This window comes from Adiantum capillus-veneris, chromosome 1 (assembly GCF_014529385.1).
Source record: "Adiantum capillus-veneris isolate H3 chromosome 1, ASM1452938v2, whole genome shotgun sequence".
In the NCBI taxonomy this organism is placed as follows: Eukaryota; Viridiplantae; Streptophyta; class Polypodiopsida; order Polypodiales; family Pteridaceae; genus Adiantum; species Adiantum capillus-veneris.
This window is the reverse complement of record NC_140931.1, coordinates 21658037-21802215: the sequence shown is the minus strand read 5'-3', so window position 1 is coordinate 21802215 and position 144179 is coordinate 21658037. Positions and strand designations below refer to the sequence as shown.

The 144179-nt window shown below is 43.1% G+C and overlaps 1 protein-coding gene across 4 annotated transcripts; it reads right to left on the bottom strand.

The window, feature by feature from the left end:
- Positions 1-24656: 24656 nt before the first annotated feature.
- On the bottom strand, positions 24657-110286 carry LOC147464402 (methyltransferase). 4 transcript variants are annotated; one of them, XR_015188435.1, is made up of 10 exons: positions 110137-110286; positions 109823-110058; positions 100695-100823; positions 92992-93096; positions 92805-92912; positions 91163-91301; positions 90833-90942; positions 89075-89131; positions 25160-25374; positions 24657-25065 (listed from the first exon to the last, which is right to left on the bottom strand). XR_015188435.1 is itself a non-coding variant. In XM_086514711.1 (9 exons), exons 2-9 carry the CDS (start codon positions 110027-110029, stop codon positions 25306-25308), a joined length of 924 nt encoding a protein of 307 aa, XP_086370837.1. In that variant the 5' UTR covers positions 110030-110058; positions 110137-110286; the 3' UTR covers positions 24657-25305. The 4 variants fall into 4 exon arrangements, 2 of the variants coding, with proteins under 2 accessions (XP_086370837.1, XP_086370843.1); XR_015188434.1 differs by having other exon boundaries at positions 25164-25374; XM_086514711.1 differs by having other exon boundaries at positions 24657-25374.
- Positions 110287-144179: the final 33893 nt, after the last annotated feature.

The following is a 144179-nucleotide window of genomic DNA, read 5'->3' as shown; positions in this document are numbered from 1 at the left end:
CTTCCACATAAATAATAAGCATAATACATTGTCATTCCACACATAAAGATGTGGATCCTCAGTACTATGCATCCATTTGAAGTAGCATCAAGTCCTCTATAGCAAGTAATCCAAGAAACAATCTTAGTGTTGCCATTTTGACCACCACTTGAGAAAAGATTTCATCAAAATATATGCCATATTCTTGCTTGAATCCCTTAGCTACTAACCAAGCTTTGTAATTTTCCAACATTGGATGCAAACTTCTGTTTGTACACCTACTTACAAGGCAATGCTTCCTTTTGGCATTGGAACTAAATCACAAGTTTTTCTCCTTTTGATGCTAGAAAACTCACTTTTCATTGCAATTTCCCACTGAATCTTATCTTGGCTAGCATGTCTCTTTGTAATAAGGCTCACCACTATTTGTCAACACAAAATCCACACCATGAATGAAGTGCTCTGGTGGATACAAGGCTCTCTAAAATCTCCTTGACTAATTCGTACTAGCCTACTCAGTAGCTCTATCATCTAGAGCGTTCACTTGCAAAGCAACATGCTCTTAAGATATCTCCATAGCGGATGATACATCCGAGAATGAGAGCTTTCAGAATTCAACCTCTTTTACTGGCTATTTGGGCATCTCGGTTGACTCTCTAGATCCCACAAACAATAGCGAAAACTAACCACCCAGTCCATAGACAATAAAGATGCATTTCTAATATTTTGGATCTAGCTTAGCATGAAGCTCTTTAAGTACACGGTATAAGCTTCACAACCAAATGTATGGAGTTTTTCATACGACAACTTATGTCTTGACCATAACTCTTCAAGCACACAAAACTATAATGATTTATGTATGATCTATTGATCAAATAAACCATTGAGTAAAGCGCTTCTAGCCATAAACCTTGCGTTAGACATTCTTGTGATAGCATATACATGATTCTCTCTTGAATCATCATGTTCATTCTTTCAACAACACCATATTCAGCTAGGTTATAAGAAGCAGCGAACTCATGCTTAATTTCCCTTCCTGTGTAGAAATCAACAAACTCTTTGGAGGTGTATTCTCCACCATAATCTAAATCTAAAGCCTTTAGCTTCTTACCAAACTAGACTAAGTTTCAACACTTAACAAGAATCTCTTAAAGCAAGAGAACGTCTCATCTACGTGTTTCATCATCTATGAACGTCACAAAATAAGATGAGCCACCAAGACACTGAGTAGGCATGGAGCCGTATACATGACTATGTGCAAGCTCTAAGAGTTGTCTCTCTTTGTCAAATGAAACATTACAAGAAGCACATGTTTGCTTCCCATACTGACAGTGTTCACAAAAGAAAAATCAAAAAAGATAAAGCAAGAAAATAACACAAACGAGAAAGAGTTTACATTTGGTTTTTGAACATATGTCCCAACCGGCTATGCCACAAAGAAACATTTAGCAACTCGGTTATCCAAATAACACTAGAGACATAAAGAAGATACAAAGAGCCAACTTTAGAGCCACTAGCAAGCAATAAGTTGCCTCTAGATATATGTTACGATTGCTGATAGAAAGTGTGACATTATAACCCAAGTCATCAAGTCTTCCAATTGAAATCAAATTGTGAGTCCAGCATGGCACGTGACGAGCATTGTGAATGATAAATGTGATGCCATTCAACAAAACCATAGTAATGTCACCAATGCCAACTATGTCACAAACATAGTTGTCACCCGATGTGACGGAACCAAATTTCTCTTCATAATGAGTAAATGACTCCCTATGTGGGTCACATCGGGTGACAACTATGTCACAAACATAGTTGTCACCCGATCTGACAAAACCAATTGTCTCTTCATAATGAGTAAATGACTCCCTATGTGGGTCACAAGAAGAGATGCAAATGAATCCACGATCCATGTATGTGACACTTCACCACTGAGTAGCAATTTGGATGGTAACAAACTCTATAAGCATAGAGTCTCTTATGCATCATAGAACACATCCATAGACGATGTCATCAAAATAATTTCTTGTGCATCATCATAATCAGTGATCAAATTGATCTCTTGGATATTTATTGAACTTTTACTCTTTTCCTCTTTCGCATCATTATGACTACTTTTCCTTTTGCCTTTCTCACATTTCCGTGCACAACAATCTTTCTTCATATGGCTTTACTTATCACAAAAATGCCATCGAATGCCCTTTTTATTGCTAGACTTTGATCTATCACGATTAAGAACGTCCTTTCCTTTATTTTATTTCTTTCTTCACATAGTGAGCTTTCGTCAAATGATGCAAGCTATCCATAGTCTATTGATGTTTTTTTCTGAAAGAAGAGAACTACTCATATCATTGAACACTAGCGTACCATTTGGTGTAGAATAACTAACAACGATACAAAATGAATCCCACAATGGTGGCACAATGAGCAAAGCAATTGAATAGCTTTCATGTCATTATTTTCATCTGTTGAGCACAAATCTAAGCAAACTCAAGGAGCACATTTTGAGGACAACTCATTGATATGGCTAGCAACAGTAACTGACTCTTTCATACGAAGGTTATGTAGCTTTTGCATCAAGAACTCCTTGTTGCTAGCAAAGTTTCTCTCATCCGTGCTGCACAACCTCATCCATACTTGATACACCGTAAAATAGCAAAATAAATTGACTTAGCAAGATGCAATCTAATCGTAGATCTGCAAAGCGCATCTAGCTCTTCCGATTGAAATTGAGTCATGTTCATCTCTTCATTACTTGTAGCATATAAAATGGGAAGTTTCTCATTCTTTTGCACTAAACATCTTGAATCTGCTCTTCTCAAAGTGTAATATTTGTCCCATCAAACTTCTTGATGTCATAAATATCCTTATCCTTAGAATACACCATAAGAGCAAGATTTATAGCACAAAAATTTCGAATTTTTTTGACAAATTCCTACTTGAATTTGTGAGAAAATTGTTGGGTTGTTGGGTTAAAGCCCTAAATGACCCCCATGTTGTACTTTAATGTACATTTTATAGTTTGTCCACGTTTACATTGAACCTGGACCATTTTTAAAGTCACTTATAAATAAAGTGGGAAAACCCACAAACTCACTAATGTGAGTTTTTCCCAACTCGTATGAGTTGCTTCTCTCTCCCTGCTTCGATCCCTAGAGCTCCCTCTCTGCTGCACTCGGCCTCCTGTTTCTTGCTCCAATCTTGCACTACATAACAACGCAGAGAGTATGCTGGACATCAAGTTAAATTTGCCCTTACGCTATCAATTTCGCTTCCATCGCAAAGCCCCTTGCTTCTGGGGTCATAAAGGTCACAAACACAGTTCAAAATAGGCTGTTTTTAGGTCAAAACAGGTGATTTACAAGTTATTACAGGTCAAAACAACAATATGCAAGTGTACCAAAGTGGTGGGATCACATGTATTGATGTTTGTCGCGACAAATTGAGTGAAAAGCTGAGTATAGGTGCTTGAAATTGCACATTTCAGCTGAAAACTCATATTTGGATTGTTTCATGTAGAGAAACTGTGGCCCTTTGTATGTAAAGTCTTGTGGTTGCTCCTATTTGCTGAAATTTTGAGCCTATTGCATCTCTCTTGTATACACACTTGTGGTTGAGTTAAGATGGCTTCTTTCACTTCCGCATCTGACACTAAAAATTTGATGGAAATCAAACGGTTGGATGGTCAAGGCTTTGATCTTTGGAAAGAACGCATGCAAGGTATCCTTTCCTTAAAGGATTGTGAAGATGCGTTGGAAGAGAAGAAGCCGCCAGGTTTGTCTGACGAAGAGTAGACCATGTTGAATAAGAAGGCTATTGCCTACATCAAAATGGCTATCAATGATGACATTTTGATGGACACCAAGCGTTTGGACTCTGCTTATACAATATGGAAAAAGCTAAAGGCCAATTATGAGAACACCACATCTGTGAACCGGGTGCATTTGATACGAAAGTTGGTGAATTGCAGCTTGATGATTAGAAGTCATCTTCTGAGAATTTGAGTGCTTTTACAGGTGTGTTGAGTCAGTTGTTGCAAGACAATGGGCTTCAGCAATTCGATGATTATCTGAAAGCCATTTTCTTGCTTGTGACATTGCTAGATACTTGGGAAACCTTGATTGTCTCCTTGAGTAACAGTCCCACCCTCATGTATGATGGTGTGAGAGGGTCTATTCCCAATGAAGAGATTAGACGCAAGTCTAGTGGAGAAGGTAGCAGTTCTGCCTACACTACAAGACGTAGAAATCAAAAGTATGATGCGGGCAACAGGACTCAAAACAGGAGTAAGAGCAAAACAAAGGATAAGGATATCACTTGTTATCAATGTGGCAGAAAGGGTCACAAGAAACCCGATTGCAAGTATTTCAAGAAAGAGCAGGAAAGGAAGAAGGAAACGCAAGATAAGAAGAAGAAAGATGAGAAGAAAGGGGAAAAATCAGGAGGTGATTCCTCCAGGGATGCTGAGAATGAAAATGTATCCTCTAGTGTGGCCATTGAGGAGTTGTCCGTTGAGGAAAATTTGGTTATGGCTTCATGCCCCTCAAATTTGGTGATAGCTAATGCAGAAGACATGCTTATCTCGAAGAAAGATGTCATTGATGCATTGATCGGCCGCTATGTAGAGCATGAGCACTTCTGGAAGTTCTTTTCTAGTACGCATTTATATGATCCTCAAGAAGTGCACTCTCTTCTCAGAGACCTCCTCAAGGAGTTTGAGGACACCTAAAGTCCAATACGTGCATGTGTGTGTGTTTGGATTTAAAACCCAATCCGAAGAAACTATACAATTGATGAGACCAAATATTGACCAAGACATTTGGCAATGGCAATGGCAATTGACAAAAACAATGACTATAGGACGAGAATGACTTAAAAGACTAAGTATTATCATAACACTATAAAGTACATCAAAATCATCAATTAGAAAAGATATGGTAAAGACTATCCTTTGTCTTCTTTCTTCCTCAATATATTTGACCAATCATATGATCCAGCATACTATCAATGACATTGCCTGGTTACCATAGTAATCCCAAGGAAGAAACCTGTTACCTGTCACCATCCAAGACACAAAAACAAGAACACAATAAGTACTCTTGTTAATGTCTACTTGGGAAGACAGGTGTCAATGACCCCTTCCCCTTGTTATCGGTTTCAAGAATTACCACCAACCTGGAAATCAAGAGATATTGAAGATGACTTGTTTCTAAAAGGGTTAATGTATCATTGATATGTTCTTTACATTAGCTCAACGGTCACACAAAGAACTTCGTTTGTTAATGTAAGCTAAGAACTATTTTGACAAAAGAAAGAAAATAAGTCCATGTAGCTCAATGTTATATTTGAAGAGACTAATTTAATGTGTGTCCTGTCCAAATTTTTACAAATGTGTGTCCTGTCCAAATTAATGTGTGTGTGTGTGTGTGTGTGTGTGTGTGTGTGTGTGTGTGTGTGTGTGTGTGTGTGTGTGTGTGTGTGTGTGTGTGTGTGTGTGCGCGCATGTGTGTGTGAAGGTGTAATTACACCATGATTTCATTGAAATCAAAATTTACCTGAGTCTCCAAGTTTGCGAAAGTGATCGTTGTCATGTGGGTTGCCAAAGGGAGGCATATGCATTCGCAAGAACTTCAAGGGCAAATTTGTTAGGTCGTCTATTCCATAGAGTAATACATGGAGAGGCCACCTCTTGTCGATGTGTGTGTGTGCAGGCGTGCATGTGAAAGTGTGGTGGGAGCATAGATGAGTAGGGTTGTGAAGATCCACATAGTGGTACATGGAGAAGGGGATTGTGAAAATGCGCAGAGACAGAGAAGAGTATGTCACTTGCTACTTAATGTGTGAGTTGCGAGCATAAATCAAAAAGTTGTGGCCACGCTGTCTTCTATTTGGGCAAGTTCCCCTTCCTATTTAGAGTGAGGGTGAGTTGGCTTAACACACGGTGAGCTATTAAGTTTGGATTTTTGGTGGTTTATAATCCTCACGTTCCAAAAAGAGAAGATAAAGACTTAAAAGCATATAACCATTTATAGCTTCTGGTCATGATTTTTTTCAAGTCATACACCAATCAATAATAAACTTCCACCTTAGGACTTTTTATGGCTCACAAAACCTCTTTTTTCTTCCTTTTTTTTTTAGCAACCACCAGCTTCAAGCGTGGATATATCTTCACTTTAGCACTTTGTGCTTCACTAAACTTTTGTTTGCTTGAGTTATCAACCACTAACTTCATACATGATCAACAACCCAACAGAAATAGGTGGATAAACCAATGCATCATTAACTTGCATTATTAAGAAAGTGTGTACAAGGGTGTTTATTTATAGTTGAAGCTATAAATAGCAAGTGATTTTGGGTTGTTTATATCATATTACAAGTAGAAGAAGTTGCCCCACTTTATAGTGATGCTTTTGGACTTTGGTGAAATCCATAAATGCAAACTAGAGGGAAACTAGGCTTCACATAGGGTGTTAAATGCATTCGGAACAACATGGTATGTGCCCATGTGAAAACTCATACTTATGGTAATTATCTCATACAAAAAGATTTTCATACAAGAAGGTTAGATTTATAAGCTAAATCCCACCTTCATTTTTTTGAAAAAATCTAACTGAAATTGCATTTGTAGCACGTCCATCTTTCTCATTTTTGAGGGTTCAGTAAAATTCTGATCCATGTTCTTTTCCTTTGCCCACTTTGCCTGTCATAAGATTTTGAATGGGAAGAGTTGCTTGTTTTGCCTTTTTTACTCATTTTTAGGCGTTCAAAACAATATATATTTGGATCCGTGTTCTTTACCTTTTTCCTCTTGGTTTAACAAAATTTTAAATAAGAGAGTTTCCTTTAATTCCTATCCATTTTCCTTTTCTTTTTCCTCTTATTAGGTTTGACAAGATTTTGAATAGGAAGCATTGTATGTTTTGCCTACCACATATCTTTCAAAAGAAATGACTATATTCATCTTCCACTGATCTTCCTCTTCAAGCTCCTAGTTGAAGGCATACATGAGGTTGTTAACTAGCAACAAACTCCCCTTCATCTTAATGATGTGAATGAAGAGTCCCATGACATCCCAATAGTTGAACGATCCTTGTGTATGCTAGGTGACCTACTTAATGTTGAAGAAAATGCAAAAGGTGTAGCGTTTTATGTAGAGAAGTGTGTAAATGGAAAGTGGAAGACAAAAAAAGTGCTAAGGGATGCTTGGAAAAGTACATGCGCAGGGGACACATATTTACGTGCAAGTCATTACTACACCCAAGAAAGGACAATCTCCCCAAAATTACAAAGTTCTTGACAATATGGGTGTTAGCCACATGCATTGTCATCTTGTCAGGGAAATCACATTTGAGATGACCCTAGTAGATGTTGTGACAAAAACATACTACATGTCCCCTGTGTGGAGTGCGTTAATTTACAATGCCATGCCATATGAGGTTTCTTGAAATCTTTCCCTTCCATGATGTTTTCATTATCTAATTTGATTTATCCTTACTTTTTAATTGGTAGCAAACCGAAGTGATTTTCAAGACCTCAATTGTCAGACTTTGAACATTCAAATTTTTTTTGTTATGTTACCAATTATATTAGTCTTGAGATTATATTTCTTCCAGCCTCATCGGTGCATGCACAAGTCTGAGTAGATCTTAGCTTAGCTCATGTCTCTATGTTATGGCATATCTGTGGCTTGATGAAACCTTGTACGGGTGTTTTATAAACCCATGTTATAAAGATGCTATATAGGTGAGTTGCCAAACCATTTGATTACATAAACAATGTACGAATGTATTACAAAATGAGAATCTTCAAAATTCCATATGTTGTCTTTGATTTAGGCACACGTCCTATGATCCATAATTTCCTAGCAAAATAATTATGTATATACAACATGAGTGACAAAACACCACCAGCTTTCCCAGATCTCATCATACAAGCTATCTAGCCAGCATGATTTTTTCTTTGCAGCATTGCATGATGCTCTAACACTATAGACAAAAGCTTGACATCCCTTGGGTTTGTAAGCATGTGCTCCCTAGTATACCTTCTTCGTGCATTAAAAGTTCTCCATGTGGCTAACCATGGGAATAAGACATTTGACAAATAAGTAGGATTCTGACCATAATCATCCGAACAAACGGCTCTAAGCATATACAACAGTCCTTCATGTTTGGCATGCTCTTGTAAAGGGTATCATCAACCAACAATGTGTTATCCTCATTTAAGAAGGGAAATCCTAACCAAATATCAATGAGACACTTAAGGAAAATACTCCATTTTGTGTCTCCCCCAATTGATGCACTGGGCAGATCTCTAACAGTAAATTATGTAATCTTGCAATGCTTTGGGATCATAATTGCAAGGAAGTCACCTCTGCTGACATTGATTAAAACCATGCCTCCATAGCTAATTGCATGTTATCCTCCATCATGGTAGTCTAAAGGACCACATGGAAATGTTTGAGACAAGCCAAGAGAAAATTTTGTGCATCTTTCTTGATAAAATATTGAAAAAATGGGTGCAAACTCAATCCTTTTTTCTCAATGAATAGGTATCCATCTTCAAAACCTGCTTTTGGTACCTACTGCTTATCTCTACCACTCTTAAAGAGACTATTCCTATTCAACAATAGGTCATTGACTTCCAAAACCACACAATAACTCTTCTCTACAAGGGGCATATCCATAATTTCCATTGGCATTGGCACATCATAATGAGATTGTGTGAAATCTTCACGAGAAACTGTGAGAGCATTTGTATGTGCATGACCTTCTTTCCCACATTGCAAGCACATATCCTGCTGACCATCACCAGGAATTGCCGAAGCACCCCATGATATTTGAGCTTCTTCCTCATTGCCCATTGACGTATCATGCCAACCATCTTTGGCATGTTTGTGCACTACCTCTTCATGCTCACCCAAACCCTCCACAAGCTTATCCAACACCTTGTCTGCATGCTAACATAGACCCTCTTGATGTTTGTACACCACCTCTACATGCAGACCCAATCCCTCTAAATGCTTCTCCAGCCCCTCTACATGTTGACATACTCCTGACATAATCTCTTTGAATGCAACACTAACACCTCTGCATGGTGACTTAATTCCTCTTCATTTTGACACTCTAGTGGCTTAGTCAATCCCACTTCATGATGATCCCTTGTGCAAAGTGTATCAGCCTTGGGTTCATCATCATGAGAGTTGCCTTTGGGCACTACACCTTGTAAGCTAGAATTTACTCTTGTGACATCATGAACCACTGAGTTCATACCATCCACTTTGCTTGATCGAGTAATGCATCCACTTTGGGCAAAGGGGGCTTTTTTAATAAATAATACAATGAAGTATTATAAGAATGTGTACTACATAGTAGGACAGTAAGCACCAAAGAGGAAAAAAAAAGTGACCTACACCATATTAATAGTTAAATGCAATCCAAGATGTGCAAGGAACTTAACAAAAAATGCATGAAGACATGAAACATATTGACACCAGATCACTAGAGTAAGAAGAGGCAAACAATGGAATGTGGAAAATTCTTGCAATCATATCGATAAATAACTCAAACAAAAAAGGGGTCTCTCTTGGCATGCCCCCTTGTGCAAAAAGATGGCGGGTACATCCTAGATACGCTCATTGGAATTTGATCATGCACTGTGGTTCTCATAAGAAGGGTTATGGGATATTGTCAACGGCTTGAAGCCCCTTCCTATAAGCGATCCTAATAATAGGTGGACCCACCTTCAAGATGACAAGTATCTCAAATATTGTGCCGATTGGGATGCTGATAATGTGAAGGCAATGTCAACCATTGCGGAATCTCTACAAAAAGCATTTCTCCATCCATTCAGAGTAAGAAGAATACCAATGATAAGTGTTTCAAGCTCGCCAAAATTTTTGATCAGGATTCTATGATGCGAGCAGTCACCCTTCTTGTGGATAGTTATTTGCCATCTAGTTTCCACAAGGAAGTTCCATGCAATCATTTCTTATGAAGGCTAAAGTTATTCATGATCAACTATCGGCTAAAATAAGTGCATTGACGAGTACTCAGTTAGCTGCTTTGGTTCTCACGAAGTTTCCTGAGGCGTATGAAACGGTGTCTAGGACACTTCGGCTACAAATCACAAAGGAAAGGCTAGAATTTGATGACTTTGTTTCTTTTCTCGTTGAGGAGGGAGTCTTGTTGATAACTCAAGACAAAATTCATAAGAGAAAAGATGAGTTTGACTAGCATTGTCTTGCTAAACCTATGACAAATTAGGAGAATCATATACTCTATCGTGACGCTATTATGAACAGATGACCATTAAGAAGAGGATGGGGTCTAGGAGAGCCATTTTATTTTCCATGAGATTATAGAGGTGATTAACATATTGACACATCATGATCTTTTTGTAGATACGCTACATGATATCTTTTTACTAGCTTGATTTTAAATTTCATTTTGGGAGAAAATTTTGAATTCAAATAAACTAGCCATTTTGCCTATTTGAATTCAAAAGATAACCCTTGATTTCTTTTTTAATAATGAAGATTCTTGGCTCCCTTAATTTTTCAAATAAAGAGGCCCTCCTAGATCCCATTCTATTCCTAATGCCACAAAAATGATTAGACCATGCGAACTCAATGGCGATTAGCTTATCAACCGATTGAAACACTCTCAGAAAGTTTCCTAGAACTATTTTAACTTTTCAAAAATAACTATACTAACTTGTTGCCACTTTTCTAGGAGAGAAGTACCATGTCAATCAACTAGTTGTGATTACTGAGTTAGAAAAAGACTTTCATGAACTCCACATTTATGGCCTAATTGACATGAATTTTGAACTATATATGGAAATTGAAGGAAAGCGGAAGGGCAGACTTGGATGTGTGTGTGTGTGTGTGTGTGTGTGTGTGTGTGTGTGTGTGTGTGTGTGTGTGTGTGTGTAGCTGTTAAATTAAATAAATAACACACCAATTGAACAAGATGTTCAAAAAGACGACTGGCTAAAGATGTCAAGGCAAAGATATGTACAGAAACAATTCAGTCTTTGAATCAAAATTGTACAATATAGTAAGAATGAAGTATCATTCCAAAGGGATTGGTACAAAGGTATCAAAAACTATCCCAATTGCAGCATCAAATGCTTCCAGAGTCGGACTGCAGCAAGTTAACCCACTTTAAGCCAAGATAGAATTCTCACCTGCATCCATATAGTCAAGACAACAGACATGTTAGACTTGGCTACGTATGGCAGGCTTCAAAGAATCTACAGTTGTTATCCATGTCGAACTTAAAAAGTTTTGACTAGCTATTGTCCTGCACATTTAAAGTCTCGAGGATTTTTCATCCTTATTTTTTGCTAGAGTTATTCATATATTTTGCTAGAGTCCCATTTCGGTAGCAGAAACAGTAGTGCTACCAAGCTTTTAAACATCAGATTTAACTAAGGTTATCAAAGTAGGATCCAGTCAGAAACTAATCAAAAACAGAGCGGTAGATCCAAATAGGATCCAGTATGCAATTCTTAAACCAGCAACCATAAAGTAAGCTTGAGTAACTGTCAACATTTTAAAATATCAAGCAACCCTTGTATCGGGAATCTACTTGTATCTACTATACTTCAGCCCATTAGCAGAGGATCAGTTAGTATCAGAAAGAGAAGAAAAAAAGCCTCATATACTGATGTGAATCAATCTGAACCTGAAAATGGCATACAAAAAAACCAGTGTACCCTATGCAATGTTCCTTGAGATTAATCCTGAGTAATTTTCAAGTATGACGAGCTACTGATGTGAACCAATCTGAACCAGAAAATGGCATAAAAGACCAGTGTACCCTATTGCAATGTTCCTTTAGATTAGGCCTGTAACTTGCAAGTATGACCGGCTAGTCCAAGCCCATTACAAGCTCCCCCCTTTTTTTTAACACATAACTATCAGATAGAGAGGCAAAACTGCATTTCAATGCCAACTAATCCCTGTTTGTAGGTAAAAAAAAGCTAGCAAGAAAACCATATAGGTTTTTAGAGAGAATCTTATTTTGTGCTTCTAATCACAAATGATACCAAGTCCTACTGCAATGCCAACAGAATATCAATAGCAAAATATATTATCTCTTTGCTTTAGCAACCAAAAAGGACATAGAGCATTCCCCTTTGCAATCAAATTTCCAAGGTAAAAGAAAGAAGTAATCAGCTCGACCAAGCCAAATCCTTAAGTATGAACTCCCTTGTTTTTTTTGTTGAAATGTATCCTATCCTATTGCAACCATCAGAATATGGCACCATAACCAGCAACTTACCTTCCAGTAATTAGAATCTTGCATGCATATCCAGCATCCCCACTAGGCATTCAACCATTATCCTTACCATTAGTGTCAAAAACCAGAATAATAACCATATACATGAAATATCAGATATCAGCATGCAGTTCACCACCAGTCAAGAAGCCAACAACAAAAAAGTAAATCCCTTTATTAATGTGATCAGCCAGTAGCCAATTTCTCAAAAGAATCCCAAAAAGACCAATATTCAAATATGGCAGTATTCTAGTTAACTAGAGAGTTTTTTGCATAGTCAGCACCATCACAAGTTTTTTCGCAGAGGATCGATCAGTATCAGATATAAAAGCCCAAATCAGTATCATCACCAGAGTTAGTGCATAACCAGCCATATTACCATCTTTACTGTCATCTTTTACCAATCAAGCAGCCAAAAAAAGAGAGAGAGATCTTTTGCTAATGTGAAAATAAAAAAGGAATCCCAATAGATTAAAAAAAGACTCTTTTAATCCTGTATTTATAGTCAGATATCAGAGCATGGATCAATGAAAACCTATGAGCAGTCGCTATGCCAAGTGATTTTCCAAGCAGCTAAGGAAGACCAAGCCTAAGTGAGGGGAAAACGCCCTCACCTTTTATAGTGGAGGAAGCAGGGATGCAATCCGACATATATTCATTAGTGGTGATGCCGCGGCCGCCTCGAATCAAAGAGTGTAAGAGGTAATCTGGGTATGATTCTATCCATGAGTGGGAGGTAGGGAGGCCAAGGCCGGCGACTCTTTCTTTATGCGAGTTAGTCTGCGCGGGGTATGGCTGTGGCAACAGCACGGTAAAAAACCTAAGTAGGAATAGTGAATTAGAAAGCTCCCTAGGTTTTTTGGAGGGGCCAAAGAGTAAGTTTTAGCTAAAAACTAAAACTAGATAGTACCCATAGGGTAGATCAGGGGATAGTACCCATAGGGTAGCCAAAAAAAAATGATGGGAAAGCTTTAGCTTTATGGTAACTAGCTTGAATGCTTAACCAATGTGATCCACATTACAAATTAAGCATTTGTACAGCACGAGTATTCCCTTACTCGGCAACAATTTAAGTTAATTGCTTGAGCTCAGACAGTGATTCGGAGTAAAGTCTACCACCCCCTCCAGATGAGGTGCTCAAGCCACCACAACCCCAAGGCAGCATGTAAAACATAAACAAAAATCCCCTAAAGCCACAATAGAACATTAATCAAGCCCCATAGCTGCTATTTAGGTTAGAAGTCATGACCAAGTGTGTGTGTGTGTGTGTGTGTGTGTGTGTGTGTGTGTGTGTGTGTGTGTAGATATGGTCAGTTGTTGTGACACTGTGTGTGTGTGTGTGTGTGTGTGTGTGCGTGTGTGTGCGCACGCGCGCGTGTGTGTGTGTGTGTGTGTGTGTGTGTGTGTGTGTGTGTGTGTGTGTGTGTGTGTGTGTGTGTGTGTGTGTGTGTGTGTGTGAGAGAGAGAGAGAGAGAGAGAGAGAGAGAGAGAGAGAGAGAGAGAGAGAGAGAACACGGTATAGATATGGTGACAAGATCTAGCCCTCTTCTTCTCTGTAGCACATGATAGTAGATTAGTTTTTGTGTGGCTCATTATTGTATATCTATACAATTAAAGTCAGCGGACGGGCATCCCGCCTACGTGTTCAGCAACCCAACATTCTCCCACTTGATGGCCAATGTGGGGGGCCGTAAAATTATACAGCTTGTATCGTTAATGAACAATACGGCATTTTCAATCGATTCCCATCAACTGAAACAATGTTGAAACTGATTGCCAGAGAGACTCTTAGTGAGTGCATTTGTGGCATTCTCTGATATGTATCTTCACCAAGTCAAGCTTCTTGTTTGCCAGGCAATCACGATTGAAGTGATAACACACATCAATGTGTTTTGGTGTTTTGTCCTTGCATGAACCACCCAATTCTTAGCCTAGATGAGTAAGACAATAGCTTCTTTGCATGCTTCATTTAAAATGACATACTCTGCCTTTGTACTGGAAATTGACGTAGAGCCTTGAATGGAAAACAAATCTCCAAGAAATAACAAAACCAGCAAAAGTGTAGATACAACCAATCGTTGATTTAGGATTGTCAATACATCATGCATAATCATTGTCAACATATACCTAAAGGGATAACTCTCCACGATCATAGCATAACTATCTATTCGTTGTGCCACTCAAGTATCTGAGAATTGATTTGAAAACATCCCACCAATGCTTTCCTGTTGCTAACAACTCCCTATGCATACACCATGTGAGGTCTTGTAGCCACCATGGCATACATGAGACCGCACAAGCTGAAGCATAAGAAACCTTATCCATTGCGGGCTTACACATTTGAGACAATCATTCTTGTTGAGTTTCAAATAGGTAGGCAATGGAGTACTCAATGACTTCCCCTTCTGACTACATATAGAAATGCTCAAGCATTTTTTTCACATACTCTTTTTGAGATAAGTATAACAATCTGTTCTTACGATTTTGAGTAATGCGGAAGCCCAAAATATGATTGGCATCACCCAAATCATTGATTATGTAGCTTCTACTCTACTTCAGTAATGTCCTTTTTAGAATGACTAGCAACAATGGGCATGTCTTCCACGTAAATAATAAGCATTATACATTGTCATTCCACACATAAAGATGTGGATCCTCAGTACTATGCATCCATTTGAAGTAGCATCAAGTCCTCTGTAGCAAGTAATCCAAGAAACAATCTTAGTGTTGCCATTTTGACCACCACTTGAGAAAAGATTTCATCAAAATATATGCCATGTTCTTGCTTGAATCCCTTAGCTACTAACCAAGCTTTGTAATTTTCCAACATTGGATGCAAACTTTTGTTTTTATACCTACTTACAAGGCAATGCTTCCTTTTGGAATTGGAACCAAATCACAAGTTTCGCTCCTTTTGATGCTAGAAAACTCACTTTTCATCGCAATTTCCCATTGAATCTTATCTTGGCTAGCATGTCTCTTTGTAATAAGGCTCACTACTATTTGTCAACAACACAAAATCCATACCATGAATGAAGTGCTCTAGTGGATACAAGGCTCTCTGAAATCTCCTTGATTGATTTGTACTAGCCTACTCAGTAGCTCTATCATCTAGAGCGTTCACTTGCAAAGCAACATGCTCATAAGATATCTCCATAGGAGATGATACATTCGAGAATGTGAGCTTTCAGAATTCTCGTTTGACTCTCTAGATCCCACAAACAATAGCCAAAACTAACCACCCAATCCATAGACAATAAAGATGCATTTCTAAGATTTTGGATCTAGCTTAGCACAAAGCTCTTTAAGTACACGGTATAAGCTTCACAGCCAAATATCTGGAGTTTTTCATACGACAACTTATGTCTTGACCATAACTCCTCAAGCACACAAAACTATAATGATTTATGTATGATCTATTGATCAAATAAACCATTGAGTAAAGCGCTTCTACCCAAAAACCTTGCGTTAGACTTTCTTGTGATAGCATAGACACGATTATCTCTTGAATCATCATGTTCATTCCTTCAACAACACTGTATTCAGCTAGGTTATAAGAAGCGGCGAACTCATGCTTAATTTCCCTTCCTGTGTAGAAATCAACAAATCTCTTTGGAGATGTATTCTCCACCATCATATAAATGTAAAGCCTTTAGCTTCTTACCAAACTAGACTAAGTTTCATCACTTAACAAGAATCTCTTAAAGCAAGAGAACGTCTCATCTGCGTGTTTCATCATCTATGAACTTCACAAAATAAGATGAGCCACCAAGACACTGAGTAGGCATGGAGCCGTATACATGACTGTGTGCAAGCTCTAAGAGTTGTCTCTCTTTCTTAAATGAAACATTACAAGAAGCACATGTTTGCTTCCCATACTGACAGTGCTCACAAAAGAAAATTCAAAAAAAGATAAAGCAAGAAAATAACACAAACGAGAAAGAGTTTACATTTCTTTTTTGAACATATGTCCCAACCGGCTATGTCACAAAGAAACATTTAGCAACTCGGTTATCCAAATAACACTAGAGACATAAAGAAGATACAAAGAGCCAACTTTAGAGCCACTAGAAAGCAATAAGTTGCCTCTAGATATATGCTAGGATTGCTGATAGAAAGTGTGACATTATAACCCAAGTCATCAAGTCTTCCAATTGAAATCAAATTGTGAGTCCAGCATGGCACGTGACGAGCATTGTGAATGATAAATGTGATGCCATTCAACAAAACCATAGTAATGTCACCAATGCCAACTATGTCACAAACATAGTTGTCACCCGATGTGACGGAACCAACTGTCTCTTCATAATGAGTAAATGACTCCCTATGTGGGTCACATCGGGTGACAACTATGTCACAAACATAGTTGTCACCCGATCTGACGGAACCAACTATCTCTTCATAATGAGTAAATGACTCCCTATGTGGGTCACATGAAGAGATGCAAATGAATCCACGATCCACGTATGTGACACTTCACCACTGAGTAGCAATTTGGATGGTAACAAACTCTGTAAGCATAGAGTCTCTTATGCATCATAGAACACATCCATAGACGATGTCATCAAAATAATTTCTTGCGCATCATCATAATCAGTGATCAAATTGATCTCTTGGATATTTATTGAACTTTTACTCTTTTCCTCTTTCGCATAATTATCACTGCTTTTCCTTTTGCCTTTCTCACATTTCCATGCACAACAATCTTTCTTCATATAGCTTTACTTCTCACAAAAAAGCCATCGAATGCCCTTTTTATTGCTATACTTTGATCTATCACGATTAAGAATGTCCTTTCCTTTATTTTCTTTCTTTCTTCACATACTGAGCTTCGTCAAATGATGCAAGCTATCCATAGTCTATTGATGCTTTTTTTCTCAAAGAAGAGAACTACTCATATCATTGAACACTAGCGTACCATTTGGTGTAGAATAACTAACAACAATACAAAATGAATCCCACAATGGTGGCAAATAGCAAAGCAATTGAATAGCTTTCATGTCATCATCTTCATCTGTTGAGCACAAATCTAAGCAAACTCAAGGAGCGCATTTTGAGGACAACTCATTGATATGGCTAGCAACAGTAGCTGACTCTTTCATACAAAGATTATATAGCTTTTGCATCAAGAACTCCTTGTTGCTAGCAAAGTTTCTCTCATCCGTGCTGCATAACCTCATCCATACTTGATACACCGTAAAATAGAGAAATAAATTGACTTAGCAAGATGCAATCTAATCGTAGATCTGCAAAGCGCATCTAGCTCTTCTGATTGAAATTGAGTCGTGTTCATCTCTTCATTACTTGTAGCATATAAAATGGGAAGTTTCTCATTCTTTTGCACTAAACATCTTGAATCTGCTCTTCTCAAAGTGTAATATTTGTCCCATCAAACTTCTTGATGTCATAAATATCCTTATCCTTAGAATACACCATAAGAGCAAGATTTATAGCACAAAAATTTCGAATTTTTTTGACAAATTCCTACTTGAATTTGTGAGAAAATTGTTGGGTTGTTGGGTTGAAGGCCCTAAATGACCCCCATGTTGTACTTTAATGTACATTTTATAGTTTGTTCAGGTTTACATTGAACCTGGACCATTTTTAAATTCACTTATAAATAAAGTGAGAAAACCCACAAACTCACTAATGTGAGTTTTTCCCAAATCGTATGAGTTGCTTCTCTCTCCCTGCTTCGATCCCTAGAGCTCCCTCTCTGCTGCACTTGGCCTCCTGTTTCTTGCTCCAATCTTGCACTACATCACGACGCAGAGAGTGTGCTGGACATCGAGATAAATTTTCTCTTACGCTATCAATTTCACTTCCATCGCGAATCCCCTTGCTTCAAGGGTCGTAAAGGTCAAAACAGTCCAAAACAGGCCGTTTTTAGGTCAAAACAGGTGATTTACAAGTTATTACGGGTCAAAACAGCAATACGCAAATGTACCAAAGTGGTGGGATCACATGTATTGATGTTTGTCGCAACAAATTGAGTGAGAAGCTGAGTACAAGTGCTTGAAATTGCACATTTCATCTGAAAACTTAGATTTGGATTGTTTCATGTAAAGAAACTGTGGGTCTTTGTATGCAAAGTCTTGTGGTTGCTCCTATTTGCTGAAATTTTCAGCCTATTGCATCTCTTTTGTATACACACTTGTGGTTGAATTAAGATGACTTCTTTCACTTCCGCGTCTGACACTAAAAGTTTGATGGAAATCAAACGGTTGGATGGTAAAGGCTTTGATCTTTGGCAAGAACGCATGCAAGGTATCCTTTTCTTAAAGGATTGTGAAGATGCATTGGAAGAGCATAAGCCGCCAGGTTTGTCTAACGAAGAGTAGACCATGTTGAATAAGAAGGCTATGGCCTACATCAAAATGGCTATTAATGATGACATTTTGACAGACACCAAGCATTTGGACTCTGCTTATACAATATGGCAAAAGCTAAAGGCCAATTATGAGAACACCACATCTGTGAATAAGGTGCATTTGATACGAAAGTTGGTGAATATGCAGCTTGATGATTAGAAGTCAGCTTCTGAGCATTTGAGTGCTTTTACAGGTGTGTTGAGTCAGTTGTTGCAAAACAGTGGGCTTCAGCAATTCGATGATTATGTGAAAGCCATTTTCTTGCTTGTGACATTGCTAGATACTTGGGAAACCTTGATTGTCTACTTGAGTAACAGTCCCACCCTCATGTATGATGGTGTGAGAGGGTCTATTCCCAATGAAGAGATTAGACGCAAGTCTAGTGGGGAAGGTAGCAGTTCTGCCTATACTACAAGACGTAGAAATCAAAAGTATGATGCGAGCAACAGGACTCAAAACAGGAGTAAGAGCAAAACAAAGGATAAGGATATCACTTGTTATCAATGTGGCAGAAAGGGTCACAAGAAACCCGATTGCAGGTATTTCAAGAAAGAGCAGGAAAGGAAGAAGGAAACGCAAGATAAGAAGAAGAAAGATGAGAAGAAAGGCGAAAAATCAGGAGTTGATTCCTCCAGGGATGCTGAGAATGAAAATGTATCCTCTAGTGTGGTCATTGAGGAGTTGTCCGTTGAGGAAAATTTGGTTATGGCTTCATGCCCCTCAAATTTGGTGATAGCTAATGCAGAAGACATGCTTATCTCGAAGAAAGATGTCATTGATGCATTGATCGGCCGCTATGTAGAGCATGAGCACTTCTGGAAGTTCTTTTCTAGTACGCATTTATATGATCCTCAAGAAGTGCACTCTCTTCTCAGAGACCTCCTCAAGGAGTTTGAGGACACCTAAAGTCCAATACGTGCATGTGTGTGTGTTTGGATTTAAAACCCAATCCGAAGAAACTATACAATTGATGAGACCAAATATTGACCAAGACATTTGGCAATGGCAATGGCAATTGACAAAAACAATGACTATAGGACGAGAATGACTTAAAAGACTAAGTATTATCATAACACTATAAAGTACATCAAAATCATCAATTAGAAAAGATATGGTAAAGACTATCCTTTGTCTTCTTTCTTCCTCAATCTATTTGACCAATCATATGATCCAGCATACTATCAATTACATTGCCTGGTTACCATAGTAATCCCAAGGAAGAAACCTGTTACCTGTCACCATCCAAGACACAAAAACAAGAACACAATAAGTACTCTTGTTAATGTCTACTTGGAAAGACAGGTGTCAATGACCCCTTCCCCTTGTTATCGGTTTCAAGAATTACCACCAACCTGGCAATCAAGAGATACTGAAGATGACTTGTTTCTAAAAGGATTAACGTATCATTGATATGTCATTGATGCATTGATCAGCCGCTTTGTAGAGGATGAGCACTTCTGGAAGTTCTTTTCTAGTACGCATTTATATTCTCCTCAAGAAGTGCACTCTCTTCTCAGAGACCTCCTCAAGGAGTTTGAGGACACCTAAAACAATCCCTGATACTAGAATGAAGAGAAGCAGAAGGGTGGAGTCCAATACACGTGTGTGTGTGTGTGTGTGTGTGTGTGTGTGTGTGTGTGTGTGTGTGTGTGTGTGTGTGTGTGTGTGTGTGTGTGTGAAAGAGAGAGAGAGAGAGAGAGAGAGAGAGAGAGAGAGAGAGAGCACATGACACAGATATGGTGAGGGAGAGTCATTTCACTTCTTTTTCGTAGCACATGATACCATATTAGTTCATGTGTGGCTCAGATTGTATATAGATACCCTTAAAGGTTAGCGGACATAAGTTAGTGTTGAGCGACGGGTGCCCAACATACATGATCAACAACCCAACAGAAATAGGTGGATAAACCAATGCATCATTAACTTGCATTATTAAGAAAGTGTGTACAAGGGTGTTTATTTATAGATGAAGCTATAAATAGCAAGTGATATTAGGTTGTTTATATCATATTACAAGTAGAAGAAGTTGCCCCACTTTATAGGGATGCTTTTGGACTTTAGTGAAATCCATAAATGCAAACTAGGGGGAAACTAAGCTTCACATAGGGTGTTAAATGCATTGGGTACAGCATGGCATATGCTTATGTGAAAACTCATACTTATGGTAATTATCTCATACAAAAATATTTTCATACAAGAAGGTTAGATTTATAGGCTAGATCCCACCTTCATTTTTTTGAAAAAATCTAACTGAAACTGCATTTGTAGCACGTCCATCTTTCTCATTTTTGAGGGTTCAGCAAAATTTTGATCCATGTTCTTTTCCTTTGCCTACTTTGCCTGTCACAAGATTTTGAATGGGAAGAGTTGCTTGTTTTGCCTATTTTACTCATTTTTAGTCGTTCAAAACAATATATACTTGGATCTGTGTTCTTTACCTTTTTCCTCTTGGTTTGACAAAATTTTAAATAAGAGAGTTTCCTTTTCTTCCTATCCATTTTCCTTTTCTTTTTCCTCTTATTAGGTTTGACAAGATTTTGAATAGGAAGCATTGTATGTTTTGCCTACCACATATCTTTAAAAAGAAATGACTATATTCATCCTCCGTTGATCTTCCTCTTCAAGCTCCTAGGTTAAGGCATACATGAGGTTGTTAATTAACAACAAACTCCCCTTCATCTTAATCAATCTTGAGTGCAAGAAACATTTTGGGTTCTGCAAATTGGTTAAGGCGAAATCTGAGGAAAAAGAGGGACAAAAAGAAAGATTCATTGGTACCGAGAAAAATAGTTCAAAGAAGGCATCCCCTTTAGTGTTTGCGTAAGGTGTGCCTCAACTTAACCTTGAGCCGATAGAAAATAAAGATTAGCCGGTTGCAAATAATGGGAAGGAAAAGAGAACCCAGCAAAATATAGAAGAAAATAGTTCAAAAATCCTTCGAATTTGAAACTTTCTGCAATTATTTCCGGTTTGCATCTATACAAGGAGGAAACACAACCGCTTATGAAAAAAGGCTTTCCCAAACACTGATCCCCTCCCACTATTGGCCTTGGAATTTGTTAAGAGTTTAGTTTCTTGTCTAGTGGTAGCTTCGTTATCTTCCAGGAGAAAATTAGGGAGTGGACTCTTTTGTGGCTATGCCTGGCCGTATCTGAGGTAGACATACCTGTTCTCAACGATGCACTCCTCGATGTTGCTCACATGGTAGGCTAGCATGAGGTGGGTCCCCTGTTCCTAGGGTATCCCAAGTCTTCTACATATATGCTAGTAATTATGTGTCAAGTCATTTTCAGTGAGTTTACATTTTTACTAGCAACAAAATGCACATGGATGGGCATTGGGCTGCGAAGAGGGAGGTCCCATGTTCGTGATGAGAGCCTTTAGGGTGGTCAATGCCATCACCTGTTTGTCAATTGTCCCCTTCCCTTCAGATTTGTACCGATCATCCATCCCGCCTCACAAAACTCATTAAAGACCCCATGGGAGAATGTTCTTGGTGTGTGCAAAACATTTGAAGAATGTAGTATGTCATTGGCAAGAGGGTGAGCATCACAAGATTGGTGCACATTCGGTGATTAGTTTTCGTTGGAATCGAAGACTATGGCAAGTGCTGTGACAGAGAAAAGCTGAAAGGGAGAGAACTAGCAAGTATAAGAGTGAGCATAGAGAGATGTTGGTCGACACAAAAAACAACGCTATTTTAATTTGAATTTCCCTTTACATGATATATTTAGATTAAAAGTATCTACTATAGGTTTAAGCATGCTTCTAAAATAAGTCATGTATCTGTGTGTGTGCTCTCACAAGGCATATTCCCATGGGTTAGACACGTTTGAATCCAACAACCCTCCCTCAAGCCCAAACCAATGACAAAGGGCTTGTGACAGACATATAGAAGAGTTTAACAAAACCAACTGAAACATGAGTAAAAGGCCCCCCCCTTGACAACATCAAGGTGTGTGTAATTTCCTCGTACATCAATCAAAGTGGAACAATAGAACTCAACCAAACCAACATAAGGAGGTCTTACCACTTATCATCGTGACAATGTCTATACCCGTACAAGATTTTATTGATTGTGACAACATAAGGAAGCTAGAAAAACTAAAGGACATCACCGGTGACTACGATCATTTGTGCTTTGGCATCACCATCAACATAATTTATATGACTTCTTGTTATTGAAACACTTGTTGAAAGGATGGTTAGTATTACCACAACGAACACAAAGATTTGGGTTGAAGCAATCATTTGTTTGATGATTATTTCGCACACAAATTGAACGAGATCTACGACCAATGAGAACGATCTTGTTGAAGTTGATGTAACAATGCATCCATGGAATGCATATGTTGTAGGAACCATAGAAGTAGCAGCATGGGATCATAGTGAGACTGGTACAACGAGTTCCACAAGAAGACTATTGAGTGGTTTTTGAAAAGGTGTCACACATCACCCATGTCATGCCACATATCAAGTACAACCGTTCAACAAAAAAGGATACCAAGTAGCTAGGGTGATCATGAGCACTATTCTACCACCGGTCAATATCTTCGCAACAATCAGGCTGTGCTCACTCTACTGCTGTGGACCCTCATAAGTTACCCTGAACTCCTAACGCCACATCAACTATTGCTATTCTCAAGCAATTGGACACAACCCACAACACTACTAATTATCGACAGGTGCAATCTCAGCATATCTAGGGATCCCGACCATTCCTCTTTAGCCCTGATGATAAAAGCCACCAATTCCAACCATAAAAAGCTGCCAATAGCCAGTACTGCCATTCGTAACATTCAAGGCCTTCAATGCTAGCCAACAAAAGGAGCCACTTGTCATGCGAATAACATTGTGAATTTCCATGTTCTGCTTGTCATTTCTTTTCCTTCCACTCTCCAATAGTCCATTGCAAACCACGACCAATATGTACCCTTCGGCTCTAACCCCCAACGTATCGCAGATAGCCTCAAAAACTTATTTGGCAATAACAGGTAAACGCAAGAGCTAACCCATATATGCATCGGCGTAGAAAATCAACATCTACTAAAGGCAATACGACATGTGACACAAATTCAACATAAAATACGTCCGTACCTTCTATCAACCATGGAATAGGGGGGAAAAGTAACATACCTAACAGAGCTTGATATGTTTGTTTCTGATCAATGCATGCTGGACTTCATACCTTTGTTTTTGAGCCTGCCTTGTCATTCACCATTGGAAGTTCTGTGTTTTGGAATCTTCGTCCTTGGATATTACTTCTTTTCCCATGTTGTCGCATCTGTTTCGATGTGACATCTACCACTACCATCTATATGTATTGATTCAGAGTGTATATATTTGAAAAAAGTTGTGACTTGAGGCCTTAATTACTTAGAACATTAGTTACCCTACCCACTATCTTTGGAGCATTGCAAATGGTGGTTCCTTATGGGAATGTTCGACTACTCTTTTGAGCTGCCTTTGCAAAAACACCTTCAACTGATCAGAGGACTATCCCATTTTGCAATTCTTCGAAGTTGGCAGCGGCTAAGCAGTAAATGAGAACTTGGCTTCCATAACCACACTTATGACTGCTCTTGATCTCCCACAGTGGCTTCCGCTCCCTCCCTAGCTCCCTTGGTAGGCTATCAACCAGCATGTAACCTGAGCAAGGGGACCTCTATTCAACTGAAAGCTCATTTCTATCACCAATACCACCTCTATATCCATATCTCATTAGGCTTTCGTCAAGCCCTCTTTCATTACTACGCAGTTTGCCAAGGCTCTTGCTTCGCTGGATTAGGGAGCTCAATCCCTCTTTGTTGCCGAAATGTTTGTCATTTATTCGTTGTACTCTCTCTCTCTCTCTCTCTCTCTCTCTCTCTCTCTCTCTCTCTCTCTCTCTCTCTGTGTGTGTGTGTGTGTGTGTGTGTGTGTGTGTGAGAGAGAGAGGAAGAAGAAGAGAGTTTTAACGTCGTAGAAAACCATCGCAAGAGACCTTAAAGAGAGAGAGAGAGAGAGAGAGAGAGAGAGAGAGAGAGACCTTAAAAGCCTTCTTTAGGCCAGCATGAAATGTGAATGGCAAGACAACAAACATTAGATCACTACGTACTTTCTTTGCCTGCCATTGAGAAGACCTTAGCGTTTGAAGTAGATGATTCTTTCCTACCTTATTGCTATTTTAAGCTCATAATATTCATTTTAGCGTTGTTTATGGTGGGCTCATATTGTTGGTTTTCAAATCTCTCTCTATCTCTCACATATAAATATATATATATATATATATATCACACACACACACATATCTTGTATTCCACAAAAATATGAGCTGGGTCGAGACGAATTCCAACAAGAACAGCAGTGGTGACAAGCTAAAAACACAGAATTTCTGCAATTCTCTCTGCCTCCATGTTGCCAACCCGTGGTATCAAGCAGAAGGCATTTTCAACCTAGCAGTATCACACAATTTTATTATGGTATTAGCTTCTATCAAGTCTGCACATTCAGCAGTCATAGCCTCGTTACCATACGAAATCAACTCACCCACCAATTTGTAGACTCCATCAGCAGACCACATAAAATTTGGGACGATCCCAATTAGTCTCTCTGATCTTCATGAACTCTTTATCAAGACTTTGCTGAATTTGGGAGGATCACAATTAGTCTCTCTGATCTTCATGAACTCTTTATCAAGACTTTGCTGCCCATTCTGGACCATAAATTGCTAAATGTGTCCGACCATACCTTCTATTCAGAATCTACACATACAAATCATGAAGAGCAAGATTTTTACCACCTTCATTACACTTCAATAGCACTTCAGTTTTGTACAATAGCGTAAGAAGATAAGCGCAATGCTATCATACAAGCAACTAACTGTAGATAATTAGGTGCTGCTGCCCTCTCTCTCTCTCTCTCTCTCTCTCTCTCTCTCTCTCTCTCTCTCTCTTTTGAGAAGCATCGGAGAAGTGCCAATGGCTTCCCCAACATGTAAACAGACACATCCCTCAACAGCCACCCACAAAGCCGCCTTCATGCAGACGGACGAGGATGTCAGCAACGAGAAGGAAATGAGAGAATGGAGAAATGAAGTGGAAGAGTGGAAGGAGAGGAGAACTATTGTTCAAAGATGGACCAAAGAAACCAATGGCATGCGTAAGAGAATCCCTTCGCTCGAGGAGAAAGAGACCATCCAAGATTCCATCATACGAAATCTACAAGGTGACCTTCTTCAAGCCAAAAGTGGGCGACTTGAAGAAGACGAATTTCAGATGGAGGAGCTGAACACAATTGGCACGATTGTGACTATGTTGCAGTATTACATCTCTTCCTAGTTGCAGATACGCGAAGTGCCATGCCAAGGAGAACCCCTACGCTTGGATGGTCACGACCCTTCGCTCAAGAGACGTGCCTCTTCGCCAAAAGCCACACTCCTTCGACGAGTGGTCAAACCCTTCCGCTCTGCGGTTGCGACTCTTCACCCAATGGTTGTAGCTCTTCGCCAAAAGTATGTGTCTTTACGTCTAAAGTCATGTCTCTTCACCAGGAGACGTGTCTTTTCATTTTTGTCTCTTCCTCTCCTATATAAGGAGCCTATTGTACTCAATTTCAAGCAGTCATCCAAGCAATCAAACACGGAGTCTTCTGTCTCTTCACAAGGAGACGTGTCTTCTGTCTCTTCACTAGGAGACGTGTCTTTTCATTTGTGTCTCTTCGTCTCCTATATAAGGAGTCTATTGTACTCAGTTTCAAGCAATCATTCAAGCAATCAAACACAGAGTCTTCTAAGTCTTGTTTCTGAGTTCAGTTCAAGTTTCTTAACTCTTAATCATGAATTTAAGTACTTAATTAAAGATTAGTACCTAGAATCCTTACAGTGGTGTCAAAGCAATTTTTTTCCCCAAACCTGAAGGTTGTGAGCCTCTCACCCTCGCCGCTACGCGCTAACCCTTCCCGGAGTTGTATGGAAGCAGAGGAAAGATGGCATACTAGCTACCAACTTAATGTGAGGTATTCCTAAACTCTACCATTTACATACTTAATACAGATATATGTACGGAAGGATGGCATACCCGATGTCCGTGCGGAAATTTCCCGATGGAAGCCTCGCGATGCACCTCTTCATCAGCACCCTTTCATTGAGCTGTGCCTCTTGGTAGCCGTCTGTGCCTCCTCGAGGTGCCTCTTTGCCGATTGCGTCATGCGGTGCCTCTCTTGCCGCGCCCCTTCACCAGATGTGGATGCACCCCTTCACAAGAGACACATCATTCTTTCCTAAGCATTTTAATTCAAGAGGTATAGCACCATCTGGTGACAGATGCACAGGATAGATCCTATATTCCTAGCCTTTCCAGTTCCTTTTTAAGCAACCAAGTCAAACAAATTTCCTTAATTAAATTCACACCATCCTCCCTGAGTATAACCTTCTTATCCAACTATTGGCATCAGGACATACCCGGATTATGGTCGATTTCCAATAAGATACCACGGGTACTTCACCCGGCCGGGCACTTGTCTTTTCATTCTGGAGTAAAGTCTCGTTGTCCGTATAACTTCTTTGTCGGTCTTACTTTTTCTAAATTATTTTCTAGGCCGAAAATTTTATGAATGGCTCTAGGGTTTAGGGAGGGACCGTTGTCCCTTCACGCCATTTGTTGGGCTGAATCGCGTGGCTGCCGCACCCTTTCCCAAGCATCACCCCCCTTCACCAAGCGCTGGGCTGAAACGTTGGGCTGAAACATTTTGCTGGCTGCTGGTTGCCCCTTCGTAAAAGCATAAAAAAAAACTCTTCGCTGGGCTGAATTTAAACAGATACGCTGGCTCAAAAACATCCCACGCTGGCACTTGAATCTGCTCGCTGGTCTTTTATTTACGTAAGGGCATTAGCAATGTAAAACATTAAAAATTCAGCCAAAGGTTTATTACATTGGCTGGCCTCTCCCAAATAAACTCAAATTTTTTTAACCCAATGTGAACACACCTTGAAATTTGTTTTTAAAAAACCCTCATGTGAACTCACCCTTCACGTTTAAAAAATGCAAGAAAACCAGCGATTTAAATTCCCGCACGTTGCTCCTACACCATCACCCAGCGCTGACCTTGTGTGCATATCCTGTGCGCGGTACACTTCCCAGCCATGACCGACGAACCTCTTCCGTATATTTCGTACATAGACGAAGTTCCCAAGAAGGACTTACCAGCATATCCTTTCCTTGCCCTGGAGATCATTGTCATTCCAGACACTCCAAAAGAGCCCAAACCCGAGCTGGAGGTTATCATAATTCTTGATTACCCGTCTTCAATACCCGAACCTGTTCCAGTTCGTTATTTCCTTATAAGAATAACCATGCTGACAATACACGACGGAGGACAATCAGAAGATGCCCTTGCTCTTATCAAGGAGCAGATGGCCACACTTTCCACAAGCCTCGCATCGATTCACACTCGCTTGGATCAGATGCAGATGAAAACCTCTTCTCAGAGTTACCCAATTGCTTCTCGGACTACACAAGCTGCTTCTCTACCATCTTCTTCCGACGCTTCAGTGGTCGACTAGGAAGAACCACTCAAACAAAAGCCTTCAAAACTCAAATTTTCTCACCCAAAGCATGGTTTCTGAGAGACAATTGGACACAAAGTACCTTCTTGTGAGCAGCAAAAGTCTCAGCATGAATATTCTTGGAAATGTTACAGTACTAAGCAACCAACTTCTTATTCGAATCAACAGCAACAAAAGCAACAATATGAAGCTTCCAACGGATCATCACCGATATCAAGATGGGCTTACTTAGTGGCACATATATCCGACCCTAATCGAGTACTCGGTCATGAATGTTGCGACGCTGGACAAGTTTCCCCTCGCGAGCCATGCCCTACATTTAAGCCTTTCTTGTCTGATGGTGGTACAGTTACAGATTTATTGATCCTTTCCTTGTGCTTAGAAAGCTGAAGATTCAAAAGATTCCAGTTCTTATGTGACAACCAAGAAGCACATAACCGTTGTAACAGACTTGGACCTCCTAGGTCCTCCTCCTCCATCCACTTCACATCCAATGCAGGATAGTTCTTGAATTTAACCAAGAACCGCCTTCTTACTTTACCCTTATTCTTTGTGTCCTTGTGTGCTAAAATCTGTTCATAAACAGAATCTCCTCGTTTACTTCCACTTTGGGTTGCTCATAGGACTCTCCATCTTCAGGCACATCACCTTTAAAAGGTTTCAAGAGACTCACATGAAATGCATTGTGAATCCTCCTAGTGTCACGTAGTTTGTCACAAAAATACGGAAGCGTAAACTGACTCTTAATTGTACTTCAACTACTCAAGAGAATTGGAGAGAGAGAGGAAAAGCTTGACACTTCATTGGGGACCAGAAGATGGGCTGGTCCCCCTCCATAAAGAGAATATCTTTATTACTAAGGGAGAATCTTTACAAGCACAAGAACGAAACAATAGCCCGTCCTCTATTCTTTCTTTCTGCTTCTGACTGAGAGAGTGCGAACGCTACTCTCTGAATACTGAGAGGATCTTCCCTCTGCTATGAGATTTTTGGGAAGCTCTCAAAAACGAGAGTCTATCTTCCACAAAACTCAACGGAAGCTCTCGAAAATGAGAGTCTACCTTCCGCTAACTGAGTCCCTTTATGCATAATTATTCCTGCAACAAAAACAAGGGAGAAACACGCAAAATGCACGCACACATGCTTGCTGTAATTTTCTGCACATAACTTGAAAATGTTACCTAAGCACCTTCCAGAGCCGAAAAAGAGACCTTTTCCGCGATGGAATTGCACGAAACTTGGTGTACGCGTAGTGTAGGTAGAGAAGAACTAGATTCTATATGTATTTTGCTGAAATTCAACCTAAAGGAGGTGATTAAGGGCTGAAAACAGAGAATTTACAGCCACCACACTCTACGAAGAGAGTGCCTGCTGCAACTTCTCGCGATGAAACCTCACCAAAAGCTGGCTATGGCTATGAGAGCTCTTGTTCTAGACAATGGGAGCACGAGGCCACCACATATGTCACAAGGGGCTGCTCTCAAGCTTCCATGGAGGGCTCCAATGCGTAGGGCATACCCACAATAGGGAGGGTAGGAGCACTGCCAACACTGAAAATGGGGGAGTAGGGCCTCCTAAATAGCCATCAGGGAGAGGGGGCACTAGAAAGAGAGAGAGGGTGAGAGTGAGAGTGAGAGAGAGTTAGTTTGCATTGGTAAGTGTGCCACTTAATAACTTTAAAAACCCTTCAACTTTCACTTTTAAAAATCCCTAGGCTATTAATGAAATGTGCAAATTAACTCACAACTGCACACACAGATGCTACTAATGAAATTGTTAGCTGCTCCCCAGCGCAATGCCGTACAGACACTGCTCTGGCATTACCTGTTCGCACTTGTCCGGTCATTTGGTCCGGCATAGACAATTTAAAAATACCTTAACTGACTTATCCTAAGGCAGTAAAATGATTCAAGCCTTAGGGTCATTATTCTAAGGACCCCATCTCATTCCTGTGCTTGCACTAGCGCGCGTAATTTTCTGAGCCTGAAATCTGAGACTACTATCTACCCCTTCATTGAAGACCCGATTTCCCAATCGCTAGGGCTTCAGGGTATTTTCTGCTAGGGTCTCCCTGAGGTGCACTGGCCCAAACGTGGGCGCACCTGAGGCCCCAGAACTACTAAATCTATTCTGATGTGCACACAACTAATTAGATAATTCTTTTCTCGTAAATAAATTAATTATTTACAAAGTCTGACTTAGTTACATCCCTCTTGGTTCTAAACAGTTGACCTCAATTGTAGAGCGTCAACATAACTCTGCAAGATGTCTGGGTAGACCTTAAGATCGGACTCAATCATCCACTTTGCATCTAAAGGAGTGTAAATCTTGAACTTGACTAAATACTTTTGATACAGACTCCCCGACTTGAGTTGTCTCTCCAAGTGGTGGATTATCTGTTCAGGTTGAAGGATTTCCTCAGTCTCTTCGACTTCTGAAGGATCTTCTTGTACTGGCGCCATTGGAGGAGGTCCAACATATGGTCGGAGGAGATTGACATGAAAAGCATTATGGATACGCCAGTGAGAAGGCAAATCCAATCTGGAAGTCACGTCATTGACTTTATCTGTAATTTTGAAAGGGCCGTAAAATCTATGGGAGAGTTTAACAACTTTCCCTTTGCCGACCCGCTTTTTCAATATAGCTTTCTCAAACCGAAGCAGGACATATTGTCCTTTTTCAAGATTGAGATTCCTTCTGTTCTTGTCTGCTTTTCTCTTCTGTTGCTCTTGAGTACGAAGAATCGCTTGCTTTACTTGTTGATGGGCAATATCAATATTGTGTACAAATTCATCTGCGGCGAAGATGTTTTCTTTGGTAACCATAATAGGAAGTAAGAGTGGCTTCCCATAAATAATTTCGAAGGGAGCTTTACCAGTTGAGGAATGTATGGTATTATTATACGCAAACTCAACGATTGGTAAGTACTGTTCCCATACGGATTGTCGTTCCAAAACATAGCACTTGAGGAGATCTAAAACAGTGGCATTAGCGATTTCGCTTTGACCATCTGTTTGAGGATGATAAGCTGATGAAAAGTCAAGCTTAGTTCCCAAGTTTTCAAACAATGCCTGCCAAAATAGACTAGTCATGCGGGGATCTCTATCGTTGACAATAGTCTTTGGCAATCCATGGTGTTTAAAAATCTGAGCTAGAAATATTCTAGCCATGTGATCAGCTTTGATCGTCTTCTTTACTAGAAGAAAATGTGCTTGCTTACTGAATCTGTCTACTATAATCCGGATTGCATCATTTCCATTCTTGGATCGAGGAAGATCCGTAATTAAAATCCATGGCAATACTTTCCCATGGCGTGTTAGGCACAGGGAGCGGCTGAAGCTTGCCATAAACTTTATGTCTGTCATATTTTACTTTTTGGCAGACTAAACACTCACGTACATGTTTTTCAATGTCCGCAGGGAGTGTTGGCCAAAAGAAATACCTTTCAAGGGCACTAGTGGTGGAAGCAATTCCCCGATGCCCGGCATAAAGAGAATTATGTGCTTCATCCATCACCTTCTGTCGTAAGGGCTGAGCTATGCATATTGCTTGTTGACGATAAAGTGTATTGTCCCTGATGGAATAAGGTGGCTTTGAGTGACCAGCTTGAAGATCTGCCCAAATTGTGGCGAAGTCTAGATCTTGAGGATACATCTCGCTGAGAGATTCTAGTTCCTCATGATAAATTATTGTTAGTGCATTGATCTTTGGACGACTAGAGAGAGCATCTGCAACTGCATTCTTTATTCCAGAAGTATGTAAAATCTGAAAATGGAACATTGAAAGAAAGTTGGCCCATCTCATCTCCTTTTCTGATAACTTTCTCTATGTGAGAAAGTAGCGAAGACTTTGATGATCTGTCTTGATAATAAAATCAGCTCCTAAGAGATAGTGTTTCCAAATGGAAAGAGCATGGATTACTGCCATTAGCTCTTTCTCGTATATGGAGACATGCAACTCTACATCTTTAAGGCGCCGACTTTCATAGGCTATCGCGTGACCCTCTTGGTTCAAAACTGCTCCTACACAATCTCCAGATGCATCGCAGTATACCTCGAAAGGTTTGCGAACATCAGGGACGGTGAGAACAGGTCCGTGACTGAGTAGATACTTAAGCTTTTCGAAAGCTTGTTTTTGTCCAGACCCCCAATGGAATGGAATCCGCTTCTTTGTCAGGTCATGGAGGGGGACCTGCTATCGCGGCAAAAGCTCGAATGAAACGCCGATAATAGGAACAGAGGCCAAGGAAACTTCGTACATCATGTACTGTAGTTGGCGTAGGCCATTCTACAACTGCTTGATTCTTATCAGGGTCCATTCTCACCTGATTGTGAGATACTATATGGCCCAAATAGTGGATCTCTTTTAGAAAGAACTCACTCTTCTTAGCATTCACAAATAATTTGTGTTTGCGTAATTCTTCAAACACTAAGGCGAGATGCTTATAGTGTTCGTCTTCCGTCTCTGAGAAGATAGACCGTGCGTAAAGGAAACTGATCTCGTCAATGCCTCCACCACGAGGGGGGGGGGGGGCGGCTAGCTCGGCTCGGATAATCTCATGTGGTACTGAGGCCTTAGCCCGAATCATCCGAGCGATCATAGAGACCAGAGGCCTCTCCATGCATCTCCATCCATTTGTGTTGCCAGATCTCCCCTGGTGGTCTACTGAGGGTCCCCATACCTGAACTCCATAAAGCATAGCTGGAGTCACTAGAGTGTCAAAAAGCCAAAGCTTTGTTCGTGGTTCCTGAAACTGAACTTGCGAACACATCCTCTCCAGTCCTCCCAAAGCTGCATATGCTCTCGTCAGTCTAGTCTATGATGCTCTCCTTAGTGACCACCGGTCCACCGAAGACTACCCCAAGATAAGTATATGCATCTGTGTACTCCACAGTCTCCTGGCCATACATAAATGTGGGTGCCGACCTCCTGACCCACTGTGGTGTGGTGTTGAACACCATAACCTTGGTTTTCCCCAGATTGACAGACAATCCACTGTCACGAGCAAATGTATGCAGAGCATCCAAATGACGCTGCATCCCCTCTGGAGAGTCAGAAATCAGCACAATATCATCAGCATATAGTAACAGCGGAATCCATGTCCCTGCTAGCTGAGCCCCCCTGTCCCCCTGACACTCTACATAGTCCGAAAACTCATCCACCTACATCCCAAAAAGAGTCGGGGATAGGGGGCATCCCTGCTTTACTCCAATAGTGGAGAGGACCATGTCAGACATTCCCTCAGTGGTGCGTAGCCGCCCCATCATTGTCCTGTATAGAGCCAGAATCCCCCGAATCAGCTCTGTAGGCACACCCATGTCCTGTAATCTGCGTATATTGGCTCTCGGCATTGTGTCGAAGGCTTTGCGGAAATCTACAAATCTACAATAGATCCTCTTGCCATGGTGTCTACCCTCCTCAATAATAGCTCTGAGTGTCAGAATCTGGTCAAGAGTGGAGAAACCTCTCCTGAAACCTGCTTGCCCTGGTGCTCTTACGCCCTCTCGCTCTGCCCATCTACTCGGCTCCTGTTCAAGAATGGATGGATACAGCCTAGCTATTGTGTGACCAACCATGATGGTGCGATAATTCCCGGGAATCATGGGATCTCCTGACTTAAAAATAGGCACAATCGTGGACATACTCCAAGTCTCGGGGAAGCCTTCATACATGGCTCGATTAAACATCATCGCCAGGAGCTCTGCAAGCATATCTCTGGCATGAATGAAGTGCTCTGCTACCAGACCATCATGATCATGTGCTCTCCTTGTCTTCATCCTGTCAATAGCTTTCCTTACCCTCTCGGTAATAAAGAAAGAACATATCTCCGGGCATGTCTCTAGTGGGTCCGGCAGAGGTGGTTGTCCTGATACTATGTAGAGAGATGTGGCATATTCCCCCCATGTCTCAGTGGAGGTGACCGCTGGTGGTGGCGAATGTTCGTGGAATAGCCTCCATGCTTCTCCCGAGTCCTGACTTATAAATAACTGATACAAATCTTGCTCTAGCTGGGATAAATAAGCCCTTTTCTTTTGTCGCACTAGGCGGCGAAAGATAATCTGTGACTGTCTATGTGTGGTAATACCCATGAGCACTTCCCTCTGTAACTTGATCCTCATCTCTCTACACTCCTCATCATACCAACTGTTCTGGGGCATTTTTCCAGATCGTCTCGTGTAGGCTGGCTGAGGGGGTATGCTTCTCATGCTGCATCATGGAGCTTCTCTGTCAATATCTGAGTGAGTTCATCTAGTGGCCGTCTTGGCTCCTGGGTGCATAGCTTCCTGTATATGTCATCCATATACACAGAGTCAGTCTCCCTCATGAAGGTATACGGGACGTGTGTAGGGACCTCTCCTAATGGAGCTGTGCTGAACTGAAACGTCAGGGAGAAGGATAGGATAGCATGATCAACTGCCACTCCAACTGGCCTAGTGCCCACCATGAAATGTTGAAAGAATGGAATGAGACCTGGCTGGGCCATAACATAATCCATTGTGCTGGCACCATGTCGGTGTGGAAAGCAAGTAAAACCTCCAGCTGTCGAAAATCTTTGTAGGCCATTCAAAATGGCCAATCTATGTGCGGTTCCCATATCTATCAAGTATCTGCCATATTCCGTGTATTCCTCATCTTGTGATAATCTGGGTAGACCCATCTCTGTAACATCCAGCTCCCTAAGCATTTCCTCGGAGGTATCATAAAATATTGTCTGGTGGTGGGCAGTCCTAGCATTGAAATCCCCTAGTATGATAATGTCACCATCCTTAGAAAACTCCCATATGTCATTATCCAAAATAGCAAAGGGGGATTGTCCCCTAGGTGATGCATATACTGACGTACTAGGAGGAAAGTAACAGATAGCAATGTAGAGGTATCTGCCCGTCTCTGCCTTGAGCCTCACCCACATGTACCTAGCATGCTCATCCTTGCGCGCTATATATATCAATGGCTGCAACTCCTCCCTGAATAGAATTGCCACCCCCCCTGAGCCTCGTCCTTGGTGTTCCGATCTGGTTTCTTGTCTGCAGGCTGTCTCCCATCTATACCCGCTCACATGTGGCATGGATTGCCCAGGGGCTTGATGCGTCTCAGAGTAGAAGATGATGTCTCTCCCTGTGAAGCTATCCTCAAAGGCCCCTACATCAAGACGAAGTGACCCATTACAATTCCAGGTTGCCATCTTTAGTGTGGTCCCATAGGTCTTGCACCGTCATGCGGGACGTCGCTCCAATATCACCACCTTTCCATCTCTGTAAAAAGCAATCTTCCCCTTTTCCCTTGCTGCTCTAATTTCCGGCATTACTTCTTGCATATGAGCAATCTGCGAGAGGGTGAGGTCATCTCCAAGAAAGATGCCAGTCTTCTTTAGTGTCGGTCTCTTCTTCAGGAAGTCCTTCTTCGCTTCCCTGGAGGGGAAGCGGAGAATGAGTGCCCTTTCCTTTGAGGTTTCTCTGTTGCTCCCGCTTTTCTTTGTGCCCACTCTTCAGGCCCTCGTATGCGTCTGCTCGTTGACCCCCACTAGAGTCATGAGTTCTTTCACCTCTTCCTCCACCTTATCTTGGTCTTTGAGGCCACATATCCTTACGTGTAAGGCCCGCACACGTCTCCTTTGCTCCTCTTCTAGTGTCAAGTTGATGATGGTTGGTGTGGGGGTAGGGGTTATTTCCTTGCCTTTCCCTTCTTGACAATCTTGATCCATTTTTCGGCCTTTTCTGCTTTTTGTTGGGTCTTTGTGATGACATCTACCCACGAGGTTGTCATTTCTTTTTGTTGCTCCCCACCTTCTTTGATGGCCCGCACTTGTTCCTTAATCGTGTTAAGCTCTTCAATCACTGAGGGTTGAAGCTCTCCCTCTTCGAGGACATTCTGCAATCGCACCTCTGCAAGCTCTTTCTTGAGTAGTGCGATTTCCTCATCTTGGGCCTTCACGCGATCCTCGAGTGTATGTATCGTGCTTTCCTGTGCTGCCACGTGCGCGTCGAGTATGTTGATAGTACCTAGGAGGTGGCGGTTGATCATGCTGATGGACTCGCTCAGCTCTTCTTTGCATTTTTGGATGGCATCCTCCATCGGGTCATCTTTGCCATTCTGCTTCCTTATGGTCGGAAGGCTGCCACAGGAGGGGGAGAGGGATATAGGAGTGAAGGGAGAGGCACGCGGCTATTCTTTTTTTTTTTTTTCCCTACGCGGCTAGGCTTTCTCTCTCTACGCGCACACGAGGGTTTTTTTTTCTCTCTACGCTCGCAAAAATTCTCTCTCTACGCTTCTCACCTCTTGCTCTCTACGCTCTGCCCTCTTTCTCTCTCTACACAACATTTCTCTTTCTCTCTCTATGCAAATTTTCCCCTCTCTCTCTCTACGCTCTTTTCCCCCTCTTTCTCTCTCTACGCTACTTTTCCCCTCCCCTCTTTCTCTCTCTCTACGCGCTAGGTTAGGGCGGGTGCAGGGGCAGCGGGAGAGCAGAGGACAGGGGCAGGGATAGCACGCGAGCAGGGGGGGGGGGGGGGGGGCAACACACGAACAAAGGGCGGGGGTGAAGGGGGCAACACGTAAGCAGGGGCAGCGGGAGAGCAGAGGACGGGGGTGCAGGGACAGCACGGGGGTGCAGAGAGAGAGAGAGAGAGAGAGAGAGAGAGAGAGAGAGAGAGAGAGAGAGATAGTTCTATTATCGTCCTGGGAGGTCAAATATGACCTATGGGACCAAATGAACATGTCACATGGTGTGAGTGGAGTTCATAAGTGACTCTCGATGCTCAAAAATGGCTGAAATGAGCGTCGCAATAGAGAGTCCACATCGTGGTTGGGAGAGGAAGGTATGTAGGGAGAGCTCATGGCTGAATATATGAGGAAAAGAGGACCTAATGTGGTCAAAAGCTGAGCACTCAAGTAGTGTGTGGCACTCACTCTCTCGCACTTGACGAGGGCATAAGGTGCAAAGTCGATGACACTCCTCGCCAGTGCCCCAACGTCCTGTCTCGCAGCGTAGAGAATGGGAGCTAAGACGAATGGAGGCAATGGTGCGGATCGCACTCAACGGGATGGGCTCAAGGATGTAGGAATGGGTTCGGTTACCTCGTTCCGAGAAGAAGAGAGATTTGTAGTTTGGGGCAACGTGTGTGGTGTAATGGCTGAAGCGAGAACCTCCAGATTTCTCCCAAGCCATGATACATTGGCGTTGTAAGAAGGCCTCATTAACTTGGGAGTCGATCGACGCATCCTTGACCAAGTGACATGCATCCCATCTTCCAAACCATTTCTTGATATCAAGCATCCACCCCGAACTTAGTATTTTGCTCTTGCATGTCTTTTGAACCTTTTGACTTGCTTCATATGCGATTCTAGGAAGTCGATGCAAAGGGCTACATTGTGTCTTACGCATGTACTCCACAACCCTTTCCATGCCCAAGACCTCAATGGGAAGCGATCCGGACTCAAGAAGTAAGAGCATGTAGGGTGTTTGTGTCTTGACTTGGAGAAAGTTGGTGAGAAAACGCTTTTGGACATTCTCAAACTCTTTCCAAGTAGACTTCCCGATGCTTCCACCCCACACCTCCACTCCATAAAGAAGCACCGGTGTCACCAATGTGTCAAAGAGGTACTTTTTGAGAGCCCAACACTTGATCTCTCCTGCATTGCACATGTTCTCAAATGCATAATAAGCCCTCTTTCCGGCTTCCAAGCGACGCATTGCACAATCCTTCCATTTATGATTGGATGGAACCTCAAGGCCAAGGTACTTGAAGTGATCTACCACTTCAAGTTTCTCATTGTTGTATACAATGCATGGATTTTCGTCATTGAGGGTCTTTACAAGCATAACCTTGGTTTTGGATCCATTCACGATCAGCCCGCTATGTAGGCAAAAGCGTTCCAAGACACTCATAAGCTTTTGTGCATCTTCTAAGGTATGTGCCAAGAGCACTACATCATCGGCATAAAGCAAAAGCATGATCACCGCATTTCCAATCTTAACCTCTTCTATGCCTTCTTGCTGCATAAAATCAAGAACCATGTATTCCAATTCATCAATGAGTAGCCCAAAGAGGGTTGGGGAAAGTGGGCATCCTTGTTTGACACCAATAGTGCTTGCAAAAAATTCTGAAATTCCATCTCCCATACGTAATCGACATATCACTTTTTGGTAGATGCGAAAGACTGCATGCATAAATTCTCTCGGCACTTGAAGGCTTTGCATACGTCTCCAAAGATTTCCTCGCGGTACCATGTCAAAAGCTTTCTTAAAATCCACAAAGCAACAATACAACTTTTTTCCTTTCAATCGAGACGCTTCCATAAGAACTCGAAGAGTGACAAGGTGATCAATAGTGCTATGATGCTTTCGAAAACCTGCTTGGCCAAGCGCACGTTTGCCATTCTTTTCAGCCCATTCACTTATCTTCATCTCCATGATACATCCAAATAACTTTGCCATCAAAGAACCAACCATTATAGTGCGATAGTTGTTCACATTGTTTACATCTCCTCCTTTGTGCAAAGGTTTGATCCAATTTGCACTCCAATCATGAGGCATGCCATACTGAAGTGCAAGGTTAAACATATCGCATATCCAATATCGTGTTTTCTTGCTTGTCCATTTAATCATTTCAGCCTTGACACCTTGAAGGTCACCTGCCTTGCGAGTAGAGAGAGAGAGAGAGAGAGAGAGAGAGAGAGAGAGAGAGAGAGAGAGAGAGAGAGAGAGAGAGAGAGAGAGCGCTCTGGATGGGGACAGGAGGTTGGGGGTGCAGGGACAGCGCGGGGCAGGGGGGGTGCACACACACACACACACAGAGAGAGAGAGAGAGAGAGAGAGAGAGAGAGAGAGAGAGAGAGAGAGAGAGAGAGAGAGAGAGGAAGAAGAAGAAGAGAATTTTAACGTCTATCCAACGAGCAGAGTTGAACTCAAGACCTATTATTCAAGAGGGAAATGGCATATCCAATCTACCACACTTGGGTGATATATATATACGGACATGCCGAAATTTGCGGCGCGATTTACGGGATGCTCACGTAGCAGCAGCGTATGGAAAAGCAGGGCAGATTTTGGGCCAGTTTTTGGGCTACGCAATTTGCAAGAGAAAGAGAGTTTTTGCTCTATTTTTCTAACAGGCCTTGTGAGAAGAATGACTATGCTTTATTTTTGGGATAGCTTTTGATTTTTAAAGCTTTTGGGCTCTGCTTTTAGCATCCCTTGTAAACCTTTAAATAAGTGGACAGGCTTCCACGTCTCAGAGCATCTGGACGCAGAGTCTGAGAGTGAGAGCCTCCCACTCACTTGTACTTTGAGTTGTAGATTAATACAAAAAGAAATACCGAAAGGGGCGCCAGTCTTTGGGGCCAATATCTCTAGGCACGGAACTCCGCCGCCGGCCAGTGTCGAATCAATTGTGAACTCTGAAGTGTGAACTGTTTTGAAGTGAATTCTTGTGGTGTCGCGTTAGATTCTCGACTTGGAGTGTCCAGGTCTGTTACAAGCATGATGATTTGCATGATCAAGATGTGATTATTCACGAGCATGATGCTTTGCATGATATAGATGTGATTATTCACAAGCATGATGATTTGCATGATAAAGATGTGATTGTTCATAAGGATGATGGTTTAGTTGATGCTTTTTCTAGTAAAGCTAACCTCATTGCAGATTCGATCAATCTCGAAGAACTGATCTTGTCACGTGACACATCCAACCCTATGTGTCCGTGGTCAAGCTACAGTATGACTAGGGTTCAATTCAGTCAAGGCAGTCTAGAATAGGAAGTGATCTGGCACTTTTGTGAGTCTGTTCGCAGACCATGCATGTCCAGACACTTAGATTAGATGCATATCCTCCGGTTGCACACAGCATGACCATCAACATTCCCATCAGAATCCGTCAGAATCCATCAGGGGAATTTTCCAGTGCATTAGACCTATTTTCCTATTTTTGACATTTTTCACTTATTTATTAAGTGACTTTTGTTGGGAACTAGGTAGGGCAATTTTGCTACGATAATATATAAGCAAACCTAGTGCTAGGCATTTCTGGTAGAAGCAGGAAGGAGAGCACAGGCACCCTGTGCAGCAGGCCCTCTGGAGCATCTTCTCAACAAGAACCTAGACCACAGAAAAGCCAATGTTTTCACCAAAGATCACCTAGTGTTTTTCAGCATTTTCAGCCCTAGCGTTTTTGCATCAACCTGAAGCCATCAACGTTTTTGCAGACCTTCGCGACAGAACCTCCATTAGACTCAGCGTTTTCAGTTTTCAGCAGTCAAGCATCGCAGTAGAACCCCCAAACCTCGCAGATCTCACCTTCCCGCAGCAGATCCTCGCCACACCGTCAGATCCCGTGAAGTTTGCAGTTTCAGCCCGGTAAACGCAGATTTCAGCATCTGCGTTTTCAGCGCGTTGTCGTTGAATCATCATCATCGCCGTCGTCATGGACATAGAGTCAGAATTCAGCAGATACAGATTTGCAGATTTCAGCCATTAGCATTTTCAGATTTCAGCCCGTCTCGTCGTCGTCCTCATCATCGTCGACATCGTTGGCAAGTCCAAGCATTGTAGAGATTTGTGCAATCATAAGTAGACCGCTCTCGCCATAGAGAGTGGGGCCTTCGGAGGAGGGTTTGACAACTTCCTGGTGTCGTATTCTCTTCTCTCTCTATCGCTCAGTCTCAACACCTTCATTCACAGTGTTCATCCACTTTGTTTGTGTCCATTGCACTCTCTCACTAAAGGAACGGAAGGCTCTTCCGTAAGTAAAAGGAACCCTTGAGCACAGTTCGGAGCACTCATCTTGAGCAAGGTTCAACATTCATTCCGCTGCACCTAACATTGGTATCAAAGCTTTGGCAGTGTTCTGTATCACTCAAGGAAAGAACCACAAGAACCACAAACTTTTTTTTTCCTGTTGCGGTCGCACGTAACCCAAGTCCATTTGGGCGTGTTGATTCCTAATCGTGTTTTTGAAGAGTGACAGGAAACCCAAGAAAGAAGAGCTTGTCCAGCCTCCCCTTGTGCCTCTTTTCACTCATTGAGAGCGGATCGTGCACTTAGCGACCGGCCAATCGACGTGATGTGGGAAAAGCAACCTTGGTGTGAGCGCAAGGCCGCCAAGGGGTGCGCCCGCGGAAAAGAGCAGAACTCGGGTGAAGAGAAGATCCTTCTCTAACATAGATTGCAAGCGAAGAAGAACTCAAGAACCTCTAGACCCTCAAGAACCTCACGAACTCAAGACCCCCAAGAACCCAAGAACCCCACGAACCCAAGTTCCTCGAGAACTTAAGAACCCAAGACTTCAGTGGATGGTCATCACTCGAAGCGGAATGGATACTTCGCTTGGAGGTGATGAGCATGAGAGAGGGGAAGAAGAATTTTCCCCATCAGGAGGTTTTTCCGACCCTCCCTCTTCCCCATCTACGCCAAGGATTGCACTAACTCCTATGGAGGAGTTGGAGCAAATGTTTATGGACAGGAAGTTAGAACGCGAAGCAAGAAAAGCGGAGATAATGACAGAATTTGATCGTGAATGCAAAGAAAGAAAAGCAGAAATGGATCGCAGACACACAAGAAGAAAAGCTGAAAGAGAAGCAGAAAGAAAGGCAGCCATAGAGCGTGAGCATGAGCAAGCGCGACACATGCAAGAGTTGTTGCGACTCTTATCTCAAGTGCAGACACAGATGCAAGAGATTCGGGAAAAGGAGACTCTCTCAGTCTCGTCTTAGCATGATACACAGGATTTGCATGATGATTTGAATGATAATGATGAGCATGATGATTTGGATGATAAGGACAAGCATGATGATTTGCATGTTGATCAAGATGTGATTTCTCACAAGCATGATGATTTGCACGATAAAGATGACGTGATTGTTCACAAGGATGATGGTGTAGTTGATGCTTTTTCTAGCGAAGCTAACCTCATTGTAGATTTGATCAATCCCGAAGAAGCGGTCTTGGCTCTCAAGTCGAGGGCCAAAGAACCCTCACAGGAAGTACTATGTGTTCGAATGATTAGTCAACACGCATTTGTTCTAGTGTTTCATTCGTGATCGTTTCCTGTATTTTGGTCAGCGTCCTTATGTGATCCCTTTTTCTAGGCATGACATATTGTTTGTTGAGCACATTTCATTCATGAATGAGCACGGATGTATGCATGGATTATTCATGAAAAGCTGAAAAGTATGCATTCGAGGAAGTCACATTCTATACCTCTTCCTTGGCATGACACAGTTGTAGAAAGAGCATAAGAAAGTATGAGCACCAAGCATGGGCATTTCCGTTGTGAATTGCCAAAGTTGATTGATTTAGATTAGAAAGACACTATTCGATCTCATTGTTTGCGTGTGTGTGGTGAACGGGTTGGCACTCCGTCTATTTGTTCATCTACATTGCATGCATAGTCTTTGAGGAAGACAAGATTTTTTCCATTCACTTTACATGGAATAGGTATGTTCATGTTTTTGTGTTGGAAGTGGTTTCAGGAATTTTCAGCTTCGGAGATTCTTGAAGAAGGTAGATGCATGACTCTAAACGAAGTTGAAGCATTGAAGGAGCCACATAAGACTTTGTGTCGCTTTCGGCGCGGCCCAAAGAAGTAAGCGTTGCAGACCTTTATGAAGTTCAAGTATCGCACGACTGATGCATCAGAGTGGGCCGGCGAAGAGTCCTTTCCAGGATTCCGGATGCTATTGGCGATCTCCCTCGACACCATACAGTTCGGTACCAATACCTCACTTTGAAAAGGAGGGGATGTCACGTGACACATCCAACCCTACGTGTCCGTGGACAAGCTACAACATGACCAGGGTTCAAATTCAGTCAAGTCAGTCTAGAATAGGAAGTGATCTGACACTTTTGTGAGTCTGTTCGCAGACCGTGCATGTCCAGACACTTAGATTAGATGCATATCCTCCTGTGGCACACATCATGATCATTAGCATTCTCATCAGAATCCATCAGGGGAATTTTCCAGTGCATTAGACCTATTTTCCCTATTTTTGACATTTTTCACTTATTTATTAAGTGACTTTTGTGGGGAACTAGGTAGGGCAACTTTGCTACGATAATATATAAGCAAACCTAGTGCTAAGCATTTCTGGTAGAAACAGGAAGGAGAGCACAGGCACCCTGTGCAGCAGGCCCTCAGGAGCATCTTCTCAACATGAACCTAGACCACAGAAAAGCAAGCGTTTTCACCAAAGATCACGTGGCGTTTTTCAGCATTTTCAGTCCTAGCGTTTTTGCATCAACTTGAAGCCATCAACGTTTTTGTAGACCTTCGCGATAGAACTTCCATTAGACTCGGCGTTTTCAATTTTCAGCAGTCAAGCATCGCAGTAGAACCCCCAAACCTCGCAGATCTCACCTTCGTGCAGCAGATCCTTGCCGCACCGTCAAATCCCGCGAAGTTTGCAGTTTCAGCCCGGAAAACGCAGATTTCAGCATCTGCGTTTTCAGCGCGTCGTCGTTGCATATTCGTCATCGCCGTCGTCATCGACATAGAGTCAGAATTCAACAGATAAAGATTTGCAGATTTCAGCCATTAGCATTTTCAGATTTCAGCCCGTCTCGTCGTCGACATCGTCGGCAAGTCCAAGCATTGTAGAGATTTGTGCAATCATAAGTAGACTGCTCTCGCCATAGAGAGTAGGGCCTTCGGAGGAGCGTTTGACAACTTCCTGGTGTCGTATTCTCTTCTCTCTCTATCTCTCAGTCTCAACACCTTCATTCATAGTGTTCATCCACTTTGTTTGTGTCCATTGCACTCTCTCACTAAATTAACGGAATGCTCTTCCTTCCGTAAGTAAAAGGAACCCTTGAGCACAGTTCGGAGCACTCATCTTGAGCAAAGTTCAACATTCATTCCGCTGCACCTTACAGATCTTGGCTCTCGAGTCGAGGTCCAAAGAATCCCCACAGAAAGTATTATGTGTTCGAATGATTAGTCAACACGCATTGTTCGAGTGTTTCATTCGTGATGCTTTCCTGTATTTTAGTCACCCAATCTTTTTTTTTTTTTTCCGAGAAAAAGATCCTTCTATTAGTTAATGAAAACTGCCCATAGGGCTACATCCACCTCTGCTAGAGAGGGCTACAACAAGCATGATGGGGAGACTCTCCCAATGAAAAAACAACATATATACAATGGGGCTAAATCAAGAGATGGGAGGAGGGAAGAGCCACACAGGTGGACAGTAGTGCCATCTGAGCACCCCCTGGACCATGGTGTAGAAAGGCCCAGGGCGCCAGAGTCGAAGGAAAGCCTCGCGGCGCTCCCGCATGCGGTCGGAGCTGCCCTGTAGTCCCTCAAGCTGTCCCCTGAGAGTATGGATCAGCTCTAGCCAAAAGTCACGAACAGTCTCTGCTGGTGGCACAGGGCGAGCCTCAAAGATGCGGAAACAACGGGCCCGCCAGATGAACCAGAGAGCTAGGCCACTGATGAGCTCCCAGCACTCCTCTCTCTCACTGCACCACTCCTGTGGAGTAAGGTCTGTAGCAGGCTGGAGTGTAGGTCGCCCCCCCTGTATCACTATCATCCTGCTGGTGGAAGATAGCTCAAACTGTAGTGCCGGGCCCGTGAGGGTGGACCAAGCCGCTGCCCCCCAAGTGTACTGTCGAGCCGTGGAGAGGGCAGGCATCAGCCGAAGAACTCGTAGCCACACCTGCTGGGCCGAGGGACAATCCCAAAGACAGTGTCGCTGACTCTCCACCAACTGGTCACAGGCTGTACATGCGGCCGAGAGACCACTATGCACAAGCCAGCTCCCTACTGCTGTGGCTCTGTGTGCAACCAACCACTGGAACAAAGTGACGTGCCTTGGCTGTCTGGAGTCCCAAAGCTGCCAAGAACTCAACTGTGAGACCCTCCTCCTACCAATGCCGTGCTGCAGCGGGGCGGGCCTCTCTCTGCGCTGCAAGTATATGACGTCCAAGCCGAACAGTGTACTGAAAGAAAGGGACTCTTGGGCGGTCTGCAAAAGAGAAGGGGTCCCTCCAAAGCCACTCACCAGGATCCCACTGTACTCGTGCCAGTGGACAGCACTCCCAAGCCCATAGCCTCCAGTGTCCTGACTCGTTAGCTGCTGGGTCAGGGTCTATGACGCAAGTCCTCCCACAGATGCCCACAACTCGGATCCTCTGGAAACAACACTCTGCTACCTGCGGGGCCTCTACTGTAACTCGCTGTAATCGTTCCCCACCCTGAAGCTCGAAGAACAGGGCTGGGACAGTCTCTGAACAAGCGCTGACTGAGATGAGAACCTCCAGTCGTGTGAAGGCTCCCATCCATCGGGGTGCTACTGGCTCGAGAGGCGTGAGCCACTCAGCTGGAACTGACTCTGAGATGTCCTGACACATGCTCTGAACCCCTCTCATGCCCTGTAGCTGGACACCCTGCACCTCCTCTGACAAACCTGTGAACTCTAGCCAGTCACCTAGAGAGCGCGCTGGACCTGCTGCCATGGGACCCCAAGAAACATGAGGCCTACTCCCAACCAAGTGGCCTCTCTGAGTGCTAACCATGGGGTTCCAGACGAGGGGCTGTCGTAGGCGCTCCTCCGTGCATGTCGGCTGTCTCTGCTCTAGGCCACGCCGTAAGAGCTCCCAAGAGCGAAGCAAACTCACAGCGAATCGGTCCTCCAGTCTTCTGCTCAAACCAACTCGGCGCAAATTTGTAAAGATCCATCTGGTCGAAGGTTGCCAAGGGCCTCCTGACTGAGGCACCTTGGCACGAAGCCTCTGCAGCAAGAACTCTTTCCAGGGCTCCTCGCCTGGAAGAAGTCCTCTGACGACGAACTTCCCAAGAAGGGCTCTGCTTTGCTGTGCTGGATCAATGATCCCAAGCCCTCCCTGAGAACAAGGGAGTGTGATGACCGACCAAGCCACCTTGGCTCGGGCAACCTGAGTGTCGCGACCTGACCAAAGGAAGTTCCTGATCAGCCTCTCTACTTGGCTGATACAAGAACTCGAGAAGATCCAGCAAGAAGTGATGTACCACATAGTTGCCAACAACACCTGGTTGGCAACTACTACTCTACCAGCCAACGAAAGTCGTGCTGAGCTCCAGTGTAACCGCTTTCTCCTGATGGACAGGAGAAGAGGAGCAATCTGCTGCTCGGGGGACAAATCCAAACCAACCTGACAACCCAAGTATCGAACTGCAGTCCCTGGAGGAATCCACCTGAAACCCTCTCCTGGCATCCACTCTCGCACAGAAGCACTGCCAACCGAGAAAGCCACTGTCTTTCTCCAGTTGATCTGTGCGCCCGATGCACAGCAGAAGGTCTCTAGAGCCTGCCCACACCTGTGTAAATTGGCCTCCTGGCCCTCTAAGTACAAGGCTGAGTCGTCGGCAAACTCAGCGTCCAGAAGCTCATCTCCCCGTATAGGGAGTGCTAAGCCCCTCAAACCAACCTGCTGTGACACCAAAAATTTGCTCATCGCCTCCGCATAGAACAGAAAGAGAAAGGGGGCAAGAGGACAACCCTGTCTGACCGATCGTGTGAGCATGAAGCGCTCACCTCTACCTCCTGCCAAAAGCACGTGACTGTGAGCCTGTGTGTACAAAGCTGACACCCCTCTGATCCAAGCATCTGAAAAGCCCATCCTGCGAAGCGTGCCCTCTAGAAAGTCCCAGTCAACTCTGTCGTATGCCTTCTCAAAAGCGAGAAGAAGAATCACAAGGTCCTCCCCACGGAGACGTGTCAGGGCAGAAGCCTCCCAGAAAGTGAAGATGTTGTCAAGGATACTGCGCTCCTTGACAAAACCTGTCTGAGTCCCATGTATAAGGCTCTCCAAAAGTGGCTGAATCCTCAAACTCAGAGCCTTGGCAAGAATTTTGTAGGCTGAGTTGAGGATGGTGATGGGGCGCCACTGTCGAATCTCATCCAAGGAGCCACCCTCCTTTGGAATGAGGTAAATCAGGCCCTCACTCATGCTATCCGGCATCACTCCTGTGTGCAGAATGTACTGAAAGGCACTACAAAGATCTGGGCCAAGCAAGTCCCAGTACTCCAAGAAGAAGCTGGGAGTCAGCCCATCCTCACCTGGACAGCTACCACGAGGAAGGGCCCTAAGAGCCGTGTGCAGCTCCTCAAGTTGAAGAGGCATCTCCAGCCTCTGGCGCATCTCCTCAGTCACAAGACAAGGCATCTGCGCCCAGACCTGCTCCCTGCATGCATCCCGTCTCTCTGACTGGGGCTCAACCGACAGTAGCTCACGGTAAAAGTCAGTAGCAACTGCACGCATATCCTCAGGCTCAAAAGCAACTGACCCATCGGGTCTCCTCAGCTGATTGACCTTGGCATGCGAGTGCCGAGGTCCTACTGTCTCAAAAAAAGCACCTGTCACTCTGTCACCTACCTGAGTCCACTGAGATGCCTGTCGGTGAAAGGCAAACTCATGGCGCCTCTCCTCTGTGCAAGCAAGCTCCTGTCGAGCCTGCTGTAACTGCTCCTCCAACCATGGACTATCTGGATGTTGCTCCTGCATCCTCTGTAGTGAAGCAATGCCTCGTCTGAGACGCTGCTCCACCTCTCTCGCTGCAGCCCGTCGAGCCAAAGACTCCTGGAGAAAAAAGTGGCTAAGCTGAGCTAGGCCTAAGGCCACTCTGTTTGCCAGTAGAGCGTGGCTGTCCATGCCCTCTGTCCAAAGAGCCTCTACCCTCTCTCTGAGTGCTGTGTCCAACAAGACCCGCTCTGGGATGCGAAGCATCGTGCTCCCACTCCTCTGCCTGTCTGCCACTGTGAGGATCACTGGTGCATGGTCCGAGAAGGATGTCCCTGCCAGGATGCCCACTGATCCCCCCAAGTCACTGAAGTGGTCACTAGTGTAGAAGCGACCTATCCGCGATAGATTCACTCCTCCCACTCTGCGGTCTGATCTAGAGAAGGCAAGACTCTCTGGAGGCCTCACAAAGCCAGAATGCTGCCATGTATCCTAGACCCTCAAAGTCATACACAACCTCTCCCAAGCTGCTAACTCGACTCCATGCACAGTAGCATGGCTGCCTCCGATCCTGTCAGAGGGGTCCTCCAACATGTTGAAGTCCCCTCCTACACACCAATGGTCAACCTGTGGCAAAGACTCAACAATCTGTGACCAAAACTCTGCACGAGCACTCGCCACATTGGGCGCATAGATGTTCAGGAAGCCCACAAGGCCACCCTGAACCTACACAGTAATCCACTGAGCCCTGCCTGGCACAATAATCCCTCTGCCCACAATGGCCTGCTGCAATGAGTCCGCAATAGTCATACATACCCCACCCTGGATGCCTCCAGGTCCAAAAGCAGCTGACCAAAAGGTATCATAACGTCCACGCAAAATCTGACCACATCACCGAATGCAGCTCTCAGACAAATGGTGCTCCTGAAGCATAAGGAGATCAATCTCTCCTCCCACAAGGCAATGCTGAAGCTCCTGACGCAATCGGCCCCGCTGTCGCTGAAACTGGGGCCCACCTAATCCCTGCACGTTCCACGAGACGATCCTCATGGGGAGCGAGAGAGAACAGATGCTGCCGCAGCAGCAAGACGGGCTATCTTCGAGGCAGGCTTGGATGGGGAGTAATCCGCATCCGAGCGTCCTCTAGATAGGCGAGCCTGTAGTGAGTGCCTGGCCCAAGACCAAGCAGAGCGAGCCGTGCGTAAAGCAACCTCCTCTTTCCAGGAGTCCTCATGTATGTATACATAGCAAGGCAAACACTGTGTATGAGCAAAAAAGTACACCACAATGTGCCTACATCCTGCTGAGTCTGGGGGTGTCACCGCAAACTTGGCTAGTGGCCACAAAGTCTGCAACAAATCTGTAACTCCAAGTTCTCCCATGTGGTGAGAGAACTCGAGAACCTGTGTATGCAACCATCCCACCACTGAGTCAAGGGACCACTCTGTCTCGGTCCTACCACAGAGGAGAAAGGAGAAACCAACTGCTGAGTCCAAGGCCTCTGTCTCCCTAGCGGCGAGGAACAGAGCGTGGACCCTGAAGCAGGCTGCCTCGTGGTCTACTGTGGAATCGTCGAGAAAGCGAGTGAATCCGTAATCGAAGAAGTCCCAGCGGCGTCGGAGGTCAATGCTCGTCAGACCACGAGGGATAGCTGCAAGGGAAGATGTCTGAATCTACAAAGGGGGCCGCAAGAAGGGCTGGCCCTCTCTCGCTAGGCGACTCGTGGCAAAAGTGCTGCCAAGAGATCTCCTAGCGGCCGGCGAGGGACCAGTCTCCTTAGTTGACTGTGGTACTGAAGCAAGAGGAGGGGGAGAAGGAGCTGGGGGGGGGGGGGGGGCAGAGGAGAAGAGAAGCGGGGCGGGGCGACAGAGAAAGGGGGGCGAGGTGAGGAGTGGGCGGGAGCAAAGGGCGGGGGAGGGGATGAGGAGGAAGAGGGGAAATCTGAAGGTGGGGGGGGCTGGCGAGGGTGAAGCGGAAGAGGAGGCTGGCGTAGGGGGCTCCTCCTGCTCAAGAGGACCAAAGCGGTTCCCCGTGGGAACCCACTGCTGTTGAGTAGGCACCTGAGGGCCACTCTGAGTGCCAGGCTGTCGCTGTGGCCCCTGGCGTCGACGGCCACGGGCCTGCTGCCACCCCTCCTCCGCTGGAGCCCCAGGCTCGGAGGGTGGCTCAGAATCTGTGCGCCGTGTCGCTGGCTGAGGCTGCGGCCCAGCCTTGGCAGGCTGGGGCTGAGGCTGAGGTGCAGGTCGAGGCCTCCTCCGTGGATAGGCCTTCGCTAGGTGGCCCATCTGTCTGCAAATGAAGCACTGGTTCGGGAGACCCGAGTACTCCACACTCTGCCTAAACCAACCCCCACTCACCCGAGGCAGAAGGATGACCTTCGGGAGCGTGTGGGTATCTCTGACCAAAACTCGAACTGAAGGGATGCCGGCCGCCTTGGCAGCTACTGATGCTGCCGTACGAGGTGTCTCCAGAACAGTCCCGATGGCGGAGCCAATCCTGGAGAGCAGTGGAAGGTACTCCCTTCGTAAACCCCGGAAAGCAGACTGAGATGGGGATGTCTGCCTCCTCTACTAGCACATCCGAAGTCGGGTCAAAACCGTGTCGCCACTTTCGAAAGTGGGCGCGTGATGCTCGGATAGCCAGTGGACTCATAGCTATGACATTGGAGGCCATCTCGGAAGTCTCGAACTCGATCTAATAGTACCCCCGTCCGAGGATCTGGACATCCAAAATCTTGCCCACCTCTGCGAGAAGGCGGGCCTGGAGAAGGTCTCGCAGCTCTCCTCTGCTAGGACGGGTGCCGAGAACCTTGCAGATGACAGAAGTCGCCTGCAAGCGCTCTACCTCTGCGGCAAGGCTCGCTTGCTCTGTCGGCGAAAGAGCAAGTCAAATGGTGGGCTCAGCAGGGTCGGGCGAGGGGGCTTTAGGCGAGTCCCTCTGTGGCGGAGCTGGAGCCATCTGTGTCTACTGCTGAGTCGAAGAAGCGGACGGAGAAGAACAATCTGCAGCCGAGAACGCCGAACACTTGTCCGAAGAAAAGGTGTTGCAGAGCCAGGCGCAGAAAACCCTTCGGAGATAATGCGGACAAAAAAGGGGGGGGATGGAGGGAAGGAAAAGGAGGCGAGCACGGGTACAGAAGGCTGCGGGGGGGGGGGGGGACGGGAGAAAACAGCCAAGGAGTGGGGGGGGGGGCAGCGGGATGGCTAGGGGGGGAGGGCGACGGGCAGCAGGGGGCAGGAGATGGCGGGCTGGGCAGGGTGGGGGAAACAGCGTGAAGGCGGGAGGAGGGACGGGGTGCAGCGCGAGGGCGAGGGGGGGGGGGGGGCAGCGCGGGGGTGGCTGAGGGCAGCGCGAGGGTTAGAAGGAGAAGGGGGGTGAGGGGGAGCGATGGCGCAAGGGGGAGCGTGCAGCAGCAGCGAGCTTTCAGATCACACCCAATCTTTGATTATGTAGCTTTTACTTTAGATGAACAATGTCCTTTTTAGAATGACTAGCAATGAGCATTTCATCCACATAAAGAATAAGAACAATACGTTATCCATTCCACACATAAAGACGTGGATCCTCAGTGCTATGCATCCATTTGAACTAGCATCAAGCCTTCTGTAGCAACTAATCCAAGAAACAATCTTAGTGTTGCCATTTTGACCACCACTTGAGAAAAGATTTCATCAAAATATATGCCATATTCTTGCTTGAATCCCTTAGCTACTAACCAAGCTTTGTAATTTTCCAACATTGGATGCAAACTTCCATTTGTAGACCTACTTACAAGGCAATGCTTTCTTACCTTTTGGCATTGGAACCAATTCACAAGTTTTGTTCTTTCGATGCTAGAAAACTCACTTTTTATCGCAATTTCCGGCTGAATCTTATCTTGACTTGGCTAGCATGTCTCTTTGTAATAAGGTGTAAGGTGCAGCGGAAAGAATGTTTGAACTTTGCTCAAGATGAGTGCTCCGAACTGTGCTCAAGGGTTCCTTTTACTTACGGAAGGGAAAGCCTTTCGTTCCTTTAGGGAGAGAGTGCAATGGACACAAACAAAACGAATGGACATTGCGAATGGAAGTGCATGAGACTGAGAGATAGAGAAGAGAAAACGATACCAGAGACGTTGTAAAACCCTCCTCCGAAGGCCCCACTCTCTATGGCGAGAGCGGTCTACTTATGATTGCACAAATCTCTACAATGCTTGGACTTGCCGACGATTTCGACGATGACGAGACAGGCTGAAATCTGAAAATGCTAAGGGCTGAAATCTGCAAATCTTTATCTGCTGAATTCTGACTCTATGTCAATGGCGACGATGCGACGACGACGCGCTGAAAACACAGACGCTGAAATCTGCGTTTTCCGGGTTGAATCTGTAAACTTTGCGGAATCTAACCGTGCGGCGAGGATCTGCTGCGGGAAGGTGAGATCTGCGAGGTTCTGGACTTGATTTGCGAGTGCTAAAGGCTGAAAACTGAAAACGCTGGTGGTTCTTGATGTTCCGTCGCGGTGAATTTGCAAAACGTCGGGGCTAATCTACAAACCAAAAACGCTAGGGCTGATTTGAAGTCTTCTTGCAAAAACTCTAGGGATTTTGCTGGTTTTGCTGTTGCCGGATGTCTTCCAAATGCAAAATGCTAGGGTGATCTGTGGTTCTACTATCGCCGGAAATCTACAAGTGCAAAAATGCTGGCTGATCTGGGTTCTTGATACAAAATGCTAGCCTCGCTGCTGTGTAGCAAAAACGCTAGGCCTTGCTCGGGGTTCCTTCTGAGAAGGTGCCCGTTGAACCGAAGTTCCTGTTGCCTCTTCTGTCAGAAAGTGCTAGCTCTGGTTTGCTTATATATTATCTTAGCAAAATTGCCCTACCTACTTTCCAACAAAAGTCACTTAAAAAGAATAAGTCAAAAATGTCAAAAATAGGGAAAATAGGCCTATGCACTGTAAAAATGCTACTGATGGGATCTGATGGGAATCTGATGGTCAGGCTGTGTGCAACCAGAGGATATGCATCTAATCTAAGTGTCTGGACATGCACGGTCTGCGAACAGACTCACAAAAGTGCCAGATCACTTCCTATTCTAGACTGACTTGACTTAACTGAACCCTTGTCATGCTGTAGCTTGTCCACGGACACATAGGGTTGGATGTGTCATGTGACATCCCCTCCTTTTCAAAGTGAGGTACTGGTACCAAACTGTATGGCGTCGGGGGAGATCGCCAATAGCATCCAGAATCCTGGAAGGGACTCTTCACCGGCCCACTCTGATGTCTGGGTCGTGTGGTACTTGAACTTCATGAAGGTTTGCAATGCCTTCTTCTTTGGGCCGCGCCTAAAGCGACACAAAGTCTTCCGAGTCTCGTTCAATGCTTCAACTTCGTCTAGAGTCATGCTTCTTTCTTCTTCAAGAATCTCCGAGGCAGAAAATTCCTGAAACCACTTTCAACACAAAACCATGAACATACCTATTCCATGTAAAGTGATTGGAAAAAATCTTGTCTTCCTCAAAGACTATTCATGCAATGTAGATGAACAAAGATTCGGAGTGCCAAACCGTTCACCACACACACGCAAACAATGAGACCGAATCTTTTCTTGCTGATCGAAAGCAATCAACTGTGGCAATTCACAACGGAAATGCCCATGCTTGGTGCTCATACTGTTATGTGCTCGTTCTACAAATGTGTCATGCCAAGGAAGAGACATGGAATGTGACTTCTTTGAATGCATACTTTTCAGCTCTTCATGAAAAATCCGTGCTCATTCATGAGTGAAACGTGCTCAACGTACAATATGTCATGCCTAGGAAAAGGGATCACATAAAGACGCTGACTAAAATACAGGAAACGATCACGAATGAAACACTCGAACAATGCGTGTTGACTAATCATGCAAATACATAATACTTCTTGTGGGGGTTCTATGGACCGAGGCTTGAGAGCCAAGATCGGTTCTTCGTGAGGGGGTTCTTTGGACCTAGGCTCGAGAGCCAAGATCGGGTCTTCGCGATTGATCGTCTCTGCAATGAGGTTAGCTTCACTAGAGAAAGTATCAACTAACACATCATCCTTGTGAACAATCACATCATCTTCATGCAAATCATCATGCTTGTGAGTAAACACATCTTGATCACCATGCAAATCATCATGCTTGTCATTCAAATCATCATGCTCATCATTATCATTCAAATCATCATGCTTATCATCATGCAAATCCTGTGTGTCATGCTGTGGAGAAGAAGAGACTAAGAGAGTCTCCTTTTCCCGAATCTCTTGCATCTGTGCCTGCACTTGAGAAAAGAGTCGCAACATCTCTTGCATTCTTGCTTTGTTCTCGCGATCAAATTCTGCTAGTCTTTCTTTGTTCTCGCGATCAAATTTTGCTTCTCTTGCTTTGGCTTCCAAGCGTGCTTGCTCGCTCTCACGCGCTATGGCTGTCATTCTTTCGCATATTTGCGGTCGATGGCTGCTATTCTTTCTTCGCTTTCTAACTTCCTGTCCATCATCCTCTTGTCGAAAGCCTCCATAGGAGTTAGTGCAATCCTTGGCGTAGATGGGGAAGGGGGAGGGTCAGAAAAACCTCCTGGTGGGGAAAATTCTTCTTCGCCTCTCTCATGCTCATCACCTCCAAGCGAAGTATCCTTTCCGCTTCGAGTGATGACCATCCACTGAAGTCGTGGGTTCTTGTGGTCTTGGGTTCTTAAGTTCACGAGGAACTTGGGTTCTTGGGGTTCTTGAGTTCTTGAGGTTCTTGCGGGTCTTGAGGTTCTTGAGGTTCTTCTTTCGCTTGCAATCTGTGTTAGAGAAGGATCTTCTCTTCACCCAAGTTCTGCTCTTTTCCGCGGGCACACCCCTTAGCGGCCTTGCGCTCACACCAAGGTTGCTTTTTCCCACCTCACGTCGATTGGCCGGCCGCTAAGTGCACGGTCCGCTCTGAATGAGTGAAAAGAGGCACAAGGGGAGGCTGGACAAGCCCTTCTTTCCTGGGATTTCTGTCACTCTTCAAAACACCATTAGGAATCGACACGCCCAAGCGAACTTGGGTTCGTGCGACCTCAACAAGCAAAAAAGATAATTATGTGGTTCTTTCCTTGAGCTCTGATACCAATGTAAGGTGCAGCGGAAAGAATGTTTGAACTTTGCTCAAGATGAGTGCTCCGAACTGTGCTCAAGGGTTCCTTTTACTTACGGAAGGGAGAGGCTTCTGTTCCTTTAGTGAGGGAGTGCAATGGACACAAACAAAGTGAATGGACACTGTGAATGGAAGTGCATGAGACTGAGAGATAGAGAAGGGAATACCACATCAGATACGTTGTAAAACCCTCCTCCAAAGGCCCCACTCTCTATGGAGAGAGCGGTCTACTTATGATTGCACAAATCTCTACAATGCTTGGACTTGCCGCCGATGTCGAAGACATTGAGGATGACGACGAGATGGGCTGAAATCTGAGAATGCTAAGGGCTGAAATCTGCAAATCTTTATCTGTTGAATTCTGACTCTATGTCGATGATGATGTCGATGGCGACGATACGACGACGACGCGCTGAAAACGCAGATGCTGAAATCTGCGTTTTCCGGGATGAATCTGTAAACCTTGTGGAATCTAACCGTGCGGCGAGGATCTGCTGCGGGAAGGTGAGCTCTGCGAGGTTCGGGACTTGATCTGCGAGTGCTAAAGGCTGAAAACTGAAAACGCTGGTGGTTCTTGATATTCCGTTTTGGTGAATCTGCAAAACGCCGGGGCTGATCTGCAAACCAAAAACGCTAGGGCTGATTTGAAGTCTTCTTGCAAAAACGCTAGGGCTTTTGCTCGTTTTGCTATTGCCGGATGTCTTGCAAATGCAAAACGCTAGGCTGATCTATGGTTCTACTATGGCCGGAAATCTGCAAGTGCAAAAACGCTGGCTGATCTGGGTTCTTGATGCAAAACGCTAGCCTCACTGCTGTGTAGCAAAAACGCTAGGCTTTGCTGGGGTTCCTGCTGAGAAGGTGCTTGTTGAACCGAAGCTCCTGTTGCCTCTTCTGTCAGAAAGTGCTAGCTCTGGTTTGCTTATATATTATTATCTTAGCAAAATTGCCCTACCTACTTTCCAACAAAAGTCACTTAAAAAGAATAAGTCAAAAATGTCAAAAATAGGGAAAATAGGCCTATGCACTGTAAAAATGCTACTGATGGGATCTGATGGGAATCTGATGGTCAGGCTGTGTGCAACCAGAGGATATTAAGTGTCTGGACATGCACGGTCTGCGAACAGACTCACAAAAGTGCCAGATCACTTCCTATTCTAGACTGACTTGATTGAATTGAACCCTTGTCATGCTGTAGCTTGTCCACAGACACATAGGGTTGGATGTGTCACGTGACATAAGGCTCACCACTATTTGTAAACAACACAAAATCCACGCCATGAATGAAGTGCTTTGGTGGATGCAAGGCTCTCTGAAATATCCTTGGCTGATTCGTACTAGCCTGCTCAATAGCTCTATCATCTAGAGCGTTCACTTGCAAAGCAACATGCTCTTAAGATATCTCCATAGGAGGTGATACATTCGAGAATGTGAGCTTTCAGAATTCAACCTCTTTTACTGGCTATTTGTGCATCTTGGTTGACTCTCTAGACCCCACAAACAATAGCCTAAACTGACCACCCAGTTCATAGACAATAAAGATGCATTTCTAAGATTTTGGATCTAGCTTAGCACGAAGCTCTTTAAGTACACGGTATAAGTTTCACAGCCAAATGTCTCGCGTTTGTCATACGACAACTGCTGTCTTCACCATAACTCCTCAAGCACACAAAACTATAATGATGCATGTTATGATCTATTGATCAAATAAACCACTGAGTAAAGCGCTTCTACCCAAAAACCTTGCGTTAGACTTTCTTGTGATAGCATAGACATGATTATCTCTTGAATCGTCATGTTCATTCTTTCAACAACACCGTATTGAGCTAGGTTATAAGAAGCAACGAACTCACGCTTAATTCTCCTTCCTGTGCAGAAGTCAACAAAACTCTTTGGAGATGTATTCTCCACCATAATCTAAATGTAAAGCCTTTAGCTTCTTACCAAACTAGACTAAGTTTCAACACTTGACAAGAATCTCTTAAAGCAAGAGAACGTCTCATCCGCGTGTTGCGTCATCTATGAACTTAGATGAGCCACCAAGACACGGAGTAGGCATGGAGCCGTATACATGACTATGTGCAAGCTCTAAGAGTTGTCTCTCTTTCTCAAATGAAACACTACAAGAAGCACATGTTTGCTTCCCATACTGACAGTGCTCACAAAAGAAAATTCAAAAAAAGATAAAGCAAGAAAATAACACAAACGAGAAAGAGTTTACATTCCGTTTTTGGACATATGTCCCAACCGGCTATGCCACAAAGAAACATTTAGCAACTTGGTTATCGAAAGAACACTATTTCTGTTAGAGACATAAAGAAGATACAAAGAGCCAACTTTAGAGCCACTAGCAAGCAATAAGTTGCCTGTGGATATATGCTAGGATTGCTGATAGAAAGTGACATTATAACCCAAGTCATCAAGTCTTCCAATTGAAATCAAATTGTGAGTGAAGCATGGCATGTGACGAGCATTGTGAATGATAAATGTGATGCCATTCAACAAAACCATAGTAATGTCACCAATGCCAACTATGTCACAAACGTAATTGTCACCCGATGTGACGGAACCAACTGTCTCTTCATAATGAGTAAGTGACTCCCTATGTGGGTCACACGAAGAGATGCAAATGAATTCACGATCCACGTATGTGACACTTCACCATTGAGTAGCAATTTGGATGGTAACAAACTCTGTAAGCATAGAGTCTCTTGTGCATCATAGAACACATCCATAGACGATGTCATCAAAATAATTTCTTGTGCATCGTCATAATCAGTGATCAAATTGATCTCTTGGATATTTATTGAACTTTTACTCTTTTCCTCTTTCGCATCATTATCACTGCTTTTCCTTTTGCCTTTCTCACATTTCCGTGTACAACAATCTTTCTTCATATGGCTATACTTCTCACAAAAATGCCATCAAATGTCCTTTTTATTGCTAAACTTTGATCTATCACGAGATGTATGTTTCTTTCCATCCTCGCTAGATTCACCTTGCTAAGAATGTCCTTCCTTTATTTTCTTTCTTTCTTCACATAGTGAGCTTTGTCATGATGGCAACTACCCATAGTGTATTGACCATTGAACAATAGCGTACCATTTGGTGCAGAATAACTAACAACAGTATAAAATGAATCCCACGATGGTGGCAATGAGCAAATCAATTGAATAGCTTTCATGTCATCATCTTCATCTGTTGAGCACAAATCTAGGCAAACTCATTGAGCACATTTTGAGGACAACTCATTGATATGGCTAGCAACACTAGTTGACTCTTTCATACGAAGATTATATAGCTTTTGCATCAAGAACTTCTTGTTGCTAGCAAAGTTTCTCTCATCCGTGCTGCATAACCTCAGTCATACTTGATACACCGTAGCACACTCCAAAAACAGAGAAATAAATTGACTCAGCAAGATGCAATCTAATCGTAGATCTGCAAAGCGCATCTAGCTCTTCCGATTGAAATTGAGTCATGTTCATCTCTTCATTCCTTGTAGCATATAAAATGGGAAGTTTCTCATTCTTTTGCACTAAACATCTTGACTCTTCTCTGTTTAAAGTGTAATATTTGTCCCATCAAACTTCTTGATGTCATAAACATCCTTGTCCGTAGAATACACCATAAGAGCAAGATTTCTGGCACAAAAATTTTAATTTTTTTTGACAAATTCCTACTTGAATTTGGGAGTAAATCTCAACCAAATTGGTTGTCAGAATGCAATACATAGAAACCAAAAACGTATAGAAATGCTCTATAAGCAATAGGCATAAACTACGGAGAGTAGAAAACTGTCTTTGCACACTGTCAAACTGACAAATGTCTGCCAACACGGCATCCAAGCACCTAGTCCTCTCTATACATGGCCTATGGCGAAGATACGATAGTGGGGATCTCTAGCAATGTAATTACCTTACATTAGGTAGCCCCGGCCCTCGGTGTTCGGCTTCAAAAAACCTCACAAACGACCCTCACAAAAGGCTAAGCAATGGCATGACTATAGTTAAGTCTCAAAAATGACTATCTTCTAGACCAACTCTCAGAAATGGTCAAGACTGTCGTACTAGCCAAGATGGCTCCACAAATGTGTAGGAAGGTAGTATCCGCAACAAATGTACATGTGATAATCTTTGCAATAAGCAGGATATGCGCTCAAACAGGCGTCAATTAGAGTGCAAGCAATAACTACGAATCCCACATAAAATGCAACTGGAGTGTAAACCAAAAGGTAGTCAACACTTGCTACCTTCTCTCAATGATGGAGTTGACGTCAAACATAGATGCCAAACCTATATGGCATATCTCAAGGAAAATGCTCCCCAAAACCTGTACTTGTATCCAAATGTTAATTCTCTTGTGCAGCCTGAGGACTGACTCAACCATACAGCATACAAGGGGGCTCTTCGGTCGAGCTCAGGCACAAAGCGATGGTTGGGTCGATAGTGACCGGTGATACCTCAAAGCTAGTACAATAAAGTGAGAGAGACTTGCAAGAGCTCTCCTCTTGGAGCCAACACAAAGCTTGAATTCACAACCTGCAAGAAAACATACATAAATGGGTCAATCTCCACCTTACAAGATCCTGCAAGACGCCTCAGAACTCCACAAACAACCATTGTGGGCGCCTTTGCCTACTCAATGGAGGAGGGCACATGCCTGCTACCTGGAGACTCGATACTTGTGTCCAAGGATCAACAGCTCACAACTTCAGCCCAGCCCACACAAGGCGCTGCTGAAAACAGCCCACAAAGGGATAAACTACACCCCCGTAGGGACAATGGCCGCATTGATCCGCGTACAACCATGTTGCTTTGATATATGGTTATGCGAGCTCCGTTGCTGAAGTTGTTGAAGGCAGTCGCTATCGTCACTACTCTTACCAACAACTTCCTAGAAATGGCAGCAGCAACAGCAACAACTGGCCATTACAACTTTGCGCTCAGAGGTGAGGCTTCACAAGAACTCCTTTTTTTTGTAGACCTTGAAAAGATCAGCCGCTTTGCAGAGCATGAGCAATTTTGGAAGTTCTTTTCTAGTACTCATTTATATGCTCCTCGAGTAGTGCACTCTCTTCTCAGACACCTCCTCAAGGAGTTTGAGGACATCTACAACAAGCGTTGAAAGGGTGGAGTCCAATACGTGCATGTGTGTGTGTGTGTGTGAGAGAGAGAGAGAGAGAGAGAGAGAGAGAGAGAGAGAGAGAGAGAGAGAGAGAGAGAGAGAGAGAGAAAACAGGACACATATATGGTGAGGGAGAGTCATCCCTCTTCTTCGTTGTAGCACATGATACCATATTAGTTCATGTGTGGCTCATAATTGTATATATATACCCTTAAAGGTTAGCGGACATAAGTTAGTGATGAGCGGTGGATGCCCAACATACATGATCAACAACCCAACAGAAATAGGTGGATAAACCAATGCATCATTTACTTGCATTATTAAGAAAGTGTGTACAAGGGTGTTTATTTATAGTTGAAGCTATAAATAGCAAGTTATTTTGGGTTGTTTATATCATATTACAAGTCGAAGAAGTTGCCCCACTTTATAGGGATGCTTATCGTTTTTAGTGAAATCCATGAATGCAAACTAGGGGGAAACTAGGCTTCACATAGGGTGTTACATGCATTGGGTACAACATGCTATGTGCCTATGTGGGAACTCATAGTTATGGTAATTATCTCGTACAAAAAGAGTTTCATACAAGAAGGTTAGATTTATAAGCTAAATACTCCCACTTCAGCAGTATAACCAAAATGCATAATGCATCAACCTCAAATCTGCAAATCGATTAAAAGCTGTTGCAAAATGTATTTTCAGCAATACATCAACTCAATGGCGAGCATTCCACATGTAAAATACATAAATGTGTGCCACATAAACTTTCTGATGCGTTTAAACCTACGTTTTCTCGTAATTTCTTGAAAAACTCAAGAATAAACCTCAAATTCTTTGCTCAAACTGTCCACAAATTGCAATACATGCACAAATGTCTGGTGAAATTTCAGCAAAAGCTCCAAATTTTGACGGTCTAATTTCTGCAGTTTCAGCAAAAGCCCCAATTTTTCTCGACCTGTAAATGCAAATTCCACTTGTAAAGCATCAAAATGTTGTGAAATTGCTGAAATTTCAGCCACCTGTAAAATCCCCCTTTCTTCTGTGATTGATTTTGCCTGCTCACAATCTCAAAGCTTCATCAAGAAGCTGTGGGTTGTAGTGAGAGGAGAGAGAGAGAGCTGAAAATCGTAGAGACAGAAAGAGGGCTGAAAATCGAAGAGAGAAAATAATTGTTGCTGCTTCCCGGCCTGGAGACGTGCTCGAAGCTGTGCTCTGATACCAGTTTGAAGGAGCGCTAGCAGCTGGCAGAGGGTAGCACTGGTGTTTTCTGCAGACAACGAAGGAGAGAGGAGAAAATGTACGTAGGTATTGGCGTGTGCTTAAACGGCACACCTTTCAATGTTATCTTTTATTAAAAGTCTAGGGTACACCCCTCAATTGTCATCTTGATGATAGTGGATGTCAGTGTGGCTTCATGTATCTTATCTTTTCCTTTCTTTGTGCCCTCGATCCACTTTTCAGCTTTATCAACCTTGTTATGTGTTTTGAATAGGTGCTCCACTTATGAAGAGGCCGTTCGTGCTATCTGCTCTTCCTCTTTACCTGCTCGTTAATGCTTTCGAGCTCCTTTATAATTGAGGGTTGATTTCTCCTTCCTTTGCAGGGGTATTTTTACAAGCTACAAGTTCTCCCTTGAATGCTTCAATCAATGCATCCTTTTCATTCATGTGTTCCTCCACATTTTATTTCGAGGATTCAAAAGGAGCGAGTGCATCCTCGGTTTTTTTTTTTTATCACACATAAGATTACATTCACTTCTGCCCTCAGTATAGTCTGCATTTCGACCTTCAATGATATGTACATCTTGTCACGCTTAACAAGCATCTCTTTGTCTAACTCTTTTCTCATATCTGCATACGTAGCTTTTTTGTTAGTCTCCGCATTTGCATACTTCTCTTTTTCAATGTCACGCCTCAAAAGGCTCAGGTCCGTCATAAAGTGTCAAGGTTGTATCCGGACGTACGGATTTGACCATACCGTACCGATTGGTATTGTACGCTTAAAAAAAACAGCCAAGCTTATCCTATTTTTGCCCTTGTTCAGGGCTATCTGGGTGCCTTATTCAGGAGAGCTTTCTGTGCAACAAATACAAGAAGTTACTTGCAGAGCCTTGCACAGGGAGAGTATTGACCATATTCTATGTTTTTGACTTTTAAAAAAAAGAACATACAAATTTTATGTACCTAATAACTCAATCCATTTGGTACGACGTACAAGACCGAATACGTACCGTACCTTACATTCCTTTCCACCCTGGCCTTAATTATCACCTGTACCTTCTCATAGATTAAGTCATCTTTGACTCTAGAATGTTTCTCCGCTCTAACAGAATCTGGGGAAACTGTGCTCTCTTGAATCCTGCGCTTAAATGTCGCTTTCAATTTAGGCGGGCTTTACAAGGATTATCATCCTTGACATCAATTGATTGGTCCATCCTCAAGGACCTGGTGTGAGGCTTCATATAAAGCTCAATTCCTTGCAAGTGAAGAGAAAATGGGGCTGACCGATTGTTGTACCAGCAACTGGACTAGCAGGATGTGTAACAGACTTGGACACTCCAAGTCAAGAATCAATCACGACAGCACCAAATAACCACTTCAAAACAGTTCACAGTTCACAATAGATTTGCACTGGCCCGGCGGAGTTCCGTGCCTAGAAATATTGGCCCCAAAGACTGGCGCCCCTTTCGGTATTTCTTTATGTATTAATCAATGTTCAAAGTACAAGAGAGCGGTTAGGGTTTCACTCTCGGACTCTGCGTCCAGATGCTCTGCCGAGTGTGTACCCAAACCACTTATTTAAAGTTTACAAGGGTTGCCAAAAGCAGAGCCCCAAAAGCTTCAAATCAAAAGCCTAAAATAAAAGCAAAATCTCTTTCCTCTCTCAAGCTTGAGCTCTAGGAAAATAAAGCAAATATTCTCTCTCTTTCTCTCTTGAATTGCGTAGAGCCAAAAAGCAACCCACGCAATTCTGCCGCAATTTTCGGAGGATTCCGTACGGTGCCACGTCATCATGCCAACGCATTTCGCGGAATCTCAGCTTGCTGCCCTAGGGTTAGGGTTAGGGTTTATGGCAGTTTTTAGGGTTAGGGTTAGGGTTAGGATATTTGGCAAATTTTTAGGGTTTGCAGGTTTTAGGGTTAGGATTTCCAAAATTAGGGTTTTCAGCAGCAGTCAGGGTTAGGGTTTCCCGCATGCTCTCGGGCAGACACGTCATCACTTTGTGACATACCCCCCTCTTGAAAGCATTGTAGTCGCCCTTGATTACGCCTGCAAAACAAACAGAGGCCATAAACCGTCTTAGCAGACACTGACTGTTAGTACCTACGTACTAGCAACACACATCTAGCACATGTACCAATCGAAGAGAGTCACATCACATGATATCACAGGACATCACTAGACATCACATGACATTTAACATGCATTCGGATCTTAGACCATGATTTATCAGCAATGTAGCTAGCAATCGCATCTAGATCCAATCGAGACCTCATCGATGTCCGATCGACTAACCCCTATTGCAACCATGTCTATTTGAGATCAATCAGACCAAAATGCTGCAGTCATTTCGTCTATCAGTTCCTGCATTTAAAAGAAGTCAAGAACAAATCAATATCATAATCAAGAATTCCATTTCATAAAGTCATCCAGTAGAATACTGTCAGTATCCCTGAATCTCAAAGAGACATCAGTGACATTAGTATCAAAAATCAAGGCATCTCTTGACAAAGGAGCGGAGCGACTCCCCTCTTGTGCATCCCACTGCACCAGATCTCCGGCCAAGTTGAATTCTGAGTTCCATTTGGAGTAGACTATGCTAAACCAAAAGCATCGAGGTAAAGTTTCACAATCCAAGGAGTATCTGCTAGGTCCTCCTGCTCCATCCACTTCGCATTCAATGCAGGATAGTTCTTGAACTTAACCAAGAACCGCCTTCGGACCTTACCTTTATGATTCGTATCCTTATGTGCCAAAATCTGTTCAGGAACAAGAATCTCCTCGTTTTATTCCACTTCGGGTTGCTCATCAGGCTCCCCATCATCAGGCACATCACCTTTAAAAGGTTTCAAGAGACTCACATGAAATGCATTGTGAATCCTCCAAGTATCAGGCAATTTCAGTCGGAAGGAGACATCATTTATCTTTTCAGTGATCTGGAAAGGTTCGTAGTATCGCATACTAAGCTTTGGAAAAAGCCTCTCCTTTCCCTTTTTCTTTCTCAGGTGTGCCTTCTCAAAACGTAAGAGCACCCAATCATCCTCCTTCAATTTCAAGTCGCAACGATGGCGATCCGCTGCCTTTTTCTGTCGTTCTTGAGATTTTTGCAAAGTCTCACGAACCTTGGCAAAAGCCGTATCTAAGTCTTGCGTATATTCATCCGCTTCAAAAATCTTATCTTTCGTGCTTAGGAAGGGTGGAACCTTCGCAGCACCTTCAACAATCTCAAATGGCGCCTTCCCCGTCGAAGAGTGTATCATGTAATTGTAGGCAAATTCCACCAAAGGTAGGTACTTTTCCCATTGAGTCTTCTAATCCGAGATATAAGACTTCAATAAATCTAAAACCACTGAATTGGCAATCTCAGATTGCCCAGTCTGCGGGTGGAACGATGACGAGAACTGCAACCGCATGCCAGTGTTCTCCCAAATTGCCTTCCAAAACAAACTCGTAAATCTGGGGTCCCTGTTGGAGACAATCCTCTCAGGCATGCCATGTAATCTGAAAATCTGGGCCACAAACAATCTCGCTAAGTGATCCGGCTTGACTGTTTTCTTCACTGGAATGAAATGAGCTTGTTTGCTAAATCTGTCAATAACAGTCTAGATACCATCGGACCACTCTGTGTTCTCGGGAGATCAAAAATGAAATCCATTGCAATACTTTCCCAGGGGCGGGTGGGTATGGGTAAAGGCTGTAACAATCCCTGTGCTTTATGCCTATCAAACTTGACCTTCTGGCATACTAAGCAACTGCACACAAACTCTTCCACATCCTTCTTGAGTCTCGGCCAAAAGAAGTATCTCTCTACCCCTTTCATGGTGGTAGCAATGCCGCGGTGACCCATAAAAGGTGGACAGTGGCATTCAATCATAACCTTTTTCCTCAACGGCTGTGTAATGCACAACATGGTTTCTCTCATCAAGTAGCCATCCCGAATGGAATATCCCCCTAGTGTCTCCCCGTCCCGTATCTGTGTGAAAACGTCTGCAAAATCGGTAACTGTGGTATACTGGTAGACCATATCCTCGAAGCTCCTATGATGTATCGCGGAAATAACGAGAGCCAACGGCTTTCAAGACAAAGCATCTGCCACCACATTCTTTGGTCCCTGCACATGGACAATCTGGAAGTGAAACTGTGACAAGATGTTCGCCCACCGCATGTGCTTTTCCGAAAGCTGCTTCTGTGACAAGAAGTAGCTCAAACTCTGATGGTCTGTAAAGACACTAAAATCCGCTCCGATTAGGTAATGCCGCCACTGAGTAAGAGCATGGATAACCGCCAAAAGCTCTTTCTCATAAATCTGTGCTGTCATTTCTGGCCTTGAGAACAATCGGCTCTCGTAAGCAATGACATGGCCTTCTTGCATTAAGACCGCACCCAAACTACGACCACAAGCATCACATTATACTTCAAATGACTTCTGCAAGTCCGGCAAAGTCAAAAGTGGTCTCGTAGTCAATTTCTCTTTCAATGTCTGAAAGGCAGACACCTTTGTGGGTCCCCACGAGAAAGGGACTCCTTTCTGTGTCAAGATATGCAAAGGGGAAGCAACCTCTGCAAACTTTCGAATGAACCGCCTGTAGTACGAACACAGTCCCAAGAAGCTTCTAACTTCATGGACATTCTTCAAATCAGGCCAATCACGGATTGTCTCTATCTTGGGCGGATCCATTTGCACTTCCATTACTGAGACAATGTGTCCCAAAAAGTGTATCTGTGGTAGGAAAAATTCACTTTTCTTTGCATTAATCACTAACTTGTGATCTCGTAATGCCTAAAAGACGTGAAGCAGATGATCTCTGTGTTCTGCCTCATTCTTGGAGAAAACAATGATGTAGTCAAAGAAAGTGCCAACAAATAGCTTGTACTCTCGAAAAATTCTGTCCATCATCCGGTTAAATGTTGCAGGAGCATTGGTTAAGCCAAAAGGCATCACGAAAAACTCAAATAACCCAAAAGTAGTCCGAAAGGCATTTAATTGGCGCAGTCTTGTTTAAAAGAAGCGTGGACCACCAAGTTTGAGCATTCCCCTGAAAATAAGAGACAGCTCTCCGAATCTTAGAGTGCTCTGAATAGCGACCTCGTGCGAAAGCGATGTCAAACTGCTGTATAAAAGACAAAGCCTTCGAAGCATCTGAGTATCCTGAAAAAGTATCAAATTTGATCGAGTGGCCACCTTCCTTAAACTCTCGGACTTTCTTGCTTTTATCTTTGAGAAAGTCATACTGGTTGGCTTTATAAAAATTCTTCTTCTTCGCATAAAAGTTTCCGTCATCAGAATCTGAGCTGTTTGTAGACGAGTCCTCAGTAGAACTGTCAGTCTCTGGGCGAGATTTAGCCTTCTTTGCCTTTTTCTTGCCCTTTCCGAAGCTTTGTTTCTTGCTTCGCTTTTTACCTTTTCTGTCTTCTTCTCTTGAATCTGAAGAGCTAGAAGAACTGTCAGAAGAAGAAGAAGAAGAAGAAGAACTGGGTACTCCTTCAGATCGAACACGCTTCTTCTGTTTCTTTGCCTTGTCAAAAGTCGACTGACGACCCAAATATCTGTTGCTAAATTGGCTTTATTTGACAGAAAAATAATTCTAAATGAATTATTGGATTTATAAGTGAGAGGGTTTTCTCGCTTGGAACACCAAGAAAAATTAATTCTAAATGAATTATTGGAATTTTAAGTGAGAGGGTTTTTCTCACTGGAGACATCCGAGTACTTGACTTGCTCATTGAGTACGCTATGTGCTTTTACCATTACAGTAGCAACTTTTGGTTGCGGTATATGTTTCTCCATGAGCAGGTCAAGTAGCATTTACATGTTGCTCGAATAAATTCGAACTATTATGTTCGTAAGAATATAGTTCGCCAACCATTTTAAAATGGTAAGAATCAAAGAGGGTTCGCTCTATCGTGAACCGGATTTGAACGTACGTTCAGAAAATGCTATGGCTAGAATCCTATCTGCATGAGATTTTGCAAGGCGTCATTGATGCTCGCAAGGTGAATCATTTTTTATGATTCTGTAAGAAAGAGACTGTCACGATTGTGACTATGTTAAGAGCAATACATCTACTCCTAGTTGCAGATACGCGAAGTGCCATGCCAAGGAGGACCCCTGCGCTTGGATGGTCACACCCCTTCACCCAAAGGACGTGTCTCTTCGCCAAAAGCCACACTCCTTCGACGACGATTGGTCACACCCCTTCGCTCTACGGGTGCGACTCTTCGCCCAATGGTTGCAGCTCTTCGCCGAAAGGATGTGTCTTTACGTCTAAAGTCGTGTCTCTTCACCAAGAGACGTGTCTTTTCATTTATGTCTCTTCGTCTCCTATATAAGGAGCCCTTGTATCACACAATCAATCAATCAAACACAGAGTCTTCTAAGTCTTAGTCTCGAGTACAGTTTAAGTTTCTTAAGTCTTAATCATGAGTTTAAGTACTTAATTAAGGATTAGCATCTAGAATCCTCACAGTGGTATCAGAGCAAATTTTTTTTCCCGGGCCTTTGGACTTGGCGTCTACCTAGCCTCGCCGTTGCCGACCCTACCCGCGACACTCACCTCGTGTGTTGTATGGCCGCAGAGGAAAGATGGTGTACTTCTACTATGCGTATGAGTGTGTACCTCTTCAATTGAGTACCCCTTGGTGTGCACATCCTTTGGCAGAATTTCTGCACATACGGGCTGAATTGCACCCTTTCGCTGTAATCCCTTCGCATCGCAACATTCCCCAAGCGACACCTCTCCAAGCGGCAGCCCACATCACTCCAAACGGTAGCCCACATCAGAAATATTGAATCGCTGGCTGAATTAAACATTAACGCTGGCTGAATTTGCGATGCTGCAAAAGTTTCGCTACTGTCAGATTACGTTGAATTCCACGTTGTTGAAAACGCTGGACATATTCTACGCGCTGGCTGGTCTTATTTTGACGCTGGGCAAATTTGCCTATTCTAAAGTTTAAGTGGCCGCCCAAATTAACTCATTAAGTGGCCGCCCAAAGTTCACTTGCCTTGAGTGGCCGCCCGCTACCCAAAATTTTTAAAATCCCATGTGAAAACCCCCAATTTTTTAGAAAGCCAATGCCAACACACCTTATCAATTAAAAAAAAAAAACCCCAAATTTATTAAACCCAAAGTGGGCGGCCAAACTTGGCTGGCCTACCCCAAAATTTATACACAAGAATTACAACCCATGTGCAACCATTAAAAGAGCCTTACAGTAAAACAAATAAGACCCATCGTCCGAGCAAAGCCTTCCTTTTCATCAACGGTTCATGCTCGAGTATGGACTCTCACCTCTCATTGTGGAAGCAGCGGGTAGCCGCCTTGGAACAAGATATCTCCTCACTTACAGTGAAATTGGAGGCTATCCGGTGACAATTGCAACAACCTTTTGGTATCAAACAGTTTTCGACGGTTTCTCAGCAATCTATGTCTCACCCTCAGCATGTTTCTTCAGAGACAACCCAACACAAACTCACTTTGCTTCAACAACAACATGCTCAGAAGCAACATTCTTTGCAGCATGACTGTTATAACAAGCCTCAACCTCAAAATGATCATCGGCAAAAGCAGCAACATGAAGCTTTCAGAAGATCTCCCCTTGAAGAGCATTCAACCTCTTTGAAGTGGGCTCACAGTGGCACATATTTCCGACCCTAGTCAAGTACTCGGTCGTGAACGCCGCAACGCTGGACAAGTTCCCCCTTGCGAGCCATGCCATGCTTCTCCTACTCTGGAAGCCTTAATACCCGCTGATAAAGCTGAAGATTCAAGAGATTTTGGTTCATGTGTGGCATCCCAAACGCACACAACTTCTTTGGTTGTGGTCCAGGCAAAAACAAAAGCCTCGTCACCGCCATTGCAGAATGAAGTCTTTGTTTATGATGAGATAACTGATGCTGTGGTGAATGATAATTCTTCAAACTTGAAGATACCAATTCTTACCTTCAATGATACAAAGGATAAAACGGATACAAAATCTTGCAGCACGACTTCAGTCGCTGCAATTGAATATTTGGACACAACTTGTTTCACAGATAAACCTTTACAGATGGATATACCTCTAAACACTAATCTGTCTCAATCTACGACATCCCTTCTAAAGGATTTTACGGTTCCAGACAAACCAATGGAATACCGTACAGATTTCCAACCAGTGGTCTTTACTCAAAAGAAAACTCAAGTCAGTTTACCAATAATTTCACTCGAAGTAGATACAGACTCACTCTTTTATTGGACAAAGCTCGAAGTTACAAATGACTTTGACAAAGGCAATAATCAAGTTGCCAATGTGATACTCATACTTTTGACAAAGATGAGACAAGTTGCAGATATGATCATTTCACAGTTTGGCGAAATAGACATGGTCAATAACAGTGCCATGACGTGGGACTTAACAGAAAGAGCTTTGGATGCAGAAGTACTACAAAAATACATTTCCTTCTTTCCGGAATTTCTTCAACTACCCTGGGTTTTATTTAAAGAGGGAGGGAATGTCACGATTGTGACTATATTAACAACAATACATCTACTCCTAGTTGCAGATACGCGAAGTGCCATGCCAAGGAGGACCCCTGCGCTTGGATGGCCACACCCCTTCACCCAAAGGACGTGTCTCTTCGCCAAAAGCCACACTCCTTCGACGACTGGTCACACCCCTTCGCTCTACGGGTGCAACTCTTTGCCCAATGGTTGCAGCTCTTCGCCGAAAGGATGTGTCTTTACGTCTAAAGTCGTGTCTCTTTACCAAGAGATGTGTCTTTTCATTTATGTCTCTTCATCTCCTATATAAGGAGCCCTTGTATCACACAATCAATCAATCAAACACAGAGTCTTCTAAGTCTTGTCTCGAGTACAGTTTAAGTTTCTTAAGTCTTAATCATGAGTTTAAGTACTTAATTAAGGATTAGCATCTATAATCCGCACAGAGACTCTAATGGGCGTCAAGAAAACACTGCTGGTGGTAATAACTTGCAGAGCAAAAGATTGGAAGGAAGTGTCGCCGTGCACAAGGAATCTTTGGATTGGACCGTCCGCCTACGTTGAGCGATAGCCCGGAACAAGAACCTTCTTTAATGTTATCGCAAACTGTGTTTGTGAAAGAAATACATCGAGCTTAATGCTCTATGACTTGGGCATTCCCTATGTGGGGGGACACAAGAGGTTTAATACCCTCTGGACTAACAGCGCAGGATTATGCGCAAGGATATAGACCTAGATTGATTTCTAGGAGGATTATTCTTGTCGGAATTGAGAAGGTGGAATTGAGTTAACAGATTCTCGGATGAGGAAACTTCTAATCTGTTGGAAAGACGCGAATGACAAGTTCTTACATGGCTCGTAACTTTAATGAAAGGTGAAGGATATCCTCGAGGTATTAGAGGAGGGACATGAACCGGTAAGGTAAGTATTGAATTATTGAATTATTGAATTTTTGTTTAATTTAATTTTTAAGTTCTCTTTTGAGAAAGGACTAGCTCAACTCACCATTGAGCAAGATTTGAAATTTTCCGGTTTCTCTCTGGCAGTTCAGTTCGACCTCTACAATTGAGGACAACTGTTTATAAGTGAGAGGGATGTTGCTAAATTGGCTTTATTTGACAGAAAAATAATTCTAAATGAATTATTGGATTTATAAGTGAGAGGGTTTTCTCGCTTGGAACACCAAGAAAAATTAATTCTAAATGAATTATTGGAATTTTAAGTGAGAGGGTTTTTCTCATTGGAGACATCCGAGTACAGAGTATTCCTAGTGCGTCATTCAAAGTAATGACGGGAGCACTGTGAACGGGTACTTCTGATGCGTCACATCGGGAAGAAGTATCCGACCATGCGGGAACGGACATCTCTGATGCGTCATAGGATGGGTGACATAGAGCATCGTGAAGGGGATTGTACCGTAAGTTCGATAGGAAAGGACTAGGTGATGGGTATTCGTGATGCGTCACAAGGTGGGTGACGGGTGCATCGGAAAGGGGATATCCATAGTCGAGAGGAAATCCGAACTGGAAAAGAGGATTACGTGTAAAGACGCAAGCACAAGAATAAAGATGGGTTCTGAGAAGCTTTTCTTAAAAAGCGGAATATTTTAAGGGGTTTTCCGGGAAGAGCAGACGCTTTCCTGCGAGGAATCTATGTTTGCATTGCATTCGTGCATGTGGTTGCATCCAGGGACGCCTGGGAAGTGTTGTGAAAGGCATTGTTTTTAACTTATATGGTTTTATTGAGTTTTTGGGAAGGCTCAGACGAATTTTAAAATATGCTGGCCGTCCACTTAATAAGTGGGCAGCCACTTAGAAAATAAAGCAACAAAACCAGCCAGCGAATTCTCTCTCCCTATTTCGTGTAGGACACAGAAAAAAAAAAAGCGATTTTTTTTTTTTTTTTGGGGAAAAAAAAAAAAAACGGCCGCGATCTCTACGCGAGCAGCTTTTCATGCCGTGGTCAAGGAGCTATAAAAGCACCACATGCCCTCACTGAAAAGGAGTTACCAACGCCTGCAAGAGAAGACTATGCCGCCAGAAGACACGAGAGATCGCGAGACTCTGAAGCACGGAAGTCGCTTTTCCCGCGCAAGAGCGACACGTATCAATTATGGATTCGCCATACGAATTGTTGTCGTGTGTTTGCGTGTGTGTTTGCAGGTACTTCATCGCGAAGAAGAGGCAAGAAGGCTTCGGCCTAGCTTGGGAATTCAGAGAATGGAATTCGGAAATTGTCTGCGGAGTCTCGACTCCGAGTACAGACGGAAAAAGGATTGAGAGCTCGTCTCTCTGATTTCCCTTACGAGAAGGAACGACCATCGAGTCAGAGAATTAGAACGGAGGGGTTTTCTCCGGTTCTTGTTCTTGTAAAAAGATTCTCCCTAATAAAGGATTCTCTATAAGGGGGGGGGGACCAGCCCATCTTCTGGTCCCCAGTACTGTGTCGATCTTCTCACTCTCTATCTCTCTCTCTCTATCTATTTCTCTCTATATCCTCTGGCTTCAATATTAAGTGATAAATTCTATTTATCTGAGTATATTTTATATTGTTATGCGCTCCCGTTTGTGACAGTGGTATCAGAGCATGGTGTCCTCTTTTTCTCTGTAAAGGAGGACAACTCTGGGAAGATACGAGAAGAAGCCATGACAAGCCAAGAGAGAAGTAAGCAGGCGGAAACCTAAGTCCTACAAGAAAAGCTTGCAGAGTTGGATTTTTTTTTTTCTCTCTGCAAGAAGTCGACACAAGACTTGGGATTCTCTGAGAAGGCGACAAGCATGTTGCTCAAGAACCTAGAGAATCCAAGGAGCGGAATGCTTGAGATCCTTCAGAATCCAGAAAATATCCATGAACGTCAATCCAGAACTATAGCCATGAAATCCTATCATTTCGGGAAGGATATGAAGAAGGTCTTTTAGACCTCAGAACACTCCGGTCAAGTTTGATACTTTTGACGGAAGGGAAGATGTCCCGAAAGCTAGTGCTTTCATTCGATAGTTTGAAGTTTCCTTTGCAAACGGCAATTTCTGAAAAGCGTCTAAGGTGAGGCATGTGACCAAACACCTGAAGGGGAATTGCAAGTACTTGGTAGTATACCAAAGCTTTGTAAAGAACTCACAACAAGACTTGGATTCAATTCAAGGCTGAATTTTCCGACAAACTTTTTTTCCTCTACGCTTTGAGGAAGGCATCCAAGAAGATTGGGATCGGTTTGCCCAATAGGAACAGGAGTGAGTCAAAGCAAGTAGTGGTTCACTCTTGCCAAGGTAGCTCCACTCTCGACCCTCTCTGAGGAAGGAAAGATGAAGAAATTCAACAAAGGACTTTTGCTCGAATTTTGTAGACGCATCTGCAAGATACTTTGCAGCAGATGGTAGAGTCAACAATAAAAGCTGAAAGTGTACACCTTAGTGTACATAGAATCCAATCCCATAGTGGGACGGGAGCCATTGAACAGAGAAAGTTTGGAGCAAGGGAATTCAATCCAACTGCTGAGTTCTTGAATAGAAGACCCTCGAACTTTAAGTGAGAGGGCAGGTTTTTAATCAAAGTTACATCTTTGAGGAAATTATAAAGTGCATTGTGTTTGTTTGCTCTTTTGCACGAGGTATGGTTATGTCTAATCGGGACTACTCACTCTCGAGTGTTTATGAGAGCAAGATCAAATTGAAACATTGTTTTCTGAAATAAATCGGTTTGCTCAAACATCCGGAAGGTCAACTATTGATCTCGTATCCGGTAGGGCACAAACAAATTACCTGCTATTGCGGGTAGGACGGCAGAAAGGAAGGAACCGTTCTGAGCTTTCAACCAAGAAAAGCTTTCACTAAGCTTATGAACAAACACTCCCTACCCGGTCACGGAAGACATGGTTGTGCTTTTTGCACAAGTGAATGAACACTCTCTTTACGAGGGAAGGAACAAGTGACGACTACGGCCTGTGCTTGAGGAATCCAAGGATTAAAATCCTAGATTATTTGATGAGCAGGTTTTGCTCTAAGATCGAGCCAAGTGATCATCAAGCTGAGCGTCTTCGCTCTAAGGATCTGACGAAGGGAAGGTAATTTTCCAGGTTCACCGAAACTCTAACACAGCTTAAGAATTATGTACACCTTTGAGTACATGGATAACACACGAAGATGCAGACTTATGCCAAGGAACTAGATGAGAGTTGGTTATACTCTCTTGAGCACCTTTTTGCGCGCAAGGATATTCCGACACGAGAATCTCTATTTGAGATGTGTTCGGTAGAAGGAATTTGAGTTTCTCTATGGATAAGAGGTTTTCTGATGGTCATTGATCATTGAGTACGCTATGTGGTTTTACCATTACAGTAGCAACTTTTGGTTGCGATATATATTTCTCCATGAGCAGGTCAAGTAGCATTTACATGCTGCTGGAATAAATTCGAACTATTATGTTCGTAAGAATATAGTTTGCCAACTATTTCAAAATGGTAAGAATCAAAGAGGGTTCGCTCTATCGTGAACCAGGTTTGAACGTTCGTTAGAAAATGCTATGGCTAGAATCCTATCTGCGTGAGATTTTGCAAGGCGTCATTGATGCTCGCAAGGTGAATCATTTTTTATGATTCTGTAAGAAAGAGACTCTAATGGGCGTCAAGAAAACACTGCTGGTGGTAATAACTTGCAGGAGGAAAAGATTGGAAGGAAGTGTCGCTGTGCACACGGAATCTTTGGATTGGATTCTCCCTAATAAAGGATTCTCTTTAAAGGGGGGGACCAGCGCATCTTCTGGTCCCCAGTACTGTGTCGATCTTCTCACTCACTCTCTCTCTCTCTCTCTCTCTATATCCTCTGGCTTCAATATTAAGTGATAAATTCTATTTATCCGAGTATATTTTATATTGTTATGCGCTCCCGTTTGTGACAGTGGTATCAGAGCATGGTCTCCTCTTTTTCTCTGTAAAGGAGGACGACTCTGGGAAGATACGGGAAGAAGCCATGACAAGCCAAGAGAGAAGTAAGCAGGCGGAAACCAGAGACAACCCAAATAGCGCGGGAAGTCAGTGCCTTCTTTTGCTTTTTGCTGTGCTTTTTAGCTTTGTTCTACGCGTCAAAAAGCCGAGCAATTCATGCATCAACCACCTCTTCTAATTCCTTCTTTGAATATTGCTTGTGAGCAGAAGGTTTCTTGAGAGCGGGTTTCAGGGGTGGTGTTGTGGTTTTCTGCCATTGCTCATGCACTTTCTGAAAAGAAGTGTCGCTCATATATTTTGCCAATTTCGGATCCTTCGCAAAACTGAGCATCATCTTTGTTGCATCGCCGATCAATTGAGGACGCTTCATCTTTCGTTGCTCCGCCTGAGTAGGCCGAGGCGGGCCATACTCTCTGCCGGAATCTTCGTTGTGATCCCTACCTGCATCTCCGGATGCAGAGGGAGTCGACTGATCCTTGTGTGAAGCCATAGGTGCCGCGGAAAAAAAATTGGGATCGGATATCCTGTAGCAGAGAAATCGGCCGTGCTCTGATACCACTGTAGCAGACTTGGACACTCCAAGTCAAGAATCAACCACGACAGCACCAAATAACCACTTCAAAACAGTTCACAGTTCACAATAGATTTGCACTGGCCCGACGGAGTTCCGTGCCTAGAGATATTGGCCCCAAAGACTGGCGCCCCTTTCGGTATTTCTTTATGTATTAATCAATGTTCAAAGTACAAGAGAGCGGTTAGGGTTTCACTCTCAGACTCTGCGTCCAGATGCTCTGCAGAGTGTGTATCCAAACCACTTGTTTAAAGTTTACAAGGGTTGCCAAAAGCAGAGCCCCAAAAGCTTCAAATCAAAAGCCTAAAATAAAAGCAAAATCTCTTTCCTCTCTCAAGCTCTCTTGAGCTTTAGGAAAATAAAGCAAATATTCTCTCTCTTTCTCTCTTGAATTGCGTAGAGCCAAAAAGCAACCCATGCAATTTTGCCAGTGCAATTTCCGGAGGATTCCGTACGGTGCCACATCATCATGCGAGCGCATTTCACGGAATCTCAGCCTGCTGCCCTAGGGGTAGGGTTAGGGTTTATGGCAGTTTCTAGGGTTAGGGTTTTTGGTAGATTTTTGGGTTTGCAGGTTTTAGGGTTAGGATTTCCAGAATTAGGGTTTTCAGTAGCAATCAGGGTTAGGGTTTCCCGCATGCTCTCGGGTAGACACCGCATCACTTTGTGACACTATGTCCAATGGGGGGGCTGTTTATTCCGCTCGAATGATCTCGTGTGGCACGGAGGCTTGGTTCTTATCAGCTAAGAGATTATGGATACCAAGGACCTCTCCATATCTCTCCACCCATCCTGACCCACAGAGGGTCCCCAAACCTGAACCCCATAGAGCATAGCTGAAGCTACCAAGGTATCAAAGAGCCAGAGCTTTGTTCGGGTTCCTGGACTGAACTTGCGAACATATCCTCTCCAGTCCTCCCAAGGCCACATACGTTCTGGTCAGTCTAGTCTTTGCTGCTTTCTTCAAAGAAAACTTTGGCCGAGTGAAGACTACCCCAAGATAAGTGTATGCATCTGTGTACTCCACAGTCTCTTAACCATAAGGAAATGTAGGTGATGGTCTCCTGATCCACTGGGGTGTGGTGTTAAACACCCTAACATTGGTTTTACCAAGGTTTACAGACAATCCACTATCCTCTGCAAAGGTATGTAATGCATCCAAACGTCGTTGCATACCCTCTGGTGAGTTAGAGATCAACACAATATCATCAGCATACAACAACAAGCGAATCCATGTCCATGCCTGCTGGGCACCTTTGTCACCCTCTCTATCAATGTAATTAGAAACCTCATCTATATACATACCAAGTAGAGTAGATGATAATGAACAGCCTTGTTTCACTCCAATAGTGGAGTGAACTAAATCAGATATCCCCTCTGGAGTGCGTACATGTCGCACCACTGATCTGTATAGAGCCATGATCCCCTGAAGCAACTCAATGGGCACTCCCATCTCTTGTAGTCCGCGCATCAATCTGGCTCTGGGCAATGCTTTGTGAAAATCCACAAAGCTAGAATGAATCCGTCTTTGGTGTACCCCACCCTCCTCAATGATGGCTCTGAGTGTTAGAATATGGTAAAGAGTGGAGCCTCTCCTAAAACCGGCCTATCCCGTTGCTCGTATGCCCTCACTCTATGCCCATCTTCTCAACTGCTGCTCAAGGATAGATGCATACAACCATGCCAGGCCCTGTAGGATCACCTACCTTGAAGATAGGCACAATAGTAGACAGTCTCCAAGTCTCAGGTAGACCCTCACACATGACACGATTGAATAGAACTGCAAGAACCTCTGTCAACATATCTCTAGAATGTATAAAGTGCTCTACTACTAGACCATCATGATCATATGCCCTCCTGGTCCTCATCCCGTGAATGGACGTCTTTACGATCTGAGTGGTAAAGAAGGTACTCCTAGTTGGGTGTGGCTTAGGAGGATCTGGAAGGGGTGTCTGTCCAGGGACCATATATAAGGATGTTGCATATTGACCCCAAACATCAGGAGAAGTAATCATTGGGGGAGGGGAGTGCTCATGAAAGAAACGCCATGCCTCTCCTAAGTCTCTACTTGAGGACAACTGGTATAAGTCTCTCTCCATCTGAACTAGGAATGCTCGCTTCTGCTGTCGTACATGGCGCTTGAAGGCTATCCGAGACTGTCTGTGATTAATGACTCCTAAGAAAAGATCCCTCTAAAGATGTGCTCTTGTCTCTCTACACTCCTTACCATACCAACTGTTTTGAGGCATGGTCCCAGAACGGGTCTCTGATCAAGCTGAGTGTGGGTACGTGTGCTGCTGCATCGTGCAATGTCTCAGTCAATAAAGTGGTGATCTCCTCAACTGCGAGTGTTCTTTGTATAAATGGAGTTAGTCTCTGGTCTAAATGTATAGCGGGTATGTGTCCTCCCATTGACACCCGAGTTGTACTATATTGAAAGGAGACGGAAGGTGTCAAGAGGGCATAATCCACTGCTACACCCACTTCTCTGTGTCCTATTGTGAAATCTTGAATGCAAGGGATGAAGCTCGGCTATGCCATAACATAGTCCACTGTGTTGGTCCCATGCCTGTGTGGAAAGCATGTGAGACCGGCCGCTCTAGGAAAGCGTTGTATGCCATTAAGCATCGCGAGAGAAGACTGTCTGAACATTGCCCGTCGTGGCATTGTAGTCCCCTAGGAGGATGATGTCACCATCCTTGGAAAACTCCCATATGTCTGTCTAGGATAAACTCTAGAGAAAGGTGACTCGCCTCTAGGCCTAACATAGACTCATGTACTGGGGGGAAAGTAGCATATGGCAAAGTATAAAAATCGGCCTGTGTTGGCCCTCAGCCTCCCCCACATGTATCTAGCATGATCATCTCTTCATACAATGCGTAGAAGTAGTTGTAGCTCCTCTCTGAATAATATTGCTACTCCCCCCGATCCTCTTCTCCCATGCTCAGATCTTGTGTCAGTTCGGCAAGTTGTCTCCCATCTATATCCCGTCACATGTGGCATCATCTGTCCAAGGGCCTGATGAGTCTCTGCGAAGAATAGAATGTCCCTGTCCTGAAAGCTATCCTCAAAGGCGCCCACATCTAGCCTATTCGATCTATTACAATTCCAGGGTGCCATCTTTAGTATGGTCCCGTAGGTCTCACACTGTCATGTAGAGTGACTCTACAATCACCACCCGACCGGCTGTAGAATGCTGCTGTAATCACTGGCATTAGCTCTCTCATGTGAGTTAGCTGCGAGAGGGTGAGATCATCACCAAGAAAAATACTTCTCTTCTTGAGGGATGGCCTCTTCTGCAAGAACTCGTCCTCCTTCTCGAAGGAGGGGAAACATAGTATGAGTGCTCTGTGCTTTGAAGACTCTCCTGGGCATTCACTCCTCTTACCCACCACCCTCCATACCTTTGTGTGTAAAGGCTTCTCCATCCCCATCATGGAGATGAGGCTTGTGACCTCTTTTTCAACATTGTTGACATCGTTGAGGCCGATGACCCTCACATGTAAGGCATGGAGCCGTCTTCTTTGCTCTTCATCGAGGGTCATATTAATGATGATAGGTGCAAAAGAAGTCTCTTTACCTTTCCCTTTCTTGGCGACATTGATCCACTTCTTAGCCGCCTCCACTTTCTTTTGTGTCTTGGTGATGACCTCGACCCAAGATGGCTTCATTTCCTCCTCCTTGATGACCCGCACTTGGTCTTTGATTGTTGTAAGGATTCTAGGTACTAATCCTTAATTAAGTACTTAAACTCATGATTAAGACTTAAGAAACTTGAACTGAACTCAGAAACAAGACTTACAAGACTCTGTGTTTGATTGCGTGAATGGCTGCTTGAAACCGAGTACAATAGGCTCCTTATATAGGAGACGAAGAGACACAAATGAAAAGACACAGTCTCCTGGTGTAGAGACATGACTTTAGACGTAACGTAGCTGTTTGGCCTTGCTTTATTAACGCTAATTAGCAGAGAGAGAAAGAAGCGCTATTGCTTTATTTGACAAGCAAGAGAGAGAAGGCTTAAAATTTGTGCTTTATTTTTGAAAGCCTGTTTTAGAGGCAGTTTTTATGGACAGCTTTTTATGGGAAGCTTTTGGGGCTCTGCTTTTGCCATCCCTTGTACTCTTTAAATAAGCAAGCAGGGACTCACAACTGAGAGCATCTGGACACAGAGTCTGAGTGTGAGTGCCTGTCCGCACTCTTGTACTTTGAACACAGATTAATATAAAAAGAAATACCGAAAGGGGCGCCAGACTTTGGGGCCAATATCTCTAGGCACGGAACTCCGCCGGGCCAGTGTCGAATCAATTGTGAACTGTGAACTATTTTGTAGTGGTTATTTGTGCTGTCGTGGTAGATTCTCGACTTGGAGTGTCCAAGTCCTTTACAGTGGTATTAGAGCATGGCCGATTTCTCTTCTACGGGAAATCCGATCCCTAAATTTTTTCCGCGGCACCTATGGCTTCAGGCAAAGATCAATCGACTCCCTCTGCATTCGGAGATGCAAGAAGGGATCACAACGAAGATTCACACGAGGAGTATGGCCTGCCTCGGCCTACTCAGGCGGAGTGTCAAGAGATGGAGCGTCGACAATTGATCGATGATGCAACAAAGATGATGCTAAATTTTGCCAAGGACCCAAAATTGGCTAAATATATGAGCAAGACTTCTTTCGAAGAGGTGCACACGCAGTGGCAGAAGACCACAAAACCACCCCGAAAACCCGCTCTCAAGAAACCTCCTACTCCCAAGAAGTATACATGGAAAGAATTAGAAGAGGTGGGTGATGCACGAATTGCTCAACTTTTTGACGCGCAAAACAAAGGTAAAAATCACGACAAAAAGCAAAAGAAAGGCACTGACTTCCCGGGTTATTTGGGTTGTCAGTCTACATTTGAAAAGGCAAGAAAGCAGAAGAAGCGTGTTTGATTTGAAGGAGTACCCAGTTCTTCTTCTTCTTCTTTTGATAGTTCTTCTAGCTCATCTGACTCGAGCGAAGAAGACAGAAAAGGCAAAAAGCAACGCCTCGGGAAAGGCAAGAAAAAGGCAAAGAAGTCTAAATCTCGCCCCGTGATTGACAGTTCTACAGACGAATCGTCTACAGACAGTTCGGACTCTGATGACAACAACTTTTATGCAAAGAAGAAGAATTTTTACAAAGCCAACCAGATGACTTTCTGGAAGACAAAAGCAAGAAAGTCAGAGAGTTTAAGGAAAGTGTAGAGTCAATTAAATTTGACACGTTTTTTGGTTATAGAGATGCTTTGAAGGCTTTGTCTTTTGTATAGCAGTTTGACATTGCTTTCGCGGGAGGGCGTTACTCAGAGCACTCTAAGATTCGGAGAGTTGCCTCTTACTTAAAGGGGAATGCTCGAACTTGGTGATCCACGCTTCTATTAAACAAGACTGTGCCAGTTAAATGGCTGAAATTCAAGAGGCTTTTTATTTCTTCTTGGTTGACTCGAGAGTATGAATGTGATATACGAACTGCTTGGAACCATCTTCGGATGACCAAGAAGGATGATACAATGGACGCTTATTGCGAGAGATTCTGGAGGTCTTTTCTACCCGTCTCTTCATTTAAGAAGATCTCGTTCAAGGAACAGATTGAGCGGTTTACCTTGGGTCTACCTACAGAGATCCGAGATCACTGCTTGGAACAAAATTCAGCTTCCATTCAGGAATTGATGAGTCATGCGAAACGGGGTTTTGCCATTTACTCTGGCAGTTTGACCTGCCCCACAGATGAGATCACGACACAAAGAGCCGAACAGACTTCGACAAATGAAAGTAGAAAGAGGAAGAGCAACCCAGAAAAGAAAGATGCACGACCCAAACTCACTCCACAAGAGAGAGCTCGGTACATCAGGGAAGGGAAGTGCTTTGGATGCGGGGAAACTGGACATATCTCTGTGAAGTGCCCTATAAAGGCACAGAAAGAACAGAACGACAAGGACCATGAAAGGCTTGAGAGTTCGAGAGCAGCTGAGGAACGTGGAAGAAAAGACAAGATGAAAACAGGACTGGTTCCAGATTGCGTGGGTACCGATCCTAGCACGTTGGACGAGAGTACAGAACTTTGCCGAGCTTGGGGCAAAGTGAAAGACCAAGAAGCCCTGATCTTCTTTGATGGAGGAGCCTACCAGGCGAGTTACCATCCGCTCGTCCTGAAGATCATACCATTGGTCTGATACCTGGAAGCACACCACCGAACCGGCCACCTTATCGTGTGAGCCGAGCCCAGAACGAAGAGATTATGAACCAAGTGAAAGAACTCTTAGAAAAGGGTCTTGTCCAGCCTAGTACTTCGCCATATTGCTCTCTAGTGTTGTTGGTTTTGAAGAAAGACGGATTTTGGAGAATGTGCATCGATTATAGAGCTCTCAACAAAATCACCATCAAGAACAAATTTCCGATTCCTAGGATCAATGATATACTCGACAGATTACAGGGATCCTCGTGTTTTAGCAGGATTGATTTGAAGAGTGGATATCATTAGATCCGAATCGCGCCGGGAGACATCTACAAGACAGCCTTTCGAAGGACTTTTGGGTTAGTTGAGTTTTTGGTGATGCCTTTTGGCCTAACCAATGCTCCTACGACATTTAACCGGATGATGGACATGATTTTTCGAGAGTACAGACTATTTGTTGGCACTTTCTTTGACGATATCATTGTTTTCTCCAAGAATGAGACAGAACATAGAGATCATCTGCTTGCGGTCTTTCAGGCATTATGAGATCACAAGTTAGTGATTAATGCAAAGAAAAGTGAATTTTTCCTACCAGAGATATACTTTTTAAGACACATTTCAGCAACAGGAGTGCAAATGGATCCGGCCAAGATAGAGACTATCCGTGATTGGCCCAATTTGAAGAATGTCCATGAAGTTAGAAGCTTTTTGGGATTGTGTTCGTACTACAGGCGGTTCATTCGAAAGTTTGGAGAGGTTGCTTCCCCTTTGCATATCTTGACACAGAAAGGAGTCCCTTTCTCGTGGGGACCCACAAAGGTGACTGCCTTTCAAACTTTGAAAGAGAAATTGACTACAGGACCAGTTTTGACTTTGCCAGACTTGCAGAAGTCTACTCAGTGGCGGCACTACCTACTTGGAGCGGATTTTATTGTCTTTACAGACCATTGGAGTTTACGCTACTTGTCACAGAAGCAGCTATTGCAAAAGCAGATGCGGTGGGCGAACATCTTGTCACAGTTTCACTCCCAGATTGTCCATGTTCAGGGACATAAGAATTTGGTGGCAGATGCTTTGTCTCGAAAGCCGTTGGTTTTGGCTATTTCTGTGATACATTATAGGAGCTTCGAGGATATGGTTGACCAGTATGCCATCGATCCAGATTTTGCAGACGTTTTCACACGGATACGAGATGGGGAGACAGTAGCGGGATATTCCATTCGGGATGGCTACTTGATGAGGAAAACCATGTTGTGCGTTACACAGTCGTTGAGGGAAAAGGTTTTGAGTGAATGCCACTGTCCGCCTTTTACGGGTCACCGCAGCATTGCTACCACCATGAAAGGGGTAGAGAGATATTTCTTTTGGCCGAGACTCAAGAAGGATGTGGACGAGTTTGTGCGCAGGTGCTTGGTATGCCAGAAGGTCAAGTTTAACAAGCATAGAGCACAGGGATTGTTACAGCCTTTGCCTATACCCCCCCCCCCCCCCCCCGGGGGAAAGTATTGCAATGGATTTCATTTTTGATCTCTCGAGAACACAGAATGGTCACGATGGTATCTGGATTGTTATTGACAGATTTAGCAAGCAGGCTCGTTTCATTCCAGTAAAGAAAACAATCAAGCCGGATCACTTAGCGAGACTGTTTGTGGCCCATATTTTCAGATTACATGGCATGCCTGAGACGATTGTCTTCGACAGGGACCCCAGATTTACAAGTTTGTTTTGGAAGGCAATTTGGGAGAACATTGGCACGCGGTTGCAGTTCTTGTCATCTTTCCACCCGCAGACTGACAGGCAATCTGAGATTGCCAATTCAGTGGTTTTAGATTTATTGAAGTTTTATATCTCGGATGAGAAGACTCAATGGGAAAAGTATCTACCTTTGCTGGAATTTGCCTACATAAACACGATACACTCTTCGACGGGGAAGGCGCCATTTGAGATTATTGAAGGTGCTCCGAAGGTTCCACGCTTCCTAAGCACGAAAGATAAGATTTTTGAAGCTGATGAGTATACGCGCGACTTTTACACGGCTTTTGCCAAGGTTCGCGAGGCTTTGTAGAAATCTCAAGAACGACAGGAAAAGGCAGTGGATCGCCATCGTCACGATTTGAAATTGAAGGATGATGATTGGATGCTCTTCCGCTTTGAGAAGGCACGCCTGAGAAAGAAAAAGGGAAAGGAGAGGCTTTTTCCAAAGCGTAATATGTGATACTACGGACCTTTCTAGATCTCTGAAAAGATCAATGATGTCTCCTTCTAATTGAAACTGTGTAACTAAGTCAGACTTTGTAAATAATTAATTTATTTACGAGAAAAGAATTATCTAATTAGTTGTGTGCACATCAGAATAGATTTAGCAGTTCTGGGGCCTCAGGTGCGCCCAAGTTTGGGCCAATGCACCTCAGGGAGACCCTAGTAGAAAATACCCTGAAGCCCTAGCGATTGGGAAATCGGGTCTTCAATGAAGGGGTAGATAGTAGCCTCAGATTTCAGGCTCAGAAAATTACGCGCGCTAGTGCAAGCACAGGAATGAGATGGGGTCCTTAGAATAATAACCCTAAGGCCTGAATCATTTTACGGCCTTAGGATAAGTCAGTTATGGTATTTTAAATTGTCTACGCTGGGGAGCAACTAACAATTTCATTAGTAGCATCTGTGTGTGCAGTTGTGAGTTAATTTGCACATTTCATTAATAGCCTAGGGATTTTTAAAAGTGAAAGTTGAAGGGTTTTTAAAGTTATTAAGTAAGTGTGCCAAGTGGCACACTTTCCAATGCAAACTAACTCTCTCTCACTCTCACTCTCACCCTCTCTCTTCCTAGTGCCCCCTCTCCCTGATGGCTATTTAGGAGGCCCTACTCCCCCATTTTCAGTGTTGGCAGTGCTCCTACCCCCCCTATTGTGAGTATGCCCTACGCATTGGAGCCCTCCATGGAAGCTTGAGAGCAGCCCCTTGTGACATATGTGGTGGCCTCGTGCTCCCATTGTCTAGAACAAGGGCTCTCATAGCCATAGCCAGCTTTTGGTGAGGTTTCATCGCGAGAAGTTGCAGCAGGCACTCTCTTCGTAGAGCGTGGTGGCTGTAAATTCTCTGTTTTCAGCCCTTAATCACCTCCTTTAGGTTGAATTTCAGCAAAATACATATAGAATCTAGTTCTTCTCTACCTACACTACGCGTACACCGAGTTTCGTGCAATTCCATCGCGGAAAAGGTCTCTTTTTCGGCTCTGGAAGGTGCTAAGTTAACATTTTCAGGTTATGTGCAGAAAATTACAGCAAGCATGTGTGCGTGCATTTTGCGTGTTTCTCCCTTGTTTTTGTTGCAGGAATAATTATGCATAAAGGGACTCAGTTAGCGGAAGGTAGACTCTCATTTTCGAGAGCTTCCGTTGAGTTTTGTGGAAGATAGACTCTCGTTTTTGAGAGCTTCCCAAAAATCTCATAGCAGAGGGAAGATCCTCTCAGTATTCAGAGAGTAGCGTTCGCACTCTCTCAGTCAAAAGCAGAAAGAAAGAATAGAGGACGGGCTATTGCCTCGTTCTTGTGCTTGTAAAGATTCTCCCTTAGTAATAAAGATATTCTCTTTATGGGGGGGGGGACCAACCCATCTTCTGGTCCCCAATGAAGTGTCAAGCTTTTCCTCTCTCTCTCCAATTCTCTTGAGTATTTGAAGTACAATTAAAAGTCAGTTTACGCTTCCGTATTTTTGTGACAGTGGTATCAGAGCAAGGTCATCTCTCTCTTCCTTAAGGGATTGACGACTCTTGGCAGACTGCAGAAATGGGAGGACGCGAGATAGAGTTCTCTCTCCTTGAACAGCAGGTGGAAGAGTTGCAAAAAGCTCTCTCCCATCCAGAAGTCCAAAAGATTCTCCATACTCTTGAGAAAGGGAAGGAGAAAATGCCAATGGGGTCGGGAGAAATCCCGCAGAACCCAAAGGCGCCAAAACCAAGGAATGATCCTTTGATTGGAACCTCCCGCATGCACGAGAGGCACAGGAAACCTCCAGAACGTCATGTGCGGTTTAACCCAAAGGTTCAAGAGCAGGATCCCCCTGATTCCTCTCTGTTCTCTTTCATGAAGGATTTGGATGACATAGTTGCTCCGGAAGACATGATTCTGGAAGATCCGTCGCAGCAAGAAGTGCATTCAAGGGAAAAGACTCATGTCCATAAGGAGTCTAAGCATATAAAGAAGGAGCATCACAAGAAGAAGCACCACAGGCAGAAAACATTCAAGTCGGGAGACAAAGATGTGAAATTCGACACCTACAATGGGCGGCGTGATAATGACAAAGCGTTGGCTTTTATCCGCCAATTCGAAGTTGCATTTGCTGAAGGGAATTTTAAAGAAAGATCCAAGCTTCGCCATGTCAGTATGTACCTGAAAGGCACCGCCAGCAGTTGGTGGTTAACCCTTATCCTGGAAGATCGCAAACCCCAAGATTGGACTGCTTTCAAGGAGTTCTACACACAGTTCCTTCCTCCAGACTATGAGGAAGAGGTAAAGAAAGAATGGGATCGACTTTCACAATCAGAGAACGAAACTGTTCCACGCTATGTGGATAGGTTTTGGGACGTTCTCTTGAAAGTCACTCCATTCAAGAAGATTGACGATTCGGAAAAGATGCGCAAGTTTGAAGCAGGATTGCATGAAGCCTTACAAAAGGCTATGAAGCTTTACCCTCGAGGTAACTTGCAGATACTTATGGAATCAGCTCGCATAGCTAATGGAATACATGACAAGGGTACTCCTAGGAAGATGGAGCAAAGCACTTACCATGCCAAGCAGAAGGCTCTCCATGAGCAGCCTACCTCTACTTCTTCTTCTCAAAAGAAGAAAAGAACCGCCTCCGAAGCAGAAGCAAAGCCAGATCAGCCCAAGAAAGGGAGATATCTCTCTCCTGCTGAGTTGCGAACTTACATTAGTGAAGGAAGATGCTTCAAGTGCGGACAAGTTGGTCATATGAAGGGTGATTGTCCTACCAAACCTCCACAACCACCCTCTTCCAATGCAGTCCCATATGTACAGGGAAATACAACCAAGGATGGAAAAGAAAGAGCTCTTCTTAAAGCATGGGGTAGCATTAACAACCAACGGGCTCTTATTTTGTTTGACCCTGGCCGTACAGACAACTTCATCTCTACCAAGCTAGCTGATGACCTGAACTTACAGCCCAATCGTTTTGGAGTTTCTATTCAAGCACAATCTGCTTTCAAAGGGCAGAACTCAAACTCTACTCCAATCATAGGGAAGTTGAATCTAAAGGTCAACGACTACAAGGATCAAGAGTCTTTCTTACTAGCTTCACTTGAAGGATGGGATGTTATCTTGGGAATGCCTTGGCACTACAAGATGCATCCCATTCCGGACTATGTTCAGAAAACCCTATCCTTTGCTCATAAAGGAAAGGAGTATCTTGTACTTGCGGATACAGGTGATTGGCGTATTCCTATCGCCAATCACATTGCCATCAAGACAAAAATGAAGAAGTGTGTTTCAGCGTACATGATTTTTGCAAGAGAGAGAGATGTGTCTTTTTCACAACTTTCTTCCTCTTTAGAGCAAAAAAGACTTAAGTTATTAGAAAGTTATAAAGATTGTTTTGCAGATGAACTTCCAAATGAACTTCCACCTTTGCGACTTGAGGATCATACAATTGATTTGATCCCAAGAAGTTCTCCTCCAAATCAGCCCCCTTATCGAGTTAGTCTAATGCAGCAAGAGGAAATTCTCAAGCAGGTTAATGAACTTTTAGAGAAGGGCTTAATAAGGCCTAGTACTTCTCCATATTGTTCACCTGTCTTGCTAGTACAGAAAAAGGATGGCACATTCCGCATGTGCATAGACTATAGATCTCTAAACAAGATCACAATCAAGAATCGATTTCCCTTCCCTCGGATTGACGACATTCTTGACAAGTTACAAGGAGCAAGTGTTTTTAGTCGTATAGACTTGAAGAGCGGTTATCATCAAATCCGCATAGCTCCTCAGGATGTGCATAAGACTTCATTTAGAACAACCTTCGAGTTGTATGAATTCTTAGTGATGCCTTTTGGACTCTCTAATGCACCAGCCACATTCAACAGAATGATGGATAGAATCTTCCACTCATATAGAAGCTTCACAGGAGTTTTCTTTGATGACGTCTTAATGGGATCTCCCCAGGGACACATACACTCGGCTTGCCCTGGAGTCATCTCGACAACTAGCTCTACAAGGCGATACAGCATGTTGGTATGGACAGATGACAGCATGGTTTGTCGCATGGTCTCAACATGGATAGATTACCTCCGCTTCAATACTCCCTGGATGCACCCTCTCTGTCTCTGACACGGACAGAGATCACCAAACTCATACGTCAAGATCTGATTCAGCTAAATACCAGGAGCACATGGATACAGCCGACACAGGAGCTAGGCACGAAGATGACCTTCTATAGAGAGCATCTTCTCCGACTCACGGAGGATGGCTTTGTGACTAGGCTTGCATACATGGACACACACTAATCTCATGGGATAAGATGCGCTACTGGACAGATACGCACATCCTCACATCAGCTCCAAATCGAGACTGGCCGATTTCGAGGGGTGCCAGCAGGAGCTAGGATATGTCACCTATGTAACTTAGAGCCAGAGACAGAATTGCACTACACATGTCTGCCCGGCATACTATGAGATACGCGGCCGCTTCCACTGCCTGTTCAAAGAAGGGTTCGGACTTTTTTCTAGAGTCATGAGATACAAGGATCAGAGGTGTCTCGGATTGTTCCTGCTAGAGCTGCGCAAACTTAGGGAGAGCTTGCTGAGGACATCAGAGGAAAGACAGTCTTAGAGACGAATCAGAGATTTCTTCACACCAGCTAGAGAAGAGCCAACGGAGCAGTCATTACAGCAGATCTCAGAGCCTACTCATACTAGAGGCACACTGCTTGATCGAGCCACGAAGCTTGGCAGATCCAGACGTCCACAACCTCAGGGGGTCTCCCGCTACCGACGAAGGCTGCAACAAAAGATACAGATCACTCTAGCTCGACATGCAAGACGCCCAACCAGAGTACTGACCATGGAGGAAGTCGATGAGATCCAACAGCGACCGATGAGAGGATTCATCTGAACCCACAACCCCCCCCCCCCATTTCCTTTCTCCTTAGTGTTTTAGATTTAGTTCTTTGTAACTCTGTAATTTCCGTACTCAGACATGGTATCAGATTCACCAATTGTAACTTTTTGGTCTCATAGGTCATTTTGGCCTTTTTGAAGACGTTAATATAACATTTCATTTCTCTCACACACACACAGAGGAGGGATAAAGGGCACAGCACTAGCAAAGGTAAACTAAGTGATCGAGCAATAGAGCAGGGGAGATCCAGGAGGCTCCCATTGACGGAGGAGGTTGTAGCAGAGGGTCTCACCATGGAGGACATCATGCAGCGACCAATGCGAGCCATCTCCGGATTCTAATACACATCCACCATTTTGTATCTGTTCTCAAGATACGCACACACTTTTTGTATATGTACCTTTCAGACTCGTGATACCCACCTTTAACACATCTAGTAGTGTTTCTGTTTAGTAAGTTTCTTTCTTTCTTTTTATCCAGACCTTGCATCAGATTCACCATGATGTTCTGGTCTTATAGGTCAATATGGCCTTGAGAAGATGTTAATATAACATTTCTGATTTCATTTCATTTCATTTCTCTCTCTCAAATTTCAGAGCAGAGAAGTACAAGAATCAGCTTGCAGACAAGAACAGTACAAAAAATAGAAGAAGATATTTAATGCGTATTTGAACATGCAGGAAGGCAAGCATACCTTCACCAGTGGACCACAGCCCTCAATGATTTCAACTTCAGAGGGGTACTCCACAACCTAGAACAAAAACAAACTGAATTAATTAAGATGCAAAACACAAACTGGTCAGTCACATTTACTATCTTTACACTCCTGGTGATTTTTCCATGAAAAGATCCGTTACTTTAAATAATACCTATTGGTGCAAATGCAAGCACAAATGCTACGGTGGGAGATGAATAATCTACTGTAAAATCCTACAACCACACATTAATGCAGATACTTGGTGTGCCATCAGAGATGATTTGCGGGATCCACTCTCTACGAGCAAGTGACAGGCCGAGTACGCTGCCCAGGATGCACCTCAAAGTCCATTGCTAGCACTAATGGTGTGAAGCAAGGGTGCCCACTCCCACCCACTCTGTTCGGCTTCTACATCAACATGATATCAGAGTACATTGTTCGTGTAGGAGGTGCAGACGTAGGTCTTGCAGGTATTACAGTTCATATTATGGTATATGCAGGTGACACATTTCATCCCGATTGACAGCTCTCCGCAAGACCCCAAGACACGCCAGTTTTCAGCTCATGGGACTCTCCAAGGACCTAGATAGAGCTACAGCGATTAGTAGACCACGACCCCCTCGCGCACCATGTCACCGACTATCACCCCCACATAGGCATAGAGCAGCTCCTACTAGAGTCTTTACAGAGGAGGAGACTGCCACCATGATGCAGCCGCCCATGAGAGTGCTCATGTGATGGTACTTAAAATAGATTGTTTGGGTCCCTTGGGATTGTTCCTACAACGTCAAAATTCTTCTTCCTCTTCTTCTTCTTTCTTCCCTCTCTCTTCCCCCTTTCCCAGGGTGTTATGTAGCAGATAATGGACTCTCCCTTCTTCACACTGCATTTACTTCGGCTTCCAGCACAGCTGCACACTTTGACAAGGACAACCCTACCACTTTGATCTCCTAAGAGGGGTAACATATCCCACAAAGTTTCCAATAGTGACTACACTTTCTGGAAAATCAGTGTAGGGCAACACCAACACAAGGATCTATCAATTAAGAAAGCCCAATCACACTGCCCTCCAAAAAACCCCACTCGACCCCCCTATTTTCCTTCTCGTCATAAAGAAGGGCAGCAGAGTGCTTCTAGAAAATCAGTGTAGGGCAACAACAACACAAGGATCTATCAATCGAGAAAGCCCAGTCACACTGCCCTCCAAAAAAAACCCCTCGGCCCCACTATATGCCTTCTCGTTCTGAAGAAGGGGCTGAAAAGATGAACATGCTCGCTCAAAGGCCTCATAAAAGGTGAAATCTTCATAAAAGTTACATCAACCCTGAAGGCAACCTTTCTGAAAACTATGAATCTCTGGCAAAGAAGAGTTAAGGTGGGCAGTTGGCATCCTTGCAAGTGCTTCATATGTTGTAGGTCAATAAAGATATGATCGCGTTCATAAGGAAAACGAAAAATAGGATCCTGGGGTTGATAGTAGTAATAGCAGTTTGTGCGAGTAATAGAAATAAGTGCAGTCAGCCACGGGTGGTGCTCGCAGATCAAAGGACCCAACAATATCCATGGATTCCATGGGTCCAAGGTCATTATTGACTATGCTGCTGTCTTTTAAAAGACTTAAATCATCCTCATGTAGCAGTCTAAGGTGTGAAAATTCCATATTGAATATCTCACACTGTCAAAATGCACACGTTTATGGAGACAATAATAATGGGTGTCATAACAGTTTTTTTTCAGATACAACAATAAACATACCACAAAAGTTTCCTTCCCTAGGACATACGATGTTGACAATTGGCCCATCAAAATATTATAGTCGACTGCTTCATAAGGAGGAGTCACACTAATAAAGTCGAATGGTTCACCTGTATCAAAATAAAACAATCAAGGTATGGAAAGCCTTCAAAACAAACAAGCAAGTGAGCCTGAATGCAAAATTGAGCCCAAGTGTTCCATCAACCTAAAACAAGCATATTTCAATCACAGACCCTACCATAGCTTCAAAGTGCATAAGAATCCAGGGAAAGCCCTCTCTAACAGCAACATCAGCTAGATAGCACGTTAAGCAAGAGACAATGGACATACGTCCTGGTCTTGGTGCTTGCTGCAGAAAGGATTCTGTCTTCATCACGTGCACAACAGATAGCTCAGAGAAATCCGTGTTTTCTATATTTGCCTTTAACACATTTGTTGCAATCCAAGGGTCCATCTCCACAAAATGTGCCTGTTTCCAGATCAGACAACAGAACTTGAGTACAGCAATCTCCACAGAGAAAGGCTTCCAAAACTTCTTGCAGATTCACGACAACCAAGCAGAAAGAAATTAGAAGAAAAACCAGATTAATTCTGCTAGCTTAGTGATTGTAGTGCAAAAAACAAGGCAACAAATTAATAGACAACAAATTGCTCAAGTTATTGGCTGTATTCAGCCGTATCGGCAAAGAGTAGTAGGAAAACAAAGACTGATAGACTCTACTAGCTTGATAACTGTAGTGCAAGAAAAGAGGCAGTAAATAAATAGAAGAGCATCCTGCTTGAGTCACCAGTTATATACATAAATCCTAGCCTAACAAGTGAATACTTTATGCCGTGGTGCCATAAGGTGTCATGTGCAGCAAGTGATAGGTGTGGCATAAGATCAGTTATCACACAGAACACAACCCCTTCTGCTTAGTGAATGTTCCTTTGCCCTTATTAAGTAGATAGAGAGAGAACAAAAGGTGCAGGTTTATCTTAGGGGAGATAAGAGATGAAGAGAAGACTACACCGCAATGGGGTCCTACTAATCCTCTCAAGGGCCCCCAACTCTATTGCTAAGAGTAATGTTAGCCTTTACATTGTCATGATGCTCATGCGACTATCGTTCGAAGGTAACTCGAAACTGGTAAGTGAACATGGTGCAGGCTTTCTGCTCTCTTTGCTATGAAACAATTTGATCATGATCAATATAACTAGACGAATCCAGGGAAAGCCTAGATTCACCCTTAAGGTGAGTGCAAGTTAAAAACTCAGAGCAATCATTCCACAAGATAATATAAACACGGCTCCATCAAAGTCCCCCCCCCCCCCCCCTCCCCCTTTTCCCACACATAAACACAGACCCAGACATGAGCATGTGCTTTAACTATTGAGTTACCAATGACTATAATTCGTTTCTGAGAAGGTTCTTTTTCATTAGGCCATTGAGACACCCTCAGGATAACGGATCTTTAATATAGTTGGCAGTCATCTTTTAACAATAGTAAAATATATGGCAATGAAATCGAGTAAAGATGGAATATATACCCTTCAAGATGATGATCTTTAACAAAGTTGGCAGTCATGCTTTATCAACACAAACCTTACGGCAATGAAATTGTACAAAATGACAGATCTCAGCCAATGGCAATGTAATGTTGTCCACATGCAAAGTAAAACGGTAAAATATGGTCTAGCATGCACATGTACTTATACTGATTCGATTCAGAGTCACCAACTCCAACACAAAAAGACAACAAACACTCCACATGTGGAAGCAGCAGGGAAATATTTGCAAGCTGGACAGCTCCTTTTACACTTTCCATGCTCACATTTAATCAAGCAGCATCTTTACGCTCTAAGATATATGCCTTTCACAATATACCTGCACGTTTCCTTGGCACATGACTCTCAACATTTGTAAAGAGCATTTTCAAAGCAGAATTCTAAATCAGGATAGAGTGTTCTCACAAATATAAAAGGGCATTACCGAACTGCAGCCCCTGCTTAAAGCTTCAATACCCACTGAGCCTGTTCCACTATAAAGGTCCAACCAACTGCCCCCTGCTGATAATTTCCTTATGCCATGAAGTCGTGCCTGATCATGGACAGCGAAGCACATTTTGATATCGATAAAACATATGAATCTATGCAACTAAACAGATGCATTTTAAAACCTGCAATATGTCAAACACTGCTCCACGAACTACTTCCATCATTGGCCGTACACTAGCATCTGCAATAGACAGCAGCTTCTTACCACTTGCCTTTCCTGCAATCACCTTGAAGCATTGAAAAGTGTCAGAGCTTGATGTCATAGTTTTGAGGGAGCACCAATTTATATATGAATTATAAGAGGGGATAAAACAATTAAAGCGATGTAGTTTTTCCTTTTTCTGTTTTCTCCATGTGCGTGTTTTCTTGTGTCCCTTACAAAAGCAAGGGACACAAGAAAACAGAAAAAGGAAAAACTAAATCACTTTAATTGTTGTTACAAAACTAGATGAAACAAACCATTAATCACCAATATAATGACGACTAATTTATCTCCAATATTAACACTCAGTCAACTGGTAAAGGTAGTACACTACAAAGAACTGGCTTTCACTGCACACAAACAAGGACAACCAGTAGAATCAACACAAACATACTGATAGACTGCTCTTTCCTGCTGGGATTGACTTCAGTGAGACATTGGCATACGTTAAAAAGGGCGCACATAATTGGATGCCTTACTTCATAGATAATTGTCATGTCCTCCAAGGCAACACACTCTTTTGAGCAATTTATGAAGTGAGAAGAAGAAACTAGACAAACACACATGCACCCACATACACAAATATGACATAGTTATGGGAATGGGGGAATGGGAAGAAGAACAAAAGCGTGAGCGGAAACAGCAAACACACGGAGTTTTGGGGAGCTTCCAAGAACTATAGGGAAGGAAAAGGATTGAAACGGAAATGGAAGTGAAAATGGTAACAAAAACAGAAATTAGAAAATAGGGAAAAAGTGGAGTTTCTGAGAGTCTCCAGTAAATATGAAACACGCGCTCAAGCACCAACATCATCCATTTAAATAGGAAGGCGGAATGATGTGCATGGGAAAACCGAGTGGCAATCTCCATGCATATAGTTGACTTATACAAAAAATTGAATATCACGTGCACATTTAAAACCTCTAGGTAGGTTCCATCCCAAACTAGTATATAAGGAAACCATTGGGTCATTCTTGAAACAAGTAGTAGAAGCATAGCTTTCAGCCTGGCAACCCTGTTTCCCATCTCCTTAGCATTTTCCCTTCAGATCGGCCAGCCCATCATTGGCCTCATTCCTCAGGCTAAAGAGGGCGCTCCAGCAGCCGACTCCCAACCAGCACTAGGCACCGTCACCAGCCAGAAAACCTCAAGCATTCAGCCCTTATGGGTCGTGGAAAAAGTTACAGAACAGCTGTCAGATCTGCGTTCTCTGGCTCATCTTAACAGCAGCCTCATAAACATCAGAATTCAGGCAATCTTGCCTCCTAGTCCTACATTTTGCAGCACCACGCCAGCCCATCTCTGCAGGAGTAAAGGCTTGCACAACCTAGCCAGGTGACCCCCAGTCTTGCCATCAGATCGCCTAGCCAGGGGACCCCAATATTTGCCATTAGATATCCCAGAGAGATGGCATACCATATTACTATGCAGAAATGAAATGAAATGAAATGTTATATTAAACGTCTTCAAAAAGCCAAAATGACCTATGAGACCAAACTGATACAGTCTTGGTGGATCTAATACAATGTCTGGGTACAAAATAAAATGACGTAAAATACGAGCTAAAAGCTAAAATGACATTAGTGTCCGAGAATGTATGGCACCAGGTGCTGTCCACGGATGTACTGCATCAGTCGCTGAAGAATGTCGTCAATGTCTACGCTGGTAAATAGTCATACTGGACGTCTTCCATGCCGTGTCACCCATTTCTCATTTCCTTCCTCCCATTTCTCAAGAAATTTCTATGGTTGCATACAAAATTTGACTTTGTTGTTTCCAAGAAGCCTTTTCTCATTTGTTGCGTTGCAAATATCAAGCCCTTTCTTTTTTTGATGGCCTTCCTAGTCTTGTTCCGTTTCCCGTTTCTTGTGATTAATCTCATCAAGACATTGGTGAGCGAGTCTGGCCAAGGTTGTAAGGTGCAGCGGACGTGAATGTTGAACTTTGTTCAAGATGAGTGCTGAGCAAAGTTTCAACATTCACTTCCGCTGCACCTTACAAAGGTACACGCAGCCCTAGAGCAAGGGGGATTATAGCGTACGTGCAAGAGATGTAGAGAGTGTCACGAGACTCTAACAACCACTATAAATATTTGTTGGTTTCTTTCCCTTGATTTTTATTTAATTTTTGGGCCCCTCCTATAGAAAAATCAAATGTTCGGACGACGGACATTGCATGGCCAGTCTGAAACGGCCATTGGTCGAGAGTTTCACCCACAAGAGTCAAGGCTAGGCATCCACGAGATGGTTGGGCCCATCGGTGTTGGAATCTGACTAGTAAAGAAGTGGCTAGGCTCGGTTGAAATCATTTAGGCCCCTGGGCAAGACTTTATAAGTTGGTGAGTACTAGGAGTAGTGGGTGAGTACTGGGTGCAGGTGATCACAGCTCTAATGGAAAGCTTTCCTTCTCCCTTGTCTCATGCAGCGCAATGCTTTGCTCTCGCGCATCTCTCTCTCTCCCCTTTGCACATATGGTAATGCCCCACTAGTAGGGCTTCTCAGATGACCATGTACAATTCTGGGGGTTTTATGCGTGTTTGCCAAGGTAAGAGCCTTCTGTACAGGAACCGGATTAGCTCCTTGCTAATCCCCTACAAGTAGGTATAGTTCCATCGCGAAGGAATGCGAAAACAGAGTTTTCTCGCGTGAAAACTTGTCCAATTCACAAGGGAATATTCGTGAAGTTCCTTTGTGTCGTAAAGTTCAAGTAATGTTAATTAGTGTAAAAATTGGGTGAAAGCTAAAGTCTACCACCCTTTAGCGAGTCTACGGGACGGTTTCATGGTTCCATTGCCGGGATCCATTTCCACCACCCGTGGTACATCCTGGGTATTTCGGGGGCGGATCTCTATTTCAAAGCATGGCTGGTTATGCGCCTGAAACCAGCAGTATATGCTAGGAACAAGCTTTGGGGGTATGCAAGACATGATAGCAAACCCCATGTATGGTAATATTGGCATGCAGCTAGGGTTTCAATGCAATCAAGGCCAGTTTGGGGTGCCACAGGGCAATTTTGGCATGGCTAGTTTTTCCAATCAGCAAGCAAATATGGCACCAGTGACTCAAAATGTTAATGGCCAAGGGGCGTCGATGATCCCTATTACAGTGCCCATGTTGGAGACTGTCACGCGACACATCCAACCCTATGTGTCCGTGGACAAGCTACACCACGACAAGGGTTCAGTCAGTCCAGTCAGTCTAGATTTAGAAGTGATCTGGCACTTTTGTGAGTCTGTTCGCAGACCGTGCATGTCCAGTCACTTATTGTAGATGCATATCCTCTGGTTGCACACAGCATGATCATAAGCATTCCCATCAAAATCCATCAGAATCCTTCAGGGGAATTTTCCAATGCATATAGCCTATTTTCCGTGTTTTTGACATTTTTCACTTATTATTTTTAAGTGACTTTTGTTGAAAAGTAGGTAGGGCAAATTGAGTAAATTTGTATATAAGCAAACCTAGACTAGCACTAATTAGCACTGATAGCAAACCCCATGTATGGTAATATTGACATGCAGCTAGGGTTTCAATGCAATCAAGGCCAGTTTGGGGTGCCACAGGGCAATTTTGGCATGGCTAGTTTTTCCAATCAGCAAGCAAATATGGCACCAGTGACTCAAAATGTTAATGGCCAAGGGGCGTCGATGATCCCTATTACAGTGCCCATGTTGGAGACTGTCACGCGACACATCCAACCCTATGTGTCCGTGGACAAGCTACACCACGACAAGGGTTCAGTCAGTCCAGTCAGTCTAGATTTAGAAGTGATCTGGCACTTTTGTGAGTCTGTTCGCAGACCGTGCATGTCCAGTCACTTATTGTAGATGCATATCCTCTGGTTGCACACAGCATGATCATAAGCATTCCCATCAAAATCCATCAGAATCCTTCAGGGGAATTTTCCAATGCATATAGCCTATTTTCCGTGTTTTTGACATTTTTCACTTATTATTTTTAAGTGACTTTTGTTGAAAAGTAGGTAGGGCAAATTGAGTAAGTTTGTATATAAGCAAACCTAGACTAGCACTAATTAGCAGAAGATGCACCAGGAGCACACGCTCAACAGGCAACTTCTCAGCAGAACCCTAAGCCTAGCATTTTTGCTCCACTGCAACCACCTAGCGTTTTTGGACCAGATCAGCCAGCGTTTTTGCTCTTGCAGATCCCTGGCGACAGAAGACTCAACAAGAGACCTAGCGTTTTGCAGTTGCAAGGCATCCGGCAACAGCAGAACCATTTTCAGCCCTAGCGTTTTGATTTGCAGATCAGCCCCAACGTTTTGCAAATTTACCGCGACGGAACATCAAGAACCATCAGCGTTTTCAGTTTTCAGTCCTTAGACACCGCAGATCAAGTTCCGAACCTCGCAGATCTCACCTTCCCGCAGCAGTTCCTCGCCGCACGTCAGTTTCTGCAAGGTTTGCAGTTTCAACCCGGAAAACGCATATTTCAGCATCTGCGTTTTCAGCGCGTCGTCGTCGTACCGTCGTCACCGACATAGAGTCAAAATTCAGCAAATAAAGATTTGCAGACTTCAGCCCTTAGCAATTTCAGATTTCAGCCCGTCTCGTCGTCGTCCTCATCGTCATCGACATCGTCGGCAAGTCCAAGCATTGTAGAGATTTGTGCAATCAATAGTAGACCGCTCTCGCCATAGAGAGTAGGGCCTTCGGAGGAGGGTTTGACAACATCTCTGGTGTCGTATTCTCTTCTCTCTATATCTCTCAGTCTCATGCACTTCATTCACAGTGTTTATCCACTTTGTTTGTGTCCATTGCACTCTCTCACTAAAGGAACGGAAGGCTCTCCCTTCCGAAAGTAAAAGGAACCCTTGAGCACAGTTCGGAGCACTCATCTTGAGCAAAGTTCAAACATTCTCTTTCGCTGCACCTTACAAAGACAATTCCCTATGATAATTTGAGAGCATTGGAAAAGCCAAAAGCATACAAAGAAGGTGGTAAGGGGAATTTTACAGAGGCCTCCAAGGTCAGAAAAGCTGTCACTTTCTTGAAAGGCAATGCACTTACATGGTGGACGACATTGTTGATGCAAGGACAGGCACCCACCACATGGGTATACTTCAAGAAAATGTTTGCATCTGCATGGTTATCAAATGAATTTGAAGCCGATGTCATGACAGATCGGCACCAACTCACTGAGGCTACTTGCAAGAGCCTAGAGGAGTACAATCACAGGTTCTGTAAAGTGTTTCTCTCAGTAACTTCCTATAGGTTTGTTCCATTGACACAGCAGATAGGGAAGTATTGTTGTGGGCTGCCTAAAGGGCTCAGGAACTACTGTGTAAAGAACTACTACCTAAAGGGCTCAAGAACTATTGTGTAAAGAACAGAGTGGCCACCCTTACTCAGCTTATGGAAGTTGCCAACACTGGTCATGCCTTATTGAAGGGAGAAAACAGTAGATTCCAGGGCAACGTGAAAGCAGGTCGGTCAAAGAAAATTTAGCACAAAGAGGTCCCTTGCAAAAGCGACCCCTGAAGCTTCCCAAGGATCACGAAATGCAAAGAAGGCTAAAGACTCTACCGATCCTTCTTGAGGGCAGGAAAAAAGAAAGAAGAGTTTAGGGAAAAGTTGCAAGACGTTATCTGGTAAGTTCAAATACTATCCACCTATGGATGCAAAGTGGATGGAAGAAAGTGAACTGATAAAGTCACCAAAAGTATCGCAACTCTACCTTGAAGGCTTTGGTTTACAACCCACGTATTCCCCAACTCAGATCACTTCAGTAGAGCAAAGGTCAAAGGTTTTGACACGTACTCAAAAGAGGGGTGATGTAGGAGCTAGCACTTCAGATGTACTTAAGGATTCAGTGCAGTAGAAGGGTACATTGTTTGACAAAACTATGAAGGTCTCATTAAGTCATTTGTACACACGTTTGACATTCTTTCTTGTGGATACATGCGATGATAAAAGGGTCACTAAATCATCTGTGGCATGTATAGGATGCATGCAATCGAGGACGTTTGCAATTTCAAGAGGGGAATATGTATATATTTGTTGGTATCTTTCCCTTGATTTTTATTTAATTTTTGGGCCCCTCTTGTTGAAAAATCAAATGCCTGGACATTGCATGGCCAGTGTGAAATGGCCATTGGCCGAGAGTTTCACCCACAAGCGTCAAGGCCAGGCAGCCATGAGATGGTTGGGCCGATCGTGGATTTCTTTCGCTCTATCAGATATTCCTATGGATTCAAGAAATCATCTTATCTATTTTACTAAGAAGCAGTCTTAAGTAACTTAGTAGCACAACTCTGCAAAAGGGGCCTTGGCAATAGTGTGATATTTGATTCAATATCATAATTACTAGCCGTTGTGCCTTGACAATGAAGCTGCAATCCCATTGCCTGCGGCTCTAAAGAGGCTTCCAAGGTAGCCGATGGACATAACAGTCACGCAATTCAGTAATCTGCTGCTTTACATTCTTATACAGTATGAAACAATCAAAGCACCTGTCAAGCAAAGGATGCATGACTAGAACATCAATGCTTTTAGAACAAATTGGACAGGAAAAAAAAACTATGTTAGACTTTGATCAGGCCTGACATCCAATTCGCATTATTAATAAATTTATCTTGTACTCCAGTACAGCGTTTTGACCGCTAACTTACGAAAGGTCATAAGCTAGTTGGTGTCATGTAACAAAAATTTAGCGTTATGAAGAGGTGGTATAATAAGCATGCTCACAGGTGTACATATTCCTGTACCCAGGATTCGGGAACAGGCATCCCACATTTCTAGGCATATCAAGAACAAGCAGAAGCAATATTCAAAGGGAAGAATCATAAATAGATCATGAAAAAATTCATATATGGCCACAGAGGGGAAAAAACCCTCAAAAATTTGGTTGCCCAGTGGGTGCACTATCTAGGCTCTAAAAACATTCTCGCTTCATATGTGCCAATTCGTAGGTGTTAAATTGAATTGCAACTATAATGGCCAACTCGCTGCAGTTGCCATGAAATATCTAACAAATGTTGTTTTTCTTGAAAAACTGTGCCAGGAGCCAGATTGCAGAAAGTTGGTAAACACTATGCAGAAGATACCTGTTTTCTCAGAACATACTTCACTTTTAATTCAAGGCAAGATACTTCATTTTCCTTTTTGGACAAAGATGATAAACAATCAGTTTTAAATCGATTACTGTTTTCATTGTGCAACATGTGTGAAAAAGATGAGTAATTTAATCTTTAGATCTCAAACAAATGCCAATTCAACGCTTCTACAAGATATTGACCAAATTTTGCTAGACTTTGGAGTACAGCACATGATGAACAGTGACACAATCACGATCCATGTCAGGACATTATTCTGAGCACACAGAAAGCCAGAATAATGAAACATATTTTTTCTCTCAACACTGCTCAGGTAGTGAGGTCAAGAACAGATCGAAGACGTTCTAATTCTCCCAAGCAGCACACAAGCTTAATTGTTCGATTCTGCTCCTCTACACTTCAAATAACTACAAAGGCAATATAATCCAAACCCTTGACACCCAATGGAAGCTTTTAAACAGTGGATCACCCTACCTTCCCTACAAGAAACTGTGATTATAAGAGATGGAAAAGAGGGCAGGGGGAAAAGAAAAAAACATCACTACTTACCCGTAGAAGTTTGTGTGTCTTTCTCACAAGAACAGCCTCTTTCTGAACGACAGTTTTTCCTTTCTTCTTCTCTTTCTCCAGCTGCTGAACCAATCTTTTTGGTACTTGTACACCTGCCAGTGCAATGATCTTTGCAACAAAGAAAGAAAAAAACAGTGTTGATGGATTTTCAACCTCAATAGCATGTTCAATTCTCCCTCTGTCATGGAACAAGAACGATTCAGGTTTGTAAGGCCTGCAGTCAGAGGAAGGGACAGGATGGGATGAAAAGAGGAGAGGGAGAGGAAGAGAAAGAGGATCATTTCTTTATGGGTTCAACCTTTGAGCTGGCAAATATGTGATATTTATTGAAAGTTGGCGATCCAAATATGGTTTAGAGCCATGTATATTGTAGTAACATGTTTTGACAGTCCATGTGACAATGCACATTGGAAGCATAAGAGAGATAACGAATGAAACAAAGCAGAGATATAATGGAGAAAACCACCAATCCTGATACAAAGACTGAAAGCAAGAGCACTACCAGGTGTAGCTCCATTGATGCTCTAAAGCTTGGAATGCTAAAAAGAAAGTCAGATTGAGAAAATGCAAGAGGGACACCTTATGTGATGTCAGCTGCAGTGGATTACACAGACATTGGATCTCACAATAACACTTGCCCACTCGTGCTATTACTAAGTTCTTGGAGGAATGAAGAGAGCAGAGCAGATAGAGGGAACGAAGAGAGAGAGAGAGAGAGAGAGAGAGCGCGCAATAAGTTAATAACTCTAAAGAATGCTCATACAATGGATGATGAGAATGAGGGAGAGGGTCACGAATATAGCAATATAAGTGATCTAGAGCAATGGAAATGGGTTCGCCTCAGACTTCAGTTTACGCTCTAATAAAACTGATACTCTCTAATAAAACTCCCACATCATAAAAGTAAAGAAAAAATTGGCCAAAATGGAATAAAGTTTTGGATACATTTATGAAGTCCTAAAATTGGGTGACCCCAATATGGCCTTTACAATCCCTTGCAAAACTATCAACATATAGCCAAAAAAAAAACCAAACACGAAATTTGAAAATTCGCTACAAAATTTATCATGCTTCTCCTATCAAACTAGTAATATCGAAGAGAATATAATAATAACTCAAAATGAGTGTGATTTTGTGAAAACTATAAAACCATCCCAACTTTGCATAGTTAGCTATATAGGGTGTTAGGTACCCAAAACACAAGGAAGAATAGTTATATGAAATAGAGTCTATGTACAAAATCCAAACAGTGTTTTGATTTTGTACATAGACTAAAAATTTCACCAGAATGGAAACTTTGTCAAACACTCAGCAGGAAAAAACTCGAATACAAGCATTCCCTAATTCTTAGAAGCATGAGAACATGTTAAAACCTACCGAAGCTAAATGTATAGCACTCTAGACCTCACTAAGACAACTTTAAGGGTGGTTTATTACCAAAACAATGAAAAATGACCAAAAACAGCATACGTGTTTTTGCACGTACAGATTAAAACACTTCAAAACTGGTTCTGCATTTCTTTGAATGAGTCAAAAAAGTCGCTTGAGTTAAGAGGACATAAATGTGTCTCCGGACATAAACGTGTCCCATTAGCAACCTAGTGTTACGACAGGCATCAACGCCCCAAAGTTAAGTAACCAATCAATCAAGCCTAGCAATTTTCTCCTAGTTGCGTGTCTTATCCCCTTTCAAAACATGAGTGAGAGATCCATGGCAAGGTGTCACAAGACGGGCAACACGTGCCAATAGAAAAGAGCAAACCGAACAGACTTTTAGCACTTCAATAACAACTGAACTTTCTTTATATTGCTTCAACTGAGTACAATGCCGGTACTCCAATCTCTGCACCTTCACACTGAAGCATGCCAAAGAACGAGCCCTCTGCACAAATTTAAAGGCCCTTGGCCTCAAAAACAGTTACAAGAAAAGCAGTAAACTAAAAAGCATTGGACCAAAAGCGCTGCACCCAAAAAGCTACCAACGTGTTTTGCAAAAATCCGTACAACTCTGCCACGTCAGAAGTCAGAGTAAAACGCGAAAATCCGTACAGGCTGCCACATCATCGACGCAAAATCCGGAAATCCGTAAAGGTCTACCACGTCATCAGTTGCTACGCAAATAGTGTGAGTGTGTGAGTGGTAAGTCATTACCCGCAGTACAAGTATCAATACCCGCAGTATGTCAGCAGCCCTAGCGTTTTCAGCTCAAGACATCAGATCACCAACGTTTTCAGTTTTCAGCCCAGGACACCAAATCAGTCACCATTTTTAGACTCGGCCAATGTTTTCAGATTTCACCCCATGGCCGCCATCGGCTATAGCAAATCAGCCCATAGCCTCGTCGCAATTGCAGATCCCATTTAGTATCCCTAACGTTTACATTTTCAGCCCTTAGCATCTACCACAAGATCACACCAGCATCTTAGCATCTAGGACCATTGTATCAGCATTTGTGCAATCTAAAGCAAATACCTCTCTAGTGATGAAGAGGAGGGCCCTTGGAGGGGGGTTTGGGACCACATCTAGTGTCAGTCTTCTCTCTCTCTCTCTCTCTCTCTCTCTCTCTCTCTCTCTCTCTCTCTCTCTCTTTTTGAGTGATGCCCTCCTGCTGCAAAAACGCAACAACTATCCAAAAAACACATTTCGATCAAAAACGCAAATGGAGAAAAGGCATTTCCGGTGAGGAAAAGGGATCCAAGCCCTGGCGCTAGTAGAGGGAACAGTAGATCTGAAGGTTTCCTGCAAAAACGCAGATGGCAAAGCATTCTGTCGCAATGGAAGTTGTCCTAAAGGTGGTGCCACCCCCCCTTGCAAGCAAATTGCAGAAATGTTGTTGTTTAAGGAAAACCCTGGCTGGTCTTCTTATTCTTGGGAGGGAGGACCTAATGCGAAAGAAGCGCCTCAACGTTGGCGACTGATAGCATGTGAGTGCGCGTGTGCGGAAGTGTGAGAGAGGAGACAGAGAACACAAATGTTGGATGTGGTGAAGAGGGGGCAATCAGCCCCCCTTGACTACAATGAGCAGAAGACCCAATACACAATGATCAGAAAGTGAAAGCGGGTACCCCTTGGCCCCATAAATAGGTGCCCAAGGGGAGGTAGGGCAAAGCCTGGAAAAATCCCCCACGACCCAACATAAATAATATCTGGAAATATATATGTGGGCGCCAGGACAAAGGTGGGCGGCCGGCCCCAAACTCGGACGGCCGGATCAGGTGCAACCTAGACTATGGGTGGCCAGCCCGGAGACATACTAGCCATACAAGTATGCCCTAGACCTGTGTGAAGCAGCAAAGTGGTGTAAGTCTAACATGGTGGGGAATCAATGCCACAGCCTCTGATGGGCTATAAACAGAGAAAAATCCGTGATTCAGCCGCTGATGGGCTGTATCAACAGCTTCAGGCTCTCGATGATCCAAGGGCATCTCCACATCAGGTTCTCCTCCCAAGGGATCACATCAGCAGCGTTTTCTCCAAGATCTGCCAGCGTTTTTGCAATGACCACACATGTGAAGAAACAAGAGTTTTTCATCGCGAAGGACCCCCTCCACATGCGTTTTTGCAAATCATGCCAACGTTTTTGCTTCTGGCTGCCAGTGCTACACTTCTGGGACATTTTCGTCGCCGGAACACCCCTCCCTCTCCTTGCAATTTTGGCCAGCTCTAGCATTTTTGCAGGAGGAGCTCCGCTTTTCAACCCTGGATCTTGCCTACTCGACCCGCCTCGGCATCCGAAGCCTTGCCGGTCCTGTTCCTCTTCAAATCATCACATTTTAGCCACATACACCTGCTGTTTTCTCTGTTTTCAGCCCACTTGGGGTTGTGCCATTGATTCCCCGCCCTCCCTACACCCTTTGCGCCACTCCGAACCCTGCCGGGAGCGTACGAGCATGCTGAAAATCACTAGACAGCAGCATTTTCATCAGCTCGCAGTTGCATTTTTTAGTGGACAGCAGCCTCTTGGCTTGTGTTTTTCAGACCATCCAATGGTGGTCCATGCGGTCTCTCAATGACTCTTGCAATACACGGTATCTTCAACATCGGTTTGATCATCTACGGGCGTACGATCCTTGGGAGATCCATTCATTCCAACTATCGTTCGGCGGTTGGGCACTCCACAAGGGGTGGTGACTTGTGGTTTGCTATGGACACACCTATGCACTCATCAGAGGAGTTCACACGAGATATGGCCATGCTCATGGCATATGGGATTCCGACATTCCCAGAGAAGACACCACCATCTTGTGTGGACAGAAACTTACCACTTGACCTCGAGACGTTAGATCACTTGCTTACACAGGAGCATCTACATGGACTTAGGGCGAGGATCTTGGACAGGTCCATTGCTTGGATCTACAGATTGGAGTGGGACTTCAGTGCTTTGAACTCTCTTGGAGAGTTTACCCGCAACATTGGGAGATTAGGCATCATTACGCACCTACATCCGGAGTCACCCTAAGCTTGGCTTGGATGGTAGTGCATTTGCTCTTCTACACTTGTAAGGTGCAACGGAATGAATGTTTGCGCTTTGCTCAAGATGAGTGCTCCAAACTGTGCTCAAGGTTCCTTTTGTTCTTATGGAAGGTAGAGCCTTCCGTTCTTAATGAGAGAATGCTATGATCACAAACAAAGTGAATGGACACTGCGTGCAAGTGTATGAGACTGAGAGATGGAGAGAAAAGAGAGATACGACACCAGAGACGTTGTAAACCCTCCTCCGAAGGCCCCACTCTCGTCGGCGAGGTGATCTACTTATGATTGCATAATCTGGTACAATGGTGATGCATGAGACTGATGCAAGTCTAGGCTATGTCGACGATGACGACGGTGATGACGAAGTCGACCTAAGGGCTGAAATCTGCAATCTTTTTACTGCTGTCCAAAAACGCTATGGGCTGAAATATGCTAATCTTCTATCTGCTGAATTCTGACTCTATGTCGGTGATGATGTCGATGACGACGATGCGACGACGACGCGCTGAAAACGCAAATGCTGAAATCTGCGTTTTCCGGGCTGTAACCGTAAACCTGGCGGAAACTGACCGTGCGGCGAGGAACTGCTGCGGAAAGGTGAGATCTGCAAGGTTCAGGACTCTATCTGCGGGTGCTAACTGCTGAAAACTGAAAATGCTGATGTTCCTTGCTGTTCCGTCGCGGTAAAGCTGCAAAACGCCGGGGCTGATCTACAACCAAAAACGCTAAGGCTGAATTTCTGTTGCTGTCGCCAGTTGCTCTGCAAAATGCAAAACGCTAGGCTGCTTTGAGGTTCTGCTGTCGCCGGAATCTGCAAAAGCAAATCGCTGACTGATCTATGATGAAAACGCTAGGTGATGGCTCTGCTCCAAAAACGCTAGGTCTCCGAGGGGGGGGGGTCTGCTGAGAAGGTGCGTGTTGAGCGTGGAGCTCCTGCTGCCTCTTCTGCCAAATAGTGCTAGCTCTAGTTTGCTTATATACAAACTTAGCAAAATTGCCCTACCTACTTTCCAACAAAAGTCGCTTAAAAATAATAAGTGAAAAATGTCAAAAATAGGTAAAATAGGCTAAATGCACTGGAAAAATCCCCTAACTTATTCTAATGGATTCTGATGGGAATGCTTATGATCTGTGTGCAGCCAGAGGATATGCATCTATACTAAGTGATTGGGCATGCACGGTCTACGAATAGACTCACACAAGTGCCATATCACTTCTAATCTAGACTGACTGGACTGACTGAACCCTGATCATGATGTAGCTTGTCCACGGACACACAGGGTTGGATGTGTCACGTGACAACACTCCTGATCATTTGGATTGCTAGCTTCAGAGTTGCTTACACTCACCCTCGGTAACCTTACAGCAGACTTATCCCCCCACCTGGGCAGTAGGCAACTCCCAACTCATTCACATTGAGAGCCACATTGAGTTGCGGTTTCGTGGCGTTGCCGCGGATTTTGTTTTGGTTGACCTTGGAGGATTGGCGGCAGGAGATATAGGCAAGACGACGCAGACACATTGGTCTGGCCTCTTCTCAGAGGATCTTCACAACGCAGACTTCGCAGACTTCTCAATCATGCTTCCCTTCATACAGGATGATTACGGTGCAGACAACTTGGTCTGACCACACCTCTTCTCAGAGGCCCTTCACAATGCAGACTGTTGAGTCTGGCTTTCCCCTCATCTTGGATTACCCTACCTACTAACAAGACACAATCCGGTGGTGGTCCGTGCGGTCTCCCGGTGACTGCTGCAGCTTATCGTAGCTTCTACAGTGCAGACTGTTTAGTTTGTTTTTTATTGTTTCGGAAGAGTTTACGACGTATATTTCTACATCTGGCCTTCCTGGAGTTTTACACAGCTTAGCCACCTGGCCACACTGGGTTGAAGGTTCATGCATTGACAAGCTTCCGGTCATTCTCATGACAGTTCCACGGCATCCCCATTTTCTCCAGACGGTTTGACTACAGACACCACAGATCCTATTAGGCAGGACACTTGCAGGTCTATTGGCACTTCTTTCATGACAAGGAGTTGTTTTCACACTCAGTTCGGGACCTTCACGCAATATCTTCACCCTATATCGGCTGAGTACAGCAGTTTGCTACACTGCTCTCTCTCTCTCTCTCTCTCTCTCTCTCTCTCTCTCTCTCTCTCTCTCTCTCTCTCTCACATGGACAAGCTATATCAGTTCTAGGATTCAAGTTAGCCTAGGAAGTGTTCTGGCACCCTTGAGAGCCTGTGCGCGGACCATGCATGTCCAAGCACTTAGAATAGTTGCATACCCTCTGATTGCACACAGCATGATCATTAGCACGACATTCAGTACCCATCATGAGCATTTTCCAGAGCATAGAACCCTTTTTCCCAAAGTACACACTTTTCACTTATTTATTAATAAGTGACTTGTTGGAAAAGGAAGTAGGACAAATTGCTAAGGAATTATAAAAGAAACACAGTGGGCACTCAGTAGAAGCAGAAGAAGCAGGGACACAAGGAGGCAGTCACCCAGCACCTCAGCAAGAGCCCTAGCGTTTTCTCAAGAAAAAGAAGACCCAGATCAGCCAGGCGTTTTCAGATTTCAATAGACAGCCTAGCGTTTTTGCTTTTCAACCCTTAACCTCGTCACATCCGACCCGATCCAGTAGCAGATCCTTGCCGCAAGTGCCACCTTGTCACAAATCTGCCAATAGAAAGTTTTCAGTCCAAAACAGCCATAGCATTTTGCAATTCAGCCAGATCAGCCAGCGTTTTGGCCACCACAGTGGCAGATCCCTAGTAGAGCATCTAGCGTTTTCAGTTTTCAGCTTTGACGCCGTCGTCGTCGACATCATCATCGTCATCGCAGTCCCTATCTTCACGATGACACCTTCGTCATCATCATCGCAGATCCTTATCTTGACAACAACACCTTCCTCGCCATCGTCGCAAATCCCGGACTTGACGACGACACCATCGTCATCATCGTCATAGTCTCCATCGTCATCGACATAGTCATCATCAAGTACCACAACATCTAGACCATTGTACCAAATTTGTGCAATCTATAGCATAGACCTCTCTTGCCATAGAGAGGGGGGCCCTTGGAGGAGGGTTTGAGAACCACTTGGTGTCATCTCTCTCTCTCTCTCTCTCTCTCTCTCTCTCTCTCTCTCTCTCTCTCTCTCTCAGCACTCTCATTCACAGTAGCATTCACTTTGTTTGTGATCATTGCACTCTCTCTCTAAGAAGAACGGAAGGCTCTCCCTTCCATAAGTAAAAGAAACCCTTGAGCACAGTTCGGAGCACTCATCCTGAGCACTATCAACATTGACTTCCGCTGCACCTTACATTGTGCTGACATGAAGCATACGAACAAGCCTGACGTGACTGATTTTGCACAAGGGGTTGCTTCTAGACATGGTGACATGGCAGCGTACTGACAAGGCTGACATGGTTGCAGCTTTCGGTGATTCTCAGGTCTCTCTCTATTTTGCACTAGAGGTTGCTTTCTAGACCTGCTCCAATTACATCATTTTAGCAACTTTAAGTTGACCACAAGACCTGCTTGATACTTCCAAATTTGCAGAAGCCTTTTAAGGTGTACTGCAATGCATGTGGCAGCAATTTGGGGAAAATGTTGATGCAAGATGGCCAAGTGGTAGCTAATGAGAATCAGATTCTCCTAGAGTTTTAAAGGGTGGCACAGATATATGAGAAAGAACTGCTAAAAGAAACTTCAAAGCAATTGCTAAAAAAACCGGCTCCAACTGAAGCAACTTGTCAAAAAGCAGCCACGTAGAGTCATCTGCAAAAATCATCGGCATGCCACGTCACCATGTCATACATACCACCTCAACAGCTTCTGTACATCGACATCATCAACCGTCCATACATCCATCCATACCATAATCAATACCGCCCCATCATCATCTGGTAACAGCCAACAATAGTCTAAAATGCATATGCAAAGCCAAAGTGGCCCGACAACCATGAAATGCAGCCTTATCTCCAACAAGCCCTACCTTACTGGCTCCGATCTTCTACAGCAAGTAGAGCTCTGTACAGTGTGAGGCATGTGACAAAAACCTACTATCAGAATGAATAAGACCAAATCTCCAGTCTTGAAGGCTTCAATCTTCTTGGTGCAGCGTAAAAGCTATGTGGAGCGTAAGATAAGCACAAAACCTGCCTAAGGCCAGTATCATTGAGTGGTGGAAATAGGAAATAGAAGCAATCAAGGTAGTGCACACTCCCACCCACTCCTCATTTCCGCATTTGAAGAGTGAACGAAGCATCCATAATGGGCCCTCTCCTTTTTCACACTGCCCTCAGTGAATAGGGTATCCATAATGTGCCCTCCCTCATTTGAAGTGTGAGCTAAGTATCCATAATGTGCGGTCCATATCTTCCTCAATATGCTTAGGTGTGCATTGCATTTGACAAAAACCTGCTTTCAACCTAAGGCCAGGATCAATGAGTGGTGGAAATAGAAAAAGAAAGCAACCGAGGTCCTGAACACTCCCATCTCTCTAGAAATCAGAAAAGTGAACCAAGTATCCATAACGTGCTCAGTCTCAGCTCCTTGAACAAGCCTTTGCTGCTGCTGCTCTCTCTCTCTCTCTCTCTCTCTCTCTCTCTCTCTCTCTCACCTCTTTGGTAGACAACTCGGGGCCAGTATCAATATTGTAAACGTCCTCCTCGTAGACAGTTTGCTTCCGCCTCTTCTTTTCAGAGGCCTCCAAGCGAGCATTAACTTGAAAGGGGCCATGTGCTCTTCTGGTAGGCAAGCGTGACGGCGACGGCATATAAGCCCAAGAACGGAATGCCGAAGGTATGACAGCTGCAAGCCCTGCCATACTCTCAGAGCTAACAAGCACAGTGAGTTCTGCCAAATTACCAAAACATCTTGTTGAGGTTTAAATATATTTTTTCTGGCTCCTCTCACGATTTCTTCATTACTTACCGAGATGCTTCCACCCCCAGGAGCCTTTCTTTGGAAGCTTTTCACCTTCTAAAAGTGAAGACTAGCATGAGCTTTGACCCCATCGCCTGCAGAGGCCTAACTACTTCGTTAACGACGTAAACCACTTTGGCAACACGAACTCGGAGTTTGACAATGGACTCACTTTCAACATTAAAAAAACAACGCATGCCCCCCCCCCCCCCCCCCCCCCCCCCCCCCCCGGGCGCGTGCAATTTGCCGCGAGCTCCATCGCATGTGTGCTCTCTCTCAGCAATAGACTCGGCCCTCTTTCCCACATGCAGCCGAACCACCTTGGAAATGGCGAGAGCATTTTTCAAGATTCTCGTTATTTTTCGATTTTGTTTCAGTTGGTACCCCCTACTAGCACATTTTTTTCCCCTTTTGGCGTGTTTACTAAGTAACCCATAGCATTAAAGGGGGGGTGGAGCCTTAATGTAAACTAGGACAAAACGTAGTAAACTTGGACAGGCGGGAAGCCTATCCAAGTTTATTTATCATTTTATGGATTGCCCACATGTCAACGACCGCGTCGCAGGTGCAGCGATTAGTGCATTGGGCTCTCACAGTGGTGGCGAGGGTTCGAGTCCAGGTGCGTACAACGATCGCCTATTTTTTTCCACCTTCCATTCGCCTCGAGGTCCGCACGCTTCTCTCCAGCCCGTTGATCCCACCGCACGCTTCTCTCCAGCCCGTTGATCCCACCGCTCGCCCCTCATTAATGCTCCGTGCCCTTTAGTGTTGAGGGGGGGGGGGGGGGGGGGGGGGGAGGGGGGGGTCGTCTCAGCACTAAAGGGCACGGAAATTTAATGAGGCCAAACGGTGGGATCAACGGTGGGGGGCCGTGCGGACGAATCTCAAGGAGGTTTAAGGGCTCAAAAAAATGGGCTTTAGGTGTCGCGTGCGGGATTTGAACCGGGGTGGGGGCCATGCAAGGCTTGTCGCCTATCCAAGTTTCCCATGCGCACATGTTGACCATGATGCCAACATATGCATGATAAGTAGACGTGGACAGGCTCCCTACTTGTCCAAGTTTACTTTTTCGTGTCCTGGTTTACTATGGGTCATCCTACGGCTGCACGTGTCTTGATCTTTGTGTCCTAGTTCCCTGTTGTAGATCCCACCGCTTGGGCTTGATTTAATTGCCCGTGCCCTTTAGTATTGAGGGGGGGCTTGGGACTATTTGGCACCCCCCTTGTCAGGTGGGATCAGCGGTCCATGATCTTCGAACGATCTTGACCGTCCGTTTATTAGTAGGAATAAAAAGATTCCCGCGACTTGAACCCACCTGTCAGGACAAGGGTCCTACGGGGCAAGGCCCAACCTAGGGGGTCAGGGACCTAGGCCAAGGGCTTGGACTGGACCAATGCGGACTGGGGATCTGCTTAGGGCAAGAGCTAGGAGCTAGGCCTATATAAGGGGCGGTAGGGAGGAGGATCCTATGTTCAGTTACCCTAGGTCTTACATTGGTATCAGAGCAAGGTGGAGAGGAGGGTGGAGCCATGGCGGGAAGAAGATGGATTTCTCAAGGCATGGCTCTCTCTCTCTCTCTCTCTCTCTCTCTCTCTCTCTCTCTCTCTCTCTCTCTCTCTCTCTCTCTCTCTCTCTCTCTCTCTCTCTCTCTCTCTCTCTCTCTCTCTCTTTGCCTATGCAAGGCTATGGAGGCTTTCTCTCTTTCTCATGCCCGGAAGGAGGAGGAAGATCGTGCTTGCATAGCATGCTTGCATGCCATGCATGCTCGGTTGCAAAAGGGAGGTCGAGGTTGACATGACAGCAAAAAAAGTTGTGGCGTGGGCATGGTCTCTTGTATACACATGAAGGTAAAAGGAGGAAAGTCGACAGTGTATGGCCGCAGGAAGCGACTCTTGCATGGACTTGCATCGCAGGGCGACCTGCACCAAAACCATCGCGGGCGGGCTCGTTAGGGTCGCAAGGCCTTGGGGAGGAATTCCCGACATGGGCTTGGCAACTGTGGAGCTTAACAGCGCGCCCGGCTTGCAAAGAAGGCAGAGCGCAGGCAGCCGCCATGGCAGCGCAGGGTTTAAGATTTTTTTTCTTTTTCTTTCACATGCGGCCGCCCAGGGGGGGGGGGGGGGGGGGGGGCTTTGAAAATTAAAACAGTGAAGGGGGCATGCCCTCCTGAGCACACACCCCTCCGAGTTTCACGTCTTGCTTCCCCCAACTCGGAGATCCGGGACCGAGGAGCTATCGAGTTTCAGGACGATGTCCCAGCAGTAGAACTGATTCAAAAACAGTCCGATGAGCAAGACAATACACAGCCGGTCGACATGCAAACTCGACTTGGTTTTTGGGGTTTTTGGCGGCATCTTCATCCAGTTCCACAACCCCAACACAGTGGTATCCGTCAGCACTGCTCGAGACTCGGCGGCAAGGAACATCTGCACGGAGGTGAAAATTTTAGCATGCATGCTCATGCATCATGCAAAACTTCGACGGCACGGCAAGTCGAGTCGCATGATTAACAAGGTATGCATAGATTTTCTGTTTGATTGGTCAATGTTTCGAATGCTGCATAGTTATATCATGCAACAGAAGTGAGCACACCTCAAGCATTCCAAGCATACTCTTCTTCACAAGGTGGGTAGAGTGGTCACACAAGGTGTATGCTCTACTGGAGTACTAGTAGACCATCGTATGTAACATGTTGCTTGGGATTTTCTTGCTTGCATGAATTGGTATCCCTCGTCCCATTGAGACTTTTTAATACTTTGGTGAGACACGCTTTCTCCTTTGTGTGGGAAAAACAGAGTTGTGTTCAACTCTCTTGTCTTCGAGATAACCTCTCATCAAGCAAAGTTTGTATGCTATGTATGCACCACATCTAAGGCATGTGGGAAGTTGTAAGATGCAACACTAGAGCTGCTTGAGTTGTTGTTATTTCTTGACTGGTGCAAGACACAACTAGGATTCGATAAGCAAGGCTTGTCCGACTTCAAGCTAGGCTAGGAGCCATGAACTTCTCTTGTGAACATCTAGTTGTTTCACTACAATGTTGGGATTTAAAGAATGTCTACCCTCATTATGCACAAAGTTGCAAGTGTAGTATACACTTGAGGTGTTTTGTCCTTACATGCAAGGCATGAGGATCAGTTTCAGCAGATGGATGACACTTTGTCTTGGTGGTTCTTTTACCATAGTTTTGACTATGAGTTACACTGTGGTACGTCACTTGGATATGAGTCTCATGACTATGAGTCATTCCTGTTTTCTTGTGAGGTGTTTCTCTTCTCAATGCCTCAGAGATAGTGTCCTTTTTCTATATGATAGTTCAAGGCGAGTACGACTCTTCATTAAGATTGTTTTTATGTGTAAACAATCTATACGACTTACCACTCTCTTGTAGGTAGTCCTAGTCTAGAGATCAAGGTCACTGCATCTTGGCTATAGCATTCTATAGCCTCAGGTGGTTATGATGCTTTGTGGTCACGGTACCATTGTTTTGGGGTAAGACCCGGCGGGTGATTGTTACATCACCCCATAGGCATTAAGGATCACAGTTTGATCTGCATTAAGGATCACATTTGATCTCTCCCAGGAAAGAATTTCGTAATCTACCACACGCGGTAGCGGACGAACACACTTTTCAAGTTGATTCCAATCATTCTGTACACGGTTGACTATGTTGGTTACCGTTATCTACTAATTGAGAAGTTTCTACAAAGAGTTTTACCAAGGGGTTTGACTACGTAGATTCTAATCCATGGGCTTGGATTGCAAAGGCAACACCCAGGGTTCCCAGTGCAATGCTGTTTGTTTTTTTCAGGTAGGGGACGCGCTCCTCTCCATTTGAATACAGGTAAGTGTACATTACGTTCAAATCTCCAGGTACGCATCTATTGATTTGGTGTAATTCCATTTTTAGTATGCTTCGCTCAGTTTTTCAAGACGTATAAGTACGCTTGAATGTTACAGAGCCATGCCAAGGGCATGTTGGCACAAGTATTTTGGGCTAAGTGTCCAATCTCTCTTTCTGCCTTATGTTGTTACGAACCTACTTGTAGGGTTCAATTTGGCACATGTTGTCACATGGGATACAACATGGTCTAGGAACTCAAGGAGTTCGGTTTAGCCAGTGTGGAGCAAGGCTAATGAGGGTCCCTCTCACTCTCATCGTAGAGTGTTTGCAGTTACCTCCACACACATGTACATCTTGTACTTGAAGGATGTTCTTTTTTACACATCCTTACATGAGACATATTCCACATGTCGAGAATATGAGTCTCTGGACTGACACTGGCACCATTATTTCAATTATGTGTCACGACAAAGTCCCTAGGTGCTGGTGACATCTGATTTCTAGACCATTTTTAGCACAACGTATCAGGAGCAATTCCGTGGCTAGAAATTGTCGGATACTTAGAATGACTTGTTAAGGCACAAGTACTCCTAAACAACATTACAGAGGGTTGTTTATACATATAGCAAGGCTATACGTTGTTAATGAAAAAGTTTCATTGTCTGTACCTAGAAGTGATCAATGTTTCACCTTCTATTGTGATTTAGACGTTTCAGCAAGGCTTGCAAAAGATTGCAACTAAAAGTATTTAGTTTCTTTTCAAAACTATTTACATTCCTTTTAATGCGTGCTAGGCGCATCACATTTGCCATAAGTATTGGCAAGGATCATTATGGATGTACATGTTCGGGTTAGTTTTTGCTAAATGCATGCACAATAGGTGTTATGGGCCCTAGTGTTTAGCAAAGGCTGATTTGGAATGGCATGCATATTCCTCAGGTTGTTGCTTATGAAGCATTTTGCACTCTATGTGCACTATCACTATGAGATTACTTTTGGGTCTACTAATCACCAATAGAGGTCATGGCTTGGTTTGAGCGTTTCTGGATTTTTTCAAGTTAACCACGATGGTTATTTCAGAAAATGTTGATTCCTCACCAATGTTATACACTACTTTGATTCACCGTTTACCAGTCATCTGGGACGACTATCTGTAAACCGTGAGGAAAACACACCTCAATATTGTCAGTTATCCAAGGGGATAGGTGGATTACAAAGTGTAATCTTGTGCTAAAGGATCTGCTAAGAGCACGCATTAGCACAACGCATTTCTGAATAGATGATTTTCTCCCTATTCTAGAATTTGCTTAAGTACGGTTTTCGACTTTGAACACGGGGTGAGGATCACATGGTGTTTGCTCGGCAATCTCTTTGAGATGCTCAAGGTCACACTCTAATCACTTTGAAATAAGTGGGTTCACAGGGTGATCACATCTTGATTGGGATTCACATGGGGATCACTTGCGGTCACTTGATGTGCACATCAAGTTTGCGTGAAGTTTACGTGGAGTTCACTTTAATTGTGATCACATAGTGATCACTTGGGGATTAATCAACCAATGGATGGTGCAAAACCGATCCTGTCGCCCCCAATCAATAGGGACTGTAGATCCCACCTGACGGAGGGGGTGTCAATTAATCACGGGGGGGGGGGGGGGGGGGGGGGGGGGGGTCAAGGGCCGAAAAGTCCACGCACAAAGACCGAGGAGATCGCAGCCGTCAGTGTCAACTCAAAAACTAAACCCAGCCACAAATTAGCCCCTAAAACCCAGATAGAGCTTGTTGGCTTACAATAAAAGGGTTTAAAAATGGACAAGGGTACAACATGTGTGTGCGGGTGAGATGGCTAGCCCATGTGTCACAAAACCAAAACCATGTGGTCTTGGGTTCAAAACTGGGTGGCCATGGTCTGAAATTTTGCACTATCCGGGTTTAATCCCACCCTGATTTTTGTGTTGTCCAAGTTTAATCCGCCTAAGACTTCCGGGTCATCGATCCCCTTACCACCACCACCACCCCCCCCCCCCCCCCCCCCCCTTTAATGCTATGTGTCACTTAGTGTCATGGGTGTACTACCAACTATTCTTGAAAAAAAAAGAGGAGAATCAACAAAGATTCTCCTTGTGTAGCCGTGAATTCTAGTTGGATGGAGAAAAAAATGAAAATGGGGCGCCATGTTTTTCGAGTGCTACATGTGCCGTAGTTTTGGGAGTGCAGTTCAACGCTCTGTGTTGCATGCTCTCCCATGCGAGAGAGAATCAATCACATATTGCTAGAGCCATCCACGTAGTAGGCACTTGTGCAACAGGTCCTACCTTGGGAGGCATAGCAGGCACTGGCACAAGGTGTTCTTTTGGTTGTTTTGACAATGCAATAGAGGGGGGTAGGAGTGAGCCTAGGTGGGAGGAGGGGGGAGAGAGATGGAGCAGAAGGAGGGGCAGCCTACTGGTAGTGCCAGTAAGGGTAGAAAGGCAATCAGTAGGCACACTCTAAAAGAATTTCTATTTCTTTTATAGATACCCCCTTTATTCCTGGCAGTCCCCCCTTGGCACACTTGAGAGAGAGCCCTCCTCGCACCGCACATTCGTGCATCCACACGCACAAGGGAGAGAGAGAGAGAGAGAGAGAGAGAGAGAGAGAGAGAGAGAGAGAGAGAGAGAGAGAGAGAGAGAGAGAGAGAGAGAGAGAGAGAGAGAGAGAGAGAGAGAGAGAGAACACAAGCCACTGCAGTTTTGCATGTAGCATATAGTCTACCTCAACTTCATACATTACGATAAAAATTTACAAGAACTACTACTAAATTTGGGGTGATTCTGTAAGAAAGTAATTTTACAAAATTCCCATTAATAGGAATCTTATGACACCTCCTGATCACCGCCTCGTATTAGACGCGAAGAGTAGGGACAGCAGGTAGCCTACACGTCTCGCACGAAAAGGGGGGAAAGGTCGTCGGGGGGGGGAGGGGGGGGGGGAGGGGCACAGACTACAAAAGCCAAGGGTTATGTAGAGGGGGTGGCCACTGGCTACTAGGGTGTTGTGCGGGAGCTACTATGGAGTTGTGCGAGCAATGGTTTTTTTTTTTAAGCTCACGGTTCATAGGAGTACGCAGCATCATGTGTTAGCTAAGTAATGATGATAGTTATTTCTAGGCTTTGGATGTGCAGTGTCTTGAGTTTAAATCTGATTATAGTTCTTTTAAAAGGCAAGAGAAATGTTAAGGTTAGCATTAGGAGGAAAAGATGGGAATCTGGAAAGTAATGAATAAAATAAGGATTGACCTGGTATACACCACTATTAACAAGTGCAAAGTTAAGAAAAGGATTTGAGGAGAGGATTCATTCTCTCTCCCTCTCATTGTTTAGAAGGCAGGAGTGCTTTGTACACGATTAGTTTGCAGGTGGTGGGTGATGAGACAACAAGTATAGAGAGGAAAGTGGCAGGTGGGAGGCGGTGGGGCAGGCAAGGTGCAGCATGCGTGGGAGCCAGGCAGGCTAGGGTGGAAGAGAGCACTTGAGAGGTCATGGGGAGATCAAAATAAAATTACGAACTGAGCTTCATGTGAACGTTTCTAGCCGGTCAGCTTTCGACGATGCAAATCCGATTTCTGGGTTTAGCTTGATATCATTTCTGCTCTTCTTGACAATTTTGGAATTTTTACCCGGCTCAAGGCTTGCTCGTCTCGGTTTTCTTTTCTATCTTTCTGCTTTCTTTTTGGCTTTTTTGCTCGCCCTCTTGTTGCTTGTGAGTTCCTACGTGACGTTTTTTGCTCTCTTCCTTTTTATTTTTCACCACCTCCCCTTCTATGTTTATTATTTTTTGTGAACTTTTTGACTTTTTTGGGATATTTTTGTGTTTTTTAACAGCTCTTGAAAAAAAAATGTAAAAAATTTATGGATTTTTTTTATTTTTATAGATTTTTAAAGGGTTTTATGAAGCACTCAAAATGATTTTATTATTATGCACACAAAACAACTCAATAAGATTGCAAATTATCAAATTTTTATGGAATTAATAAAAAAACTAATGCAAAAATTTTCAAAAATTATACCAGATTTTTAAAAAAATTTCTCCATACAAAGGGGATTAGTGCAGCCAAATCAAAACTCAATAATCCATCGATTCAATTGTCAATTAATTTTGTCGTAAAAAATCAAAACTAAGCAATTAAACCGGCAATTTTAGGTCAAAAATTGACACAATCCAAGTGTGTAAACCCCTTTTTTGAACTTGGAAACATTGCAATTAACCATTACACACTTCAAAATTTGCAATCAAACATGGGATTAATCATGCACATTAAGCACTTTTTAGGCACGCGCGCACACACACACACACACACATACACTAATATTTACCAACTTTTAGGTGCACACACACAAGGGTTAATCATGTCAAATTTGCAAATTAAATTCACAAATCTCTAATTGGGCATGACCATAACACAAATCCATCATCAAATTTGCCAAATCATTATGCACACGTTGATTCTTTAGTGCACGCACAAGGGCAAATAGTGCCTAAAATTAGGTGCGCACACACACTCAATTAGAATGCACACATACTTGATTTTAGTGCACACAATTGCAATTGACCATCCAAGCATGCAATTAGGCAAATTCACAAAACATTCGCACATGAAACCATCAATTTGCACATTCGATCCTATGAAAATTTCGGCATTATGACGCATGCAAATGCACAAAATCAAAAGTTCCAAATCACAAATTTGACAATGGCGAAGGATACCACACAAATCTTGAATCCAATAGCACCATCCAATCGCCGATTATACAATGTGTAGGCTACGTCCATCGATGCTCCAAAGCCCATTCCAAATTCAACAAATCAGTAAGCGATTAGCACAAACCGACATTGTTAGAATGCAATCCAAGCCTCTAATTAGGCACATATCAAAGCATAAGCACAAAATGTTGGTACAATTAGTAGAAAATTAGTGTGTAAGTTAACAAAAATTAGTGAAATTAGCAAGGGGTTAGTGTGAAATTAGAGTGTGTAGGTACACAATTAGCAAGATTTGGTATCAAATTAGGAGAAGTGGAACACATTGCTTCATGCACACACATCCAAAATCCACAAAACCATAAACACCCAAGTGAAATTAGTGAGAAAACATATGCGATTATGATTTGTAAAGCTAGGGCCTTTAACAGCTTCTGTTAATTGACGTTGGCTTAGTTAACATGAAGACATCTTCGTAGATAATCATGTAGTGGAGATGACAATGACTGGTGAGGGACCTAAGCCAATAGAATTTGGAGACGAGGACCATAAAAAGATAATGCAAGATGAACAAAAGGCAAAAAAAGAAAAAGAAGATATTCACCATACAAAGGGAGGGGCTAATGAGGAGAAAGGTGCCCGCAAATTCTTGACAATGGGTAATCCCAAGCCTCTCAAGAGTCCCAAGTGTCAAACAAAAGAGCATGAATTCTCGACAATGGATAGTCCAAACCTCTCTGGAGTCCCAAGCCTCAAACAGAAGAGCCTGACTCCTAAGGTTGAAATAGTGCTCGAGTCTCAAACGAAGGACCATAAAGCTCAAGAAGAAAAAACCTCTGCCATGGGGAAACACATGAGTCTAGGACCGCGGAAGCACAATTGACTGAGGAGGAAAACCTTGACAAAATAGAAGACAATGTCAACATTGGACAAGACAACCTCAACAATAGTGAAATCTAGTATAGACCTTTGCTACAAGTAGACATGGTTGTCCTCGTAATATCCACTATAGTGAAATGAAAGAGTCATTCTAGTTTCTATCTACTCAAATGTTCCACACAATGTTTGCAGTAGAGACTGATTAGTTTGGACTTTAATGGAGTGTTGTTGTTGCGAGAGCCATATATACAAGATGTAGACAACATGGGGTTTAGTGCTTTTTGGGTCGTCAATCAGAGGGTGACTGTTCATCGAGGCACCAAGGGATTTTTGTGTTTTCTTCTTCCTTGGCTTAGGGTTACCATTTGGTCATAAGTGCAACCTCAAAACCTTTTTCCCAAATCCATGTGCCCTTTGATGCTCACAACACTTTATTGATGAATGACACACTGCATAAAGGTTTGCTTAATCCACTTGGTACAACTCTCTCCCCACTCTTATTTAAAGGGAATCTTCATGATTTTTACCTGGAGGACATTTTGATCCCATATTTGTAACAATTGCATTTAAGCCCCTTGCCCATCTCTACATTTGTACTTGCAAATACATTGCATTATGCTAAATCTATACATTAAAATGATTCTTTGTACCTATCAAGTTGGGGCCAATGTTGTGTGTGTGTGTGTGTGTGTGTGAGTGAGTGAGAGAGAGAGAATCAAATACTTATCACTACTAATGTACATTTGAAATAAAGATTTGTATTTATCCAAAAGATATATTTTTTTGAAGACTTTCAATACATTAAAACGATTTGAACTTGGCCACAAAGATCTCTACAAAAAGCTTTCTTCTCCCTTTGTTGCATAACTTTACATCCGCTCAAAAAAGAATAAAATTTTGAGGGGTTGTTTTCCACCACCTCCTCCACTATGTCATGTTGGAACTGGAGCAAGTTGCAGTGATCCTTTATTGTTATCATTGTCACAAGGTTGAGGTCTTTATCCACCACTTCCACATCTATGACAACATTGTTTCCAAACCCACTGACTTTTGATCAATATGCACGTAGCAACCTCTGATGAAGCGAGAATGCTTGTAGCAAAAGGACATGATAAGCGATTGAGTGGCCATAATAACCATAGTGTCAAGTGCAATCTCACAGCATATACCATCCACCTCTTTCACATACCAGCCTCGACCAAGAAGCTTTTCATAGAAAGGGATTTGTAGACTAACATAATTTTAGCGACATGTACAAGGAAGGAGTGAAAAAGCTCAGCAAATATACTAATAGGATAGAAGTTTACAAGCTTCACCAATTTAGTGGGTACAAAGTTTCAAAGAGACCTTTGTGCATCCCTATAGAGCTTATTCTCTTTAAGGTTTTAATTAAGGCGGAAAAGGGTTAGTCGCATCCATAATTAGAGCATTTATTTAATATACTAATCTAATAACTCACGTAAGCAACACAAATGCAAAATACCAAAATTAAGTAGATCAATAATATTCAAGAGGGAAACATTACAAGCTAAGCATTATGGCCTTATATAGGCTCAGAGTGGAGGGTGGCATTTAATGCTAGAACGTGATTTCCATCACATGTGGGAGAAGGGTCAAATATCATGTGGCTATAGTGAATAGCATGTGACTATAAAGAAGCATATGTTTAGGGAGATCTATGTAGTGGGATGCATACATGCACATAATGGTGCATGGTTGGTGCTTGGCTTTAAGGGTTAATAACGTATTGAGTGTAAGCTAAACGGCTTATCCCAACAGACGTCCCCGTAAGCTAAAGCTTACACGAAGGAGCATAGATTCTGATCAGGGAGTTTAACATGGGTTACATCGGGTAACTACATGGGGGTCATAATGATGGAATTTGATGCAAAAGAGGGTAGTTCTTACCTCCAAACTTTGGGTTTGGGGCAGTGTCCCAAACCCATTACAATACATCCCCATAAAAACAGTGTTGATAGTCCCTTCATCGTCTTCTTCTTCTTCTTCTTCCACAATGTGTACTTTATCATTGGAATCTCTAGGATTCTGTTGGTTGCTAGCATTATCTTTGAGGAAACAATGATTGGGTACATGCCCCTTCTTATTGGTGGATATAGTGCTTGTTTACATGCAAATACGGGTGCAATAGGTTTGTACAAAATCCGAATACTTGTACAAATGCATGGCTTGGTACTATGATTTCTTTTTATTTTTTATTTTTAGTTGTAGCACAAATGCCGTGAATGCTTGATGTGTTTTTGGAACACCTTTGTTGAACCGGTTTAGTGCTTGACATGCTTGAAGCTTGAATAACTTAATGCTAAAATGTGAGTGTATGCGTCCTTAGTGCCAAAATATCACAAGAGGCCAGGGGATTGTATGGTGGTCCTAGACAATCTAGCTTCAACGGAGTTGAGTAGCAAAGTCTAGCACCCGATGGTAGTGTGTCCAATCGGAGACTGGCTTTGTGAAGATTAATACAAGTCAAAGCATCTAAATTTAACTTCGAAAGGCTATGTCGGCTGTGAGACCCCAAGGGTTGTCGAGTAACCGTTGATGACGTCAAAACTCAGGCAGCAGGTGACGCGGGTGAGCAGCAGCTAGGTGACATGCAGCGAGTGTTGTTGAGGGCTCTCTAGGGGCGATGGCATGGGCCATACAAACGCTGGTGAGTCGGTGACGAGGCAAAGGGAGATGGGCGAGCATCAACACAAGCAGATGGCGTGATGGATAAAGCAACCGGTTGCAATGTAGCACATACAAATTCACTGGTCTGATCATCCTCGTATTTTTCTTTTGTTGTTATGTCACCATCTCACCTGCTTTTTCTATTTTCCTTTGTTTTTTTCAAAAAATTAAAAAATTAAAATAAAAATAGAAAATATATTTCTAAAAATAGCAATAAATCAAATTAATTCAAAGACAACACAATAAGCCGCTATGTATATTTATTTGTAATATTTTTGGTCGGATTGCTCCATTTTATCATATTTTAGCTCACAAATTTGATATTTTTACATATATAGAGACTCATTTTTGACGTTTGTCCTCATATATCTATAGAATCAAATTAAATAAGGGCATAAGTACTCAGGTTCACCAAATTTTTTTGCAATCAAACACAAAGAAAACCCAAAGTCATAGAAAAAAATCCCCTTTTTTGACTCTTCTATGCTTGTTGTGAGTTCGCATTGGCAATGCCTCCCTCCCTCGTGGTTGGAATGCTCTCGAATGATGGTGTATTGCCCTAGGGAATGCGTTGTGCATGGGTATCAACATTGTGCTAATGCAGGCCATGTAGTGTAGCTCTATATACATACTCAGTCAATGCATGTAAACAATCAATGTTGTGCAAGAGGAGGGTATAAGCAATATGCTTATTGGCATTCAATGCTGAGGTTTCCTGTTTTGGCATAACCTATTTTAGAGCAGTGAAATAACAAGCATTCTAAATGTGCCGCTCTTTGTTTAATTGACATTGGATTCTCTTGTACTGCTGGTCCGTCTTGTGTCGTGGAGTGGCACTATGGTGTGAATCCACAGACTGAATATGTCATATGCATGGTCTTTTGTTTAGGAATCCATATTTGAGGTTGACTCTTTTGAGCTTGCCACCATAAGCTCTTGGGTACCCAAATCTTCTTCACGTTTTGTTTTGGTTTTCTGGGCTTTGGTCCTAGCTGGATCTTAGTGGGTTGTACTGAGAAGGGAGTTCCTTGCCTTGTCTCTTTGGAATCGAGAGCTGTACTCAATTTCCTTGAACTGCAATCAACCTCTTTGATACCCATACTTTTGTGGTATACTGTGGGTTTGATTTTTTGGGTGTATCATATGTCAGTTTAGAGGCGGCTTTGAGCATGGTCTGCCTAAATTTTGCAACTTCATCTTTCTTGATCCAGATGTGTTTATGCTCTGTTGTGGGTTGTGACAGCTGCCTTTGCTTTGTGGGTTTCCCTGACATATTCACTAGAATTTTCCTTTGTTGGCCGTAAATTCCTTGGGTGGAACAATTGTAGAAGTGAGCTCTTTTGAAGTTCTTTTTTTATCCATTGTTGAATCGATGTAAGGAAGGGTTGTTTGCCCTTATCTCTTGACTCTACTACCAATGGTTTATTAGCTTTGTGTGCATCAAATGAAACCACTTGGCTTTCCTTAGCATGTTGAATGTTGACTGTATCAGAGCTCCAATCAATATTACATTGTACTTTCTCTGCCATGGCTGATCGAGCAATAATGGATGTTGCGTTGGTTTATCTTCTACCACATAAAACTTATGTGGATAGACAAATTGATTAATTTGCACAAGTATGAATGTCCATCCCATTGCTTTGATTGAATGCTCCGAATAACTTTGAGTGTCCTGTTGTGTGGGTTGGAGCTTTTGCTCAAGTGCAAGCTGCTTGTATAAGATGTAGGAAATACAATTTCCTTGAGCTCTTGAATTTAGAAGCACACTTGCTTCCACTTGGTTACTTCCAATCTTCACTTTGATTGTGGGATCCATCGTATCCTTTTCATCAAATTCTGTTACTTTGAGCGCATTGATCCGTAGTGGTGGTCTTTGTTATTTCCTTTGGCGTAGAAGTTTTCTCTTTGCCATTCCTTCCTTTGCTTCCGCTTGAGTTTCTTCGACTATTCACTGTTTTTTTAATTTTGTTTCTTCTCTTCATGGATTTTTTAAAGCATGTCTTGGGTTAGTGGCAAGTGATACTTTTCAAGCCTACATTCACTAATCCAATTGGGCATTTCTTCCCCGTCTAATATGGCAAGCTTGATAGCCCCACTTGGTGATAGGTTTTTTATCACAAAGGGTCCCATCCCTTGCTTTTTAAGTTTCTTGGCATTTTATTTCACTGTATAGACCTAGACTTAATTGTTTGTTTTAAATTCTTTTGAACGTACATGCTTATCAAAAAACTCCTTTTGCCTTCTTTTCTAAGCATAGATAGAAGCTACAGCTTTCAAGCGGAGCTCATCTAGATTTTCAAGGTCGTCTATTCTCAAAGACAATTCATGGCCTGTCCATTCTAGTTTCTTAGCTACCCTTAGAGTTGGGATTAAAAACTCCATGGGAAAAATAGCATTAAGGCCAAACATCATGTTATACGGTGTCGTTCCATTAGATGCCTTATAAGCTATCGTATAAGTCCACAATGTAGAGTGCAACTTTTGATCCCAGTCAGTTCTTGAATCAGATACAATTTTGGTCAATACAATGCACAAGGTTTTGTTTGTGGCTTCAGCCTGTCCATTAGCCTGTGGATGGTATGTAGCAGACTTCTTGTGAATTACCATGAATTCATCTAGAAGATTTTCAATAACTTCATTAATGAAATGTGTGCCACGATCACTGACAAGTTCTATTGGTAGACCATATCTAACAAAGACATGTTCATAGAGAAACTGCGCAATGGTCCTTGCATCAGCTTTTTGTGTGGCTTTTGCTTCATCCCATTTAGTGAGATAGTCCGTGGAAACAATGATATATTGGGTGTGAGTCCGGTAAGAGGGAGGTGAAATAGGACATACAAAGTCTATACCCCACTTAGCGAAAGCTCTAGCTCCCATCATTGGCCTTAAAGGTATCCATCGCTCTTTATTGGCACTTTGGTACGCTGACAAGCATCGCATCTTTTAATGTATTCTTCAACATCCATATGTAATGTAGGCCACCATATTCCATCGGTTAAGATAATTTTTGTTGTCTTATCTCCTGAGAAATGGCCTACGCTTATTCCTCCATGTGCCTGCTCTAGGATTGGCAGATACGTGCTTTCTATTACACATACCTTGAGATAATTATCCCTTCCTCTCTTATAGAGCTGATTTTCAATCAATGTGAAGTCCCAAGCCTCTATTTCTATAGCTCTTTGATGTGCTCTAGAGGTATAATTAGGAAACATTCTCGTTGTTAGGTAGTCAATTATATATTGATTCCATTTGCATGTTCTAATGGTGGTGTAGATCTGCATGTAGCACAATTTGTAACACACTTATGAACATCAACGCACATATTTGGCCAATAAACTCCTAATTGTTTCACACTGATATGTTTTTTTTTTGCAATGGAATGCCGAGTCCTGAACATGTGCTTCTAAACGTTAGCAATCGTACTCTTCTGGACTTATGCATAATCATAGTTGTTTGAGCCTAAATGATACAAACATCCACCAATTAATTGAAAGTGCTTGGATTTCCAAACCGTCTGTTGTTTAAATTCTTGCCCAATCCTATCAAAAACTCCTCCCTAGGAAAATAAACTGACTATCTCCTGAGATCACTTGGGTACCATTTCAACATTGAAAAGATATGCATAAGGGATGTCATCGTCTATGCCTTCTAGAGCTTTTCCATTTGGCAATCTGGAAATATGATCTGCTCAAAGATGTGTCTTCCCCTTTTTAACCACTATTGTAAAATCAAACTCTAGCAATATGATAAACCATCATTCCAATGTGTCCGGTATTGCATGGTTTGTTTACAAGGTATAAGAGGGTTGATGATCAATGAAAAAACAAAATCTGGTTTGCAAGGAGATAATGCCGAAATTTCTTAATAACAAATATCATCCCTATCCCTTCTCTCTCAATGGTAGTGTAGTTTTTTTCAGCATTGTTAATCTGTCTGCTGGCATAACAGACTGGAAAATCCATATTTCCTTCTCTTGGATGAGCCAAGATGCATCCTATAGTAAATGTTGAAGCATCAACATGAACATGAAAGATCTTTTCCCAATCTGGTGCTTTTAATACTGGAGTGGATATGAGTGCTTTTTCAACTTTTAAAGACTCCTCACACTCCTCTGTCTATTCAAAGACTACTATAAGTTTACATAGGGGTTGAGCAATAACTGCATACATGTGGATGAACCTCCTGTAAGAACCACAGTGTCCCATAAAGCATTGTACCTGCTTTGCATTGTTTGTTCCAGGCATTTCTACAATCACTTTTATCTTATCCAAATCCATAGATATGTCGTTTTTTGAGATAATATGTCCCAAGATTTTGCCTTGTCTAACCATGGCTTTTGGCTTTCACACATTACGATAATCTATATCTTAATCAATTACAAAAAACAATACATATAAATCACATCATTTCACATTGAAATATATTGATTTATCTTTAGTGGAAGCTTACAACTTTCACACGTTATCATAATCAATAATATTAATCAAGTCTTGGAATTGATTCTCATTATAACATGATAATCAATTGCAGACTTTGACGATTGCCATGTCTAACTGAAGTGCGAACATAATGTTCTCACACTCCGCAATAGATCTTTGAGCACTTATCTATCGATAGTTGTTGCACATGTACGATCACACAATACAATAGATCTAGCAATCCAAATAAAGATAATTAGATATCAATATATTTGGACATGATATTCCTTAATGTTAATTCCAATGAGAGCATAGTGTGATGGCTCTACACATGGAAAAATAATTTCTACCTATGTTCACTTTGAGATGAGAAAATCTATGCACGTCAAAATCGAACACTGGACTATATGAAACTAACCTCTTATATTATATTTTGCAAATTGATTAGCTCATGTGAGATTACACTTTGCACACAACAACAACCTCTAAATTATATCACTAATTCACATCCTTGTGTCAGTAAATTGATCACATAGCAAGTGATTCCTATAAAATAAACACCTTGCAATGAGTGAGAGTTTGAACTCTACACAACATGCAAAGCTTATACTATTCGACACTAAGAACAAATTTCAGTCAAATTTTGATCAACAATTGAAATCATTTTTAAACAAATTTATTTTCAAACTATTATAAAGATAATGATTTCAAGTCATAAAAAAATTCACTTTTATTTTGTTCTCACATTTCTCACATGGATTACCTTTTATGATGTCAAATGAGCTTAAGATGGTGTGTTGCCGCGTTATATAGATTTTTTTTGGATCAAACATCTCTTCGACAAACAGGTCTTTGAACAAGTTTTCTTCGACCAAAAAACTTTTTGATCAAAGACTTTTTTGATCAAAAAGACAAGAAATTATACGGAAGGCCGAATTGGCTGATGTGGCACCGTATAAAATAGTTGTATAATTTAGGTCAATGAATAATACACCTCTTTTTAGCGTATTATTCATCTCCCAAATAAATAATGAATAATGCTATGTAGGTAGAGGTTCATTGCACTCAACAACCACACACGTTCCATGCTTTAAGAACATGTGTGTAGAGCGCAACATGTGGTACACATATAGACAAGGCAAGGAGAAATTATCTAGTGCAGTTGCATCAAAAGAAACACCACATCCCATGCATGCACAAGGTTGTGCCCTATTCACTCAACCTCCTTTCTTCACCCGACACAAAATTGAAGCTCAATCTGGCAGAAAGGTAAGGAACTCTGCACATTAATTGTTCATATTAGTATAACATTACACACTATAACAACAAAAGAACTAGAAAAAGATTCCATGAAGCATACATGATGGCCATTTGGTTTCAAATGCACTATTTATCCCTAAGACTAGCTTTGCAACTTGATTATTAACTCTGCAAAATGATCTTAGTAATTGACAACATGCAAAATCAACGATTGACATGCATGCAATAATGTGGTCAAATGTATGGCTCATATATAGTGCAAAGCAACTAGTTATATTTGCCTACCTAATTTTATAGCTAGAACAATAGCTATATAGCTGGCACAACAGCTACACTTTATACCTAGCATGCTGCATAGATAGAACAATAGCTGCAAAATCTATATAGCTGTTGTTTATAGTTGAATAAAACCCTGCATTCTTGGTATAGTTGTTGTTTATCTAGTGAAGAAGATATATAATTGTAACTCAAGCTATATTGCTTGTGCAACACATGTACATCTAGTTCTATTGCTAGTGAAATAGTTATATACATGGACATACACCAAAAATAGCTAACTTAATGCAAGCATGATGAAAGTATAGCAACAACTTTAGCTATCTAATATAAGTTCTAGAATATCCTGCATGTATCTTGTCAAGCAAGGTCACCTAGATAGTTAGACTAGAGCCAAGATCACTATATGGCAACACTCCTATGATCAAAAGGAAGTACATAGCAACAAAGATCACTATATAGTAGCATTGCTATGATGACTAGTCAGTAAGATCACTATAGAGCACTCCTACATGGATCTTATCAGCAAGGTCACCTAGATAGTTAAACTTGAACCCCAAGATTAATATATAGATGGCTTGAAATGAACAAACAAGATATCAACTAAACAGTACTTGCAATAAAAATTCACCCCATTAGCATATATCTTGGCCCTCATGACATCCTTTGCAAGCTTGTTGAGGTCCTCAACAACATCTTGAGGAGTGAGAGAGGGGTTGAGAGATGAAGATGAGGGCCCCACTGGGGAGAGAGGAGGAGGAGGAGCAGGAGCAGGAGCAGGAGCAGGAGTAGGAGGTGGAGGTGGAGGTGGAGGTGGAGGTGGAGGTGGAGGAGAGGGAGGAGGCGGAGCAGCGATGTCTGAGGGAGGAGGAGGGGGAGGCGGGGAAGGTTTCGGAGCTGCAAAAGTACACATTGAGGACACTTTCCCTTGTAGTTTGGAAGCTTTTTAGTGAGTTGCAAGTCAATTTCAGCATGTTGTAATTCCATGTTTTCTAATTGTCAGGTGCCCAAATCCCTGATTAAGCATTGTATAGCTTTCTCGAGGCTCCCCTGACGATGTCCTGCACTTTAGGTGCAAAACCCTAAACCTGCAGAAAAACACAACAGGCTGTAATTTTTTGTTTTGGATCGTTTTGGGTGGAGCAAACACGTCTCCGCGTGTCTTAGACGCTCTTGCATGCAGTGGGATAGTTCCCCTATGAAACGGACGAGTTTCCATGCAAGAAAACTTTTTGTTTTTGAGATTCTTTGTAATGGAATTGTGTGTACCTGTGAGAAATTAGAAATTAGCTAATCCGGTACCTGTTTAGAAGGCTCTTGCCTTGGCAAACGCACATAAACCCCCCACAACTGTACATGGTCATCTAAGAAGCCCAACTAGTGGGGCATTACCATATGTGCAAAGGGGAGAGAGAGATGCGCAAGAGCAAATCATCAGTCTACATAGAGCAAGGGAGAAGGCAAGCTCTCCATTAAAGCTGTGATCACCTGCACCCACTACTCACCCATACACTATAAAGCACAATGAACTAAAATCAGCCTCCACCCTCAACTTTGGGCGTCCCCTGTTGGATAAGGCTTCTGGAGATTGCGTGTTGACCTGCATGTAGCTCCCTGACTGCCATGTGTTCATTTGACTCCCTCTGGTTTAATTTCCTAGTACCCACCAACTTATAATGTGTAGCAAGGGGCCTAAATGACTTTGAGCTGGTCCTAGCCAACTTTTTACTGCTTGGATTTTAGTGCTTACTAGCCCAACCATCTCGTGGCGACCTGCCCTTCCCAACAGCAAGTGAAAATCTCGGCCATCGGCCGTTTCACATTGGACACACAATGTCTGACCATTTGTGACTTCAAAAAGAGGGTCCCAAAAGTCAAATAAAAATCAACGGAAAGAAACGAGCATCTAAGGTTAGTGGTTGCCATAGCCTTGTAAAAATCTGACACATAACATTTCAGCACATCCAAGACAGTACAATTAGCCTCTTTTGATTTTCCATAAGTTTGTGGATGAAACGAGGATGAAAACTTGAGCATGGTGCCCATGTTTTCAAATAACCCTCTCCAAAACAACAGGCTTGTCATATGATGATCACGATCACTGACAATAGGCTGTGGCATACCATGGTACTTGAAAACATTGTACATAAACAACCGTGCCATTTGCTCATATTTTATTTTCTTCCTGACAGGAATAAAACGGGCCTGCTTGCTGAACCTGTAAATAATGGTCCATATACCATCATTCCCTGTTGACGTTTTTGGAAGGTCAAAGATAAAATCCATAGCAATGCTTTTCCATGGCTTATCTGGAATAGGTAGTGGCTGTAACAACCGCGATGTCTTTTGCCTGTCAAATTTGACCTTTTGGCAAATCAGGCATGCTCGCACAAAGGCATCCAGATCTCTCCTCAAATTAGGCCAATAAAGGAATTTCTTGATCGCTTTCACTGTCACATCCATACCACGATGCCCTCCATACAGTGGGACATGGCTTTCTATCGTAATTTTATGTTGCAATAGGCTAGTGACTCATAGTCTAACATGCATCATCATAAAACCATTTTTGAGGAGGTGGTGCTCGTGGCGTTGCCCATCTTGCAACTGTTCCTTGCAAAATCCTCATCAGTAGCATACTTTTCCTTCATTTCATAAAGCTCATGATGATAGACACCCTATTAAAATCCTATGAAACACAACTCAACAACAACCAAACCCAGGAACAGAGATGGATGAAATATCCATATGCAAAACTAGAAAAGGAAAGGTTTGAAATGTGCAAGAAAATGATTCAAACAGCCCAACCTTTATTAGATCCATGAGCTGGAAAACCTGAGGGTGTGATCTTTGTCCCAACTACACCAATAATCCCACCAAACAAGGAACGAGCACGGACAAAAGCTCCAGGACCCCGCATTAGATCCAAGGATAGTGTTGAATACCACGAATAACTCTTCCGAGGGATTTCACATATGTATACTTGACAAATGTAAAGAAATAGATAGTCTTGACGAATTGTGAAAACAAGTCAGAGAGGCCAATGAAGAAAGTGAGATAAGTAGACGAGTAAACCAGACGGGTGATGGAAGAGGAGTGTCTCTTCCACCAATAGAGGCATTTGAGATTGGATCTCAGATGAATCTAGAAGTGGAATCGTATTGGGGAGACAAAGGATTTGTACAGTCCATGGATAGTCAACCCCATTTGCTAAGAACACTACCGTCCTATACGGGAGAGCATGAACCAAGTGAGATGTTATTCCGGTCCCATCACAGAGACTGTCTCCCAACAAGGTCATAGATTCAAAAAGGCTAATAGACATTTTGTCAACATCAGTCACTTGTACGATATTGTTAGCTGAGTTGCTCAAAATACGACCAAACATGTGGGCTAATGTGGAAAAATGCCTAGAGAAATTTGGAGTAAAAAACCCAATCACTCAAATCGAGGAAGGGATCAAAGAGTTTGAAATGCCTCAACTTAACACTCGGCCAGTGCCACTAAATAAGGTAGATGAGTACTATGAGGGAGAAGATGGGAACACCACTCTTCCTGTGGAATTCCAAGGTTTAAAAACCATGGCAATCCTTGATAGTGGAGCCAGTGTTTCCATCACAACAAAAGAGATCTAGGAAAACCAGTAGTGAGGGCTACCAAGATGAAACTGAAGCTTGCAAACGGACACACGGAAAGGTGCATAGGACTGCTAGAAAAAGCAGTTATTACTTCTTGTGGCATTGAATATGAGCAAACCTTTGCTATTGTTGATTTTGGCAAGAAGAACAATTACGACATAATATTGGGAAGACCATTCATGCGACAATTGAAAATGGTCCAAGATTGGGGTTATGACCATATGTACCTGAGACATATGGAAACCACGACAAGGATAAACTTGAAGGACCATAGCTATAGGGATGTGATGAGAACACCTGTGGAGGAGTTTGATTCCACTACTGTAGCAGGATCAGAACTTCCAGCATGGTTGGGTAAGCCTAAAGAACTGTGGATATGTGGAGCTTGAGAATGCGGAAGCTTAAAGCGAGAGGAATGCATCCTAAAAAGGGAAATTGAAGATAAGGATTATATCCCAGAACCCTTTGTTGAGGAATCTTTAGAGCCACTTGAATGGGAACACATCTTGGCCACTCTCGATGTGTGCGCCATTCAAGACCGTCCAACAACAAAGTTTTGTGATGAAGATGGCTATGATGTCGTTCCTTACTTTGCATTGAGTGTGATCAAAGAAAACAAAGACAAAGAAGAAGATGAGTTCTATGACTCCATAGAACACTTGGAGCTTCAAGAAGAGTAAACAACGAAAATTCGGACGACCCAACAGGTGACAAGAATGCAACTTTAACTAATGCACGCTTTTATGATTGTCCAGATCAAAGACCTAAGAAACAATGTCATTGCTACAAAAATAAAGTGCATAAAAAATGGATTCCAAAATTCTCGATGAAAACGCAACTGCAACAAGCATCCTCATACGTGCCTCCCATATAGGAAGAAAAGACTGAGCCAAGAAGAATACAGCCATGTCAACGACCTACCAATGCTCTAATCAAGTGGATAGAAAAGTTATCCCAGAAACAACAACCCAAGAGCAAGCAAATAGTAACTTTCCATAACCAGCCAAACCACAAAGGGAAAGTGCTAGAATGTAACCTTGTTGAGGATAGCAGTGATAGTGATGATTCTTATGACATTCCCTACCAGCAACTTAGGTCATCACCATCACTAGTAGCTTCCGTGACAACCAAGGAAGGCCGAAAGAAAAGAATGAGTCAAAACCACAAAATTTGACAAATCTGGATACCAAAGAGCTAACTTGGTCAAAGACATGTGTGGATCAAGAAGACAAAGATCCCTGATGAAAAATCACAAGATCCAACACCAAAAAAAGAACACTCAAAGTCTGCAAGAACATCTAAAAAAATCACAAAGTTGCAAGCTTTTGTAAATCAGATTTGAGTTCCAAAGAAGTTGATTCAAGCACAAAGAGGTCAAGAGTTTATTTGGATTCCAACACAATTACAACATCAAGGGCCAAAGCTCGAATCCCATCCTCAACCAAGAGTCCAAGAGCTGAAGCAAAGACTGCTGCAGACTCACACAAAGACAAGGTGGATCCCAAAGAAGTCTCTTCAAACACAAACAAATCAGGGACAAGTATGGGTTCCCAAACGAGCATCATTAATGAAGCAGCTAGTAATCACGAAGAAGTGGGTCCCAAAGGGAACCAATAAACCTACTGTCACTACACCGCCGCTTGATCTCTTTCAATTCCTCCTACAGTTACATACGGTTAGAAGAGAACCCACTCTGAGAAACAATGCAAAATACAACAACCAACCACAAGGCTAAACTGGATTCCAAAGAAGCATAAAACATATACGTAAGCCTTCAAAAAAGCTACAACCTTCAATCAAGAAAAATGACACAGGAGCTTCAAAGATCATCACATTGCTTAGAATAGGAAACCTCGCCAGCAAATTCCATTAAGCAAATAACTTATACCCACATCTTGCACAACATAAATTTTTCCATGCATTGACTGTGTATGCATAATAGGGCTACATTACAAGGTCTTCATATACACATTTTTTGATTGCCCAAGCACAACACATACCCTTGGCGATACCCTTTTGTCAAGGAGGACTCCAAATAGGAGGTGGGGAGGCATTCTAAATGCGGACCTAATATATGAATATTAGAGGAAAATCTTTTGTGATTGTATTGATTTTTTGCATTTGATTGTGACATTTTTTGACAAAATTCAGGGTATATGCCCTCATAATATCGTTATAGGAGGAGTACGGGGACAAAATCCATATATGAGCCCCTAGGTACATGTGTGTAGTGTATATAGTGTTTAGAATTCTATTAGAATGATTATGATTTTTTGGTTGAGTTATTTTTGGTTTTATTTTGTTTTTTTTTTGCGGTTTTCCAAAAAAAAAGAAGGAAAAATCCATACTCCAAATGAAGAAAAGATTGAAGAGATGCCTAAGCAGTACAAAGAAGAAGACAATACAAGGAAATGACGACACTATATGAAGCATGCCTCAAAGGCCATATGCACAATGGGCAATGTCAGAGGGAAGAAAAGAACGCTGATTAGCCTTTGCCTATAATAGAATGGTCATAAAACTCTGGGCCAGACTACAAGGACAAAGAAAGTTGGTGATGCAACTAAACAAAAGCACCCATCAAGTATCAAGTTACCTACCAGACACTTCATGCAACTACAAGACCATATACATGAAGTAGATCTTTATAATGTAAATCTTCTATCTTGTATGTGACTTAATGTGCCTAACAAACAAAAGGGACTAATAGTATTGACAAAAAACACAAGGGGCAGAAATGACAGTTCAATCATCTTTCATGATAGATATCTGCAGGAGCAACCAGGGATCAAGCCAAATTCTGGTCATCATCATTGGTTCTACATGTGTTTGGTAGCCAGAAGGTGCCAGTGATGCCAACTAGTCATTTTCAAGACTGAAATCCAAAAAGCTAGCTTGGAAAGCCAAATAAAAGTCAAAATCAAGCCAAACTTTGTGGGGAGGCTACAAATAGAGAATACAAGCTAAGGGTTAAAAAGAAAAAAAGCTTAGTCCCTAGCTAGCCAAAGGTGCAATTTGTTTTAAATCCTAAGCCATGATAGCCATCTACATACCCTATACATCATGTATATGAGTTTTGGAGAGAACGGGACAATATAAATGATAGCTCATCGATGATGAATGATATTGGATGGAGCCCTTTTGATGCAAGTTACTAACTTTGGGAATTAACTTGGGTTTGTCAGGATTTACTTAAGTCATGTATCAAGTAGGAGCAGTATAATGATTTACAAATCACACAGAAGCTAACAGTGGCAAATGCAACTTTGATCACTTTAATGTAGGAACAAAGGAGTCACCGACAAATAAAATCAAACACAAGTGGTAGACAGACCAACCTTCACAAGGTTACATATGTTTTCCTTGATAAAATGAATCGAATGCTGGTGGACATGGGTTTTTAACCTCAAATCAGAAAAAGTATCTCCCAGATTCAACCTCATAGACAAACCTTGTACTGGAGTGTAACTTGGCCTAAAGAAGTTGAAGGTTTAGCCGAAAAATTTCTACAGAATCCTTACAAAGTTTTCATTGGCTCACCAGATTTGAAAGCCAATCATTCAAATCTACAAATTGTAGAAGTTGTTTCTAAAACTGACAAAGACACAAAATTGGCAGATGTTCACCGATTATGATTTTCTTGAATCATGTGAAGACTAATTAAATCGGATTGGACGAACAGGACGATCTCGTGCAAAGGCTACAACCTATACTTTCTTTACATCCGCAAAATAACAACAAAGACCGCACCGACATTGACAACCAGGTCATGTCAGGGACGACATGGGTTCGGAGGGGGGGGTTGTTGACCCGTGGGTCAACAACACGACATAACTCAACAAAGCCTTATTTTTTGAGAGTTATGAAATGATGAGGATTATGGTTATAAACATCATTTGTAATAAGTAGGTAGTCTAGTTGCAGAAGTCGGGCTGCAATGGCACTTTCAAATTGTACATACAAATCCATTTGACCCCTTGAACTCTGTTTTAGGTTTAACCTATGGTAGCCTTAGTATATAAGGTACCTAGGTCATTTTGTAAAAGAGAACCTTTATCATAATCTAAGTTTTAAGCTGCCATCAACTGTGTGTGAGAAAGGAAGAGAGAGAGCGTGAGCTTCATCCTTGTGCTACTCCCCGATCGTTCATCGCATTGGAGAACCGACAACACCATCGTGCTAGGCTCGGTTAGAGCTACGCGACAACACCAAGCATTCCATGCGAGATGGAGCGCACATGCCGACACATCTATGAGATATTTGTGGTTGTAAGTATATCTAATGATGTCTATTTTCTACGTGCAAGTAGTCATTAGGATGGGGGTGACATAAGTTACTCATAGGTACTCATAGATTTCAGTTTCGGGAACTTTTAGAATTCCACTCTGTCTTCATATGTGTTTTTTTAGATGGGTTTAGAGCAAGGATTTTGAGTGTAGAGGCTTAGGGACATGTGTATCCTAGTGAAAGGATGGTGTTCCTTAAGTTTCGTACGATTCTGGAATGGTTTAGTGAGATTCCTTCCGTTTGTGTGTATGTGGGTTGACTGGTGTAGCTGAGAGCAGAGAGATTCTTGACTGTGGTTTAGTTAGACTTCCAGAGTGTTGTATGGGTGGGATGGTCTAAGCATGACCAGCTAAAGAGATTGCCTCTGTGCACCTATCGTATCGTCTATGTCTTTGATTGACATTATGTTGATCTAGGTTGTGTTGCATGCACTTTATGGGTGGTGTGATTCGCTCCCGCAACAAAATTTTGATGTGGGCGGAAAATCTAATCCATCATCCTATTAACTGTAGCAAGACCGTTTGTGAGACCGAACGTTATCACTAAGAACTCGTACAAACCAAAAGTTGTCCTAAATGCAGTCTTGTGCACATCCTTTGGCTTGATACGAATATGATGGTACCCACTCTTAAGGTCTATCGTACTAAAAATTGTAGCACCCTCTAGTCGGTCAAGAATATCATCAATCCTTGGGATATGAAACTTGTTCTTGATGGTATTCTTATTTAACACACGATAATCAATACACATGCACCAAGAGCCATCCATCTTTTGCACTAGAAGCACTGGGGAGCAAAAGGGTGAAGAACTAGGTTGAATCAACGCTTTCTCTAACAAGTCCTCTACTTGGCCCATAATCTCTTTCTGTTGAGCCGCACTAACCCTGTACGAAGGCCTATTTGGTGGGCTACAATCTGGCACCAAATCTATCGCATGATCCTCAGGCCTCTCTGGCGGCAACAAAGACGGTAATGAATTAGAAAAAAATTCACTTAACTCTCTCAAAAACGCTAACCTTTCTTTATCTAACACATATAGATTTGATTGACAATTTCTAAAACATCACATGTAAAAATCAAGTATGTAGAAAGATGATTCTTAATTACAGAAGTGGTCAGGACATGCCAGCCCTGCCTCTGTTGTGTACCCCATCTCTTCAGCTTTGATGCCCAACTTGATGGCCAATTCTGGTGAGATAAAGTTTGCTTTAGCACTTGGATAAAACAAAATAAGTGATGTTTGGTCTCTGACTTTACCCAATGCTCTGCATAACTCATTGGCATCTGAACTTGGCCTATCACCCACCATTTTGGCACTAGACCTACCATGGGTTTGGGCTTCTTGCCTTCCTGTCCTCTTTGTCATCCGAATCAGTTGGTCTTCTTCTTGGTGGACAATCTGTAGCAAAGTGACTAGGCTACTTGCATATGAAACATTTGAAGTTGATGTCATGAAGGATTGGCACCAACTAACTATGGCTACTTGCAAGTACAAAAGTAAAATCAGAGGTTTTGTAAATCGTTGCTCCCAGTAACCTCCTACAGGTTTTTGCCACTGACAGAGTAGATTGAGAAGTATTGTTGTGGCTCATGGGCTACCTAAAAGGCTTCAAGGTTACTATACAAAGAACAAAGTGACTACCCTCACTCAGCTTATGGAAGTTTCCAACAATGGTCTTGCCTTGTTGAAGGGAGAGGACAGTGGGTTTTAGGGCAACATGAAAGGGGTCAACAAAAGAAAAATTCAGCAAAGAAGCCCGTTGTGAAAGTGACTCCTGAAGCATCCCAGGGGTTAGAAAAAAAAACCAAAGGCAAGGACTCAACCGAGACGTCTGAAGGACCAGATGCAAACATTTTCTTGAAGTATACCCATGTGGCAGGAGCCTGTCCTTGGATCAATAGTGTTGTCCACCATGTAAGTGCATTTCCTTTCAAGAAAGTGGTAGCTTTCCTAGCCTTGGAGGCCTTTGTAAAATTTCCCTGTAAAATTTTCCCCTGCATAAGCTGTATCAAACTGTTGGAGGAAAGTAAGATCCTTTGCCTTATCCTCAAAGCCGCTAAAAGCAACAAACTTCACAGTTGCACCACCTTCTTTGTATGCTTTTGGCTTTTCTAGTGCTCCCAAATTGTCATACGGCACTGTAATAGGGATCATCAATGCTCCTTGGCCATTGACATTTTGCATCACTAGTGCCATATGTGCCTGCTGGTTGGAAAAACTAGCCATGCCAAATTGTCCCTATGGCACCCCAAACTGGCCCTGGTTGCACTGAAACCCTTGTTGCATGCCAATATTACCATATATGGGGTTTGGCATCATGCCTTGCATAACCCCAAACACTATTATTGTTGGTTTCTAGATGCATAGCCAACCATGCTCTAAAACACAAATCCACCCACCCCCAAAATACATAGGAATTACCGTGGTGGTGGAAAAACCTGTTGCATAGCCTGGAAATTGGTTCCTTGTTAATTTGTCATTTGGACTTTGAAAGGTGGCTGGCTGAACTGGCAAAGCTTGTGGAATGGGCATCCTAACCACCTATTCGAGGATAGAAGTTGTCTTGGATCCCCAACTGACTCCGCTACATGAGAGTGCTCCCTGGCCTACTGATGAAGCAGAATGCACTTTTGCTTCGTGAAGGCCGCATACTCAATGCCAACCATTGCTGTCAAGATAATTTTCATATATTTACCTTCCTTTGATTGTGCTGATGAGGGGAGATGACTCTGTCAAGGAGGGGGGGCATTTCAAGAGTGACTGCCTTGGCAATGATTTTATATGCCATCGACATCATAGTTATGGGGCACCAATACTTAAGCTGCAAGCAACACACCTGTTTTGGGATAGGCTTGATAAGCCCTCTTTTCACATTGAGATACAAGGACCCCTTTACTAGAGCTTGGTTAGTCACACACGTGATCAATACCTTGAGATCCTCCCAAAACTTCCTAAAAAATTCAGTGTCAGACCATCCCAGCCAGGGGATTTATCCTTGCCAAGAGCTTGCAAAGCAAGTGAGCATTCAATTTAGAGAAGGCCATCTCGAGACGATTGACTTTAGGTTGTGAAACTTTCCTGTGGACACTCTCAAGAAAGGTCGCTTTGAATTCACCCACTTCTTGCGAGTGGGTCTCTGGTTGGCCAATGATTTGGCTAAGGTGATCGAGCATCAACCTAGTCATTACATCTTGGTCTTGTGTAGTATTCCCATTCTTGTCTATGAGTGTGTGGAAAGAGCCGTGTCTCTTCCAAATTTTTAGGGCCATATAAAAATGTGCTTGATTGGCAGCCTCTGGCTAGAGGAACCTCCTCTAAATACTGCTCAACCAAGTTGGATTTCGCTTCCAGCCATCTTTTGTGTTCTTCTTTGGAGTCCATCCCAGAAGCTTTTTTGGAAGTCAGATTAGCCACCTCCTCTTCCAGCCTCTAGGTACCTATAGGAAAAAATGATCACCTTCTTCAAAAGTATATGACTATTGTTTTTTATTAAGCTTATATTTGTAAATTCTACCTTGTTCTTGTTAAACATTTAACAAGCAATGTAACATGGACATGCGATTCTATAAAAATTCCTTGACTTGTAGGATACTTTCATTGACAAACCCAACTAAAATCAATGAAATTTTTTGAAAGTCATATGTTAATATAAAGGGACTGAACCGTGTAAACAAATGCTTGGCACTAATGTAAGAAAACTCTAAGATTGGATAATAATTTTACTAATCTCACTATTTCTTACTTACATCCTCTACAACTTGATTTACCCATTTGTTTTGGCCTTCAATGTTAGGATGATTATCATAATTAAACTTAATTTAGTATTCAAATTTTGGAGTACTGCTTTGGAAAAAATGGCTATTGATTTTACGATCGTGATTGTTTATGGTATTGGTGGATAAACCACACAACTTATAGATGTTCTTTACAAATAGATTTACTAACTATTTAGTCTTGATAGGAATAATTTACACATCTTGGTTAGTAGACAATCAACCACTACTCAAAAGGAATCATGTCCATGTACAATAGTAAAAAATCCTACTATGAAATCCATATCCATAGAGATACTTTCCCATATTCCATCAAGGATCTCTAAAGAATGACACAACCCACTTTTTTTTAATTGTTCTACCACACTATTAACTTGGCACTTAGGTGGGTGTGTGTGTGTGTGCGCGCATGCGCGGTATTGACTATGTAAACACACTATTAACTTGGCACTTAGGTGTGTGTGTGTGTGTGTGTGTGTGTGTGTGCACGTGCGGTATTGACTATGTGCACCGGCCACTTACCACTAGCCAAAGTACTAATGGTATGTACATGTGGCTTAATATTACAAGGAACATTTTTAAAATATTTTTTCAACATTTTTTGCTGCGGACATTTGCTTTTGGGTATCGTTAAAAGTCAAAAGATATCTATTGTAAACCTTACGAAGGCTGTAGTGGTGGTGTCATGATCGACCATGTGTGCAAGTACACATCTTTCTTCTTGGTCTACAAGTACAGGTAGCCTTCATAAATTGGATGAGAAGGTAGGGGTCCTCAAAAGGGTCAAAACAATTGATGTCAAAGGAATTGTGGATGTGCCAACGAGATGGTAAATCTAACCTAAAAGAGGCATCATTAATGAAATCTAAAATTCTATAAGGACTAACAGGTCCAACAAACGTTGTTTTTGGGTTGAATTAAAGCGAATGTATTGAGATGCTATCTTTGGTCTTGATGAAAAAAAGAGGGGACAAGGCACGTGGAGGTCTGTCAAATTTTTGAGAGATGAATCACGATGCTTTGTTTTTTAGGTAGTCTATTTATGTATGTGGAAGAGGAAAAGTGCAGAGGCACGTGGTGGAGAGAGAGAGAGAGAGAGAGAGAGAGAGAGAGAGAGAGAGAGAGAGAGAGAGAGCGCTTGGGATCTTTTTCGTGTCTTGCTACTTGCAGGTCTCAATCAGGGCTGGAGTGCGCATTGCATCGCCGTTGAGGGGGCATGTTGCGTGCACATTCGCGCACTCCTCTACAGGGGAGGCACACAATCAATCTCTCTCTCTCTCTCTCTCTCTGCGCTACTACAGATGCGATGCAACAAGTCCTATCTCTCTGTCTATTTCAGGTGTTGGAGGTGGTTCCCAGAGATTATATGACATGGTTTTGGGTGAGGGAAAATGCAGGGGGAGGGGAAGGGAGGGTGATGCAGGGGGAGAGCTCCGACAAGAGCGCACATGAGCGAGGGAACGGAAAAGCGAGGGGAGGGTTATATGGTAGGACCTCATAATGGTGTAGAGGAAGGTAAAGGGGAGATTTAGGAAGACCTCGGAATCTCAAAATCTCAAGCCACGATTAGCAGGTGTTGTTTAGCTGAGGCGGTTGTAGTGGTGTCTAACAGTTGCCAGAGAGAGCGTCTATATGTATGTGCGTGAGGCAGGCGCCGCAGGTGGAAGGAAATAGGGGATGGGGATGTCATGGTGCGATAGAGCAAAGAAGAGAATGAGGGGAGCTTAATGGGAGATCTTTGTGCGGCATTGTGCACAGCAAGGGAGCCATGCGGATGCCTAGAGCAAGGGCAGCGGACCAGGGGGGAGCCATGTTGGCATAGAGTAGGACGAGCAAGATTTGAAGTGTGGGTGATGGCAACATGCAGAGCACCTTTCCTTTGAAATTGTGAGGTTCCATTGGAATCTTTTAGGGAAATTAATTCCAACTTTTAGAAAGGACTATAAGAATGGGGAACAAGTCTGACAAAAGCATTCATTTCAACACTGTTGATTTGATGTTTTTAGTGCTCAACATAATATAATCTCCTCCTTTAAAAACATGTGCTTCCTATATATACCGATATGCTTAGTGTAGTAATGTTGTGAATACTAAGTTATGGATTTGACACTAGTATAAATTTCTTGAACATAAATGGAAACCATTATCAATAGAAGAATTAGAAACTTCACACAAGAAGGCTTTTTTGTGCTACACTAGGAGATTCACGATGTAGTTTCATATGGTATCCTAAGTATAAGGAAGAGGGGGTTTTATTAGGGCTTGCATAAGAGTATACAATAGAGGTACCCTCATTTAATTTTCCAACATCTACTGTATGTATGAGGGGGAAGTGGGAGGGGGAGGGGGCAGCCTAAAATGTCAGAAACTCCACACATACCTCTCAGATTTGACAAAATTCTGCCTAAAATTCCCAAAATGCCTCTCAACTTTTTCAAAACATTCAATCTCGCAAATAAAGCAATAAATAGATGAAAATATGAGATGCCTCGCCAAAAAAACACTACTTTACAAAGAAGAGGAGAGGAGAAGAGATATTTTTAATGTCCCGGGAACAATCCCAACAAAGCTGAGAGATCTATCTGATAGGTCTTGAACTCGGGACCTTTTTCTCAAGAGTGAACTAAGATAACCAATTTACCCCATTTATGTGATAGAAAGGTCATTATTAGTGTTCAAAAAATTAACAAATTTTCTAGGTCATTAATAGTGCAAAAAGAAAACCTATGTTTGTATATTCCCATCTACAAAATTTAAAAGTTTCCTCTACATGTTAAATTTGTAAACGAGAAAATGTAGAGAATTCAGAGTAATTTAGTGTAAAAACCATTATAGTAAGTACCCCCGGTTTGTTGGCTTGCTAAGAAGCACGCCTTAGAGGAGAAGTCCCAAAGACCTATTTCTATTGTGGCCGTCCATGTGGACAACTAAGCATGCAACAACGGGTTCCCTCACCTTAGGTTGGGTTCACATTGCCTAGCCTATGAATCCTTTTGTATATTTGGACCAATGAAAAGAACCATGGTTGAAGAACACATTCAGAGTGAGCAAAGTTCACTTGCTAGTTCTACTTGCCTGATATGTTGACTCATGCCCCAACACACATAGATGTTCCGGCTTGCCCCTAGTGGATCCACTCTTTGTAGGAAAGTACACGCCACTTGTGAGCAGAGAGTCTTAGGAAAACCTTGTTTATGACTAGTGTATTCTTACACTTATAAGAGCTATGGTGAAACAAGTTATTATACCCCTATCTTACATGTAAGGCTTTGGATGGTCCTTTGAGAACACACTATGGCTAAATTTGTTGACATAATTTATGTCAATATACCCAAGTGGAATTCTCCTTACTCCTAAGTCTCAAACAACCCTAGCAACTTTATGAGAGAACAAAAAACCAGAATGAGTAGTTAGGTAATCCTTGATGGTAGTAGGTGAGTAATGGAGAAACTTGAGCATATTTGTGTGAAAAAGGTTTAAGCCTTGTAATACCAAAGACTAACTTTCAATTGAATTAGATGGGAATTGCAAATATTGCGGTAGCAATATGAGCATTTGATGTATTTATAGTAATCTCTATCTATATATGTCAATGCAATTTTATGTTATTAGAAGCCTTCATAAAGACCCCTTGCTTATGATTTTAGAAGGGGAAATTATTTGGGGCCTACCCCTAACTTATACACGTATCCATACTGCTGAATGGCTCCCCTCCCTCATTGTCGATCCGTCGAGGGCTCACCCATGAAGTGTTCCATTCACTTAGAGCCAATCACTTCAATACTAAATGCACATATGTAAAGCCCTCGTTATGAGGAGAAGCCATCATGCGTGAAGAAAAATCACTCGTCGAAAAACCAAAATTTCCACGACCAGCCTCGAGCTTCCTGAATATTCCTTTTTTTTGGAATATTCAAATTTTTTGAATATTATGGCCGGATGGTGGCCAAAAAGTGGTCAAAAAATGACCGGTAGGTTGGCCGATTGGCCGGTGGCCGATAGTCAATGGTCGATGGCCGAATTCAAAGCGGACTTGTCTTCTCAAGAGCGGCCACACATGGACGCATTGGAGAGTCCAACTTGGACTTTTCTACAGAAGGACGGCTACACACGACTGCCTCTCATGAGAGAGGGCAACCCTTTTGGCCTATAAAAGGAGGCCTCTTTTACACACAAAAATGCATTGTGGAGTATTGTGGTGCATTGTGAAGTTAGGTGTGAGGTGGTGAGAGTGAAACAAAGCAAGAGC

Bases quoted from the DNA above. Each gene is read 5' to 3' on its own strand.
- LOC147464402 (XM_086514711.1), bottom strand. From the start codon at position 110,029: ATGGCAGGGCTTGCAGCTGTCATACCTTCGGCATTCCGTTCTTGGGCT. The intron at 93,097-100,694 runs GTAAGTAGTGAT...CAATGCTTCAAG, and splicing joins AGACACACAAACTTCTACGG to GTGATTGCAGGAAAGGCAAG. The intron at 92,913-92,991 runs GTTTTAAAATGC...GTCCATGATCAG, and splicing joins CAGTGTTTGACATATTGCAG to GCACGACTTCATGGCATAAG.